This window comes from Cygnus atratus, chromosome 21 (assembly GCF_013377495.2).
Source record: "Cygnus atratus isolate AKBS03 ecotype Queensland, Australia chromosome 21, CAtr_DNAZoo_HiC_assembly, whole genome shotgun sequence".
NCBI lineage: Eukaryota > Metazoa > Chordata > Aves > Anseriformes > Anatidae > Cygnus > Cygnus atratus.
Window position 1 is genome coordinate 2,819,582 of NC_066382.1, and position 139,943 is coordinate 2,959,524.

Sequence of the window (139,943 nt, forward strand, 5' to 3'; positions counted from 1 at the left end):
TGGAAAATGCTTTTTCAGTGTAATTTCCTTTGAAATAAACGCAGCTCGTGCATTTAAGGCTGGTTCATAACACAAACCAACGAGTGCTAAGTGGGGGCACTCAGCAGATTTGTTCTAAACCATGTTTGTGATACAAAGTGCTGCTGCACATGAGCCCTTTGAGTTTATTTGGCTGATACAAATAGAGGAAGCTCCAGTGCAATTTTGTATTTCTGGTACTCGGTGAAGATAAAGAGCCTATGACTGAGAAGCAGGGGGGAGTAGAAGTGAGGAAACAGTCACAAAATGTGATACTGGTTTGCCAGAAGAGATACAGAAGGCCACTGGCATAAAGGGGTAGAAGTAGAGCCCCTTCCTTTCTGCTTTGTGTGCACAATGCTTCCCCTCAAGACTGAGAGGAAGACTCGGTCCATAGAATTTGTTTCATTCTTTATTGCCTCAGAATTAATTTCCATTATTACTGTTACTTAACTTCTGCCATTTATCATTGTTGTGTAACTCTCCTAACATTTAAGAAATAAAGGAGAATATAATAGAGTTTCAAGTTAAGGGTGATTTTATTTCTTTATGCTCTTTTGAGATGCTGTCTAAGCTATCACCAGCATTAGCTAATTCTTCCCAATAACATGTTTAATCTCAGAGCATCCTAGTGTTTGACAAAGTGCAGATCTGATACAGTAAGTTATTCCAGTGATTTCAGTATGGTTTCCACATGGGACATCATCTTTTGACTTGGTCATGGGGCCCACAGACAAATTCTAGCTCTGCAAAAGCGTATAATGAACAGTTCTGCGGCTGTACATGGAGTTTAAACCATTTATCACGGAGACGAAGGCTGGCAGCTCCCTCGTGGTACATAATTCTGCAGGACCAGAAGGGAAGATAACATATCCTGCTGGAATAGTTAACGGCACAGTTTTATGGTTCTCTCCCAGCCCAAATTCCTCTCCCTGCAGAAGTAACACCTTGCGAAGTTCCTGCTGTGCTTTCTGTTCTTGGAGGGCTGCCACCCGCTGAGTACAATCCCAGCTGGTGTGACAGAGTTCTTCCAGGGACACCGGTGGAAACAACTTGTATTGCTGCGTGGATGGACAGTGCAGGTGCAAGAATCTGAAGGATCAAAGCAGGATATGAAACTGAAAAGTGGCAAATGAAGATTATTGACTAGATTGGCTCTAGTAAAAGTATTATCTGCTCTCATACCTCGTTGGAATCATCCTACAGCCAGTCTCACGCCGTTTCATAGCATCTCTTCAGTAATGCTCTGTGATTAGGGTGAATCACGCTGCGATGGCTCCTTGTGCTTTCTCAGATAACTGGGGGGGAGAAAGAACAAAAAAAATAACAGACAGAACCCCTGAAAAAAAACAACAAACAGGTTAAAAGGGTTGAGAGCTGAAAGCAATGAGAAGGGGAGGGGAAGTAGTTCCTTCTGCTTGGGCTATTCATTTGCTGAGAATGAATGACAAGAATTCTTGAGCAGGTGGAGACAGGGGCCACATACAATAAAGGTCTCAAGGTCTCATCCAAACAACCCTTCCTGGGACTGTTGTGGGACTTCAGTGGTCATGATTATAACCTGTAAGTCAGATTCTTCACTGTGAGGGGAAGACAAGTGAGAGCTCCTGAAAAAAAGATACTTTGGGCAGAGTGAGATCATCCTGGAACTGGTGCCAGTCCCACTGGGAACATCTGACTCAACAGCATTTTTCTAAGATTTAAATTTACTTTTTTTTTTTTTCCTTAAACACCACCGTTGAAGTAGAGCACCATGCCACAAAAAAAAAAAATAAAATTATCTCATGAGTGCTGGGAGCTGGGGATGGCAGCATTCTGCTGGATTGAGGTGACACACGTTGGGTTGGATTTCTGTGTTTGTTCTTTGCTGGGGGAATAGGGAGCTTGAGTGGAGTTTTTTGAGGTCTTCAAGAATAGAGATTCGGCGTTTGCAGGCCTGTTTATTTGTGACTGACTCCATGCACATACCAATGCCTCGTTTCCTCCAGCATCTACACAGATCGGGGAGAAAAAGGCAAAAAAGGCAGCTGCAATTAGTTATTATGAAGAGTGGGGGCTTAGTGCACAGGCCTGGCTGCTCCTGGGTGTCACTAATGCTCAAAGCCCTGTTCCTTTCTGCTGGGATGCTGGGTCTCTGCTGGCTGGCTCCAGGCCAGCCACTGTTGGGCATTTTGTTGCTGGGGCATCTTTTTACTTTTCTCTCTCTGTAGGCAATGGGGCTGATTTTCCAGGAAAGCAGCTGGGAACAAGGAAAAGCTCATTTAGCGACCGCAGGGCCTGCTCTGCAGACCACTGAAATTAAATATTTTCATTGTCTTCAACTTGTCTGAAATGAAATCCAGATTGTCCCCATTTCCTTTCTGCCTCCCAGTCTGGGGAGAGCCATACCAGTGGAGAGGGACTTGCTAGGCATTAACAGAGCACATTTCTGAGGGGAAGGAGAAACACTGGGGACCTGAGAGAAGTAGGACAATGGTCTGAATAGCATTCCTAAGCAAAAATCTCCATTGTTCCTTAGAGGTCAAGTTTCTAAACACATGTTGCCCTCTGCACATCAGCTGCTCTGAAGACAAAGGTTGCAGGAAAAAATCCCTCTTTTTAATGAAATAATAATAATAAAAGGCACTGCAGCTGTTAAGAAGAGGTAGGAGAACCAGAAAATGGTCAAGGAAAGAAAACATTGAGTCATGATGAGCAGGATCTGGGGTGAACCCTTAAACACATCGATGAGATGTGCTCTGCATGAAAACATTTGGAAGTGCTTGGGGCTGACGAAAGGGTACGTGTGCAATAGCGACTGATTCTGCAGGATTGCAACTAGGAAGACTCCAGAGAAGGTGTGGGAGCACTGAGTTTTCTAACCCGTGGTGTTTTGTGTGTGTGGTTCAGCAACACCCTTGGGTCTCTCATGGAAGGCGTCACTTCTTCCCTTTGCAGTCACGGCTTTTTGTGCAGACACCAGAGGGTCTCATGAAAATTTCCCTTTGAAGCCCCAATCCACAGCAAATGTGATGGTGAAAGAGATGCTATCAAAAGCAGCTTGCTGTCATTCAGCGCTTTGATGTGCTCAATCTGTTGCCTTTTTCAATAACCTTTCACATCTTTGTAGCCTCATCTCCACTGTTGTGATTGTCGCTTTAAAGTTGTGTTCCAAGACAGAAGCACTAACATTTCTGCAGCAAGAGTAGGGAGAGAGTTGTAAGACAGGCTGATGCTGTTCTGTGTGAGCACCTGATTTTCACTTGAGTTTTTCCTGTTCCTGGGAGACCTCGAACAGACAGGAACATAATTTCATTTGGTCTGCTAATTCTTCCACCTCTATGGTCCACCCTAAAGGAACTGAGATGCATCAGACCTTCAGTAGCCGTAACTGAATAGCCATCAATAGAACCAAGTTGGATGAAAAAGAAAGACTGAAACTGGAGGAGATGCTCTTCATTCCTGTGAATCCCCAAAGTTATGTGCATCTGCTAACAATGTTGGTTTCCATTACAATCTTGTTTCTTTTTAGCCATCCTTGTAGAGCACCAACACGAATGTTGTCCTCTGTCCTTCCTCTCCCCTAAGTACACTGTCCCTCATTCCTACAGACCTGGAGGGCAACATCCCTCTGTAACACGCACGTTCCTTAGTAAAAGGAGTTCTTGGAAATGCTGTTGAAAATACTCACTGTCATTTCACTCCCTGATGTATTTGTATTTGAATCCAGTGACAAGGAAAGCCCCGGGGAGCTTTGCCCAGGAGGCTAGAGCAGATGCCATACTGCAAGTCTTTTGCCTCCCTCTAGCGGTTCGTGTCTTTATTCACTTGTAAATTGCATCAGGACCAAGCCCTGCGGTGACCTGACTGTGCCCGAGACCGGATCCCTGAGTAAACCGACTTGCATTGCGTCCTGCTGATGTATACCGGGTTGGGAGCCAGCCTACAGCATCTTAATTTTAAGTGCTTCGGACCTGTTTGGTTGCGGTTTTATCTTTCTGCTTCTTTTTCTCTTTGAGTAGCATTTCTGTTTAGTTCTGATTTTGCATCGATGCTAGTTTTGCCTGTGTGAGTGGGTATAGTGAGGTGGAATCCCTACCCCAAAAATGAAGAGTAGCTGTATAACTTGCCTTTTAAAATGTGCTGAAAGTCTTCATATAAGTGCTCAGTGTTTAAACAGGGAAATTTAGTATCTCTGAGAAGAAGGAATAGGTTGGTGAACAATTCCTGTCTGGTTCATTCAGACAGCAACACACCCCTTCAGTAAGTTCAAAATCCCTTTCCCCTTTTATTTTTAAACAGTGGTGACTTTGGAGAAATTACTGGGGGAATATAAGGATTAGTCCTACTGCTTAGTCCCACCACTTTGGCAACCTGTATTTTGTGTCTCCAGGTCACTACTGTGATGCCAGTCTGGAAGGAATCTTCCCTGGCTAATGGGTGTCATCGGTTTAGGTCTGGATAAATCCATTCTGCTGGCCTCCTTGCAGGTGCCACCAGTCCCACGGGGGTGTGGATAGCTGGCAGTAAATGACGGGAAGCGTGCAGTGGTGCTCAGCGCGCTGATCGTGCTGTATTGCTGCAACAAAACAGAAGCCTTCGTTTTCCAGGGCTGGCTATCCAAATCAACATGACATTACAAAGACTGTCTTCCAGGTGGTTAAAAAATACCCACGAAATCTCAGAGTGGCTCCAAGTCACAGCTTTGGCGAGTGTCGGAGTGCTCAGAGCTTTGCTTTTCTTTCTGTCCTATCTCTTTAAACAAACGCTTATTTGCCAAGCACCCAGAGTGTGATGAGTTTTTTGAATTCACTGAGACAAGCAACCACCATCGCTGTAATTCAAAGGACAGCTTTTTAAAGAGGCTTGGTTATTCTCTGTGTGGTAATGAAGTGCACTGCTATATAAATGAAGAAAAGGGCGAGCAGCTTTTATGCCTCAGGACACTATCTGCTCCCTGCAGGGGTCAGCAAGACTATTTGCTCTGTCACGGAGAGCACAGCAGTAATAGCAAGAGATTTTATGCCTTATATTTATTTTCCACTGAAGTGTTAAGCACTAAACTCTGCAAGAAGCAAGATATTAGCCCTGATGGGCCGGTGGTTTGCTAAGGTGGCGTATTCTGCATTCCTATGTACACTCTTTAATTGGATTAGCTTGTGGTTTGACTGTAACATGAAAGTGGGTTATCTCTTCTGTGCTTTATGGGGACCTGGAAAGCTTTTTGTGAGTCATAGATTCAGCCTCATCATGGCTGTTCCAAGGTAGTCATCTGACAATTATCCAACTCATTATATTTTCAGTTGTCAAAAGTGAAAGCAAAGCCAACAGAGCAAGAGGAGAGCTCTTTGCAGATTTAGTCTGTGTGTGGATACCACCTGGATCTCTGAGGAATTCAGGAGGTCATTAAGTATGAACTGAAAAGACCAAAGGGTTGGATGTTAATACTTTGCCTGGGTTTTGTACAGCAAAAACTACATAAAGCTCAGTATCTCAGAAAATATAGCTTGTACCAGAGCTGTCATCTAGTCCTGCCAAAGGGAGCCTTTCCCATTCTTGCTCAGAGACTCTCGTGTGTGGTAAAAGTTGTCCATTCCTGACTTGAGAGAGTACCTAATTACTAGTTACATGATGAAGATTAAGGCCATACCTTTACTTTGCTGTTTATCATACCTTGTTTGATGATCGTACAGGCATTTAAGTTCAGCAGGGATGAGCATGAATGTCAGCAAATAAACAAATCACTAGAGTAGAAGAAATCCAGTGACTGCAATTTTGTAATTGCTGTACCAGAAATGATGGCAGATAGTTGATGTTTTGTTTTCTAAGTATTATTAAATCTCATTGAGTTGTGGATTAGCCATGCCTTTGGTAGAGAGGCTCACAGGTCTGGTTCTGCATAGGAGGGTTCGGCTCTGGAGGCAATGTAGCAGTACTCCTGTGTTGGTGTGCCATATGGATGTCTTATTCCTGGTCAGTATTTCTTAAGGGATTTTTGCATTGACAGTCAACAGTGCCACCAACCTGTTTCGTTTTTTTTTCTTCCTTTATTATTCTCAATATGGATTCTTACAGCTTCCTTCATAAATGCTTTGTTAACTCTGTTTTTTGCTTTATCCAGATAATTCCACTATCCCCCATTACTGTAGGTAACAGAGTTGACAGTATACATTACAGCAATGCTGTGTTGATTATTTGAATCCAAACACCATGTTCATTTTTTTAATGTTCATAACACATGCGTTTCCACTTAAATAACTTTATAAACAGGAACACAGGAAATCAGGACGTTTCTTTGCTGATCTCCAAACCTTTAAGAGCATCACTTTGTTTTTGACAAGCATGGTCAGGAATAATTATACATCCAGAACAACAGGTGTAATGTGAGATACAGGGGAGAATTTGCAACAGTTTAAGGCAATGGGACACATCATTCTTGCTTGAAGTTGGTGAGAGCCAGGAACTGGTAGTGAATTAAGCATTCAGAAACTTGGAAATAATAGGCAGCAATAATGTTAACGGACCTTTTGGCACCTCTGATGCAATTGGCTCCTCTGTTTTGTGCTGGCAGAAAAACATTCCAGTGCCACCGGTAATTCAATCACTGAGCTGTGATTTACCCCTTCACAGAAAGCAGCTGGATATTCTGAGAAGTGGATGTCCTCTTTCTCTGAAAGGGAAAAAGAGGGAATGTAATTAGCTTGGGATTTTCCTGAAAAAGTATTCTGTGATGAGCAGATTTCTTGAAACCTGAGCCTACTGTTCTGAAATCTTCATTCCCTGGCTGTCATTTTTTGGGATTTTTAGAAAGAAAGGTGGACTTGTCCCAAACACATCAACTGCAAAACATGGCTCTCAAAAGATTTTTCTCTGGACCATGTGCTCCAAAGCACATATATTTCATATAGCAGCAGTGAACGGTGATTCTTCTGCTGTTCTGTGAAATTTAGGAGATGATAGGTCTAAAGCTTGCTCTGTGCCAAGCACCTCAATGGGCTCTGTGCCCAACAGGCTTCTGTTGAAGCAGCTATTGAAAGCAATTTTTTTCCAAGCCACGAATCTGTCTCTGCTTTCTTATTAGCATAAGCTCCAGAGACGCCAACTGCACTGGAAAATTTTGTGATCTGCAGAGAATCCATGAGCTCATCGCTTAAACGGAACCCAGCTCGGCTCTGACGAAATGCAAAGGGCTGCTGGGGGGAGGGAGCCCAGCTTTTGAGATACCTGAACCAGGGGAGTCTGCCTGCCGTTACACTGCTGCGAGTAGTGTCAGCTGCATAAATCTTGCCCATCTCTCATAAATGCAACGGAAAGAAGCCCATCACATCTTGTAAAGAGTGCTGAGTTAGAACATAAAGCTTTAGTACTGAATATGTGTGTGGTAACATATATATCTATGTGGTAACATACCTGACCTTTCGTGCTGCCATGTGGGTGATGGTACTGGCCACCTTGGCTAGGGGATGTACCTGGAAAGCATTTACTAACTCCTAGAGGCAAAAAATAAGGAAAGAGGTGTTTATATAGCCCTTGGGGGGCACTTAGAGGGACACTATGTGCTTTTATGAGGCCAAAGGCCTTACACAGGGGCTCTCATGTCTGTGTGTCATACTCCAACAAATCACCACCTGCATCAAAAGTCCCCAAACCGACACGCAGGCAGTTTGTATTCGGGAAAAAAAAAAATAAGGAGGGGAGAATAAAAAATATAAACAAAAAACCCCGCGACGGCTTTCGTGGCCGTTCCCCTGAGGAGGGCTGAGGGGGGCGGCGAGCTGCCGGGGGGCGGCGTGCGAGAGCCGGGCTGCCCGCGGGCAGGAGAAGGAGAAGAAGGAGAAGGAGGAGGAAGAAGAAGAGGAAGAAGAAGAGGAGGAGGAGGAGGAGAAGGAGGAAGGCGGCCTGCCCGCAGCCCCTCGCCCCCCGCCGCCCCCCGGCCCTCGCTTGCCCGGCGCGGCGAGCGGCGGCCGGCGGGGAGGATGCCGGCGGGGCGGGCGGCGGAGGGCTGCCGTTCCCGGCTCGGGCAGCTAGAGAGCAGTGCAGGGAGCCAAACCCCGGCCCCGGAGCTCGCAGCTCCCTTCCTGTCCGCGGGCTGCAGGCGCTGAGCGGAGCCGAGAGGCGGCGGGGCCCCCGGCCGGCTCCCCGCAGCCCTCCTCCTCCTCCTCCTCCTCCTCCTCCTCCTGCCGCCCTCTCCCCATGGCGGAGACTAAAATAATCTACCACATAGACGAAGAGGAAACCCCTTATCTGGTGAAGCTGCCCGTCCCTCCGGAAAAAGTCACTTTGGCCGATTTTAAAAATGTCCTCAGCAACCGGCCGGTGCACAGCTACAAATTCTTCTTCAAATCCATGGACCAGGATTTCGGGTGAGTGGACAGCGAGGATAAGGCCTGTGGGGTGTGTGTGCGTGTGTCGCGGTGCGTGTCGCGTGTCGCGACAGGCGATTTCTGCTCCGCCTTTCCTCCCTTTTCTCCCCTCGCTGCTGACAGCCGGGGCTTTAAACCTCCCTCTGCCCCCCGGGCTGGGGGAGAGGGAGCGAGCACCTGCTCGGGAGGGCGCCTCCTCTGCGGGGCTTCAGCTGGGGCCGGGGGGGGGATCCGAGCCCCGGCCGGGTTGGGTCTGGCCCGGCTCGGCCCGGCCCGGCCCGGCCGCCCCATGCCGCGCACTGCGGCGCCCGCTCGGCGCTAGGCCCCGGGGGGGGGGACGCGGCGGGTGCCGCCGCTAACATGGCGGCCCGGCCGGCCCGGCGCTGGGGTCGCCTCCTTCTCCTCTTCCTCCTCCTTCTCCTCCTCCTCGCCCTTCCTCAGCCCCACCGAGGCTCCGGCTTTTCCCCGCCCTGGCAGCCCGGCGCGGTGCCACCCAGCCGGGCCCGGCCCGCGGCCTCCCGGCGGGGCGAGGAGCTGAGGAGAGCCCGGCGGTGAGGGACGGAGCCCCCTGGAAGCGGCCCCGACCCCCCGAGACTGGCCTCGGGACTGGGGGCTCCTTCACATCACCGTGGTCCCCACACGAGCGTGGGTTTGCGTGCCACCAGGCTTATCTATGGTCGTAATAAAATAAACCAATAAAGAGCCGTTTGACAGCTTGCCAGACAGTAACTTCCAAAAATGTATTAATCCCTTTGTAGTAAATTGCTTCTCTTTGTACTCACATCTGTCACTGGCAAGACAATTTTTAGATATTTAAATGCCTTGCCAGTAGAAGAGAGCAGGTCCGTGGAATACTAATACGGACCTGACCCTAAAATAACGCTGCGATTGAGGTGCCAACGTAGCGTTTGGTCAAATACATCATCATCCTGAGCGTCCCCTTACACGCCATGTAGACTTCTTCTTATCCATGAGACCTGGAGCCTTTCTGTTGTGTTTTATCCACGATGGAATGTGGATATTGTTTGTTGACATGGATTTCTTATGTGGCAATTTGTTAGTATTGGCATGCTGCTGTAGTAATGTTCATGCGTTGACTTGTTGTTGTTCGGGATTGTGAAAACACAGTTTGGGAAACAACTATACAAACTGTTTGTTTTCAAAATAAGGTCTTTGAAAATGTCTATTCATAAATTTTTCTCCTTCACCCTCAAGTGACAGGGACACATACCCTACAGCAGGCTTAGAAATTCTAGCTCTATGTTTTTGTGGTGCAGCCTCAATAAAGGGTGATGGATTTGTTGAGACAGCGTATGTGCTCCTTCCCACTGCTACAGACACTTGGTACGAGGAAGAACGTACCTGTGCCGAGGCATGCTGAATGTTCTGGGGGCATCTCTAAGACATTTGGGCTGTTCTTGATCTTTGACCAGGTAGCAGAGTTTGTAATGTAAATCCTGTGATGGATTCTCTTGTTAGTCTCTAAACTGAAGGAAAAACGATTTGTTCTTGCCTTGTCATGGAAATGGAGATGGTGGAAGATAAAGCGCTGCAAATGGGTGATTAGGTTTAGGACATGTAAATTCTGCTTCTCTTATTTAAACGGCGGTCTCGAATATGACTCCACAAACAAGTTTCTGATTGTGAGGAGGGTGACTGTGGCCTGTGCGCAGTCCAGATCTGCAGTCGGATAACGTGGAACCGAATGTGGACTGATCGGGTAGCAAACAGAAATTTGTAACCATTAGACTGAAAAAGGGCAAGTTCTGGAGAAGACCTCGTAGGATGCTGGCAGGTGAACGAGTAACCATGGGGTAGGTGAAAGTGCGAGCTTGGTGGATGCTCTGTAAATTCATGTTGAGCTTGCCGGGTCATATAGATCTTACCTAATTTTTATGTCCCTCAAAAGCACTAATGGACAAGCTTTGGGCAAGGGTGCACGGGTAGCAGTAACTGCAGGATGGAAGAAATTGGTAACCCAAACCATTTTTTTTCGATAGCACTGGGGGCTGTTATGAAAGTTGTATTACTGCTGGCCTTAAAAAAGGGATCGCTGGAAGGGATACAGCAGCCTGTGATACATGGGAGGTCTCCCTTGTCATAAAAAGCTGTAAATAGGTATATCTGGTGAAATAAGAGCTAAAGGGAGTTATGGCTCTGCCTTACACTGAGTCCTACCTAATAGGAACGTAACTCTGGTGCTGTTTGCGTACCTCACCTGGCATGTTACCTGTTAAATGTCTACATACAAACATTTATAAATTCCATCTGCAAGATTTGTGCTGGGCTTCATGGCTCACCATAGGAGTACAAGCTTCAAAAGAAAATTAGCCTCAGTGTGTGACCTTATATCACTTTAAAATGTTCGCTAAGCTGTAAAAGTAAATAAAGCCCTGCTTTTTCTCCCCGAGCATTTATTCTGGCTGTCAGAGCTCCGCTATTTATTTGATTGTTTTCTCTAGCTTGAATCTTCTGATAGAGCCAAGACCTCCAACTGCTGATAATAGGTGGTCACCATCTGTTTTATTTTATTATTATTTGTATTTTTTATTAGAGCTATATTGCGTGAGCGGTACTTGCAGAGGTGAAAATTCCAAGCTTGCCTTTTAAACCCTTTGCTGAAAGCCTCCAAAAGTTCAGCACGAACTTTACCAGTGGCTCTTTGGCGGCAGAGGTCCAGATCTAGGCAGAGTGGGTTGTATACAGGGGCCTATGCGTAAACCTCACTGACATACAAGCTTCTCCGACTAGCTTTTGGCTTCCAATAAAACTTTTACAGCTGAGCTACGAGCCACAATAAAATCGGATTTATAATAAAAAAGCTGATGCACTATTTCACAGCGCTGACAACAGCACAACCACATCGCAGTTCGTTCTCCTTCCATGCCTGTTGGATGTATTCAGGGTGTTCCTGGCATCTTTTACCTTTCCAGCGTTATAAAGCATCACCTTGTGATAGGCTTGTCTCTAATTCCCGTGAAAAATAGCTTCTCTGTGCTCAGACTGAAGGTGCGATTGATAACCACGGCTCTTCTGAGTGCATCTTCACGAGTATTTCGATCAACTTTCAATTTATGCCACAATCCAGGTTAGAGAGAGCATGCCTGATTTTCCAAACAAATCACATGGACTTTAACACAACCCTGTCTTGAAGGTGTTTTTTTCTGAGCTGAATTCAGAGGTGCATGTGAATTTGCCTGGAAGTTTTCTGGGCAGGTACAGCGGCCACTGTACGCTGATGGCTTCACGAAGAGTCTGTGCGCTTGGTGGCACGTCGGAGAATGATTCCAGTAGCCAGAAGAGGTCTTCTTGGACTGAAGCTTTAGGTAGCAATTCTGGACATGGCATAACTTGAGGAAAAAATGTGATGATATGAATTGGAACAACCTCATTTCAGCTCTGTGCTTGGCCCTGCGTGCTCTCTGTTAGCAAGGACCATCTCCTTCTGGCCTCCTGTTAACTTGGGCAGCATCGGCGTGAGGACCTTCTCTGCATCTCCTCCGATGCGCGCAGCCTCTCTTGCTCCATCCTGTCCACAGGCTCATGTTCTTTAGCTCACATCTCGCCAACCTCGGTATTTTGTTTTTGTAGGAGTAGCTCCCTGGAGGGTGGCTCTTGCAAGCTGTCAGTCAGATTTCTGTTCCTGTCTCACTTGTCAAGCGAACTTTTGTTCCTCTGTGACAATTACTCCTGAAAATCAGGGAATTAGAAGAAATCTAATCTCAATCTTGGCTGTCTCCGCAAGCATTAATAGTAAATACGGGCTTTTTTTCGTAATCTTGTCTACAAACTGACTTCCTGATCGTTGCGAATAGGTAATTACAGCTGCAGTTGCCACTAACCATAAGAGAATTGTATATCTAATTTCTGCCTTATGTGCCTGCAAACGTCCTCCAAAGCAGCTTTTTTTTTTTTTTTTCAGTGTGTTCTGTAAATGGTGCTTAGACGTGGACTACGGTAACGTGTGGGGTTTAAATGCAGCGTTGTGCCCTTCCCTGGTTCCTCGCCTTGCTCGGTGGCTGTGCGCGGCGATAATCTGGCATGCTGGCTGCTGCTTGGCAGGGCGGCTCGCAGGGCCCAGTATGGAGTGAAAAGCACTTCTTGTGTTAGGAAAGCAAATGTTTTCCTGGAGAAGTGGAGCCTCCTTGAGAAGGCAGTGATCGGGAACCGACGCGGCAATGCTGCACATGTTGTTGTAATTAAGGCCCGGCCTTTCCTGGATCCTGAAATAATGCAATAAATAATGGTGTTCAGAAACAGTGGATGTGTTGAATTGTTTCCAGCCTTGAAAGACAGAGCTGCTTGCCGTCGGACGGAGCTGGAGGTGCACCCAGAGCCCTATCAAGCTGTGCCGTGAACGCGGAGCAGTTGTGTGCTCGTGTACCTGTGCTGGGTTACCAGCCTGCCTTCAGCTTTCCTTCTTGGAATGGGCCTGAGAAGAAAGCTGCAGGAGCGGTGAATTTCCTTCTGCCTTCGGTTACATTTTAATTTGCCGCTGTGCCTTGCAGCGTTAATATTTCACTATCAGCAAAGCCGTAGAAAGTAGCTCTAATGTGGAACTTTCACCTCGATTTTCCTGGCAGCGTCCCTTTGATAGCAAACCGTCTTTCCGTGCCATCTCATTCCCAGTGGTGATTTCTGCACTGACTCTTGCTGGGATGGACCTGTCCACGTTCTGCAAGCCCAGGCTTCCCCGTGGCCTCTGTTTTGTGTAGGAATGATGTCATCTGTAGGATGCAGCCTGGTTAACTGTGCTCCCACTTGGACTCGACCCATGGAAGTGCTTTGTAGCCCTGTTTTTATTCCCATCGCCGGGAAGTTAAGCTGGGACATTACAGGACCGGGCTTGCTAATGCGGTAGGATCTGCCAGCGCCGAAATTTAGAGAAGGGGCTGTTTGTGTTGCGTGGTTATGGACGGGGAGCTGTGTCATCAGCTGCCTTCGTTGCTTGCAGCGACTGATTCTTGCCTCTCCGGGGAGGAGAGCGGAGGTTACTTCCTACCGCTGCAACTGCTGGTTCTAAGGTTACAGCTGCGTGTCCTCGCGATGATGTATAATGCAATTTGGTTGATTCTTTGATGATTGAAAAATGACAGATAATGAATGCGGCTAAAAATAAGGCTATGGGTTGTGACGCCTGGGCTCTCATGACTGAAACTCTGACAGCTGCATAAACTGTGTGGGATCCAAATGATTCATAATTAATCCGTGTGACACATCCCATAACAGACGAGCCTATCTGTCTGCTCGTAAATATTTAGTATTTTCAGAGCTTTTCTTTATTGCACTGTAAGGCGCTATCATTAACTCAAGAAATACAGGATTCTAAATGCCTATTATCCAGGCATTCCCAGAAGTTTTAACTCAGTATTTTAGCTTTGAGATTTCATTCTGCGGTCGATGCAGGGTGCCACGACTCCAGCATGAGGCTCGAAGGAAGGACAGCTCTGTCTTAAAAGCGTGCTCCGTACCAAAGGAGGATGTCTGTTCTGCCATCCTCCTGGGTGAGGTTCAGGCCCTCATTCTTTCCATTGTGCGGACTGATATTCTGTTCGTGATACTTCTTCAGGGAGCACTTTGAGGAGTGGCTTTTTAGGCATTCCTTTGGTATCAGCAAAAGAACTTCCTTTTAAACTGTACTTTTAGGTGCAGCTGTTTCTTGCACAGGAATTACTTTTCTTGGGACTCAGTGCATTGGAAATTAGCAAGCGCTTGTGATTTAAAGCAGGAGGAATCCAGTTTGGGTTTGGAATTAAAATTTCTGTTTTTACCCTTACCCTTAAAAGAGTCCGAGCTGAGAAGCAGGAGTCCTGATCGAGCTATGTCTGGTTACGGAGATCCAGAGCAGCTTAATCATTGGGAAGGCTTTTAGAGACAAGGCATTAAAAAACCCACCCATCTCAGCATATTTTTCATGGGGAGAAGTGAGGTAAGAGTTGCCTATTTATAGATGAGGCTTAGAAGGCTGCTGCTTGAAGTGCTGTTTGGACATGGGATGTGCATCACCTAGAAAACAGAAAGTTGCCTGACGTGGCACATGCACAGAACTCTGCTCTCGTGGAATTTAACGGGGAAAGCAGCTGTAAAAATCCCCCAAGCAAAGGAACATTGGACAAAAACGTGGAAGCCTTATTGCTGCCTGCTCTCCATCCATCCGATGCTGCAGCAGTTCCAGGCTCCGCGCTAGCAAAGCCCAACCCTTGGGGCTGAGCTGTTTGCGTGCTCCTTCAGGGACAGGGCAGCACTCGGGGCAAAAGTGTCTTGCAGGTAGGATTCTGCCTTTTGGATGGACTCTGCCATGCTGTGTGATAGTCAGGGTTTGGAGTTTTTTTTTTTTGGTAGTTACTGCAGCAGAGAGTTTAATGAGGTGTTTTTGCTGGTGGTTTTTCCTCTCAAGACTAAAGAGCAGCACGAGCAGATGCCCGCCTCCATAGCAGGTGACAGGATGGTATCGTAGGTCGGTTACAGGGAGGAGATCGGCCGTCTTAAAACAGAATAAAACGAAGGCAAGTGGTTCACATTTCCATTAGTAAATACGGAGCCAGTGGCCTAACGTGCAGGGGGGGCATGCACTAAAAACAGCGGGTTAGGAGAATGATTTTGGCAGCTCTGTGGCAGAGGGATCGCTACCTCCAGAGCGGGTGTGTGGACAAGAACTGGACAAGGGATGTCGAGGCAAATGCGATGATCGAAGCTCTGGAAGAAGTTCCGTGAAGGGAGAACCAACAAAGCTGGGCTTCCTGAAGATTTGTCCTTCCAGCATTAACCCTCTCTGTCTCCCCCGTCCCTTATCTCATGGCTTTGTCAGTTCGTAGATGTTTGGAGGCATCTGAGGTACAGTTAGCCTGAAAAAAAGGCAGCAGTTTACTAGGACACGAGGTTAAAAAGGATCGGGGCTTCCACGGTAATGTACCATATACGGATTTGCAAATGCCTATGGCATATTTACTGAAAATATCTTTTGGATGGCGAGTGTGTTTGAACAGATGGAGCAACAAATGGGATCCTTTGAAAGAGTTTTTTTTTTTCCCTGTGCCCTTTTTGGCCACGTTTGCTGGTCTGTAGGCTAGGAGGGAAGGATTGCATAATAGTCAAAGTTGTCTTAAGGTCACGCTCGGGCAGCTGCTCCGTGTGAAGGAAAGAGGCACGGCTGACCGAGAAATGAACGCAAGGCACGTCACGGCCCGTGGCTCGGCTTTGTGACCCTCCTCTCCTGCTGCTGCCCGCTCTGCTTTCGTGCCGAGGCTGTGTGGCGAGGTCGGTGGCAGCTCTGCCTGGCACTGAGCCTGCTGAAGTCACCAAGTCTCAGCGTTTCGCTGGATTTTAGCCAGTTTCCACGTGAATTATTCTGTCCCGTGAGCAATGCTGGCGTGAATGTGAAGCTTGCGATGAGTGCAGTGGTAGGAGAATAAACCTTTTTGATAAAGGCTTTCCTAAAAAAAAAAAAAAGTGAAAAGCAGGTGAAGAGGTTTTGTTCAGAAGATGCTGGGATTTTTCTTAGTCCTTTGAGACAGCGAACAGAACCGAGAACGGTGACTCTGACTTTACCATGCTGTGATGGGTCGTGGTTCCTTCCAGCTTTCATGGCACTCGGCGTGGTCTCTTGGAGGTTTCGGTGCTGTAAGCATTGCAGAAGTCTTGGTCTGCTGTTCGTGGAGGAGCTCGGAAATAAAGGCCAAGTTTTAGCTTGATTCAACCAGCTAAATCTGTAACAACGTTCTGAAAATGGGGATTTCTAAGACCAGGGCCTAGGGCTGGGTATCTGCATCAACAGCAACCGCGCAGAGGCTGTCAGGAGGAAGGAGGGCGCCTGGGGCCGGTGGGGATGGTTCGTCAATACCTGCAGAAAGCCGCAGAGTACTGTTACTGGTGGAAGAAAATGGGTAGCACTGAACTGGAACCTGGGAAATAGAAAAAGAATGGCACCGAGCCACAGCTGTAGGCTTGGACCCGGCAGAGTGCTTGGGCTTGCTGAAGTGCAGCGCTGAACCGGGGCCGGTGTTAGCTGCTTGCCTAATGAGAATAGGCTTTATTCTCCGAGGTTCTTCCCTTTTTTCTCTGCTGAAATTTATAAAGCTTTTTGTTTATAAAGAGGCTGTGCTTCCTACTGCGTGTATTTATACAGCAGCCAGTGCTGTGGTGCTGTCCTGTTTGCTGACATCAGAAAGCACCATTGTAGTGCAAATAACAAAAATATGTACAGGAACACCAGGCTAACAGCCCCCAAAGCCCAGGCTTTGTAACCACACTAGGTTAGCTTACACATACTTTGCCAGGCTGATTCTGATAGCTGTCTACAGTACAAGTCGCTGCTTATTTTAAAGTCCCTACTGTAATGTAATTTAAATGCTTAAAACAACCACTTTTTCTGCTGGAACCTGAGGACTGCTCTGCTCCGAGGGTGGAGTACGTTATATTTATTAAAAGCTAATGCTATGAAAACATGCTAAAGGGATACATCAGGTTTGGTCTGCTTCCTGTGGCTAGTGATCTGCAGTGGGACAAGTTAGAAAAACAAGTTTACTACTGTTCGTTTAATGAAACCCTCCCCATACTGTGTGCACTTTTTTTTTTCCCTCTTTTTTTTTTCTTCCAGTGCTCAGGCTTCAGCATACACCCAGCCTGTACGGCTGCTGGGAGCATTAACCATCTCGATAGGATTCAAGTTCGGCAACTTATCTATGAACTTGCTAATGAAAATTGGCCTGCGAAGTGGCTTGAATTAAATGGGATTTATTAATAATGTTTTTTGAAAGATTATCACCGTTCTAGACTGGCACAGGAGAATGAGCAGGCAGCTAGGCACCAGGAGGAGATCCACGTTCAGCTCTTAGGAATCGACCATAAGTAGCAACGAAATAGATTACAATTTTGAATTCAGGAATTCGTTTACGTGCAGTATTAAAACCTGTAAAGATTTCCATTGTAGAGTTGAGCTGAGTCCAGCAGGCTCCTTCCCCTTGAATTCTGCTTGCCTTCAAGCGCATGTCTGGCATTTTGGAAAATAGCCTTGTGCGTGCTTGCATGTGAGATCGCACTTGAAGTGCAGTCTGAGAGGTGTTGCCGTGACTCTGTGCAACCTGGGCAATTATCCTTCTGATTAGTACCTCCAGAGGATCCGTCGGGAGCCCCAGCCATTTATTTCAACTCTTGTGCCACAGCGCTAGGTGGAACGGTTGTCCAGGGGGTGTTTATGAAACGCAGGTTGTGATTTTTCCATGTATGGCCTCACTGCTAGACTTCTCTTTCAGGAATCACAATGGCTGTTTCAATTTAAAGTCTTGATAATTAAAATTACTTCCTTTCTCTTTTTTTTTTTTTCCGCAGTGGTTGGGGTTCCAGTGTATTTGGCTCATTAGCTACGTTGTTGTTGTGCTTGATACGATCAACAGTAGATTTTCAGCCTTCATCTCTATGTGAAATTCTTCCAAACGATGATTTTTTCCCCCCTTAAGTTCTGGCTATTCTCACAGTCTCTCTGTTTTACTGTAATTCTTTCATTGCAAATAAATGTTGAGTAAGAGTATCCAGCAGTGCCTTTATGCAGCTGATGTTTGCCTTGAGAACGTGCTAGACCTCAGGTAACTCACAGTATTTTGTAGTCTCCCCATTGCACTGCCTTTAATGCTACTTGGTGCAATTTTAACATGTGTGGGACGATTATTTTCGATTTCAGCAACGAACTGTGTTCACAGCCTGGTCACCGGCCTTTGAAATGAGGAAGGCTGAAGCTTGTATTCCAAAGGAAGCATCTCCTTTTGTGGTGTATGACTTTTTCAGCTCGTGTTTGCAACATGGCAAGCTTTTCTGATTTAAATTTACTTAAAGCTTCTGCAGGTGGATGTTTTCTCTCTGTGTTTATGGTAAGCTGAAAAGGAGCAGCATTATCCTTGAGACTTTGAGCAGCATAAGAGGTGTTGGTGTCCAGTCCTATCCAAAGTCAATTAAGATCAAATATCTTAAAGCCATTAAGCCCTGATCCCCTTTCTTAGCAGGCTCCTACCTCTCTTAACGTGCCCTACGTTACTGGAAGAGAAGCCACTAGAATCAGCTGACGGATCCAAATGACGGTGCTGCCTCACCCGACGCAGCCCTTCACACAGGTTATTACGCAGAGATTTCCGGGGTCTATTTGGGAAGAAAGTCAGAGAGAGGAAGCTAAGTGGCAAGTACGAAACTTCCCGAGTAAAGTCAGGATCTAGAAGAGTTTCGTTCCTATTTTCTGTCTTAGTGGGAGAAGGAAGATGGCTCGATCGAGATTTGAGTGACTTGAGCACCTATTTTGCGCATACTGGAGGTAAAGCCAGCTTTGTTCTGTCTGCACCAGATGATCCTGAGGTCAGCAAGTAAGTTTGGAGGGTTCCTTTTGCTTTGACATCCGTACAAACCGGAGCAATGCTGAGCACCTCGTGCTGAAACGCCCGAGGAGAACCTGAGAAGGCACAAACAGCGATAGCATCCTTTCAGCAACTGATGGCTGCAGATAGACTTAATTTGTCCTTTGTTCCTTGAAATCTAGCTTTGCCCTGCTCCTGACAGGGCTCAGCCTGTTGTATACGGAGCATGTGGTGCTGTTTCCCATCCTTTGTTTGAATGTTTTCGGTGGCTTGGCTGTACTGAATAATGGAGATGAGGTGAATGGCCTCTGGTGAAACAGGACACGGCACGGAATTGAAACACATCAATATTACTTGGTCCTGTAGTATTATTTTTTAAGCTTTCTTATGCCTCGCAGTTTCTCCCAATTGGCTCTGTTGTTTGCATTCTTTTTGCTTTTTTTTTCCGTGTGGTTTACTAAAGCTGAAGTCTGTAAACTACTAGATTGTACTGAGCAGAAATCTTTCCTGGTGCAGTTTTTTGGACAGTTACTTACAATATCCAGGATCGTATCTTTTCTTTGGCTATGTTATTTATCAAGAAAACAGCCTCATCTTTTGCTAAACGCCTGCTTTATGTGCTCTAATTGTGATATTACAGGATACCATTGGGGTAAGTGATTAAGATACTCTTGCGAGAAGGGATTTGTCCGTAAGTGAATCCTCTGCTCTGGTAGTCTTGAGTAAATGTCAGAGTACCGCGGCCCTCGGTAGGCAGCATTTTGAAATCCCTCTCCATGTAGCTAATGAGAAAAACATATTTAGATTTGGTTTAAGCACAGCCATTTGTGAAGGATTTTGCAAGGTCGCAGTGTGTGTGACCCCGGTTCCAAAGAACTGTTTTCAGAGCAGATACACTGAGTAGGTGGATTAGGAAAATGAAAAGGGGGAGGAAAGTTTTCTTGACAATCTCTAATATCAGTTTTACTGTTTGTTTAATCTGTGTTTGCTTTTATTCACTTGGCTGGGGTGCTGAATCTGGGCAGATGATTCAACTTGTCTGTTTTTCCTGTCCCAGCAGAGTGTGTTGTTTTTTCATAATCATGCAGGGTAGGTCTGGCTGCTTCCCGGGAAGTCAGAGGAGAACCAGTCCCCAGCAGCTCACCATTAATGTTCAGAAATGCAGTCTCGCTTGCTTATTCGAGAGTTTCAAGACAGGTTGTATGCCTCGTTTTTCTTTTGTTCAAAGGTTTAGCAGTGAATGCAGGCAGTGGTGCTTTTAAACGTGTCTGCGTTGTTTGTTCAGCTCACAAAGCCATTATAGCAATTAGAAGCCGAATGTTAATTGAATCAAAATATCTGTTGAAGAGCTTGTTGCTGATAATAAATTATTTGGAGTTGTAAAAACGTCCCTTCCCTGCAGAACAACACTCAGTCTCATCTTCGCTTCTCAAACCATATCCGTACCTTTTTCACTGACCCCGTGAAAAAACAGAACTGAGAAAGCCTGCTTTTAAAGCATGCCGTGTCGGCGTGCGTGTAAGCCCAGGGCTTTACCTCTGCGTGCTACGCCACCACGATACGTAGACTTTACTTTAGGTTAGCTTCAGACATGCCCAGATCTTCTACGGGCCGCAGAACGGTGTTAGATGTAGTTCCTAACCAGCCTGTTGAAGTATTTCGGAAGATAATTTCTCATCATGAATCAACATTTCAACGTGTTAAAGACAAATTCCTAAGAGGGATTCTCAAGGAAGGAGCATCTGGTGATAGTAACATGTTTTTTTTTCCTCTGAGTTCATGGCAGCTCCCACTGTTTTCTGGCCCTCTTTTACTTTGAGAGTACACAAGCACAAAAATGCCTCTCCTTACACACCCTCCAAAAATTGGCAGGTGGATGAACCTCCTGGAGAAAAATATGAAGAGGCCGAGTCTGCTCTCCAGATAACTCGTGAATTCAACGGCTGCATCCAGGTAGCTCCTGAGAAGACCCTTTTAGATACTAATTTTTTCTTGTTCTATGATAATAACCTCAAGGTGGAAGTTACCCCTTGGGCTGAAACTTTCATCGGCTTGTGAACAGATAACTGGCTTTTCCAGTGGAAATACAGTGTCATGTAAAAATGCATAGCCCTTTTGTTAGTCATCCTTGCTTCTCCAGGGAGAAAGAGGTGCCTGTAACCATCTGTGTGTCTGCAGGATGTTCTGGTCCGATTCCTTTGTCCTCTACGTGCGTGTTTGTGTGAGCACATAATATAGTGAAAATACGCTCCCCTCTGAGCTGCAAAATGCTGAACGAGTCTCAGGAATATCATTGCTGAGGTGGAGGGCAGGGGGGTGTGGTGTGGGCACGCAGGTCTCTGGTCTTCCTCTGCCCTTCACCTCTGTTCAGTTTTTGAGCCAAGAGAAGATTTTAAGTGTGCATGCGATGTAAAAGCTTTTATATATTTATATATATATATATATATATATTTTTTAGGCTGTGCTTTTCCCATCCGGTTACTGCTCGCTTTTTTAGAGAAGGACGTTTGGCTTGGCCTGCCGCTAGAATGGCATTTTCTAGATCAATTAAGCACCAGCTCATGGTTTAATGAGCACGTTGGGAAAGGGGGAGGATGTGCCCGGTGATTTTGCTGATGCTGCTCTGGGGTCCCAGTTCTGAGCGCAGACTACTGGAGGCTTGTCCTCCAATTTCTGCCGGGGACTGTAATCAGTTGAGACAAGCTGCTGGGCAAATACAGAGGAATTTACAGCGTTTGAGGAAGGAATGACCTAAATATTTGCCCATGGTTGTGTTGTGGGTTATCTCCACGTTAAATGGAAGTCACTGAGATGGGGTTTGCTTGAGGGAATAATGATGGCTTTCGGTTGTTTCTGTGGCCTTGGTGAGATGAAGCATTGTGAAAATCTCTGGGGAGGAAATTCCACCAAGGTTACAATATGCCACTAAGGATGGGAAGAAATCCAGCATTTCAGCTGTTGCGGTGAAACACCTGAGGGAATAAGAGAACCCCTTCACCTTAACCCTTGCTACGTACCATTTGGGTATCAGATGTACTTTTGCCTCTTCCATCATTTGTGAAGGAGATGGCAACTCCTTCTTGCACAGCACTCTGGCTCTTTCTTACCGTGTGGGTGAAGCGAGGAGCGACATTCTTGGCTTTGACAGCAGTGCAACCGGTGAAGACCATGCCTAGGCATGGGGGGATTTCTGATTTGGGTGGGAGTGTGTCTCTGCTGCAGGCAGAGGCTGGCTGGTCAGCTGCTCACCTGAATGGGAACGTGGCTCTTAAGGGTTTTAAGGAACAAGTCTTTTAAGGATGGCGCTTTCACGGTGTTCGTGTGCAGTGGCTTTGCCTGTAAGATGGCCTTTTAACTCTGGGTTTGTGCCGTTCCATGTATTTACGCAGTGCACCTTGATTAAAGCTGTGTTTTTTTTCCTTTTTTTTTTCTGTCACAGCAACCTTGGCAGCCCAGGCAGCATCTTTGTACACGAGAATTAATTGACTGAGGTTCCTGCTGCTGTTAACATCGACGGCTTTGCACTTAGAGGCTTGGCATCGCGAGACCTCACTCTGCCGTCGGTGCAGACTTGGCTTTCGTTTGAAAGCTGGGTTTTGGTGCAGTTTTTGCATGCGAAAAGAAGCTTCACGGAGGTTGAGCGTATATTCCTCTTAAAAACCTCTTTCCTCCTCAGTTGAGAAGTCAGTTTTAATTCATCTCTGTCTGTACTGGTGCATCCACAACGATTCTGTCTGGTATGAGTTGTGTGCATGCATCTTTCTGTGAAGGCTTGGAGAGCTCGAAATGTTGTCTCCCTTTATGCCTGTCTCGCTGTGTCTCCTGGGATATGTCATGTAATCTCTCTGTCCTACAGTATATGTTTATTTGATGAGGTTAATGTATTTTGGCACCAATTTAGAGATGGAAAATTTTACTTGAGAGGTGAGAAGAGTACAGCTGTCACCTCTTCTTGTTGTCTATTGCAAAAATTTGCTCTGTCTCCTCTGTCCTGAGGGCAAGCTGGCTGATCTGCGGCAGACATTGAGTGCTTCAGCTGGTCTCCAGTAGGAGGTAATGTTGGGAACGTTACTGAACTTCTTCATGTTTAACCAAAGAATTGAGGTTAGAATTGGGGTAAATGCTTTCTGGTTGGGAACTATTAATATCTTTGCATCCAAAACGAGGAAAAAAAAATGGATGCTGGAGTAGAGAAGTGTCACGGGCCTGGTTGGGGTAGACATAGACCTGGATCTGGCCGTGTCCCACTGCAGCAAATCAGTTCAGAGGGAAAGTTTTGAAGAGCTGCTCTGTGGCTGCCATTAAATCCACTTCCTCACTGACAGATGAAGAATATTATTAAGAAAATGCTCGAAGGCAAAGCTCTTTTCCCAAGCTGGTCTGGGGAATTAAGGGATAAGTATAAGTCTAGGATCCGTGAGATCTTCACTGCACGTGCACATGGACTCCTGAACTCTTGCCTTCTAGACCAGTGCCCGGTTCCTTAGGTTCTGGTAATCCCACTCCTTGGAAAAGAGCAAGAGAGAAGTCCTCAGAAGTGCAGGTAGTCAGCTCAGCATTTAAATGCTGGCTTTCATAGAATCATTAGGGTTGGAAAAGACCTCTGAGGTCATCTGGTCCAACCACCCCCTACCACCAGTGTCACCCACTAAACCATGTCCCTAAGCACCACATCTACCCCCAGGGATGGTGACTCCACCACCCCCTGGGCTACTGACCACTCCTGAGAAGAAATGTCTCCTAATTTCCAACCTGAACCTCCCTTGGTACAACTCGAGGCCATTCCCTCTTGTCCAAATTGTCTTGCTGCTATGATTCCGTGATCCCAAAGAGTGCAATTTGGGGTGTGTCTGCAGAAGTCCGTACCTTGGCTTGCTGTAAGGGGGATTTTCTGAGGACACTGGGTGTTCGTGTTTGCTGTTTGGTGTGAACTGCCTACGAAGACTCGCTGTTCGGGGTAATTCGTCATTGTGCGCATCTCGTCGTGATTACCTAGGATAACAAAATTTGGCTACAGCTAATCTTACACTGAGAGGCAATTAGCAAATGCACAGTGTAGCTAATCTAATCAAACCTCTTTCATGTGCGCACGGGGGGGAGAAGTGACATTTCTTTCCCCTTCCTCTCCCACTTTGCTTTTTCTCTTCCTGATTACCGGTTCTGGCATCCTAGCTACGTCTGCTTTGTTGCTGATTATGTATTGTTTGAACTCGAGGGAATGTTATTCCTAACGAAGGCAGAGGTTGCTATTAGATACCTTACTGAAATGACAGCGTTCCCCCACGACAGCAAAATAAAGTCATCATCCATCCTAACAGGTGTCCGAGGGCAGTCCTCACCCACAAAATTATGAACTAGCACGGTGCGACCAGAGCTAGGTGCTGGAGATACGACATCAGTTATTGGGATGCCTGCAGAGGAGCACTAATGGTCACTGATTTTGTAGAGCCACGTTGCCATGTGGCTCTACAGAAAATGGGAGTGGTGGCTTTGGTTTGCTTTTCAGGTACAAAAGGCCCCTTCAGTGCTGGTAACCCCTCTGCCGTTGGCAGGAGGGGATCAGAAAGGGACGGCGCTGTTATTTCTTTTTTACAATGAAACCTTACAGCTGTAGGGAAAGCTATGTGGCACAAAGAAAAATAGTTTGATTCCACGCGTCCCTTGAATATTTCCTGTTAATTTCAATAGTAATTATCCAGATGATTAGGAAAGGAGGAGACAAAGAAGACATGCTGTTCCTGCACAGAGCAGGCAGCGTTGGAACAAACGGCGTGTGAATCTCCGGGTGTCAATCAGGGGCTCGAGCTTTTCCTAGCAGAAAGCCCCGACTTCTCCGCCTGCTGAGGACTTAGAAGCTGTGCAGCCCTGTAACTATATATTATATTTCCATAAATCCGTGTGCTGAGGGGTTCCATCCACTGTCCTGGAGAGCTGCTAGGTTTGCATAACGCCATTTTTTTAGGACATCTCAGGTTTTCGAAGAAGCGTCCTATAGAAGTTGTTCAGCAATATATATACGTATATTTTTAGCCTGCCTCTGCATTTCTGAGTTCTGAGGTGCAGAAGTAGATCCATTTGGGAAATCCTCAGTGAGCGACTGCACAAATACTGTTGTTAGCTGCTGTCTACTGTGGGGAACTGAGACAACAGCTTTCATCAGCTTTTAAAACCAAACATTCATTGCATAAAGTTGGAAAGGAACAGATAGATTTGAAAATTGTCTCGAAATAAGAGTTTTGTTATTTAAATCCCACTTGAAACCCGTGGTCTTTGAATGACTTCTCCTTCCCTCTGCAGTGTGAGGAAAAGAACAGCCGCATGGTTAAGGCATTGGTTTGGGATTTGAGGTCCCATTTCCATTTTTATCTCTTCCAGCTACTCTGAATGTGACCTTGAGTAAGTGATCTAGCCCCTGATATTACAACCAGTTAAACTTGTGCCTGACTTAATTTATGTACATGAGTTGTGCCTTTGGAGGAGACTGTAAACATAGTGAAATTACATGCCTAGGAATCTCGTAAACACCAGGTTTTATCCTTTGGGTTTCAGTTCCCATTTGTGAGAGCTTCTAAATCGCAGTAAGCTCCGGCTTGCTGCGAACTAACAAACCCCAGGAGTGTGCACTTAGGGAAGCGCAGCAGGGCAAACCCCAGTACCTGGTCCGATGTCTTCCCTTCTGTTCTGCTGAGAGGCAGAGGCTCTTTCTCCCATCCCCGCCCATTGCTTTCTGGCAGTCGTTGCAACAGGAGCTCTGCGCAAGGATCGGCTTCAGGGATCGGTCCCCTTGTACCTGGGCAGTAATCCCGCTGAAATTACTATTGCGATGCAATTCTTAAAATTATATAAATAAAAATAATTTGCCAATGCAGAAAGAATGGAGCTACTGAAGGAATGGGTTTGCAAGGCTTTTGGGGGCTGCTCTTTAAATGTTTATTTCTACTTGTAGTTCAAGACCTGTTTCAGCTCTAGACCCAAACTGAAGATCTTGAAGGTCTTCCCAACCTTATTGGTTCTATGAAAAACCTGAAGAAAGGAACAGTAAGTGGAACAAAACGAAACGAGCACCGGGATGGGGAGGCAGTAAGGATGCCTGACATTTTTCCTTATTAGGCAAGAATTTGCACAGAAGTGTCTGGCACTAATTACATCTCGCTCTTTCCGAGGAAGGAAGCTGCTCAGCGGTAGCAGGTGATGGCAGGACCCGGGTGTCGCAGAGAACGCCAGTCCTCGGGAGCCTCTGGACCAGCCGCCTTGTTTCTAACCAGAGGTGCAAAGCTGCTGAATTCGAGGGAGAGGCTGGATTTCTGATGTCATGGGGACGTGTTGTCATTGCAGATTGTTGAGCAAGTGCAATGTTCGCAGACGTGCTCGACGAGTTCCTTATTTCAGCCTATGCAAAAATCCTCGCTGGCTTTAGTGGGACTAGAAACTAATCCCGGAATGGGACAGAACGTGCCTTCCACAGAGCTTTGAGTATTTGGAATAAAGGTAAACCAAATAATGGCCTGAAAGCTTGTGTAAATGCGTAGCTGGAGCATTGTTAAGGGCTCTTGGGTATATTATTTGTTTCCCAGTGTCTCTTGTGCGGTGTGTCTTGATCAACTGTGAGGCAGCAGAGTAGTTTCCAGAGCGGAGTGAGTTTATTTGTTGTCCTCAGTGCTAGTTCAAGTCTGGAGCTTGTGAGAATGATCTGCAGGGTAAATGGAAGTCCTGTTCCTCATGTGATACCAGATAGATGCATCTGAAGCAGAGCAATCAAACAGTTAATGCTAAAAAGCCTGCCTCTTCTGTCTTTCAAATTGTCCCAGCAGGGGTTACATTTCATGGTTGACATTAGCCATGCTGTTCCAGCGCCTGCTTCTTTCACATCCCGCTTTTCATCCCCCCTCCCTCCTTACGTTTTTTTTTTTTTTTAAATACATCTCTTGTTCAATGTGGTTAATAAGCAAATCTGCTTATTTTTGTCTTTGCTAATGCTCCCCCCCCCCACCGTTCAGCCCAAATTAACAGTAAGCCAGTGAATTGAAGATAATGCTACTGTGAATTATCCTTTGCTGCAGGGCAGCTTTGCATTTTTAGTGCCAAGCTGACTTCGGTTTGTGCGACTCAAAGCAGGCAGTGCAGGAGGAACTGGGATTTTCCTCGAGGCAGGAGGGGCTCCTGGGTGCTGTGGGGTAGGGACTGGGATTTAGGAGGCATCTCCTTGATGGGAACAGCTTTTCTGGGAACACCTTTGGCTGGTCTGGCTTCTCCTCGTCCGTCGAGTTGCCGGATGAATTGCACTTGCTCTTTATGCTTGAAAAAAGGCAGCAAGATCTGGTCCAGGTGGGCAACACGATTCGTGGGGCACGATGTCAGCTCCTAGCAAGAAGGTGGTCGTTGCTCTGGAGAGCTTCCACTGCAGCTGAGCAAAAGGAAAGGAGCAAGGACAGGAATCACTGGAGGTTGGCACATGGAAGGGATTTTGTCATGTTCACCAGGAGCTTGTTGGCAGGACTGCGAACGGACATCTCATCTCCTGGTTTCTAGGCTTAAATTTTATCTGCTGGAGAGCTTTCCCAGGTCAGTTTTTTTTTTTTGATATCCCACTGTACAATGCCACCTTTCCTTCGAAGAACCACTTGGTTGCAGGTTCTGCAGCTCGTGCTTTGTGCAGAGGCCTCAGCAGCATGCGTCTTGCAGCAGGGTTGGTCCATCTCTGCTTTCAGCTCTGCATCGGCCGCTCTCAGCGCTACCGGGTGGTGACAGCAGGATCGGCCCCTCTGCTGGCAGCCCCGGAGAAAGGGAGGTGTAAGGGAGAGCCTGTTCCCTCCGCCTGGTGGCTAATTGGCTCCTGTTTACTGAGAGCTTTCTCAGGCTGCTGTAATTCCCGTGGTGACACTGGTGTGATAGGTGTGAGCACGTAATGAAGCGGTCGGAGGGAGTAAACACTGCAGGTTTTTCACCCAGCGGGTAAAGAAGTTCCATTGTGCTGTTGTTTCTGTCGATAACTGTTGAGTTAGTTAGGAAGCCTTCCAGCTGGGTGAGGGCAGCCTAGAGAAGCAAGACCGGAGTGCAGCCCAACGTGTTTGGGAGCACGGGTAGGGTTAGTGCATCGTACTTGTCCTGGGTAACATCCCAGTGATCTCTCTGGAGTAGTAAGGTTCTTGTAATTAGCAGAATCTTGATGCACCAAACAGGAGTATATCCTCCCCTCCCACACACAAGATGTCAGATTGTCAGAAAGGGGAAAAATCCGTTAAGGTGGAACATCTCAGCTTATAAAGCCAAACTCCTGCTTTTTGTCTTTAACTAAAATAAAAGGAAAACTAATAGGAAATTACAGGGACAGTGCCCAGGTCTGGTACCATGGCCTGGAATAGACTGGCTCCTAGAACAAGTTCGTGATGTAATTACCTAGCCCAGCCTGGCAAACTAATTAAAGGTTGCTTCCAGTGATTGCTTCTGGACGCAATTGTTTGTGACCACCCTGGGTCTATCACTCCCGTTCCAGTAAAAGGTGTTGCCTCAAATTAAGCAAAATGAGATCTTTCTTCCTTCTTAAAGTTATCAGAAGCTCGTGGCTCTCATTGCTCCTTTCTCCTTTTCCCCCGGTGGCTTTTTGGAGCGATGGCAGCCGTGCTTTGTCTGGATTCCAAGCTCCACAGTACATCAGTTCGGAATTGGGGCTCCGTGAGCTCTCAGCAGCAGACGGAGTGTCACAATCAGAAGCTCTGTATGTTCCATTTCTTTGGAGTAATGTCATAGAAATCAGGACGTGGCTTTGTAACCGTACACAGATGGGACGAACACTTGTGAACTTGCGGGGCCTTCCATGAACGTAGTTTATGATGGGTTTCCCATGGTGGGTTTTCCTTTTCCCTCTGAGTGTTGCCGAAAGAAACCCTCGTCAAACATCTGCACTTTGAGGCTTGCTTTGCACGGTCCACTCTGCTGAGTTTCCAGACGGATGTTTAATAACTCCACAGAGAGCTAACGCCGAGTGTAAGTAGTTAGAAAAACCTGTAAAAACGCCATTAATAGGTGTTCCTTGACCCTAGGGAAGGTGCTGCGATTGTGAGCCACGGCTTTGATACTTACTGATAGCAAAAGGAGCACGCTATGCAGAGAGGAAGGATATTAAGACGTTTCAGCTATATTGGCTTATGTAAAGCTCTGCACAATTAATTGAATTTTATTGTATTTATACAGAATTGCCAGCCTGAAGATATTTATAGGCACAATGATGAGTTTTGACAAATTATGTGAATGACTCTATGCTGGCTGGCTCCTAGAACTAATTAAATCTGCGTGCAAAATAAAGCAGAGGGTTTCAGTGGCGTGCTGTTCGAGGACACCAGCTGAGCAGTGGCTGCAGCAACTGGAGCTGGCCTGGAGCTGGAGCAGAAAACTGCGGTGTCCCGAGCATCTGAAAGTCCGGGGGGCTGCCAGTTAGTGCAGGCAGCTCTGGCAAAGCCACTGGCTCGAGTGTTGTTGTACAATGGTGGGTGATAACGCAGCACAAGTTTTGGGTCTGAAAATGACAAATCCTTTGTTGAACTGCAGGTAAACTTAAGGTTAGCAATGAACAGAATTTGCATTTGGTGACGAGACAAGGTTTGATTCATTTGTTCTTGTGGCAATGTCCCGCAGCTTTCTAGTGACCCTACCTGAATTTTGCTTGCTTATGCTTCTTCCAAAAGATGTGTACAGCCCCCACGAGTGCCAGGACATGTGGGAACATCATCAGAGGTGCCACGGGCGGGCTGTAGTTCCTTCCTGGCCATACAGGGATTCGGGGAGAAAGGCTTTGGGGAAATCTGGCCTGCTGCACCCTGCCTGGCGTTCAGGGGTGCTCGAGTGGGCTCGCTGCGAGCTTTTGGGCTCTTTTGGGCAGTGTTTGTGCAAGGTGGCTCTGCCGCTTTGCCCTGCTGGGCTCCTAGCAAACCAGGCTCACTTTAGGAGAAACAGTTCTGCTGCAAGTTCAATCTGTTTCTCATCCATGCCGTCTCCTTTTAATAGCTCCTTTCTTTCTCTGTAGACTCCAGGGATCGCTAAGTAGGAAATCGGCCTCTGGTTGGTGGCGAACCATTGGCAACCGCGCCAGTTCGAGGGCTGCTGCTCTGCCCGAGCCTGGCAGAAAGGGAGCAGAGACAGGACCCAGCTGGACGAGAATGGGCAGATTACAAAACCGCCGGGATCAGGTCTCTCCTTATCTGGCCCTGCCAAGCAGCAGGATATGTGTCTCAATGAAACCCGAGCGAGGAAGTGGCCAAGTGGAGCTTTACTCTTGAGAGATGCTGTCTGTATCCCTCGGCAGCAAGAGGGTTGGGGAAGCTCAAGAAGCTTTTCAAGTTTCATGGTGTGGGTTGGCCGAGTCGGAGCTGTTCAGCGGCTCTTTGCTCAGTGTAACAAAAGCAGCAATAAAATCAAGCTTCCCAGCTTACCTGTCCCAGGGTTATCGTGTTGGTTGGCGTTGAGTCAATCACGAGTCTGACCTGTGGAAGACTGCTTCGACTTACGGATCGTGCTCAGCTGCTGTGTGTGATTTCCGTGCTTGCGAGTGTTGTGTGAATTTGGGCTCCTCTCCTTGGTTTGAACTCACTATGGCAGGCAGCCTGTGCTTCTCTAATAGGATTTGGAAGAAGTCTTGTGGTCGTGCTTTGCGTCCAGCGCTGGGTGTTAGGCTGTGTGGGTGCCTGTCCTCCAGGCTGGACAAATGAACCATTGAATCCAGAAGAGGCCGTGTGCACTTCCCCAGCAGGCTTCTTGGTGAAGCTTTTAAAATTAAGACCATAAAGGCAAGAGGGCCTTCTTGTTACGAACTGCAAAGGTGAATTTCCTGTGGGTGGGTATTCCGTGCGTTTTTATTTATTCTTTTTGTTCAGTACCTGGTGAAATTCCGTGTTCATAGACTCGTCAGAGAGCTGCTCGTGGCTGCGGTGATTACCTGGCCCTGCGAAGCCCCCGTGTTCGTTGTCAGCCCTGCTCTGCCTCGTCCTACCTCCTGCTGGAAGAGGTGCAGTGAGCCTTTCATCTTGCGGTTCAGATGATAGTTTTCTCTGCAGAAGACTTATCTCATCCTGTATGGTGCCAGGCTAATGAGAGTCTCCTTTCCATTTCAGAGGGCTTTAAGTGCTGCTTAAATAAATAAATAACAATAAAAAAGGTAATTGGGCCCTGTGTTTCCCCCCTTTCTTCCACGCTAATTCTCCGAGCTTTATTTACTGGTGAATTAAGACAGAGGTTCTGGTGGATTCTGTGTTCAAACCTCCAAGGGCTCCTTTAGAAGTCAAAAGTACTTGGGCAGGCTCAGAGGGAAAGCCTTGCAGTTTGCTCGCTCTCCCTTCTGCATGTGGAGGAGGCTCAGTTCTCTCCCCACGATGCACAAAATCCGAGCACCTTCTATCTGCGCTGTTTTTCTGAACGTCTGAGGACGCTGAAACGACTCCTGAAGGTGGCCGGGGGGAAGGTTTTGGCTCATCCTGGTGAAAATCTTTGAGGAGCCATCACCACCCCGTGAGGGCACGCACTGGATTTTGTGACAAGCTGCGGGTCTCTTTTCAGCGCCTAACCAGACCTGTAGGCCCAGCTCCGCTTTGAAGTTGGGCTGTGGGTGGAATTCGGAGCGGCAGAGCTCGGCCCCAGCCATCCAGTAGGGCAGGAGCCTGGCTCGCAGCGCTGCCGGCCCCGCAGGAGGCTGTATTTGTGCTTTCCCCACACCACCACCACCCTGTTCCTAAGGGGAGATGGGCCTTTGAGGGGGTGAGGACACGGACGGCTTGGTCTGGTGATGTGGCTTCCAAAATGCTTTCTCCACAGAGACCATGCAGGCCCGGCGCTGAGTGGCCGAAATGGCTGAAGTGGCTGAAAGGGCCACCAAGTGGATTTTTGTGGATATCCCGTTCCTGAGTGTGCTGGAGGTGCTGGGACCCGCGCTGAGTTGATCCCGTGGTAGGCACACGGGTCGTGGGCTCCACCTTCCTGCCCGGGACCTGCCTAAAGCCTGCCTCTGACCTGTCAGGGCCGTGACGTACAGCTCGGGAAGCTGCAGCAGTGCAGACCAAGAGACCTGATTAAAATAAACTAAATGATTTTCACCACATCAGTGACCAGAATTATGCCATTTAATTAAAATATGTCTAGACAAATAACCCAGGGGGAGAGAGATGCTATCTGCACGAAGTGTTTGAGGTTTCTGCAGAGGGACCGTACCCAACAAACCCATGACTAGCTGCTCTTCTCTCCCGAGTATCTGGAGCCTGGGAGTGCTGGAGCCTCGTGTGGATACCGTGGTTGTTCCTCGTGTAACCAGCTTGGCATTCGTTTCCTTGGGAGCAATTATTGTAAGCTGCCTGTAAGTAATATTTCTGTGCGGTATTGATGAGCACTTGTGGATATTTTTTTAACCCGGCTTTATTATTATAATGAGCTGCTTCCACGAGAGCACAAAAGGAGCATGTCACAGCTGAATAAGGATTGATTCTTATCTCGGCTGCTCTCGTGGATGTTTTGGGTTTCCTGCATTGTGCCGTGTGACAGCTGACACCTCTCTGTCACCGCTGTGTGGCACCTTGAGTGAGAATGAATTGAAGAGCTGTAATAAGAGCTCTGGAGTTGCTAGCACATCCCGTGGTTACTCCGAACGGTAGGCATCGACTCTCTTTATTTGTCGCTGATCAGGAAGAAAGCTTTACTTTCTAAGGCTGTGTTTAACATGTTTTTTTCTTGTTCTGAAGGGCTGGAAGTTGTTCTGACTCGAAAGGCAGGAGGACATGTTGCCAAGCTGCCGATTCCCCTGCTATCTTACTTTCAGAGGGTGATGTTTCTCCATGTAGTCAGTGGCCCCCTCTGAAACGATAACAACCGGTGTCACCTTTTTAAGGGCAAGCATTGTGCTTGGTTTTTACCATGTGCTGGTGCCACTGGTGCCAGGGTGATTACAGAGGAAGGCACGTGAAAGGGAGCGCCGGGCTTGGTGTGTGCTGACGGCAGCGTTATCAGCGACAGCAACAGGATGGTGCTGAGACAGAAGTAACGTGTTTCTGTACATGTATGTATATATTTTTTCTCTTTAGGGCAGGCAATAGATTCGTAAGGTTACAAATATACCGTGGTGGTAAGGCCTTTGAACATGGACTGCTCGTGATAGTGCTGGGGTTGTCCCGTCTGCGTCTTTCAGCTGCAGAGGAGCAGTGGCTGTGCTGCTGGTCCCTCCTCTCCGTGGCTGCAACGTGACGTATGTAAATGTCAGCCTTTCTCCTGGAAATGCCCAGTCCCTGCAGAGTGTACAGGTTGCAGATTTGTTGTTAATCTTGCTGTGAAACAAGCTCTTAACTCGGGGCAGAAATAACTGCGGGGGCGCCTGGCCATTGTGGAGTGCATGCAGCCACGCACGGATAAGAGACAGCTGCTGTCGGGGGGCTCGGGTTTTGCTGGTGATCAATATTTTGAATAACAATAACAGGCTGTTGCTTGGAAGTCTTCTGGGATCCTGGGGAAGGGCTTTCACCACCACGGGCTGGTTACCGCCCTTTGGCAGGCAATAGGTGGGACCAGCCCTGCGCTGGAGCTGGTGCGTGCTGTGAGGTTCTGCACTTCTGGCCTGAGGTCCGAGAGTAGTGGCTGCACAGTGATGCTTCCTGCATGCTGATGAATAAAAGTTACGCTATCCCCAAACACTCTAGGGATGTTGTGAAGTCTGGGATATTCCTGGGGCTCCTTAATGATTCCCAAGGTGCTTTGAAATGGATGGAAGCAAAGCTAGGAGGGGCAGTTTGCGCTGAGAGGAGCCAGATTACCAAAATCTGTTTCCTTTGCGCAATAGTAAAGATTGTATTGGTAGTACAAGGCAGGTGGAGCGGCTGACAACCTTACACGCTGTACAGCCTCTTGCCGCTCATCAGCGGGGCTAAGAGCTGCTGATGAGCTGAAGGCATCACGAGCTGTGCCTTCCCCTCTCAGCTTCAGAGCCGGCTGGGAGAAGGACACTCGGGGCGCGTCTGAGAACCGCAGCATCTCGGCGGATTTGGATGCAGCTCCCGGCGTGCAAGGTCGCGACCTGCCTTCAGCCTGCAGAGGCTCAGATTTTCAACAGGCTGCATCCCCGCCTTGGCGTGGCGCGAGCGTCGGCTGTAAGCGCTATTTTGAGAGTCCTCTGCTCTGCAGTTTTGAAGATAATTGTACCCTGGGGAAAGCAAAATCCAAGCCAGCTGTTTCGGATGGGCACTCCACAACCAGCTCGCTGCTGGCGGTGGGCTGTCTTTAACAGTGTTTTTCCTAGGTTGTTTTCAAGAACTATTTCATTTTATAGGGGATTTTTAATAGTCTTTTATTGGTAACTGAGGCATTGGACTGGCACTTGGAAGTCTGGGGTCAGTACATAATTCTGCTGACCTGTCCCTTTGTATCGTGACTTTCTTGTCTTTATGGCAGAGCTGATGATGTGTGTCTGTCATTTGGGACGGTTGCAAGAAGAGGTTCATTAACGCCAGTGAGGTGGTAATGTAGTCACAAAAATAATTGATTAAATAATGGGAAGGGCGAGAAGGAAAAGGGAAATCGTAGAGAGGGCTGAAGGCTGTCAGGGTGGCTAAGCTGCTTTGCTTGTCGTGCACAGTTTGGTCAGTTCTCCCTCTGCAAAGGGTTTGGACCAGACGGTACTGCTGAGTGCAGGGCTGATCCGGCTGCTTGAGAAGAAGAATCGGTTCCCCAGCCTCAGGGCTTGTGTGCTGCAGGGAAGGTGGGAGATGAAGGGCAGCAACTGCTGATGGGGAGCGCTGCCTCGTTGCAGCACTGCTGCTTACAGCTCTTGGAAGTGTTTCCTTGTGACACAAGGAATAAATTGAAAACTCTGCCCCCAAAACACAATTTGAGGGCTGGACCGGCTTTATGTGTGCACGTATGTACAGTGTGGCTGCTTGGATGGCATCTGTCTCTTCCTGCAGGCCGTGATTCGCTTGTTGCCTGTTCTTGCAGCCACTGCTACAGCCTGGGGATGCAGGAGAACCTCGGTCTCGTGAAGGTGGCGACTGGCGTGTTTTGTACTGCTTCTCGTTACGTTGTGTGCCTTCAGATCAGCCCTTCCGGTATGGAATGAGGAGTGAAAGGCAGATTATGGAGTCACGTTTGATGAGGCTTAAAAGATGTTGCACTACATCACCTTCTGTTTGCGATCTGCCAAAACAGTTGGCTTAAGGACTCTGAGGTTGTTTTCTCCTTTTATTTATAAGCTTTTTGTGAAAACTGACTTACAATCCCCTCTGTTCAGTTTAAGGTTGTCACTGAGGTTTTGTGTTTTTTAAATAGGTGTCAACATTTTTCTTTATTATCTTCAAATATATCCATATATAGTTAATGTACTTGAAGGCTAACAGACGTGTTATTTTTTTTGCCATATATAAAGTGATGTTTTACAATGTGTAAGGGTGCTCAAAAACTAGTATGCCCCAACAGATTCCCAGCCCCAGATGTAACACAGCCCTGTGCAGCATCGTGTAGTGCTGAGGCAAAGCAGAGGGAGGTGGCACGTCCTTGTTGCATCCCTGTACGCTGGTTGGAAAGAGCGGCAGAGGGGACCGTGGATGGCCAGGTATTTTGAGACACAAAAGAGGCTGCTAAGCTAAAATTGGGAGAAAGAGATGGAAGCAGTTGGTGGGGAGTAGAGGGAGCAGTGCAAATAACGTGTGTTATTTCTGCCAGGTGACCTCGGGGGCATTTCTGGCTCAGGAAAATAAGCCGTGTTCCATCTAAGCCAGGCCTTTACAATGGGCTGTCGTCTTCGCGGCCCCAAACGGAACCCGTGCAACGTGCCATCGTCCCTCCCGTGGCTCTCTCCCGGTCTGGCACGGCCCGCAGAACGCAGGGAAGGGCTGAGCCGGAGTAACAGTGCCATCTCTTTTGTTCGGGGCGCTGCCACTCGCGCTCGCGCATCCTTAACGCCGCCCGCTCCCTCGCCTTGCTGCTTTGTACCTAAGCAGTGGGAGCACCACCTCCGCTGGCTGCTGTGTGATGTTGTTTTCCGTTTCAAGCGGTGCTGTCAAAATCCCCATCTCGCCGAGCACCTTTTATTATTCACACCGCAAGAAGTTTTTGAAACAGGACGCGTGTTCCTCGATTCGTGATGCCCATTTAATCTATTTTTTTTTTTGCCTTTGCACGGTGAAATTAAAGCGGCTGGCCTCGTTCTTCTGCCTTGTGAGAGGTGCGCTGTGATTTGCACGTGTTTGCAGCATGTTGCTCGCTGTTCCTGCAGTGCTGTGGGGGATTATTTAAAAAAGAAGAGGTTTTTTTAAGGCTGAAGACAATGTAACATTTATGTGGAAGGCTGTACGAAAAACTTCTTGAAATGTGGATTAACTACGGCCCAGAACTTTGATGAAAAATACTCTGAAGAATGACCCGGTCCTGTGGGGAGATGTGGGAGCTGTAAGCAGCTTAGAGGAATTTTTTCCAAGCTGTGCTGATGGTTCGTGGCATGTTTTTGTGCGAGTGGCTTTCTGTGCCTCTGGATTTTTGTTTTCTTTTCTGTTGCGAGATCTGTAGGTGCAAGTCCCTCCGTGTTCAGGGGTAACTTGTGTCTGCTGGCTTAGCTAGTGATGGGGCGGAGGATGGCACCGTGCAATCAGGTGCTGAAATCAAAATGGATTCGTTTCTGTAGGTATCAGCCTCTAATGGCAGAAGCGCTTGCGTTTTAGTGGGACTTGAACACCCTGAACACCTTCACCATGTGCTGCAGCACGACTTCTGTCCGCGTCCCTCCCTCCCTCTCAATCTCCGGCTGCTTTTTTCTGGGTGATGCGCAGGGACCTGGCTTTGGGCAGGACTCTGGATTTCTCTAACCAGCCCGTGAGGCTTCCCACCACTCGATGATTTGTCTTAAATAGTCATCAAGGAACTTCTAAACGTGAAGGACCTTAATTTGGTTGTGGTAGGGGGGAACGCAGGAGGCCAAGTGGCCTCCTCGGGGTCCCACTGTGGGTCGGTGCCGGAGTGGAGCCTGCACAAATCTTTCTGCCCTTCAGGCCCAAAGCACCGCGATAAAGAGGGCAGCTTTGTGCTTGAAATGTGTCGGGTGAAGGGCAGATTCAGGCCGACTCCTAGATCATCCAGTAGTCCTTACTTCATTCAGTGGAGACTTTCCAAAGCATCTGTGTGAGGATGCAAGCTGATGAATAAATGATGCTTTGGAAGCTGCAGTTCTAGGCCCTGTTCCCTGACCTTGATTTCAATTCTGGTGCTAAGCTGTAAAAATCGGAAACCGAGCAGTTTCCCCGAGCTGGAAGTAAAGCCTTGCCATCTTCCTGGGCGTTCGGTACTTTCACAGCTGGCCTGCCCTGCTGGGAAGGGGGCTGCTCAGCCCGGGGAGTCACGCATCCCTGGATTTTGGGGGATGCTCATCAGAGAATGCTCTCCTGCGCACTGCTGCTGGCCTGGCCTTGGTACGTTTCCTTACCCGTTATATGGTAGCATCCTCTCCCAGTCATGCTCTTTGCTGACGGCTGAATGCAGAGTCATGAGAGACTCGTTTTTAATTTTGCCCCTGTTTTTGTAGCCCTGTTTCTGAGCTGGAGCAGTGCCCCAGAGGTACAGACATCCTTTGCAAAAAGACAAGTTTCTTTCTACAGCCACTGAATTTCGCCCTGCTGCGTGTGCAGTGAGTACATCTGCACCACGTATGTGTGACCCAGACCCTTGCAAGGGTTTGAAGCCTTAACCCTCATCCTCTTCCGACATGGAGACACCTTGAGCTGACAAGTCAGCATTTGGTACAGGACCTAAGCGCCAAAGGGTCGCCAGAATCCTGCAGCTCTCCCGAGATATGATGGATCATCCCTCCAGTTTCCCTGGAACTGATAAGAAGGAGCTTCGTGCATGGCAGAAGGACAGAAGGTTGGCCTCGAGCTGGGCAGGCAGCCACAGGACCACGAGAGCTGACTTAACCCTGGCTTCGTGCAGGAGGGACGGCGAGTGTTGTAGTGTTTGGAAGAGGGTTTTGTTCCACGGCTGGGTGTGTCGGTCGTGCTATAATTGTGAGTAGCGTGTTCATCTTCATTTTTGACAGGTTTTGTGGGAGCTGGCATACAGAAGTGCACATGCAGGAGGCAAAGAGCTCTCAGTGCTGTTTGTGAGTAGCAACCCAAAAAGGAGAGTGCTGATCCCGCGCTGTGGTGTTGCCAGTGGCCTCAGCTGAAGTTTTAATTCTGCATTAAGGGTTCAAACTGAAATGTTAATCAGCTTGAGCGAGCCTCTATTTTTAGAGCTGCAGCCTTGGATTCCAGTTGAGTGGTTGCAGTTTCATGTGATCAGAAGGGTGAGAGGGGTTTTTTGGGCTTTTTTTCAGCACCAGACAAAGTGTGCACGTCAGCTGTCTGCTGCTGGGCTTGCTGTGTGCGTTCTGCACTTTGCACAGTCCTTAAAGGAACTGCAGACCTTTATTTATTTTCCTTAAGTTTTCTTAACAATCAAACCACGGTAGAAGCTGGGAGCTTCCAAAGGAAGAGTTGCTCTTGAGTGAGCTTAGGATCCAGGTGTGCCAAAGCAGTTAGCAGAATCCTACAAGTAGCTTCCCTTAGTACTGGAGCTTCCCTTAGTATTAACTGGTTGCAGATGTGGGCTTCTGATTACTTACAGTTTTACTAACTTGAACAGCTCCTTTGGAAAAATGCCATTTCATACGTGGGATCAAGTTGCTTGGAGATACTCAGAAATGGAGTAGACATGGCCCTGGGCAACTGGACCTGCTTTGGGCAGGAGGTGGGACTAGCTGACCTCTGAATTTCTATTCCAGCCTACATGATTCTGTGATGCTATGAATCAAAACTAATGTCTGAATCATCTCTTAACTCTCCTTTGCGGTGGCTGGAGTCATCGAGCGTACATACGGAACAAATGGCTTAATTACTTCACCTGCTCTCCAAGGATCTCCCAGCGAGTCACGAAAAGAAGTGAACGAAGCTGCTCTCTTCCAGTCCTCATTTGGAGAAAAAGCAGGGAGCAAAAGTCACCCAGCCAATTCTGGAGCTTGTCTCCTGTCGGCGTGCATGATGCAAGCAAAACGCAAGTGGGCGCAACACTGTCAGCCCCAGTGTTTAATACCCCGTTGTCTGAATGCTTGGGAAGCAGAGGATCATTGGAGGTTTGTGGGGTTTGGTTAGTGTGCTTACGGTGGAGTCAGCATTTGTTGTGAGCCAGCAAAGAGCTGGGCGGGGGGATGAGAGCAAGGTTAAGCCTGAGCAACCTTTGGTCCTAGGGCTAAAATCCTCTGACAAGGAAAAGGCAAGGGCAGGATCCTGGGAGGGTGACAGGGGTGTTAACGTGTCCCAGGGACAGGTGGGGGATCAGCAGGGGATTGAAAGTGGGTCTGGTAAAGGCACAGGCACCTATTTGTGCAGGGGAGGGTGGGAGCAGCCTCGGAGGATCCAGACACAATTCCAGGAAGCGAGAGGAAGGAGGGGCTGCTACCAGCCGTGATTGTTTCATTTAGTAATTAGTGCTTAAATCTCCTCTAAGGCAAATAAAGCAGAGGATGTGAGCTGCTGAGAACTGCTCCCTCCTCCCCTTCCCCGCACATCCCCACCCTTTTTGTGCATTCCCTTTCTCGAGTACAGGCTGTGTCCGTGTGGGATTTGACAGCGGGGAGCTCTCTGGTGGTGCAGAGCAGGTGCTCAGGGGCTCGGGAATCACAGAAGTGTAGGGGTTGGAAGGGACCTCCAGAGACCATCGGGTCCAAGCCCCCCCACAAGCAGTTCCCTAGAGCAGGCTGCCCAGGGAGGCGTCCAGACGGGCCTTGGATATCTCCAGAGAAGGAGACTCCGCAACCTCCCTGGGCAGCCTGTCCCAGGGCTCCGTCACCCTCACCGGGAAGAGGTTCTTTCGCATGTTGGTGCGGAACTTCTGGGCTCCATTTTGTGGCCATTGCCCCTTGTCCTGGCCCCACAGACCGCTGAAAAGAGGTTGGCCAAATCCTTCTGTCTCCCACACTTCAGGAATCGAGATATTGATAAGCGAAAGGGGCTGCCCCTTTAGGATCAATAATAATTTATGAAACAGTGCTATTTGAAATGCGTGGCTGCTGCCACATTTGACGTTCTTGGCACTGCCCGTTGCTCCCCAGAGCAAGCTGGGAATTACAGCCTGTCATTCTCTTGCCTCATAGCCCGGGGCTATATTTAGGAATTCAAGTTGCAACAGATCTGAAGTTGTTCCCCTCCGCTGCAGCAGAAGGCTTTGCCGGGGCAGAGTGCGTCCTGCTGGAAGTGGGGGCTGCTGTTCCTTCAGGAGCCGCTCCGTGCAATCTTGTAGGGATATCCTGACTGCCACTGGATGGGTCAGACTTAAAAAGCCCCCCAGGCCTTTCCCCTGGAGAGAACCCCACAACCACTGTGTTCTCGGTCCGTGACTTTTGCTGTTTCTTGAGCTTGATGGCAAAACTTCTGCATGAGGTTCCTGGGATGCAGTAAGTGGCATCTCCTGATTGCTTTAAAAAAAGGAGATGCTGTCATTCAAAACACGTGGCTATCAAGATAAAATCATTGCAGCATCTTCATTCTCTGATCCCGGTGTTGGATCTTTGCTGGGTGCTCTCCCCAGGACTCTGAAACACAGAAGGGAACGTCTGAGCTCAAGGCAGGGCGTTGGGGCTGGAGATCTGTGCAGTGGTGGAGTCCTCTGTCTGCATGCGGAGCTTGCAGCTCCAGAATTACAGGTCTGAGAGCTTCGGTGCATTCCCAGAGGTTTTTAAAGCCCTGGATATCTGCTGGTTTCAGTGAAGTTACTCTTAATTGCCTCTTTAGAGTCTAGGTATAAATGAGTAAAAAATAACACTGACATTTGTGATCTGTTCCCTGTTGCCAAAAGGTGAAGGCAGGGCAGATGCGGGGGTTAAATGGTTTTTTCCCAGTAATAGGACCAGGGTGAAGCCTGATACTGACCTGCGAGCCATGAACACTGCAAATACACGTGGAGAGAGACGAGAACGTTCTTTCCTACTTAAAAAGAAAAAAAAAAAAAGGTGAAAATACACGGATTGCGGTGGTGTTGTTTATCCCTAATTTTCCAGAAGTAAGCTGAAAAGAAGCCGTCCGTTTGCTCTCCTCTCTCCTCCCTCCTATTTGTTTTTTTTTTTTTCCTTTCTGCTAACACGACACCGTTCCATGCGCAGTCGGTTGCTTTGTGGCTGTTGCGGTTTTCTTACACAGCAACAAGAAAGACAAAAACATAAATAAAGGAAAATGTGGTTACGGAACCACAGCTTTTTACTGAGCTTGCCTAGGCTTCAGGTTGGCTTTTCTCAAGCGGAGAGATGTCAAAACCAAGATGTCCCTGCGCCCCTGGGCAGGGACTCAAGGGCAGAGGTCTGTTTCTGCTACCAGTCTGCTGTCCGGCTCCATGTGAGCTCATCTCCTCGGCTTTTCTGCTCCGAAAACTTGTCCAAAAGCTCCCCTGGTAGCTGGAGCCCGCAGGTAAATGGGAGGTTTGGGGTGTTCCAGGCAGCAGGACAGCCTCACACCTGGAGCACGCCTGCTCTTTTTAGGTGAGTGACTTTCCGAGCCACTTCTCCCCAGCATGGGGATTCATAAATCTCCTGGGTTTCAGCCCTCCTTGGGCCCTTGCTTGCAGGACGAGAAGAATCCCCACGTGTCCTGCTCGAAGGCAGGCAGCAGCAGCGGCGTCTGAGATGTTCGCTCAGGGCTTCAGGCTTCGGTACTTGCTGCGGGGGGCGTGCGGAGTCCTGGGGGGGGGTCCTGGGGCTGGGCTTAGAGCTTGCTCCGATTTGAGAAAATTGAGAAGATTGAGAAAAAGGCTTTAGAAAAGGCTTGTCCTTCAGGGCTGCTTTCGAGGCAGAAGTGATATTGGACTGGATGGGAGGAGGGATGGGAACGGAGCCCTGTGTGACGGTGACTGTGCCGATATTACGAAGGGTGATGTCTGTGCCCTGGGGAAGCCAAACGGGGAGCTGACAGCCCCGCGACTCATCTCTTTCTCCTTGCCAGCTACCAAAGTGTTGTAACCAGCACCGTGGACCATTCCTGGCCTGCCTCGTGGGCCGGCATCGACACAAGGGAGTGAAGCGGCCGTGGCACCAACCCGGAGCTGAGTCACCCTGCGCAGCTGGCCCCGAGCTCCCGTCTTGGTTTCTCAGCTGTGAGGCAAACGTGAAACGAAACGGCTGGGCTGTGACAATGAAGCAGCCCAGCTGTTTTACCGAGTCCCGGTGTCGGAACTTCCGACTTAGCTGCGTTCAGGAGTTCGGATTTGAAATGCAATAATAAAACACGCGTCGAAAGCAGCAGGCTGGTTCCTGAAAGGGTGACGCTCTTAAAATCTCCCCTTCTCGTGGTCTCTGCAGAAGCCTCCAGCAGTGTCTGCTTTTTCTCTAAACACAAAAACCACTTTCTGAGGACTCCTGGCCTTGTATAATTGAGGGAAGTTTGTTAAGGAAGCTGATGCAAACGCAGGGTTTTCTTAATCTTAATCTCTGCAGCTTGAAGTGGGACCTCTCCAGCCTGAAGCAGCAGTCGGAAAAACCACGGCTTGAGGAGCCCTGCTGAGAGCTGACGTTTGTGATTGTTTCAGAGGCAGAAGCTGGCTCTGGGGGGCTTGCTGCGAAGGCAGCAGCTAAACACTGCCTGTAGCACCGAGGGTTTGAACCTGCTCTTTTCATCTGGCTGCTTCCAAAGGGTCTCCGTGCCCTGGACGGGATTTGGAGCCTGTGTAGCCTCGTGCAGGAGAGCTGTGGGCTCCCTTGGCCTCCAGCAAGATAGAGATCTTGCAGGCTGGAAACCTGATTGCTTCCTGAGAGGATGAGCGAGCAGTGAATTGCTGGAAGAATTCAGAATATCTCGGTGTGGCTGTAAATAGACCGTGTGGTTCTGCCTGGCTGAGGGACTGGAGGCGAGGTTGTTAAACGTGGGCCGTGCTGGTGACGGCGCTGGTTTGGAGAACAGGAGCATCTGACGTAGCTTCAGCTGCTGAAGTGGAAGCTCGGAATTAAGTGGAATAAGATGGGAACGTCCCTGTTCCCTTGGTAGTTGGGTCATCTGTACCTGGTGGGTCAGCCCCGGCTGTGACCAACCTCAGACTGTGGAACAAACGCCAGTCCTGAGACAGTGACCACAGCAAGCGTCTTCAGAGGTGAAACCTTTACGAAAAACCCGGTGCTAGCAAGACAAATCGCTGATTTTATTGCCCTTAATTATAGGGGGTTGAGTTCTGGATTTAGGTTTCATAAGGACTAATCTGGGCTTGACCCAGTTTGGCTGATAGGACTTTTTTTTGGTATTCTTATGACTTTGTATTCTTACGGCTCACGCAGCTGCTTCTCTGTGCCCCACATTTTTGGGTGGGCTGGAGAGGGGATGTCGGCAGCTACTGAGCTCATCACATAACCCTTTTGGCTGGCATTTGTCAAACGTTTGCTTCTGTTTCTGTGAAGTTTTGTTGTTCCGCTTGAGGGAAGCCTTCGGCAGAAGACAGTTGAATGCTGTGACTGAGGCCGCTCTAAGGAGCCAACCTGGAACCTACCCCGTAGCAGCTGAATTAACGCTCCTAGTGCCTCGTTAGTGACTGTGGGCACCTTCTGTGGTGCACAGAGATACTGGCATCACGTCTGTTTGAAGAGGAGTGGGTAGCAGAGGGAGCTCAGTGTTCGACTGTGCCCATGGCAGGAGCCAGCTCAACATTTGGGACCGTTTGGGAGCAGGAGCAGGAGCAAGCACAAGGGTGGGAAGAGAGCTCGAGTTAACAAAGGTGCCTGAGACATTTGTGGCCGAGATGCTGCTCTGCTGGCCAGGAGATGAGGCTTCAGCTTGACCACAACGCCTTCAGTTCCTCAGGGCTGCGGTTTGGCTCCGGAGCCGCTCGGGGCTGGAGGCTGTTCTTGCCAGCAGAGGGGCCTTAAAGCGTGGGCTCTCAGCTCCGACACAGGGCCCGCTTAGCACAGTGCCGTTTTAATCACCATCAGAGCTTAAAAAGGTAGAGAAAATGATTGAAGTTACTATTGTGCCTTCCGATTTGGGATGGTTATTTGGAAAGCTACCCTTCCACCCTTTATTTTTGCTTGCTTCCTTTGCTCTAATAATGCCTTACCTGTTAAATACAGAAGACATGCTGACACCAATGTTTAATAAAAATTTGTATTTTTCCTGGACCATCTAAGAAACCCTTCGGATCTGATATCATGTCAAACTCTTGACTTTCTTTCTATCTTTTTTTCAGGGTGGTGAAGGAGGAGATCTCAGACGACAATGCAAGGCTGCCGTGCTTCAACGGAAGAGTGGTGTCCTGGGTACGTTGCTTCGTGTCTCTGTGTATGTATATGTTGTCTGACACAGCGGCAGGGTAGCTGGTACATGGATCCTGATGGTCAGAAGTCTTGCTTTCTAATGCATGAGCTTAACTTGAGCCCTCCTGCGTACCCCCAATGTGTACCGAGTGTTAAGCACTTAGATTTTGTATTCAGTTGAGGTCCTAAAAACCAGGAGACTGTTCTCCCTTCAGCCTGTACTCTCTTAAAAGGCAGTTGTCGCTGAGAAATGCATTCAGAGGAACAGCTACTGTTTTTTTTTGTAGGACCTGCGTACCTTGTTTTTTTGCTTCTGTGCTCCAGCGATTTGACTCAGCAGCAACAACTGACTAATAACCAGTGTGCTCGTAGATCTGACCACGTATTGCCACCCAGCTAAGTGCCTCGGTTGGAAAACCAATGAGTGTTTCAAACCGATTGTCATGCTGGTGTAAATGAACACAGGGGATCTGTCTGCCCGCCCTCACAAGGGAGGGGAGATTCCCCACGTGCCGTGCCCCACGGAGGAGCAAATCAGTTGTCGGAAGGAATCCTCGTTCTCTGGAATAAAATAATTGGTATTAGGGAATAAAAGTAGTGTTTAATCAAATAAAAAACCAGGTCTTGTCTTGAGACCTGATGGTGCTGGTGGAGTCCCGTGGGAGGCAGTGCAAGGTTTGTTCTCCGTGAGGTTCTTGGCTGGTGGCCGCTGTCCTGTGGCAGCAGAGCATCCCGTGGTGCTGGCTTCTTCAAGTCGTTGCTGAGCAGGCGTGCTCGTGGTACCAGGCCCTTTTTTCTTTAACCGAGGGGCTGGTGAAGGTTTGAGGAGCCCAGTGCTGCAGAACATGCTGCTTCCAGGACGTGTGTGAGCTACAAACGCTGGTGGTGCTGGTTTTGTCTTTGGTCCGAGGGCTGCTGGGTGCTGTAGCGAGGTGTTCGGACTGTGTGGGAATGGGCTTCGTGTGTAATTAACAAGCTGAAGGGAGCATCCCGAAAGCTCCAGATGGAAAAAGGCCATGAAGATATCATTTATGTCGCCGTAGTGTGAGAGCAGCATCTGGTTTAAAAGCAAAAGGATCGAAATGAAGCAGTGGCTCTTATCGGGGAGCAAATTGATCCTGAGAAGCCCTCTCCTCCTTCTCAGCATGCAACACTTGGGCTGTATTTACCCCTCAGTGTCGTTCACCTCCTGTTTCTTCCCCTTTCTCCCACACTCTGTCCTGAGAAGTACCAATACAAACGTCAGGCTGGTGCTCAGATCGCCTTCTGCACGCCCGAGCCGGGTCTCTCTTCCCCCCAGCACACTCAGAGGCACGGCTCTGTTTGTTTTCGTCGGTGCGGGCTGGTTAAAGACCGGGTCTTTTGCACTGGTGATTCAGCACCCTGATGATTCAGCCTGAGCTCCTCTACCCAATTGTGGTGGCTCTTCTGTGCAGCAAAACAGGCCTCAGGTTGTTCCAACAAGGGACAGCGCTTCTGGAGTTTGAGGAAAAACAAACCCTAACCCCAAACTATTCCACATGAATAAGGATGTGGATTATTTCATTCTGTTTTACATCCCAATTGTTTAACTTCTTCCTCCTTCCTCCTCCCCTTCCAACCAAAAACCCGATGTGAGCCACAGCCCGAGGGCATTTGATCTCAAGTTGAGAGATGAATTCTTTTCCCAGATTCTTAAATAACACGAAATATGAAAATATATGCCTTTTTCTCCGTTTTCCGCCTGAAAAACAGGAGAGAATAAAGAACAGTAAAATCAGAACGAGGGGAAAATGTATGCAAGCACCAAATGTTATGTTTCAATTCTGCGGTTGTTACTGTCTTAGGTTCAGAGAAACATTACAATTTCTGAAACGCGTTTAAGGGTGAATTCAATTTTCTGATTGTGATTCCCGTTCCAGGATAGGTTACTGGCTGCTTGCCAAATGCAGAAAAATGTATAATCCTTGCTCCTAGGACTCGCACCTTGTTTCATATCTTTCCCCCCATTCTTGGGTGAAATTCGGTCTGCTGCTATCTGGTTTTTATGTTGCAGGTTTGCTTGGAGGCTGCATCCAGGATTGATGTGTGTGTTTCTTTCTCCTTGTGCCATGTGCATGTGCGTGGTGGGAGACGCAGCTGCTGCTCCAAAGACCTCAGCCTTCCATTTTCCTTGTATTTCTTGACTGTTTGCTATTTCCACCTTATAGGTAGGAACTGAGACACACAAGTTTTCTGTGGTTTTTCTTTCTTTCCCTGCAAGGTCATGTAGGAAGTCTTCTGCAGCTGACAGCAGCTCTCTCAGAGTCTGATAACTTAATCTTAAAATCCTCCTCCTTGTGCGCAGGTAGTATGGATGGATAAACTGCTTCAAAAGACTTCTCTTCCCTCCTTTTCCATCCATCAGCTTGTTTCTAAATTTAAATGCGCACCCCAGTAGCAGGGATTCAGGTTGCAGCTCCCTTCTCAGAGCTCATTTGGAGCACCTTTTGCAGATGATGTTGACAAGAGCTTCTGTTCCCTCTGCTCAACAATCAGCTGAAACATCTGTGTCTGACCTGCATTACCAATCGCAAATTACTTTTTCCACGCTAAAACCCATAAAATCGTGGCGCTTATTTGCCTCTATGTGCTGCTAATTATTGGGGGAATTTTATGTAAATCTTGCTGTAAGTTAATTGTTCGCAGTTTGGATCCCTTTCATATCCTATGCAGTGGAACTTAACAGTTAATTGCGTCTGTATATTTCAGGGCAAGCAAAGTTGGTTTTTACCTCTTGGAAAAAAACCATATTTTGGGCAGGGCTGCTTCCTTGTTCGGTTTCCAGCCCGAGGGACCTGAGCTTTCCTTGTCTTCCTTGCTAGAAAATGTGGAGCCATCGTGAAAGGATCCAAGCTGGTAGCAGAGAGCTTGGATTCTTTCTCAAAGCCATCTGTGATAATTGTCATCCTCGCTGCAAATTGCTGCGATGTGTGTATGTATTTCACTTCCAGACAACATATTTAAAATTGGAACATGAGGCGCAGCCGCTGCAGCTCAGCTCTCTCCTCCCCCTGGCTCCTCTCTGCACTGATGCAGCGACTGCTTTGAAGTTTACAAGATGACTGACGTTTGGAAATCTGAGTTTCATCTTTTTTAATAACATTTGAATCCTTCTATTTGTCATAGCTCGCAACTTTGATCTTGGTGTCATAGGCAGGACTGATTTTCATAGGGGAAAATGTTCAAGGGAGGATCTGCAAGTCTTCAGCTGCTGCTGACTTTTGCTGCCCTGGGAACTCAACGCACACTTAGATTAGCACTGGGTTGGAGTCGCTGCTCCCAGGGAGACATCTGGACCTCCTCCCCAGTCCCCCTGTGTCCTGCTTGTTTTTCTTACACGTTGTCCTTTTGATTTTGGGGTGGTTTTTTTTGAATCACTGATTTGGGGTGGAGGGCTATTGCTTACTAGGTTTATAGTTTGCATTTTTGGTGGTGGACCATTAAGATTCTCCAAAATATAGAGACTGTCATTAGTTCTATGTCCTAGTCCTTCATCCAGTAGTTATTAGTTACAGCCTTCGCTGCTTCCTGGGCAAGATTTAGCAGCCAGTGTGACGGTGGGGCCTCGGCTGGAAAAGCAGCCAGCACTCAGGACGATGGAATGAACTGAATCGACCGTCGCAATGAGTTCCACACTTCCTTATTAACTGCCTCCATGTGAGCCACACAGAAGACGTCCACATTTCCCTCTGAAGCGCAGTCCTTTGGGGTGCAGCTGGTGCACAGCCCGCAGGCGTGCTCCTGAGCAGCACGGCATAGGCAAAGGAGTGCAATAAAATGCTACGGCCGGTCAGGGCTGCAGGGGAAGCTCGGTGGGGGAAATACAGTTACCAGGGCTGGCTTCTGCCCAGGGAGCTGGGGATAACGCCGCTTTTCTTGGGGAAACGCGGTGAGAAGCCTGGATGTGGCAGTCCCGTAGTGCGTTATCTTCTCCGTTCAAAGCGGTGTAACCTTGGAGCTTTTTATTCCTACCATAGCTCTCCAAAGGAAAGGACACAGCTTGTCCTAAAGCTGGTAGGATGCTTAATGCTCTACGGAGCATTTAATTTGTTGTAGGAAGAGTCGAGCACATACCTAACGCCGCGAAGCAGGGACACGCGTGCAGCCGGGGCCGTTGCAGCGAGGTGAGTTCAGGGAAGGAGGCTGCACCCCCCAAATCCCTCCCCTTCTGCAGGCACCATCAGACTCTCATCAAATCCAAGGCATTTCTCAGCGTGGCTGGAAAGGGGCAGGGCTGCTACTTCGCTACGGAGGCTCCAGCTGAGTCCAGTTTCTGCTGGGTTTGGTGCTACGCTGCCTTTCTGATGGCTGGGGTGTTCGGGGAAAATCAGCTACATAGTGCAATCTTAATAATTGGGCTGCACGTCCTGTCTTCTACTGCATGTTTACTTTTCTGGCACAACAAAAGCGTTCTTAATGCTCGTCGCAGTGTTTTTGTTAATGTGGTCTGCAGCCATCCAGATGTGCATTTTTAGCCCAGTGCTGTTGAGCACAGCTCGGTGAGTCAGGAACGAGAGCTCTGATGAAGGGTGAGTGCTCCGGTTGTCACCTGCCATAAATCTGGACAGCCTTTGTTTGTTTTTAACAACTTAATTGCTTCCAGATCTCTCGCTTAAGTCTCTGAAGTCAGGTCCTCCTGCAGGACCTCCCAGATCCCGTTATCACGAGCAGGATCGCGTTAGGCAACCCATCTAACCCTTACGCTCCTGTTTGTTTTGGGTTTTCTTTGTTTGTTTGCTTTCATTCCTCGGGGGCAAATTTTCACCCCAAAGGATGCGTCTAAATCGCAGTCAGCGGATTCAGGTCTGAGGTGGGGTGTTTCCAGAGTGCAGCCAAAAGATGGGTTCCCTCTTCCCTTTGTGCTGGTGCTGGCACAGGGTGAGGCTGGCTGCCCGCTAATCCCACTGCCGGTCGGTGAGGAGGGGGCACCCAGGGCCTTGTCCCTGGGGAATCGCAGCCCAGCCCGGTTTGCAGGGATGGATGCAGTTTAGATTATGTGTAGATCTTTCCTACGCTCCGTTTCTTCACTTCTTTTTATCCCCTGGTTTGATTTTGTTGCTGAAAGCACTTGCCCAGAGATTCCACGTTTATGGCATGTGCTCGTAGGAATAACGCACCAGTCCCCTCCTGTACCCTCCCCTCTCCTCCTCCATCCCCTTCTTTAACAGCTAGCGTCTGTCTGATGATCATGCTACAATCAGTCTTTGATAAATTAACCGATCGCAACCGGAGTCCCTTGCACAGGGCTAGCTCTTCGCGGCTAAAAAGGGAGGGAAGCCGAGCCCTCGCTGCCTCTTAGTCAAAGGTAATGATCTACATCGGTCCTTGAGCGTTTACTTAATTAAAGGCCTTATAATCGTATTGTTTAGAGCGACTCGGCAAAGGGATTAGGTGGCTCAGGGGACGGTAATTGGATATCAACCTTTTCACCTCCAGGCCACGAGTTCAGGGCTGACTTCTGGTGGCAGTGGACAGCGAGGGGAGCGTGTGGCCAGCGGGCTGTGAGTGAATGAAGGGATCGCTTTTAGCCTCCTTTCTGCTTTGCAGGGCTTGTTCCCCCATTCTTACCAAAACATTCAACATATAGTGAGGGAAGGAACTAGATGAGGATGTGCAAAGTCTGCATTTGCTTTCAGGACTCCTCCTGTGCGAGGCGAGCAAGTTGCTTCCTTCAGCCTCGATCTGTCCCCAGCGCAGCGGTGCCAGCGGCGCTGCTTCCCCGTCCTCGCTGCCTCCTTGCCCTCCTGTTTGAAGCCTGGGCAGCCCTCGGTGGCCTTTCCTGCACAGGAACACTGATTTTTAAACACTGATATTTTAAACGTTTTTAAACACTGATATTTAAAATCTAGTTTTCAGGTGGTGGAGTTCTGTTTTCACTTCAGGCCGAACCCTCGTGTTGGTCATCTGCCTTCACAATTTGGGTAGGAGAGGACAGCTTTGTTAGGCTCTCTAATAACAACAAGCAAGCAACATTTCTAGGAGGTGAAGCTGAATTAGAAGTGGAACAGAATTACCACATTTTGTTTGCAGAGAGAAGTTAAAAGGAATCTAGGAGCCGTGCGCCTTGGTTGGTTTTCTGTGTTGATGCTTTATGCAGTGTGGTATGCTTTATGCCCCAGGATTCCTGTTTCATTTATGCATGTTAATTCTTCTGATCTACATTCCGCAAAATCGATAGTGTTCTGCCTTTCTACGTTAGGAAACCGAGGCACAGATGCTGATTTTCGTATCAGAAATTTACTGAATTATTGGCAGCAAAAGTGTACATTCAGCCAGGAATTTTTTCCAGCATTAGTAGGGTTTTGAGAAAATTGATGCAGAAAGCCACTTTCACCCAGGTGTGTAAAAGGATCTTTCAACACAAAGCATCTCTAGCCTTTTTTTGGGAAAAAAATTACAGAAAAGTAATAAATTAAGTGGATGGAGTCAGGTCTTACTAAAATGTAAGAGCCACTGTCAATCAGGTTATTATTATGAGCTCCAAATGAGGAGGATGGGGATAGGGAGACAGACTTGTTCGTCTTTCTCTCGTCTATTTATCTGCTAATTAGAGATGTCACAACAGGCATGGAGATGGCCTTGCTGTCCTGCATTTATTGGAAACGAGACTGAGTATAGAAAGCCTCTCGTGTGCCATGTCCGTACCTCGGACCCATCACCCAGCAGCCTCCCTCGTAGTAACTGAGGATGTTTTCAGGTCGTTGTGAATTACTGAAGGGTGCACGCTGCACAGCCTGGTGTTCGTGGTATGGCTGGAAAATGAATTTCCTCTCCTGCAGCTCGGCCTTAAGGGAATGCTAAGGGACAAAACGGGCCCAGGACGCACGAGTATGATGAACGTCAGGCGTCTGTTCCTCCAGATGTTTATGGCTCTTGAGACTGGTGGATTTTGTTTTTAGTGCAGACTCCTAATAGGGATGGGGGCAGCTCTGAGATACGGTGCTTGGTCCAGACCAAATTTTGAATTTTCCTACATTTGAGGGTCCTTGTCTAAGAAGTTGTAGTACTGGGGCATCGTGCTGTCAAGTTTCAGGTTTGGGTTTTTATTTTTGTCAGGACAAAACCAGGCTGAAAGCGCAGCATTGCAACGTGCGTGCATTTTGCAAGGAATGCTGACGATTTGCATGCTTAGGAAACTCCGAGGGTGCTGTAATGACAAGTGACGCGCGCACGTGCACTCCCTGCCCCGAGTGCTCGCTTGTTCCGAGAGGAGGAAAACCTCTGTGGTGTTCCCTGCGTATCCTGGCTGGTGGAGTTCTTGTGCTGAGGCTGAATGTAACCTGATTTTGTGGAAGATTGGCAGGAATCCGTCCAAGTAGGCACTAAGCACTTCCTTTCCTCTCTTAGATAATCACAGAGTGCACAGCAAAGCAGTGGCTGACCACCTGTCGGAACGGAGAAACTCGTACAAATGTGTGTAATTCTCTTTTTTTCTCTTGACAGCTGGTCCTGGCTGAAAGCTCCCACTCCGACACAGGCTCGCAGTGCACCGAGAGCCACGCAGACCTTCCGCCTCCCATCGAGAGAACAGGTGGCATCGGAGACTCCCGGCCTCCGTCCTTCCAGTAAGAGCAAGTTGTCTTTTTTTCCTTTTTTAAACCAAAAAAACACAGTTCCTATCTGTTTCTTGCCCACATTCCTCCTTGCTTCTGCAAGCTGACCATTTATTGGTACTGGTAGAAAAATAGTGTACTTGGTAGAACTGAGGAGTTAAAAGGGAGGTGGGAAGAAAAGGAATCTGTCACTGTTGGAATGAAATATATATCCTACGTGTCTTCTGTGTTCTTAAACCTTACACACACCAAGCCTATACACTGCTAAACTTCAAGCAGTTCAAGTTCTGAATTTCACCACTTACCGTTATTTTAAAATGTGGTGAATGCAAAGAGAGACTTTGAACTGTGGATCAAGAAGCAGAAAATAATGTGAGCTGATGCACAGCGAGTAAAAGTGATGGATATTCAAGCTTCTGCAAGGGCTGGTACAGCGCTGGAGCGCCCACATCAGAGCAGAAACCAACGTTCCTGTCTCCTGTGCTAGCTGCCAGAAAGCTCTGCTTATTTTTTTCTCCACGGATAACCAGATGGTGGTATTCTCCGAGGTTTTCGTGCATCTGTTGTAAATTTGGCGTTAATGTCCAGAAGCCCTCTTTCTCTATGTATAGTAAATAAATCTGCCCCATCTTTCCTACGGCATAAAAAGTGGCATTTGCTTAGCTAAACTGAGCTTTTGGGGCCTCTCAGGTCTTCGACTTGGCAGAGTTTCTCGTGCTCGTCACATCTGTGAGCGCTGACGCTCTCAGTTGAGCCCTTTTTGCTGCAGGGATCAGAGTGTCAGGCAGCCCTAGGATGTAGGGATTAACATCTGCTGCATTTTCCAATCTTGGCTGGCACCTTGCGTTTTGCTCTGAATCGCTGACATGAACAAATAGCCAGAAGGATGGGCTGATGCAGGGAGCACAGCCCCGGTGCTAGCGCGGCAGTGGTTTGCATGTTTTGAGAAGGAAACCCAGCCTTGATGTGCCCGTTGTGACGTGTTTCCACTGCTTTCTGAGATATCTCGTGCCTGGAAGAGCCCTGAGTGTTCTCTGCGAGTCTTTTACAGATAAATGGTTTCTATGGGGGACAAGAAATCTTGACAAGAGAAAAATACAAACCCTGCCTGACACTGGGCTTTTAGCAAGGGTTTTACTGCCCTCGTGCGTCCAGGAATTGCTTTGTGTTGGCTAGGGAAGGCTTCAGGGAGCGTAGTCACATGGCTTGCAAGCATAAGTAGTTCTTTGTCTTCCTGACCTGTACCTAAAGGTAATAACTGCGAGATCTTTTTAAAAAACTAGTTATATTGTAAGTCAGGCACAAGAGTGTGCTTGCGGAACCACACTGCTAATAATCGTGTGTTTCAGACCGGAGAAGTTTAAGCTGTGATGTGGTGCACCTGCTGCACTCCAGCATCCTACAGCTCCCGTCGGTGTCGTCGTGCCGTCAGTAAGCACGCAGGGCTGCAGGTGATGGTGTCTGCACGTTGCGAAGCAAACGTGGGAGGCCTCAGAGAGGTGAAGTAACTTACACAGGTCATGCTGAGTCAGGAGTAGCAGCACAGGAGGTCGTGTTTCCTGGCTTGTGTTCTTGTTCCCAGATGAACTGCCTTCCTTCTTTCTCTCTCCTCCACCCCTCCGTCTCTTCTTGTTTCAAAATGCAGTACAGAATCTGGCTTGTGGGTCGGCCTTCTGGTCGGAAACTTGTTCTCCCTTAATGCTCTTTTTGATTCTTCTCTTCACACTTGAATCTCTTAACATTTTGTAGTGTTTTCTGTTCTTGGGATTTGTCTTTCAGTCCAGAAGTGAGTCTAATGATGCCCTAACCTTATTTTCGTAGCACACGGCAGAGTATTTCACTCGGTTATTTGGCACGAAGCCACTTCATTCTGTTTAGCTATTAGCATTTCATCTAAAATGACATCTATTCTAGATGTAAAGATTCCAAGGGATAATGAATTCCCTGGATTTTGAAATGGTTTGTTTCTCTTGGATAAACTAAGTAGAGCTGCTCACATTTTTCATTATAAAGCGTGGTTTCCAGAGCTTGCATCATGACTGTAGTTCACTCCTTACTCACTTACAATTCTTTGGCATTCTTCTAAATGCTGTATCTTGGGATTTTGGTGTGGTGATTCTGCAATAGTGTGTTTAGAGCCATTTCTGCACTCTGTGTGCTTGGAAAGTGTTTCCTGGTAAGAGATGAGTAGTGCAACCCTGTAACCTGCACAGCCCAAACCTGAGTATTGCTGTTTGTTCACCTATCACGTTCCTTTCTGAGAGAGACTTACCTTCCTGGCTCCTAAATCCCTGAGGGGTTTTTTAAACGCAATTAAACCTAACAGATCTGTCATCTCCTGTCTTCCTTCTTCACTGATGATTGGGGCCTTATTTATATAAGAAGCCCCAACCAAGCTAGGCGTTGTGTAACTGTACAAACAAAAATGTTCCTGGTCTACAAAGCCTACAAGAAATGGATGGAGCAGGCAGGCAGGCAGGCCATACCATCCCAGGGAATGAGATAATTACCAGATGCGAGGAGGTAATCTCAACTAAGCTGTCTGACAGCACTGATACTTCGCTTCAGCATTGATTCAATGCAAAGAAAATTTACTTTTTCCCTCCCTGGTGAGGGTTCTGAAGCTCAGCCTGTATTTCGTGCTCCGCCACTTCTGCTCAGTGGTTGCCAAATCTGCGTTGGTCTGAATGGGTGAGGCTGCTCCTGGGTTAGTGGTGGAGGTGCAGGAGTGAGCTGAGCAGAGTGACCTCAGAGCTGCCTTACTGCCACTGGCACACAGCACTTGGGCTTGTGCACTGGAAATTGAATTGAACTGAGTTCACTCAGCAATGAGAGAGAAACAAGCCAGCTGCAAGGTTCTTTCTGGGCCCTTCGTTAGGCTGTACACCACCTTCTGTAAGCTGCTTTAGCCGGGGGAATGGTTTAGGGCTGGATAGTAACAGCAGTAGTCACGAGATGGTGCTGCTGAGATGGCCGGGAGCCTCGCAGGCTGGCTAGCACAGCTCCCAGCTCCCTTCTTTGTGTGTGGTGCTGCCTTAGGAAATGGTCAGCCCCTTTCCCTTTCAGTTTTGCTGGCAGGAGAAATGCAAAGGTACCTGTGACCACACTGAAATACCTGCTCACATGTCGGTAGCCTCACCAGGGCTTAAAGCGTGCATTCAAATGTTTTCTTGACTAACAGCCTCTATTTCCTAACTGCTGTGGTGGGCATGTCAGTACATCTCATTCATACAAGGAAAGCGTGTGGGTGTGCAGTTGCAGAAGGCTTTTCAACAATCCTCTTCAATGCAATGCTGTGCACGTGTGCTCGCTCTGTTCCAGCTGATGTTCACTGCTTGGGACGGTCCCTCAGTGCGTGCCCAGCCGTCAGGGTGTGCAGTAAGGAAATGTCCAAGACTAGCCTTAGAGAAAAGACTCTTGGTGAGCACAGTGGTGTTCTGGTGGAGTGGCAAGGAAAGAGGGCAGGAACAGCAGCAGAAATATGTGCTAGCAGCAAACTTCTGGACTGAGGTTCTTGGTGAGAACATCCTTGTACGAGGTCTCAGAGGTACTGTGCTCTGCTTTCATCAGTGAAGAAAGCCGCCAAGATTCATGTGAGTTCCCCGCGTGCTTTACACCGTTCCTGTGCCTGAGTAAAGAGGGTGCAAGTTGTAGATACAAGCAAATAATTTGGGGGAAAGAAAAGTCTCTTGCCTAACCTCTTCTGGTTTCATGCTTAAGAGCAAAAATGAAGTACAGAAGCTCTTAATGAATTAATGTGCTGCCCAAATCCCTTAATCTTTCATCTCGACTGTCACTCGGTTGACACATCGCAGCAGGCCAGAACCTGAACCAGGAACCTCTGTCTGGTGCCACTGTCAGGCCCCGGAGACTCACCATATCCACTTGGCTTGGGCTCACGCGCTCCAGGAGTCACTTCTCGGTTTGGTGCCAATGTTCCTGCTTTCTTAGTTTCTAGAAACTGAGTTCAGAAGGGCTGGGTTCTCACTCCACCTGATGGGGGGAAAAGAAGCTGCAAGTCCTTGGGGTGTATGGTAGGAAGGCTCTTTTTTTAGCTCTTCCACGAAAAACCATGGGGCCAGTTGGTTAGATCCTGGGCATCTGCATTAAATATGTGTGGCAGGGCATGCCTGGAGTTGTAGGAGCAATGTGTCGATGACTGGTGCTTTGGTGGAAGTGTGCTGGTGGCCAGTGGGTGTGCACAAGGAGGACCTGTCGGGCGTGAATAACAGATGCGAGGGGCAGATGTGGTCGGGGACTGCTTTTCGGTGGGTGCTGCTTGCGGGAGAGCGAGGAGGAGCATCAACAGCAACTTTTTAAGAGAAAACTTCCACAGCAGGGCATTAGCCTATGTCAGATCCCAATGGCCCTTCACAGGGACTTAGTAGGGTAAGCATTCTGCGGCACTGGCAGAGCTGTGGAGCTTTCAGACGGCTGAGAACATGAGGAAAGGGCCAGGGTCTCTCTGAGTGTTTCACAGACACGCACTTAATTATTTCGAGCTTTGCCATGACTTGCAAGACTTGAGCCTTCAAGGTCAGCGTTCTATATTAAACGTGGCTGCAGTAAGGTATGGCTTCTGCCCTTTGGCTGACAGCAAGCCGCAGGGGTAGCTCAGGTTATGGTCAGGGAAACAAGCCTTGGTGAGGTGAACAAGCACTTCAGGAAGTGTGCTGAAACACAGGGTTTGGTTTTAAAATATATATATGGATGTTGCAGAAAAGGTGACAGTTCACGGTCCCAGTACTTCCTTGAGAATAAGCCCCTGGTAGAGCATGTCCTCTGCTGGAGGAGTTCATGCGTATTTCCATGTGTTTCTTGGATTGTGATCTTTGGAATGCCCATGGAAGGATTTGAGAGATGCATAGGAACTTGGCGGGGGTTGGAGGCTGAGATGAGTTTTAGGGTTGGCAAGTTTTCTTCTTCCAAAAAACAGCATTGTGAGTTTGTTCTTGTGTTAGGCAGGTATGCTGCAGGTTTGTGATATTAGAGCTGTCATTGTGGGACTGTGCTGAAATCCCATGTCCTGTGAGAGTATCAGCAGCTAAAGCTGTTTTGTTGTTGTCGTCTCAGCGCCTGCTAAAATCATCCCTTTTCTTAGCCCACCAGCAGGCTTTTTTCATATAGAAATTCCATGCAACAGTCCTGTGGCAGCTTTTTCAATGTTACGATGATGCTTCCTGTGCAAATAGCACTGTGTCTCAGGGCATGGATATTGAACTGTCTTTTGAACTGTCTTGGGGGTGAACAGAGCAGTTTGGGGACCTTGTGCTGCAGCTGCCAAGGCTGCAGCTAATCCTCATAACAATTTTCTGGCTTCTAAGCCAATATGCTCACAAATGCAACTGTTTTTATCAAAAAGAAATGAGGAAAAAAAAAAAGAAAAAAAGATGACTCCACTGTTTCTTCCTATGTGTTTTCTAACAGCCCAAATGCTGCCAGCAGCCGGGATGGACTGGACAATGAAACAGGAACAGAGTCGGTTATTAGCCACCGGCGAGACAGACATCGACGGAGGAATAGAGAAGGGCATGAGGATGGTGAGTCCTATGTCATTTTTCCCCTTTTTCTTTATTTTTTGTATGTTAAGCTTTCAGAGCAGCAACTACTTCTGCATGGGTACTGCAGAAGAGAAGTGTGTATACATTTCTGCATACTTTCAGGGACCATTATTATGATTTTAATGGAAGAATTTGATAATTGCTTTGAGACACTTTGAAGTTCAGCATTTGCTAAGAGGTCTGGATAACCTGCAGTCAAGTGGCAGGGAGATTCTTTTTGACAATATACAGAACTTCCTGTAGTATTAGAAGACAATTAGCCTGGAGATGAATAACAACTTAGCCAGTGTGAGCTCTGTACCATCATGGCTAGACAGCCTTATTCAAGTTTGCTCACTTAAAGGAAGAACATAGCACCTGTACGATGTGTTGGGAGTTGGAGGGGCTTAGTCTTAGTATTTTAGCATTGCAAGGTCTGAGCCCAAATCCTCTGAAATAATTTCTGTCGACTTCTCTAGGCTTGGATCAGCAGTAGTGTTTTTTGCTGGTATAACTACAGCACGTTGGCTGAAGATCCTTTTTTTAAACATATGTGCAGCCAAAGCACACACATAAACTACAGAACTTCATCTCTTGCCTCTAGTCTGTACATCAAAGTAAGCTTGTTTGTTCATTTGTTGCCAGACAAGAATTTCCAGGCTTAATTAAGAATTAATAGATGCCACCCATTGAGTCTAAAACGGTCCAGAATATGGAATACTTGGGCCCAAGAGATGCCATCACAGCCTTTATTCACAGCTCCACCCACTGAAGTAATTGCCTCCAGTTGGAAAAGCAGAAGTCGCCTATATGCTGTGTGCTAGAAGCAGGTGTCTTTCTGCTCCTTTAACCCTTCCAGCCTGTAAGTGACTCAGGGTGAATGAAAATTACTCAAATAGTGGGTGGAGCAGAGAGCTGTCGGCATGGTATTGACTGCAGATTCCTGTGGGAATCACAAAAAGAGGGAGAATCTTTTAATAGTGTTGTGGCAAAAGCTTGTTACTGGAAGAATGTTAAAAGGTGATTTTTTTTTTTAACATTGGTTTGTTGCCTGCCTCCTTTCTCGCTTCCTCCCACTCTTCTTAGAAGTGCCTTTGTGAGCCTGATAAAAGGGAAGCGTAGCCAGACAGACTTCTTGGTCTCGTTTTTTCTTCCCTCTACCCCTGGTTGTTCTCCCTCATTCTGCATTCCAGAAGAAGAGAAGGAAAGTGCTGGGATCCTCCCTAGGTTGTCTGCCTCCTTTTCTTTTCTTTTTTTTTTTTCATCTGTCTGTCTAAAAGGCAGGATTTCTGGATATATTCCTGTATGCTTTGATCTCTTAGGTTCTGTAGCTCATTGCGCTGAAAAGAAAGCGACTCAGCCAAATGTCCCTGTGAAAGGATGCTCTTGTCTTGACCTCCTGTGCATTATGATTCCTGCGTGTTACACTCAGGTCAGGCCTGGAATCTTACAGGAAAAATATGTCGAAGTTTCTACAGAACGTGATTCCATTGTAGAACCAGGTTATGTCAATTTACCTCAAGAACATTGGCCATGTTTGCTATAGGCTGTCTTAGAAGTTGTTACGGTTAATTTCTAGCTCTCTGTGCAGGGTTTCTTTTTGTTAGAGGCTTAATCCTTTAAGGTGCTGAGTTACACTTGACATTGCTGATTGCCCTTCATTCCTGCTCCGGCTCTTCTGTGCTCATTCAGTGTATGGCAGCGCGAAGCCCCGAGGGCTGCTCACCAAAGAGCTAAAAATACCCTCGTCTTCACATCTGCCTACCTGTCTGAAGTGCATTATCCTTTGCATTCGTGTGTGTCCCTCCCTCCCTTGCTAGCTTGATGTGGCCAGAGCACGTGTTGAAGGCTGCCTGTGGCTTCGGTGAGTGGCTCTGTGTTATTACAGCTGAAACCGGCTTCAGCTTCGGGAGAGGCAGCTGAGGGATCGTGCACCTCTCTGCTCGGTTTTGGAAGATGCTTCTGCTTTCTTCTGCTCTAGGGAACATCCCCTGGGCTTATCAATGTCTCTTTTGACTGTGTGGGTCTCTGAGTGGAGAGGAGCTGCAAGGAACCCAGCTGTCTGGGTTTGTGAGGCTCTGGGCAAACAGTTCCTGTTCTACCTCAGTCCACGTGTGTGCTTTTTGGTCTCAGTGAGGCCTGCACACTGGGACTTCAACCTGTGCTCTTATTTACCAAAACTCATATTTCACACTAACTTACTGTGTGATAATTCTTGGTGCTGAAATAGGGGCCTGCATCTTCAGAGGGTTTGGGAAACCTTAACTGGTTACTAAATGGTCGTTGCCAACCCCTTAGGAGACGGATGGATTGGAAAATTTGCCAGATTTACTGATGGTATGGAGTTTATGTTACGTTTTTATCCCGCTCAAGCTAATGTATGTTCTGCCATGGACATTTATGGCAGCAGAGCTGGTTGTTGGATGACTGGGCTAGGGCCATAATGTTGATTGCTTTCATGGCATTGCTGTGGCACAGGAGTTCGTGGCTTCCAGCAGCCTGAAACTAGTGCATGCTTTTCCCTTTAGCTACAAATGGGATAAAATTTCCTCCTTTTCCTGTCAGTCTAAGCTGTGCTCAGGCAAGAACATGTCACTCAGTTATGCAAACATTACCTGTTCTCAGAACAATTTAAGCCTCTCATCTGAAGCAAGCTATCCATATGAGCTGAGTTTTGTTAGCATGCATAAAGCAAGGACAACTGCTGTATCATTTTGGTCCCATGAAATGTATTTTTTAATGTCCATAATATTTCTGTGGTTGTAATAAGATTTTATTTAAAAACCAAAGCCAACCAGTGTGTTATTTTCAGTTGAAAGCACGTCTCCAGAATGCATAGTTCAGCACTTGTATCCTGACTGCCACTTAAATAAAATTAGAAGTGGGATACCCTTATCATGGAGAAGGAGTTTAAGGCCTCATTATAACAAAGGTCATATATAAGCAGAGTTTTTCTTTTTGTGAGTCTTCATGTCTTCTTTGCATGGAGCACAGTCGGATGTAAAATGGGGAAACAGCGATAGGAAAAGGGGGACAAAGGTGGGGGGGGCAGCGAGGTTGTGACACCTGGTTCACAGCCAGTTTCAGGGGCAGGAGCTGCGTGCATCGCTTGTCGTTATGCAATAGCGTAAATCCTCCTTTCCCTGCAGAAAGAAGGAAATGCAGTTTGTCTGTTTGATCTCGTCCTGTAGAGGCTTGCTGAAGTAACACCAAAATTACAGCTCTAATAATTCATAGAGAGGTAGGATGAGTGATCTTCATTGGGGCACTGCATTACTCACGGGTTTGTTCCAGGGCTATTAATTATGCAGAGTAGCCAAGACGTATGTACAGTGCTGTCAGCTACAGCACCATGTCGTGTTCCTAACTGAGCTCGTTATTGGTGTAAGGGGAATGACAAACAATTCCCCATCCACTGCACAGCTCCGTCAGGAGTAGATAGCGTTTCTTCAGTGTGTTACTGGTAGCAAACCCACTTGTTCATCCCTTTTCTGTAAATTTTAGGAAATCGTTCTCTGCTAATGGGAACACAAACGGTTAATGAGGTCATATATGCAGAGCACACTTACTCTTGTACGCGGGTATTCAGTAAGGCTGGGGAAACAGTGAAGGATCAGCAAGCAGAGGTGTAATTTTTTTTCCAGTGAATTGCCTACATTTTAATTTGCTGTATTATTCTCATTTTTCAAGCATGAGGTTTCTCCCCAAGAGTGCAAGAGGAAAGGGTTTTAGCTCTGATCCTACTGTTCTATTCTTAACGAGGTTAATAATGCAAACTAGCTGAGAAGGATGAGCTCTGTCAGGTGAGCATGGACAAAGTTACCCTGTGTGTGTGTGTATATATATATATATATATATGTATGTATATATATTTTAAAGCATAATGGTGATTAAGCTGTGGAGGCTACATGTGCAGAGAAGTGATTTTTTTTTTTTTTTGGAGAGACTTTGTATCCAAAGGGGCTTTTGTCCAAGCTGGGAATATGTCTTTTCCTGATCACCTTTCACATTAATTAGTAGCAAAACAATCCTTGGCATTAGCTTCAAATAAAATTAGGCTGAAAGGGCTGAGCTGTCAATATGTCAGGGCTCCACTTTCTCTCTTAAAACAACAAGAGTCCGTGTTGCTTTGGAAAGTTGACAACGTCCTATTAAGTGAAAGGAGAGTGAGGATCTTAATTAGGAACGTGGGAGGTCTGCCTGGCACATGTTCTGGGGACCCCTCACTGACTGGAACAAAGCTTCCCCTGACCATTTCCTGAGGAGGAGTGGGAAAAGGGACCGTGGAAGTTCTAATTAGGGAGGTAATTAAGGGACAAGTTTTCTTTGGCATTGGAGAATGTTTTACAGCTACTGCTTGTTTTTTTTTTTAACAAGTCTGCAGATGTCAAGTGTCGACACTGGTGTTTCAACACTGAGTTTGCTGTGTGGTGAACTGAACTACTGTGCAGCCAGCTGAAAGACGCTGGGCAGGGACATGTGCTTTGGGAAGCTCCTGATGTGCGGATCCCCAAACATTTGGGAGGAGGAGCGGTTCCTGCTACAGTATGTATGTACCATACCGTGGTAAAGGACTGCACCTACCAAACAGTTGCAATGGGAACTTGAACAGTGCTAGCTCAACATAAGGATTTCTCAGCAGTTGTTTCTCCGTAAAGACTCTGCACAGATCAGGTTGCAAGTCTTCGTTAACAAAGTGGTAACACGTTTCACGTTAATAATTGGTAAAGACTCTCTGTATTGGTGAGGATCGGAAGCTCTGTTGTTTTTTGTCTTAACTGTGAGCTTGGCTATGACTTCCTCCTGAAACACTCTCACCTTTGTTCTTTGCAGGGTTATGGAGCCCTCTTTACAGCTTCCTTGAGCAGATGCTGCTCCACTGTTTCCCGCTTTCAAAGCTTGTTTGATTTTGTACTTTGATGTGCTTTTGTCCCTCAGGCAGGACCAACTTTGCTGTTGATAAAAGTCAAGGAGGGCATACTTTAACCTCCTAGGCTATGCTTTGTTCTAATCTCTGTGACACACTGAAAGGCTTTTGTCAGACAGTCTCAATGGACTCTGTCATCCCCTAATGAAGAAACAGGAGCAGGAGGTCAACAGGGCAGAAAGTCCCTGGTTATTAGTGGGACAGGCATTGAACCAGAGCAGAGAGTGAGTCTTGTTTAGACTAAGGACGTGGATACCTGGGAGTACTTTGTGAGTAAAACACACAATCATGGTTCATGAAAGTAGTTATTGAAGTATAATAACTGACCCCCACACCCCGAACAGCGTTGGCTAAATTAGAAAAAAACTTAGAAAAGGGATTTTTTATTGGCTAGACAGATTTCAGAAACTTTATGGATTTAAATATGTACCTGAGTTACGCAGGAAAACTTTTCCTGTGAATTCAAAACTATCTGGTGCTGTTTGGGAGGTGTAAAACATTGAAACTGAAGTGTTTGCATACTGGTAAAGCCACTTTCATCTATTGGAGCTGTGTATAGGAGCTTTTCTATGCAAGAAATTCTAGGTCAAACAGGAAATAGGTGAAGAGGAAGCCTTCTGTTTTGTTTTGTTGAACATTTAACAGAGAAGATACAGCTGGAAAAAGGAAATGGAAAAATGTAAACAGTGCAGTGAAATCGTCTGATATAATGTATAAGCCAGGGGTGTTTTAGTTTGAATATCTAGAAGTATGGATGTTGTTCTCAACTATCAGTGCCCCTTCAGATGCACAGAATGAGACTAAAAGCCCTTCTTTTTACATCGCAGCTGTTCGCCCCTTCCAGCTCCAGCTGCATCCAGCTGTGCACTGGCTTTTAGGGAGGCAAGGGAGTGAACCTTTTAGGGTGCTCAGAGAACAATTCCCTTCTATTTTTGGTTTATAGCAGATGATAACGAGACGAGTCATAAACTGAAGTTTTAATTTACCCAGGCAGGCCAACACATTGCTAATCAGAAGCTTTTAAAGGTGTATGTTTATATTATGAATATATTTAATAATTATAATAACATACGACTAATATAGTAAATTTATATTTGATAAAAGAAATCACTACAGGAAGTTTAAGTGTTAAAGAGGGAAAAGGGAGGGAAGCTGTGTTTAGTTACAGGCCTTTTCTTTGAATCTCTGTAGTGGGACGAGGTTTGGCTGCCTGGATGTGGCATCCAGGAAAGAATTCGCACATCCAGATACTTGGGAACTGGCACCTTGCTTCCTTTAGCCAAAAATTAGGGATTGAAGGTCCTTCAACATCTCATTCTGTTAGCAGTGTTTTGGCTGTTGCTTTTGCTGTTTGGAAAGGACTTAAAGGTACCAACAAGCTTCTGCTGATGCAGTGTTCGGGTCTGACTTCAGCACTTCAGGTGCAGCCCTGCTGCCAGCAGCAAAATCACATTTCGGATCCAGTCATGGCAGGCAGACAAAATGCTTATGTTACTGCCATCATCCATCCAGCTCAGCCTGTCTGTGCCTTTCACTGTCTTTGTACCAGTGCTTATGAGGACTGTGTAAAATGGTCTCATGGCGGCCTGCAGCTCCCTCACGAGGGGAGCGGAGGGGCAGGCACTGAGCTCTGCTCTCTGGGGACAGTGACAGGACCCGAGGGAATGGCATGGAGCTGGGACAGGGGAGGGTCAGGCTGGGTGTTAGGAAAAGGTTCTGCACCCAGAGAGTGGTTGGGCACTTCAACAGGCTCCCCGGGGACATGGTCTCGGCCCTGAGTGTGCCAGAGTTCAAAAAGTGTTTGGACAGCGCTCTCAGACACATGGTTAGATTTTTGCGGGGTCCTGCGTGGAGCCAGGAGTTGGACTCGATGCTCCTTGTGGCTCCCTTCCAGCTGGGGATGTTCTGTCATTCCACAATTGCTTCTGCTAGATGCAATTTGTCGCAAGCTACTCCAGGAGCAGCTGCAGCCTGCCCAGGCCCCAGAGGAATTCATCCCCCGCAGGAGCACTTTGTCTCCGCAGGTGGTTTTCCAGCAGACCTCTGAACCGGCCGCCACTTGATAAGCGCCTGCGTGGCGCTGAGGTGACCCCAGGCACCACCACAGCAGCACCCCCACGGCCTGCTCTGCCGCCAGCGGCCGCCCTGAGGGAGATCGCCCACAGGGAGGGCAAGAGGTGGCTGCCATCAGGGGCCGTGAGGGCTGAGTGAGGAGCTGCAGGGCAGAAACGGGGCTGCTACTGCCTGAAAGCCTGAGGAAATGCTCTGACGGTGAGGGGAGGATGAGAGCGTTGCTGTGCAGCTCTGTAGACGGGTCACGGTCTGAGGGAAAAACAGGGGAAAGAAGATTGCTTCGACGTTAGATGGGGATTTTCCTCAGGAGGAGAAGGTATGCTTTCAACTTGCTTTTCCATATGAGGCATTTAAACTTCATGGAGTCCTGTTAAAAAGCACTGCTTCATTCTTGCCTGAGCGAGAAAGCGATCTGTGACCCTAGGAGAGTCTGATCGTGTGGCAAAAACATCCCGGGTGAAGTTAGAGGGTTCTTAATCTCTGAAGAGCTTGGATCAAAACCTTGGAATAGTTTGGTAAATGTTTTAAATTTAGCATCTGAGGTGCTGTGTAGTAATACCACACAGGAATGTTGAGACCGTTGTAGTATTAAACCTCACTGCCATTAATGAAGCTGAAAGCAAGCACTAATACCATCACCATACATTTGTCTGAGTTCCCTGGGCTTGTGAGGAGCACCCGGTGAGACGGGCTGGCAGAAAGAGCCCAGGGAGAGGGCAGTGAAAAAGGTGTGTGACAAAATCGCAATATCCCTTGCAAGGACCATCCTTTTAAGTGTCCTGTCTTAATGAATTCATGACGTACTGCGTTTTATCTGTGTTTGTTCTGAAAACCCAGTCAAAGAATGTGAATGTCACAAGTGGTGTCACCAGCTGATGAGGCCACTGGAACGAGTCAGATGCTATCCAAAAGCACAGCCCTGCGTGTCTTGCTGTGGGTATTCACATTCAGCTCAAGTGGAGTTCCTAAGCAGTCAGTGCCCTTATTTTGTGTGGTGAAACTGAGGTACTCAGTATAAAAATGACCTAATGCACACTGGATCTAAACAAAATCTGAAAGTTTGGGTGATTATTACTACATTTAGGGAGTTTATGTCCATGTTAATGTATTGCAGCATTGGTAAGATCCCCAGATGGATGCTTCCCAGTCTCTTGAATTTGGATCCTGCCATATGGAACCCACTGCGGTGGAGCCTTCCCTGGGATTCATAGGCTGCAGCACTGCCTCCATCCTTGACCTTTTGGGCACAACCTTTGCACAGAAATCTTTGCACAGAAATGGGACCTTGCATCTCTGTTGCCTGAGGCTCTCAGGACTGGTGCTGGCATTCACTGCTGAGTGAATTTTGAGGCACACTTTGCAGCATTCCAGCCATGTGAGTCCTCAGAGTTAATAGTGCATCCCTTGGGGACAGCCAGGCATTCAGACCTACCCGATATACAGGCCATGGCATTGTTTCAGACTGCAATTCTGGCGTTCTTTGCCTGACACAGGAAATGTGCAGGCTGAGGGGAACATAGCCATGGATGCCATTTCCACGCCCTGGCTCTCTTGGTATTCACGATTATTCTTTTGATGCTGGAAAATCCTCATTAAGCACTAAGCATCACTTGCCTTAAATTTTTTCTGTTGCTTTAGTTGAGAAGCAAAAGAATGAAAGTTCAGCGTTTTCACTGCCAGATGTAGATTATCTAGCAGAGCAACACTGTCCTACAGAGGTACTGCTATTTCACTGGAAGGTGATGTACTAAAGAAAACACTTTGGGTGTTTGCACAGCCTGTTTGAGGTAGCATTCAGCTGGTTAAAAATTCTGTCTGGTCTTAAAATTGTCCTCTGCGTGAAAATTTGCCCTTGAGAACTAACAAGTGTGGAACGTCAATGTGGACCATTAATTCTTCATAGTGGTGTGAACAGATCACGCTTATGTCTGGGATAAATTATTTGCCTGATAGTGAATCAGGAAGGTGTTGGAGACTCCATATGAGACATCAGCAGTCCCAGTCCGACTGATAGGAACACAAGTCAGAGCTCCAAGAGCTCTATTCCAGCTCTTATTTCTTATAAGAAATGCTGATTAAAACAATACTATGGAGTCAGAAAGCTTATATGTGAGCCTGATGCTAGGCAGTCAGAGCTGGGTGACAGCTGAATTACTTTATTCCTCAGTGGCATAAATATAAATTTTGAATAAAGTTTGCTTAGAGGCAGCATGAGAATAGTCTTTTTAGGGTGCTAGCAGGAAATAAATTCAGATTTGGAGTTTGGAAGCTTCTTACTCATAGTGAAACACCAGACAGCAGGTGTCCAGTGGTTTGGAACATGGAAAACAAATCTCCTGTGCAAATCATCTGACTTACAGACAGAATTTCATCTACTGGATGTATTTGGCAATGGACTCTGAATTGCAAATTCAATAAAGCAGCAATCTGCTCACGGACAGTTAAGGACAAAAAATTTCCTGATAAGGTGACCCACGAGGGGTGAGATGTGACACATTGAGGATGTCCTAGTTTGGACATCTGTGATGGGGGAGACAGCACTGGCCATTTCCAGTGGGCCCTTGAGACAACCGCCTGCTGATGAGCAGAGGTGCCCCCCCATGCCAGGCTGCTGCATAAATAGAGAATAGTTTTGTGGAAAAAAATTACAAACATGCTGGCAACTTTCTTTCTGGGTTGCATGCCTGATAATGATCAAAGCCAAATATAAATAATCTGTGATAATAGAAGCATGCTGCCTAAGAAGTTGTTCTGAAGTACCTTATGCACGTGGAATGGTTTCTGTGCTGCTTGGCATACTCATACCAAGCTCAAATTGTGTTGTCTGCTGCTTTTCCAGGATCTTTGTGTGTACCTTTCTTTTGACATCAAGTGCTCAAGGCCAATCTAATTCATTTTCTAGCACTGTTAGTGTACTCGTTCGTGCCTGTTACTTCTGCCTTTATCTGTTTATGGCATGCCCACAAACTGAGCCATAGGCAAAGGAAAAAGTTAGGAAAAAGGAAGGTAGGCAGGCAGGCCAGGGTGCTGGATCCAGCAGTTGAATGAAATCAGGTGCTGCAAAGAGCTTGGTTTCTGCATCAGGATCCTCCTGCAGAGTTGGCTGCAACTCACAGTATGACTTCAGTGCTACTCGCAGTGCTGTTCCATTTCTTCCTTGCTCTTCCTCTTTGCCTGGTAATACTCCATTTATTTCCTTTTCACAGTCCCTCGGATCAATGGCCATCCCAAACTGGACAGACATCGCGAGCACCCTCCTGGTTATGACAGCTCTTCTACCATGATGAGTAGTGAGCTGGAATCCAGCAGCTTCATTGACTCCGATGATGATGACAACACAAGCAGGTAGGGCATTGCCATAGTGACTGAGCTCTTAAATACTGTTTGTGTCTGTTTCCCAGCCACTAGACCGTGTATCTGGGCCTTTCTGAACATGCTAACTGGCAAGATGAAAAGAATTACGTATTTTTTTCCATTTTTTTAAATTTTATTTTCCTGCTAGGTATGATTTGAGGACTGCTAATTCGTCAGTAACATGTTGAATATAATCACTGCTCCAAGAAAAAATGCTAACTTACTGGGATCCCTATCCAAGCTGCCAACAGGCGCAGTTCCAATTAAGAGAAAAGTTCTGTTCCTGTTACTTTTCTTTCCTTTTAATAGCAAGAACGATTACATTTTAAAATCAAAGCACTATGCAACTGTCTACCTATTTGTGAAGTAATGATGTGAGTATTGTAACAAAATACCTTCATCGTGGATTCCGAATAAGTATGTACTTAACTAAAGCAGAATTGTAAAGGAATTCCTATATAATTGGATAGTCTGAGATCTGTGAGCTGTAGAGGAATTCATCAAAGCTAATGCTATTGCAAAGGCAGGCTGTGATGCCACATATTTACTTCTTAATTATTTTTTTCTTTTCATGCAGACAAATAGTGTGGTGAATTATTCCTTGTTTTTTTTTTTTTTTAAATCCTCTACATTTCAAGACATCCTTGTTAATTTTTAAAGAATACTTTTGTTCTTTAAAATGTTTATGGGCTGATAAATTTCTCAGAGTCAAACTATAAATTTTTAAAAATGCAAAATCAATCAAAACTAAGGTTGTTCATTTGGCCTCAGTGACAGCATTCTCTCAACACTCCCCTTAGAGTTATTAAAGAATCCCATACAGCCAGATGGGCTATGAAAACCCCTTACAGACCTCTATGAACTGTCAAACGTTACAGATCTGGTGGTTTTTAACTACAGATGTCTATGAACAAAAAAGGTGCAACACAATATTCTTAAATTTTAGGTAGAAGGGAAATAAATAGCAAAGAGCAACTAGTCCTGGAGATATTTAAACATTTGCCTTGTTTACAAACAGCTGAGTGGCTTACTGAACTCAGTGGATCTACTTGGTCTTGCAGTTAGTCATGGCTTAAATGCCTGTTGAGGAACAGCAGTTCCTTCAACCTCTGCTCCAAGGCTGGGCGTTCCAAAGGGTTGAAAAGGTAACTAAATGAATGTTTAAGATTTGGTTCAGAATTAGGTTTCAGAACTTATTTTGTAGTTACGGTGAAGTTGCCAACACTTGAAGACACAGAAAGTCAGTTGTCTGGGTGCTTTGTAGTTCACGTGGATATTTATATGCATAAAGGGTTGGCAAGATCAGTAATTAATGGGAATGCACTCCGAGCCTTCCCAAAGCCTTTAGGGCTTTTAACTCCCCCTATTTTGAAAAAAACAAACAAACAAAAAAAAGCAAAACACAAAACAGCACAAACCCAACAACAACCCTGCAGGTGATTTTGCTTTTTTATCAATAAATGAATCATTTCCGTGGCAGCAAGATATGCAGTGGGGCAGGGTTAGCACAGTCAGGGTGGCCACTGAAGTGTATCGTCCTGGACCCAGCTAAATCTTTCTGTCTGTATGAATAACGAAAAGCTTCCTGCGTCTGACCTGTGAAGAAAGAGACTCTTCGAAGCTGCTGCGGAGGCCTTTTCCTTTCTAGGCTAGGGCAGAAGCTCTTGGCACCCAGAATAGCTGCCAGGCCAGCTAGTCAGGAAGAGCAGCTAAATGGAATGCTCCGAGGTATGCTGTTGTGTTACACCGATGATGTTCCCGAGCAGATGAGAGATTGTGCTGGCAGGGAGAAGTTTTCTTTAGAGGCAAATCCAGCCAAATAGAAAATCGAGCATGCTCCAGATCTGCTGGAGACACGGAGGCCTGGGGAAAACAAGGTTGAAGGGGGTAAGTTTGTTTACTAACAGCCGATGAACTTTAGGGTCAGGACCTGCATTGTAAAGAAGGCTGTACACAGGGGAGGTCACTGAGAGAAATCAGCTGTGAAGGATGTTACTGCCTTAGAAGCAACGAGCTTGAGGATGCTTTTCTAATAGTGTATGTTTGTCATTGTTGTGTTTTATTTTTATCTTGGAGCAGTGCAGCAGAGTGGGTTAAATTCTTGTCCAAGAAGCCCTGTGTGCACTAAGGGACATGTTTTGGTGATGGGACTCAGGGCGATGGTTGGACTTCATGATCCTGAAGGTGCTCTCCAACCTAAACAGTTCTCTCATTCATTTTCTTAGAGAGAAAGAACAATTTTTTGTTTCATTGACTCAATTTATTCTCAGATATTACAGGACAATACAGCTCTTCACATTCCTTTTGCTTCTCTGTGTTAAATTTCTACTTTTAAGCTGAGTTGTTTTTAACAAGATTTGTTTGACACATTTTACCTGTATGGCATGAGACATCCTACTTATAATACAGGCAAATCTCTTGTCAGAAATCCTCTAAGTATAGTGGCAGTTTAATTGTCTTCTCTAATTGTGGGAACAGAAACTGGGTGTTTTGATTAATCTTTTCTTTTGGGATGTAGGAAAAGAAACAAAATGTTTCTTCTTGAAAGGAATCATCCAAGGAACATGATTGCAATAATTTTATTTCCTTTGTCGTCAGAATATGCAATAATTGAATGTTAGTCTTATTTGCAGGCACTAGGTGGTATTTTGAATACAGATTGATGTACGGAGCTTAAACTTTTCAGTCTCATTTCTGTCTTCTGTTAAGCAAATAAATGTCTAGCAAATGTGAAGTGTGAGGCAGGAGGATTATTGTCAGCAACTTGCAATTAGTGTTCTCAGTTCAATGTAACTAATGGAATTAACTGTGAAAAAAATTGATTGCGTTTATTTCTCATTTAAGAGATTAAAGTTAGTTCTTTTAAAGCTGTATGGATAAACTTTTTAACAAGTTTTTTTTTTTTTACATTTTTTCCTTCCTTTGGAATTGTTTTCAATAATCATAAGCAATAATCATTATTTCTGTTTTAAATCTTTCCTGTGGGACTTATTAGCCTTTGTGTTAGAAGTGTAGTTGGGGTTTTGGCCAGCTAGAGCAGGAAATTGGTGGTTATGATTCCAGATTTTTTGCATCCTTTTTTTTCCCAAAAGCTCAAATATACCTCCTTCTTCACTCTTCAGTTTGTAGAAATCATTCAGCGAACCATTTGCTGAAACTCTTCTGTTCCTGTCCCTTCCTATCCCTCATTTCCACAACGTGCTATCCAGATAAAACTCATTGTCTGGAAAGCAGAGGGAGAATTTTGCCACTGGGTGAATTTCGTGATCTCCTGCTGCGGGCAGGTGTGACTTTCAGTATAGGTTTTCTCTCCATTTTCCTTCTCTACTCTGTGGAAATTGCAAACTTAGAATTGCTTTTTACAATAGGCAGTGTTAGCCAGAGGCATTACCCCTTTCAGGGACACAGTAATGAGAAACTGAATAAATGAAAAGATGTGTATGAATTTTAATGAATCCTCTTTATCCACAGTAACCAGGAGAGGATTCCATTTTGAAAAAGTTGGGGACAGGCAGTGCTGCACACTCCTTAGGTGACACCACTGGGATAAACCCCATAAAATATGATACAGCAGTAGGCAAAATACGTGTGTAAGCAACAAAAACCAACTGCCTGGCTGCTGTGAGTGACTCTGAAGTGTGATTATAGTAGCCAGAAGGGCAGATAAAATTTTATGGTTTTGTCCTTTCTGTTACGAGCTAGCCCAGCTGTTTCTGAAACGAGTGACAAGTCTTGCTGTGTTAGGGGAAAGCGCAGGGCTTTCACACTCCTGTCTGCAGAGGGAACAGAGTCTGCGAGCAGAGGGTTTGTTTGCAGGTGGGAGCGCTGAATTCATGCTCGAATCGGTGGAGGGCTGGCACTCCCATCTCTCGTACAGCCTTTGAAGACATCTTGGTGCCTGGCTTGTGTTCAGGCAGGAAAGCTCCCCCAGTCTTGTGACTTTGTTTTTTGCTGCCCTTCTCAAAGAGCAAGCAGGTTCACTGGGATGAGGGCAGCACGCGTTGCCTTTCTTTAGATTCTCCATAATTGTTGTGTGCTGGAAAATTGTAGCTTAATCCTACCGGTACTGAGATGATCTGGGAGAGAAGAGGAGGATAATGAAATCAGAGAGGAGATAGGAAGAGGGAGAATATTGGTAGTAAAATATAAGGGGGTTTTATGTCAGTCTTTGCCAGTACTTTCAAAAACAGTGGTGAATATTGAACAAGTCCGATTTTGGGAGCCCAGCACCTGAGAGACCTCTTTATTTTCCTTGTCAAAAAGGCTAGGTCTTAGAAACCAGGTGCTGTGAGCCGTTTCCATGGATGGAGAATTATCAAATCTTTGATCTCTTTTGAAAATCCCACCTCTTGGCTCCTTACATTATTTTGCCTTGCTGGGAGGGGAAAAAGGAGTGTGAGGTTAGCATGCCTGAAATACTTTTGTGAACTCAGAGAGAACGTCAAGATATTCATGCCCTCCAAGCAGTCTGTAATACGCAGCTGAGCATGTTTGACTAAAACATACATACTTCATGCAAGCTGGGTTTCCCAGTGTGCTGGGGTTGTCATCTCAAGACAGCAAGCTCCTTTGTGAGGTTGCTGGTATCGGGTTTTGCTTGGGGTATTGTAGCATTCCTGCATGCAGCTAGGACTTTGAAGACAGGGACGTGGCAAGTGGGAAGAAGACTGGCACTGTTTTCTTTGTGCCAGTGCCAGTTCAATTACTTACCTTGTATAGGGTTGGATTTTTTAAATCTTGGTTCATGGTGGAGCGTTACTTTGTCTCTTCTGCCATTCTTAACATAATAAACAGAGGAGAGAGGGATCTGTGGTGTTGCACCTCTGAAAGCTAGGCTTTGTTCCAGGCTTCTGAAATTAATTTGGGCAAATCCATTTATCTCATTCTGTGTCTTGGTCCACTACCTGTAAAATGAGAATAATTAACTTTCCTAACTCACAGGGAGAGAGAGCTTAAGGATATATGTGTAGGATGTGATACATTTGGGTTCTACACATCTGGAAAACCTTGGGGGGGAAAAAAGAAGAGGACCTGCAAAGTGAAGCATTCCCTATTCCTCTGTCACTAGTTGGAAGTAGCTGTTATCAAGTGCTACTTATTTCACCAAATTCAAGCCCCGGTGCCGTGTCCCTGTTAACAGGGTAGTCAGCAGCAGAAGAAAAGAGCACCGTGACAAGGCCCACATGAAACAGCATTAAGAGATTCTCCAGGTTGTCTGTTGAAATTAAAATCATTATTTAATGTGCACCTATTCTTACGGTGCGCATTTTTCTTTGGGCATGAGGTCAGGACCACCACTGAAGTAGCAGAAGATGGCCACCTCTGTCCTTTGGCTGGTCAAATCAGGGCGATAGATGCCTGTTGCAATGCAGGTTGTATTCAGTCTTGCTGCCAGAAGGAAGAAAGCTGGGAAATTACACTCTCTAATCCTTGTGTAGTTTAGCTGGTAACTTCTCTGTGCTCCTAGGAAGAGGCTAAGATACAGCACGTGCTGGGATTGAGCAGCAGTTGAGCAGCAAGCAGAGCAATGCATCGTAAGCTAGCTGTTGGTGTCTGAATTATTTCTCTCTTCTGTGTTTGTGGGAATCTGCCTGTTTTTGGCAGGGGGCAGCAAATCGCAAATGGCTCAGCTTTACAGAGTTGACATTTGCTCTGAATTTCCCTCAGGTTGAGTAGCTCCACTGAGCAAAGCACTTCGTCGCGGCTCATACGGAAGCATAAACGCAGGAGGAGGAAACAAAGGATGCGGCAGATTGACAGGGTAAGGCTGGCATCATCATTTTCCAAGAAGGTGAACCATGATTTTGAGTGTAGCGTGTGAATTAGGAAGGGATTCAGAACAGATCTGTGCCCAATTGAAGTCATTGGAAAGAATCGCTTTGGCTCCAGTCTACCCTGGACTAAATCTCTAAGGTTTGAAGTTCTGCAGCACTAGGTTCAAATTCTTTTTCTCCTCCCCCTTCCTCCTTTTACTGTGGTGTGGTCACGTTGCTTGTTGTCTCTTTCGAGCCCATTCTCTGCAGGACAACTTCCTTATGCTTCTGGCTGGTGTGGGCGAGGGGTTAATGCGAAGGTGTCTGCGGTCCTGTCCTAGACATCTGATGCACAAAGTGCTGAGACTGGCACCCTGCTGAAAGGAGAAACCCAAGTTTATAGGAAATTTCAAATCTTTTCTTGTCCTTTCCTGTGCTAGTCCCATGATAACAGGACAAGGGTGATTTAAATGACAGTTCGTAAAGTAGTTGCTTCATTCTCCTATAAATATCAGTCTTTACAGATTAGAGAATGAGTATGTATGTATTTTATCACTAGAACTGGAGTAGTAGTGAGGAAAAAGTATTGTAGAAGACAAGATAAACACATTTTTATTTTCTTGGGGGGAGGAGGTATTTGCTCACTTTCTGAAGGATCATGTGTTGCTCACTCGTTAGGGAGGAGCCTGTGGACATAATAATTCACACTTCACTGGGCACTTAATGTTTGAATGTCTGCCTGTCAGTCATGTAGTCGGGATGCAGAAATGATTCAGTGTGAATTTCAGCTGAGAAACCTCAGTATAGGAACTTGCTTCGTGTGTTTTGTAAAGAACCCTTTGCAGAAAGTGTGGATTGTGTTCAGATTTTTTTTCCTTACAGATTCTAAATGAAGAATAATTTTGAGGAGTCCATAGAGGTTTCTGGATGCTTTCCAGATGGAAACCTATTAATCAGTTCCCGATGAATTAGTCCTCAGTAGTTATTTTTTTTGCCTTATTTTGAGCTATTTAAAACCTTGAGAATTTTCTGTTATATTTTGCAGTCATCCTCGTTCAGCAGCATCACTGATTCTACCATGTCCCTAAATATCATCACTGTCACACTCAACATGGGTAAGAGGATGAGCAATGTTTTTTTATGATGAATTTCAAGTGATACAGATATATTTTGTCATGGTGTAGTAGCCTTTGGAGCACATAGAAAGTTCCTTGATTTGAAAGAACTCCAGTCAAACTAAAGGGAATGGCAGCTGAAAGTTGCTAACTCTGTTGGGTGTGCCTGGGTTCCCAGTCCAGTACTGGATAATTGGGAGCTATTTGTACAGGCAGATCAGTTTTCTTCCCAAGAAGCCCAGGGAAGGAGCTGGAAATGTAGACCCAGGATATGGAGTTCTGCTTTTATTTCTAGGAACGGTAAGGGGTCAGATATTGCCCTTCTGTTCTTGCTCCTAACACGGAAGGTTTGCATTTCTGCAGCTCACAGGTTTCGTTGTTTAACCAGTTAGAAAAGTGCAGGACTGTCAGTTCAGCACCTTTCAGTAGCACCAAATTTTTCCTTCCTCTTCTGAGGTGTGGAAAAACATTGCCTGATGCTGATCAGCTGCCTAATTTCTAAGTGTAGACACGTCTTTTCAATGTCGCTTCTCTTGCTAATTTTTTGAATGTGACTTTTCATTTTTTGTCTTGTAAGAAAAAATGATGGGTTTAGCAACTTTTCCCTGAATGTGCAAGAAAAAATGATGGGTTTAGCAACCTTTCCCTGACCATGCCAGGCAGACTTATCCCAGTAGGGCAAACTGAGGTATTGTAAATCAAACGCAGCCCAGCTGATGTGTTGAGAGAAAGCAATGAACTGATTTTTCAGGACTGAAGTAACCTGGTGTTAGCTCTTCACTATCATTTCAGTCACCTTGTTTGCTTTTCTTCCCCCCCCATCCTCCCCTTTTTGCCTGTATAGAAAAGTATAACTTCCTGGGAATCAGCATTGTAGGACAAAGCAATGACCGGGGTGATGGTGGCATATACATTGGCTCTATTATGAAAGGAGGGGCTGTGGCAGCCGACGGCCGAATTGAACCAGGAGACATGCTTCTGCAGGTTGGTCTGTGTCCAGAAATACGTGCTGCTCTCTTGTACGTTGGTGGCTTCAGCTCTGTCATCCCACCAGATCCATGGATTTAGTTAACCAGAATTCACCCATGCTCAGAGAAATGTGTCACAAAGACTGTTCTCACTTAAATGCATAAATCCTAGCGAACTCTGTTGGATAGTTGATGTTCTCTGAGAAGCAACATTTCTGCACCTGCTCAGGGGAATGGAAACAGTTAGAAGGCAAATAAGTTTGGAAACAAATAACTAGAATGTCTTTCGGGTTCCTGTTGCTAAGCCTGACCTCTGCTTTTTGCAACATTTCAGGTGAATGATGTCAATTTTGAGAACATGAGCAATGACGATGCAGTACGGGTTTTACGGGAAATAGTCTCCAAGCCAGGGTGAGCATATCACAAAATCTCTCGCTACCTATACCCCGTATACAGTTATTGGTGTTGGGCAAACCTCACAAATCAACATTTTGATCTGAATAAGCAGCCAATGTGATTGCTGATTTCAACTCTGAGCTTCTTAGTGTAAGTGATGGGTAGGTGAGACTGGTTTCAATGTACCAGCCAAAACCAACACAAACTGGGAGTTGTCTGGTTTCAGTAGCACCATTTATTCGTATGATGAGAGTTTTAATATCTCAGGAGCTGATCATTTAACAGATTTCACCAGTAGTGCTCATGATATATGGAAAAACAGAAACTGGTCTGATACTAGTCTGTGCTGAAAATACTTTGACAAGCATCTCAAAAGCCTTCTCAGAATGTACCTGACAACTGTTTGATAGGACTAAGTTGGTTTGAGAGAATTCACTGTGGTAGTCACAACTTCTTTGGGAAAGTTGAGAGTCACCCTTACCTGTTTTCTTTATTCCTAGACCTATCAGCCTAACGGTAGCCAAATGTTGGGACCCTACTCCCAGGAGTTATTTCACCATCCCCAGGGGTGAGTACATATTTATGCTCCTTGCTGAGTTCCTGTGGAGCCAGCAAGGTCTAGAACATTTTTCAGCAGTTTTGGCATCTGATTTCCTTTCCCTACAAGTTCCATGCTTCTAATTTGAAGTTTGAATGTGTTGTTTGGTTGCTTTTTGTGTTAGGAGGCAGGGACTTAAGATAGTCTTTCTGAGGCTGCAGTGCCTGTATCCTTCTCAACTTAACCTTTTTATTGATAGAAGTTTGGGAGGAAAACTATACTTAGGTGTTAAAAAGCCTCATTTTGTCATGTATGCACTTGTAAGAAAGAATTTAAACGGAGTATTTTTAAAATCTGAGGCAAACAACGTTGTCTAATATGCATAAACACTCTTGAAAATTATCTAATTTGAAAATTCTGATTTAATAAATAGTTCAGTAGCTATAAAAGGTCTGTGCTCATGTGACAAACACAGCTGCCTCCTGCTGGTGAGTGTTGTGCTCAGGATACTGAAGCCAGCTTGTTACCAGTCCTAAGATGCTGTGGGTAGCATCATCTATTGAAAGAATACAATAGACTCCTGCAGACTTACAGGAACTCACTTGATGAAGTCTTCAGGAAAACCAGCATCAACAAAAGAAAAACCCACAAATCACATATTTCAGATTTGCTACAGGGAGAGCTTGTGTATCAGTTTGCCCTTTGTTTATTGAAGATATGCCCATTGTGACCCAAGGCAAATAGCTGTCATAGGGTAAATTGGTTGCATTAACGTGTGGGATATATTGAAGAAGCACCCGCCATAAGCAGAGCTCTTGTTTATCATTTCTGGTTTTAAGAATTATCTTACAAGGCAATGGAACAACAGCTACTGTAATTCAGAAGAAAAGTAGTCCAGGATAAGGGGCAAATTCAGTTTTGTTTCCAGCTTTAAAAATGTCTTGCTTTGTGGATGTTCTTAAGGTCTGGGTGTAATTTTCATTCCTCACTGATTCCAGTCTCTTCGAATGCTCTTTTCTATTTATTTTGCAAGATTATTCCAGTCCTGGAAAATTTCGTTATGGCTTCTGAAAACACTGAGAGGGGAATTCCATGATGCCTTATTTCTGCACGTACAGAGCTCTATAGTTACCATTCTATTTCACCTACAGTAGAAGATTCACCCTTTGAGTGGTTGTTTTGGGTCCAAAGCTCTTAGAAGTAGGCAGAGACCTTCCTGTCTGCTGGGGCAGAACACTTGGTAGTACTTCACATCATAGCAAAATGAGAATCTCTCACTGTGCAGAATAACAGTGAAATATTATGACTGGACTGATAGCTTCTTTCCTACAAGTAAAAATATTTCCTGCATGGAAAAATACGACAGTTGCAGGAGCATGGCATGGTTACGTCCTGTGAGGCTGGTGCAGCAATTCCTAGATTAAACTTATTCTGCTGTCAAGGTGTTTTCTGTTCCCTTCAGCTGGGGCTGTCTCTGTTGTGAGAACAGAATGGCAAGGTCTTGGGCTCTCAAAAAACATTTGCTCTTACTAGGATTGTACTGTTTAATGCAAATCTGATTCCATTTGCCTTTTTCTCCCTGTTTTGCAGCTGAACCAGTGAGGCCAATTGACCCTGCAGCGTGGATCTCTCATACCACAGCCATGACGGGAGCGTACCCCCGTTACGGTATGAGCCCCTCCATGAGCATCACCACATCTACCAGCTCCTCACTAACAAGCTCAATTCCCGATTCGGAAAGTAAGTCACACTGCGGCCAGCACAGGGCAGGCGTCTTCTGCTCGGGGCCAGCAGTGCAGAGCTGTGTGCAAAAACGACCCCAGCCACGAGCACGATGAAAACGACAGCCGTCACAGAACTCTTGAATGCTTTTTTTTTACATTTGTAATTCTTAAGGGGAGCATAAAGCCTTTTTTGAAAGGTCAGAAGTTAATGCAGTGGTGTTTTGCCAGGGTTTACGTGCAGGGAGAGGTGGCTTTTAAAGTTACAAGTCAGGCCTCCAACTTTTCCCCCTCAGATGAATGTGAGGGCTTCCTCCTTGCATTTGGCTGCTTTTTTAGAAATTTAAAGATTTTGCTTCAGATGAATGTCACTGGATAACAATGTTAGTGTATCGTTTAGGAAATCTTCACCGATATTTGCATAGCCTTCTTTTATACTTTTTTTATACTTTTAGGATTTATTGAACTGAGAAAAAACAAATGTCCCATGTGAAATTAAGGTTAGAGTTCAGCCTTCTCTCCTGGTTTGTCTATCTGTGACAGTCTCCAAAATAGTCATATCCATGTAACCAACAAGTTGTCATGATTCCTATCTTGGAAACTTTTGTTTAAAGAATATAAACTCTTCCTTTCTTTTACTTTTCCTTTGCTTTCTGATATGAATGTGGGATAAAAGGTAGCATTTGGTTTGAAATGCGTGGCACTAAGGCAAGGCAAATAGATGAGGATCACACATCCCTAAGAAAACTGTCCACTGAAATCCTAGTTCATATTTAAGTGTATGTGTTAAGTGTTCATACTTAAAACAGCTCTTAATCTTTGTTACTTGACAGGAAAGCACTGAGGCACTTTATACCTCAATAATATGTGTTTGTTTCCTGTAATATTAATATGGAAGAGTTTATCTAGAGATGCAGCCTTTCTATCAGATTTTTCATCTCTAGCAAGGAAATTTGTTGTATTTGTTTATATATACGTGCAAATCTTGAAGTGGCTTTAAACTTCTGAGGAGATTATCTCGTTTGTGGAACAAAGCTCATTCAGTATGCATTCACTGAAAACCATCTGAATACTTGTATGTTTATCAAGAAAGGGATACTTAAGTGTTTGCCAGATCTGGAGTCTAAACTAGAAGGACTGAGTATTATTTTACATTTGGTAAGATTTTTTCCAGTGAGAAAGGGAGGGTATCATTAAAAAGAACAAAAACCAAACCAAACCAAACAAAAAACCAACAACCCTTCAAATACTTTAAAGACCAGTGTGCTGTTGATGATTAGGGACAGAATCTTTCCTGGACAGAGGCATGGCTGCAGCATGAAAGTTGCATTTGCAGGGCCCATTTAAGTCCTATCAGAGTACATAGGTGTCTGCCTCTTTTTCTCTTACTCTCTCTGTTATTTTACAAGTGGATTGTTCCTGGGATTATGCCTCACCGTGGATTGAAAAGGGGGTTATCCTTTCTGTAGGTGTAGTAGTAGGCAGCACCACTGGAGGGAAAATACATCTGCAGTAGAAAGCAAGCGAACCACTTAGATGATGACTGCTTTATCTTGAGATGTGTTTTCAGCCTTACAGGTACTAAAGATTTCTGGAATCAAATGTATCTACTGACCGCTGTCAAACAAGAGTCTGTTACTCTATTTACATTCCTCTTGAAATATTCCTGTACTGTGTGCCTTGGTATATAGTAATGTGATTGGGAAGTGTGGAATGTAGACACCCTCTCAATCATACTTTTAAAATAAAGGTTATTTGGGAGCAGAACCATGTTTCTGGAGACAGCTTCTCATTTCTATGTCAGTGACTTTCCCGAATGCAAGAAACTGGGGAGTACCCCTGAGCTTTATTGTGACCTGTTTAACACTGCTTGCCTCGGTTCAGTCCTGTGAACCCTGCAGAGCATGGCAGGCAACACCTCAGGGCCCTAAGTACAGGGAGCACCTATCCCCTGAACCTTCTTGCCAGGAAAAACAAAGCTGGGGAAGAAGGGAGGAAGAGAGAAAGAGGGGCAGAGGGAGAGAGAGAAAAAGGCTGTGCATTATCTCGGAGAGCCTTGTGCACGATGGGGCCTTCTCACTTTTCAAGTTCCAGTTGAAAATTCTCTATTTCAGTTCCTCTGAGGGTAGAGTCACTGGTATTTGAAGCGAATCTAGTGTCTGTTCTACAGAATCTGGCTGTAGAAGTGGAAGCAGTGAATTAATGGAATCACCTTAGGCAAAGCTGTTTCATGGTTCCTTGTTTTAAGTACTGTGAATGCCTGCTGCTTTACTCTGTTTATATAGCAAGGCCAGGATTGAATAATTCTAAATGGATGGAATAACTCCGCTTTTCTTCTGATTAGAATTCCTTTGTTCTCTGGCCTCTGGATCAAAAGTGAAATTCCGATATCTGAAGCATTTGCACAGCCACCATCAATCACATCAGTGCTAGTCATTAAAGTATCTAAGATTTTGTGCCGTACAAATCACCACCACACAGTAGGAATTGCTCTGTTAACTCTTTTCTCGGGCATGTTCCTTCAAAAACAGGGATATCCGAGCCAAGGCAGACTGGGTTTTTTCACAGTAGTTATTGCTTTAAGAAGCATCTTGTTCTCCAGCAGTGTTCTGGCTGATGCAGGAGAATGTTGTCTCACAGTGGTTTGTGAGTGTTGGACTCGGTACGTCAGTCAAGGCAAACCCTGGTCCTTGTTTGCTCTGCTAAAGATAGAACTTTCCAGCCCCAGTTGTGCTACTGCAGGATCCCTTCCTGCAAAGAAGTGCTGTTCCTTTCCAGGAGATTAACTTCAAGTGTTGCAGGGTTCCTTGAAAGTCCTGCTGTTTTGAATGAAGCCCACTGACATTGTTGGAAAGTGCTCTGTTTCTCTTGCATGGACTTTGAACTCTCAGTCCAAAATCCTTTAAACTATTTCTGCTTAATAGCGTTCAGCCTGAGGTACGGTGAATTTCCTGGGGCCTTTTGGTTTGGGCAGTTGTGTACTTCCTCACTTGAATAAGGATACAAACCAGGGGTGGTGTTACACGTGGTAGGACTTCATTTTCCTGGAGCATACACCTCTTTTCTTAACAGGATCTGCCAATGGGAAAAGACGCCACTTAAAATCAATAACCAAAGCCCTGAGAGAGAGTTTTGTCGTAGATCTGGTCCCCCTGGAAAGGAGTCTGTGCTGTTCCTCAGATTTTCACATACCCGTGCAGGCGGTCAGGTAGCCAGGCCCACAGTTGACTGACAAAGTTCAGACCAAAGTGGATGCATTTTTAGATGCATCCAAGAAATTTTCACGTTTGGACAGCAGCTAGCAGGCTAGAAAATACTGATGATTATTTGGCTAGTGTTGTTTGTTTGCAGATCGCAGGTCTCCAAGAAAAAAAACGATTTATTGCTCCCCACATACTTGAATATTGATTGAATATTGATTTTTTTTTCCAAATGAACATGTTGCTTTTTGCCACTAACCAAACTAACTTAAAGCAAAAGCAAAATGTTAGTGTTTGTTCACTTGATAAGTATTGAAACTGCATGCATGGATGGCATGGGGTATTTTCATGCATATTAGCAGTGCATGTACTGAAGGAAGCATTTTCAGTTTTCATTGTTTCATGCTTGTACCTGTTATCAATATTTTGACTTGCTGGAAAAGAGCAAACTTGGTTCCCTTGTGCTTTTGAAAGGTGGGTGATACGGGGAGCTGGGAGAAGGGAGGGAAGAAGGGTTCTGGATTCCTGTTGGAGAGTTTGAACTGCAAACACAGAGCACAAATGAATTTGCTAGGACTGAGAAGATGGGAGCAGGAAGGAGGGCTGAGAGCTGTATCCAGTGATAATAGGATATCTTACTACGTATAGAAAGGGTGATTGAAGTTGCAAAGCCTCTGGTAAGTCAGCTCTGCCTGTAAGAATGTGTGAAATACGAATGGAGCTGTGACAGCTGCTGAGGCAATGGGGAGCAGCATTTTGTTTATTTATTTTTAAGTGTTGTGCCAAAAAAAATGCGGGGCAAAGTAATGCTTCTGCTGGGTTAAGTGACTTAGTAGATCACAAGGCTGCCATCATCAGAATCCTGGGAAGTTTTATTTATTTATTTATTTATTTATTTATTTATTAAGGAAACCTCTAGCCTTATCTTGATGATGGAAGCTTTCTTTTCTAATGTCAGTTCTCCCCAATTGTGCTGATGTCCAAACCTTAAAAAGACAAGTGGAAGCTGATATCCATGCTGAAGGCATGGTCATCATCTTTCTCCATGCAGAAGGGTATCATTCCTGACAACTCAGTCTCTAAAGCATTGGTAAAAGCTGTAATTTATGCCACTGACAGGGGTGCATTTGGGAACCTTTGTGTTTTTGCATCTGTTGGTCAACCTGTATCTTGAAATGTTTCATCCAGATTGGGAGCTGAGAAGTTCTTTTCAAGCGGTTCATTTCAAAGAAGCATGTAACCTTTTTGCTTTTAGAATTAGAAGAATCTCCCTTAACTGTGAAGAGTGACATGGCTACTATTGTCAAGGTTATGCAGCTACCAGACTCAGGCCTTGAAATCCGGGACAGGATGTGGTTAAAAATTACCATCTCCAATGCAGTGATAGGTAAGCAGGTCAAGGGAATTCTGGGGATAAAAAAAATGGCTTTTTAGAAGTCAGCTGCAGAAACTATGCAACCTTTTTTTTTTTAATCCTGTTATGACCTGTTTTTTAATCCTGTTTGAGTGAATTAGATAATGTGAAGATTAAAATTCAATAAAGATTAATTTGGTTTTGGATGTTCCTGGGTCTCCTCTTCCTTTTTCTCGTTTTAGGAGCAGATGTGGTTGACTGGCTTTACACACATGTGGAAGGCTTCAAAGACCGACGGGAGGCTAGAAAATACGCCAGCAGCATGTTAAAACACGGCTACCTCAGGCACACTGTGAACAAAATCACCTTCTCGGAGCAGTGCTATTACGTCTTTGGAGACCTCTGTGGCAGTAAGTTCACCGTCTGTGAAGGGCAGAGCTGCATGTGTGTTGTCTCTTCTGTGCTCTCAGGATGCACAGAGGAGTCCTACAGGATTTCACAAGTGAACATTTCAGAACAAGCCATTGTTCTGAGGCTGCATGACAAGTGGTTGACATTTCTTGCTAGGCCAGCAATGAGACCATTTGAAAAAAGATGGGCTCATTGAATAGTGTGTTGCACTGGGGCTCGGAAGCTGGATTTATTTCTGGTGATGCCAGACTCCTGCTTGTCAGTCACGCTCAGTTTCCGGTCCATAAAATGGGGATTATTCCTCCCTGACTTACAGAAATTCTTGGTGCTCAGTGGTAAATATTAATGTCTGCTCTACCACGTGTGATATTGTGAGTGAACTCTGGAGACTGAGTCCCTCGTAGGCACCCTAAGTGCTGTGCAAGCCATTAGTAATATTCAGGAATCAGCTGCTAGGGAGGAGCACAGTTTTCACCTTTTGCTTCTTTTCCAGATATGGCTGCACTGAACCTCAACAATGGTTCCAGCGGAGCCTCGGATCAAGATACCCTTGCTCCACTTCCACATCCTGCTGCTCCCTGGCCGTTAGGCCAAGGATACCCATATCAGTATCCTCTACCCCCTCCGTGTTTCCCACCAGCATACCAAGACCCAGGCTTTAGCTATGGTAGTGGCAGTGCAGGGAGCCAGCAAAGTGAAGGTAAGCTGGTTAATCTGGTGTATATTTCTGCAGCTGCCATTATCCCTGACCATTTGCTTGACTTCCTTAGTATCGTTTGTGTTCCGGTCTTGTGGTTCTGTACGCTACTTGCATGGATTTGGTGTGACTGCAATTTTAATCAAAAGCGTTTGTGTATGTGGTGGGGTGGGTTAGCCTTTCAGCTCTGTATTCAAACTGCCAGCCATGTTTTAAGTGAGTCAGTGCTGCATCCTGTTTGTAGTTGTGCTGTAGTTCTGGACCCCAGGCAAAGTGCCAACGGGGAACAACCAACATTAATGACTCAATTGTCCACCCTGTTAAAACAAATTAAAAATAAAAGTTTTGACCCTATTTAGAGGTCAGAGACATTACCAGCAGTGGGGGCTGCACTTGCTTGATATGCCTAGAAATTAGGCCACTGGATTGCTGATGGAACAGGGATTAGAACCGTGGTGCTTTTGGCTTTTTGTTAAAATTCAGTATAATCATTCTTTTTGCTTGTGTGAGACAAGGGTGAGGTGGCCAGCCAGCAGGTTTACAGGGCTGAAACACTGCTCACAGGGAGGAGAGTCTATTTTAGAATACATGATAGGGGAAAAAAGATAGTACTGCATGGATTAAAAACCTGACCTCCTCCTTTCCTGCTGTAGGATCATTTTGTTATTCATTTTTAAAACTTAGTAAGTAAAAATTATGTATTTTGTGGCTGTACAGACAAGGCCCTACTGCTTTCTGCTTTTATGGTTTTTTAATCGCTTCCAAAGTGAATTTTGCTTTTGGAAATGCTGCCAGTAAAGAAAAGGTGAGGATTCCCTGTGTTTTTATGATAAACATCCAGTAAACTTGGATGCAGCTTCTTCCTGATAGATTTTGCAAAATTGTACAGAAGGATTTCAGAACAGGAACTTGCTCACCAGATTTTAGCACTACTGCTTCTCACTTTATCTCAAAATAAGTGTCTGTGAGGACACTCGCAGTGGTATCCAGAGATTTTAGAACTGCAAGCTGATTGTGCTGAAAAGAATGTGGGCATTTGTTTTATTTTGGCAGCTGGTTCTGTGGGTAGCAGGCCATTAGATCTCTGCCGCTGGAATAGGAAAGGTATGGTATTTTATCCATGCGGCACGTGTTACTGGCAGAGACCTTACAAAAGGCACCAAGAGTGTTTCATTTTGAAGAGTTTCAACTCCTTCCTTGTTCTTCATTTGGAAACTACACTGCTGTGTTGTTTCTTGTTTTGTAACTGTTATTCCCTTGTTTTGTTCTGAGCAAGCATTAGACTGAAGGATTCATAGAGGAATGGCTGACTCTAGGGGATTGGTAAGCTTCAAACGCCTCCATGATAATAATGACTTCACAGCATGATCATTTAGACTCTTGTGACCCAAATGTTTAGCTGTATTTTTTTCTTTTCTTTTCTTTTGAATTGTCTTGGACGCTCAGCCTGTCTCAATGCACAGTAGTCCAGTAGCGTGACGTTAGCATATCAAGCTGTCTGCCCCCTGTGTGACTGTGCTGCAGCAGCCACAGAGAGAATGGCATCAGATAGCTTGCTGTCAGCTGAAATGAGAAAATCCCATCACCGGTCTCTTCACTGCCCTTCATTAAAATAAATAAATAAATCCTAGCTCCTAATTTATTAGTCTGATGTAATCCATCTGGATTGGACATATCTGCCAGTGTCCTTCCAGTGCTGGTTTACTCAGACATTTGAGTACTGTCCAGATGTTTCAGGCAGGTACAAAGAGCTTTGGGACACAAGATTGCACTGGTCACTCTCAATATAGAGTTAGAATTGGGTTTCATGTGTTCTTTCTTTTATGTGCAGTGTTACTTCATAGCTGAATTCACCTGTTGAATGAGGGTGCTGCTCCAGAGCCCCCAAAATGCCACGTTTCTGATATGAATGCAATGCATTTGCTGATACTTACAGACAAAAGACAAAGATTTGAGTCGAGGGATAGAACGAGATGTGTTCTGGGAAGCAGCAGGTGAGGAGGAAGATCTAGCAAAGTTTTCTGTGAAGCTGCAGTTCTGTTCAAGGTTCTGTTCTAATTTAGGTTGCTGCTTATTTCGTCTGGGCCATACCATCTGACTCTGCTCATGGTACCCAGGGCTTAGGGTATTTCGAAAGTCACGAGCAGGCTTGCTGTTGGAAAAGCACGCATGTGAGGACCGGCTCCTCTGCAAAAGGTCATTGCTGTCACCACAGTGTTTAGGACAAGGTCACGTCCCTGTTCAGGTAGGCGCTCACTGTATGAAAGGACAGCGAGAGATCATCCAGCGATGGCTGGAGTTTGTATCTGGCAGTAACAGAGGGAGGGCTGATGGCAGTGTATCGTGGCAGTGCTGAGCACAACTTTTCTCAGCACCTCAAATGCAGATTTTAAAAATTCATTTTAAAGTTCGCCCTCTAAGACAGGCCAGTCCCTGGCTGCCAAGAAGGTGACGTTGTTGTTAGATTGACTTTAGAATCAAGGACTAGAAGGACTTTTTGATTGTTCTGTGACAGGCTTTAAAGGCATGTCAGGGAGAGAGTGAGCCTTAGCATGACCAGATGATAACAGCTATGCTGCTGATTCTCAGGCTGTTGTATTGTAGATGGTTTCTCTCTTCTTTCCGTTTGCCTGCTCTAAGCATCAGCTGTGGCAGACAGAAGGTCATGAACATCTGTAGTTCAAGATTGGAGCAGCTCTGAATCATTCTGGTTTTCCTATTTCAGTGGCCCTAGAGACTCGGTGGCTCATCCAGAGTCAAAAGCTGGTCCCATATTCCACTGGCTGGGGATCCTTGCTGGCAAGAAGACAACCTTGCACTAGGGGCTTTGGCTTAAGTCATTACTCAGTTCCAAAGGGCAGAAACTTAATGAGATATCATGTAGGGTTCTTTGTTCTGTTTTTAAAAGAATAATTAACTTGGGAACATCTCCTGACGTCTATCCTATCTCTGATGGTAACAGAGCATGACCTTCAACTTTCATGTAAAATCAGTTCCACAGTTTAGTGAAACTTGTTTGTGGCAACAACTCAGCGTACGTGCCAGCAGCAGTCCTCTGGTTTTCTGAGTCGGTTTAGTGGCCTCTGCTGGGAATATCCTGCACGGTACTGATTCGTCGTAGAGCAGTTCAATAAATAACTGGTTTTCAGGAGCTCTCCAACAACAAAACACTGTAGTGATGAATTTTAGAAGGATCTATCTACTGAGACCGACAAAAGGACATCTGTTAGCCTCAGGTGATTTAGCCTTGAGTGAACGTCTGCCCAGTGTGACCAACGGTGATACAGGAGAAGTCAAAAGGAGTTTCCTTTAGAAAAATGTCTGCCAACAGAAGGTAGCAAAGGCGCAGACAGTTCTAATTAGCTTAAACCTCGTTTGCTTGCGAGTCAGAACCTGAATGCCTGCTCCTTCCTTCCATTTTTGCTGCTGCCCTCTCTGCAGGCAGCGAGGCGGCGGCGGAGCAGGTGCCTTCAGCCCCTAGTTGTAAGGTAGCTGCTGCTTTCACTGTGCGAGCTCTGAAGGTGTCTACGTGTACCTGTGCATGGCACAGCCTCGTCAGCTTCATTCTACCATTTATCACCGCTAAATGCCATAAGCCACCGACAGCACGTTCAGGCCTGGTTTTGTTAGCATTGTCGCCATTCCAGCGGTCGTACCTGGTAGGAGCTGATGCTGGAGGGGGCAGTTGGAACTGAGCTAACTCTGCTTTTCTGTGTGTCCTTTCCCCTCCCCCCCCCTCCTCACGGGCTTTAGGAAGCAAAAGCAGCGGCTCGAACCGAAGCAACAGCGAGAACAGCAGGAGAGCTCTTGGCAGAGAGAAGGACCGCAAGTCGGCGGGCAGCGGCAGCGAGTCTGACCACACTGCCCGCAGCGGGGGTGGCGCCAGCGTCGTGCGTCGCGAGAGGCCCGTCAGCCAGCTCAGCCACCGGAGTCACGTCTCTGCCACCCACAGCGAGAGAAGCCACCACAGCCATCATTCTTACGGGCCTCCGGGAGTGCCACCCCTCTACAACCTCCCCAAGCTGGGCTCCAAAGTCTACGGGACGAGCGGCCCCCCCGGAGGGCCCCCTGTGAGAGAACTGAGCTCCGTGCCTCCGGAGCTGACGGGGAGCCGGCAGTCCTTCCAGAAGGCTATGGGCAACCCTTGTGAATTCTTTGTCGACATCATGTGAGAGAGGAAGTGCCTTCAGACTCTGCTCGGGGGAGGGCTGGGGTGGGTTGTTTTGGGGGCGGGTGGGAAATCTGGTCATTGTCGAACACTCACCAGAAGAAACTTGGCTGTCTTGCATGTCACGCCTTCCTGGTTTGCAATTGTGTGTTGCAGAAAAACCAACAAAACGAAAAAACAACAAAAAAAAGAGACAAATGATGAACAAAAAAAGCCTCCTGGGATTGTTAAATATCAGCAAACTGATGGCATCTTTTTTTTTTTTTATCCTTTTATTTTGCTTTCTTCCCCTCTTGTTTTTGATTGTGGTTGGCTGGTGTATATTCACATCCTAATGAGCTTTGGTAACTGTGGCACCTACTTTCAGTGCAATTAGTGTATCTTTTTGGCTGATTCAAGGACTATTATTTCACATAACTCCTGGATTTCCAGTAATGCATAGTAGCACTTTTATTTTCCTCTGCTTTTTGCCCTACAAGGAAAAAAAAAAAAGAGATTGTTGGCTGGTATCTGTGATACTGCCTCGTAACGCTGTTTCTTGGATGCATCAGTCAGCGAGCTAAGCAGCTGTGGCACCTGCGAGCGTACAGACAACCCGTGCTTGGAAAGGAGCAGGCTCAAACCAGTTCCCAGCAGAAAGCAAAGTTGTGACTACCTTCTTCTACTGACTAGGGAGTATAAATCGATCTTCGTTTTTTCTTTAGATATTATCCTGTCCAGGAAGTGGTGGAGTCTTGCTGCTGTATGTGTTCCTCGTGCAAAACGTGTAATGTTATTTCATTTAGTATCACGGTAGTGACTTTGTAGCTGCAGTCTGTTCCTGGGCATTTCCGTCACATCCCTGCTGACAGATATGTCTGTTTTTTCTGGTTATAATGCACACTTGCTTACTGGTTTTACAAGTTGTTTCCACAGAAATAGGATGATTGCTGCTATGCAATTGTTAGTGTGGCTGCAGCTTTCCCCTGCTGAAAGGGATATTTCTATCAGAGACATAGGTAAATCCTGGCTCCCACTGGGACGTGGCTATTCATCTCGATCACCTCTTTTTCCATTCCTCATTTCTGAGCAGTGTCTTCCTCTTTTTTCCCCAGCTTAATCTCTGCTTTGAAATAGAAACCCAAATATACCTAATCCCAATTGCAGTGTGGCACAAAGGAAAACGTTCTAAACAAAGCTGGGGGCTAGTTGTCAGCAGAGAGGCCAGAGGGTGTTTGGAGAGCAGCTCATAAATGGTACAATGAGTGCATCATATACCTGACACGGAGTGGGACCTGAGCTAAAACTCCTGCTGGGGAGCTTTGACTTAACTGCTGTTGTCTATCCCCAGGATTTCATGACCGTGTATTCTTCGCTCTTAGGCTGTGGACACTTCATAAGTGTGTCCAGGAACCTTCTCTGTTGTTTAAGAAGCTTTTTTAAAAGTATCTGAACAAGATGGTAAGAGCACACCCACACTCACTTTTAGGGGCTCATGTAATGGGAAATGGGTGTTAATCTGCAGTCACTCAGTGGCATTTGACCATGGGGCCATGCCTCAGTTAAATCCTTTGTTAGCTACCTGTTTCTGGCAGGCTTTAGGACAGGTGCTTTAAAATCAGTCTTTACTGTATATAAGCATTTTCTTCACTGATAAGAAGCTTCTTTGTTACGTTCCATGCTATATGGGGAGTGTGACTACCCAATATGAATGTTAAAAAGAGAACGTGGCTTTCTCACTAAATACATGTAGTTCATGTTCTTTTGTCACCTTGAAAAATTACTCTTCAAATGCCATTTTTTATATTGTTCATTCTGATAGGTTTTTTGTCACTACTTCTTTTCTTATGACAGATCTGTGTGTAAACACATCCCTTATACAGAAGTCAAGTAACATTTACAAATGTCTGTGTTAATCAGAGACTTAAGTCTCACTTTCAAAAGGGAGCTAGGCATTTAGGAAACTGTCACTCAGACTAGGTACCCGAATTACTGGGCTTCCGAACTACCTGAGTGCTTTTGGACTGCTTTCTTTCCAAAAATCTCCCCAAAACCTGTATAACGTTTCTGACAGTGGTGCTTTCTTCATAATCTATCTGATGGGCTAGTGTAGATTGCAGACCTGGTGATGACTTGTTCAAAAGAATGGCACTACCTGAAACTTGACTGTGCAAGAGAATCCTTTCCTTTCCTTTCCTCCTCCCAGCAACACAGCAAAGACACTAACTAAACGGAGTAAACCATTTTGAAAGATCGACATTGAAAGCAATGAAATAAATCAGGGTAAAAAAAAATCTTTATTTCTGCTATGTCTGCAGGAGACACTGTGAAGGAGTCTGTGACTTTCCTGACAATCACTAGTGGTTCTACTTTTAAATCAATTTTAACTTTTCTGGTCTCTTATATATCATGATTTTTCTGGCCTGCTTTGTCTTAAGGCAGAACTTGCAGGACCAGAGGAAAAGACTGTCATTTTAATAAAATACTTCCAAAAGGGATAAAAACTGGGGGCTGAGCTTTTGCCCATGGAAGAAACGTGTTTAATTTCCTCATGTTTTTTCAAGAGTTGCAGTTTACACACTTGCTGGTTTTTTTTTGTCTTGTTGTCGTGCTGTTGGCAGAAACTGTTCTGTGTCTTGCTGGTCTTCGCTGCGATGTTGAACTGACGGTGTTATATACTTCTGTGTTTGTGGGTAACTCTGGAACGAGGCTGACAGTCTGGAACATGGGTGTGGGAAAGCATTCATCTGCTGAGGAAATGAGGCTGCTAAATCCGCCTGAGTTAGCTTCACCCAAGACCAGGCATCCATTTCAGGCAAATAGGAATTGCTCTGAGTGTACGGCCAGGTTTGCGAGTTGGTTAGCGCTGTAGAGCACGTAGAGCCTGCTATTGACAGAGCAGTAGGAGAATGTAAATGACCATGTTGTGAACAGTGCAATACATAGTGGCCACTGCGTGGAAGAAACAAAAAACTTAAGTGTTTCCCCCCCGTAGCATACAGTGGAGGGGCTGGCTTGACTTACTGGAAAGTTGGGCCTGAACCATTGCTAGCACTTAATTTTCACAAGTGAATGAAGACAAGATTTCCTGAATCCCACCCTTGGCTTTCGGTGCATGTGCATTTATCTTTGCAATAGCAGGGGGCTGGGGCCGAACTGTGCAAGTTTCTCTTACTGGGTACAGTACAACGTGCAGAAAGAAGTGCCGCTGGTGCCAACGAAGCTACTTGCAGTAGGAAGTACTGTGCCAGGTGGAGGAAATTGTGAAGGCTGCAGTCCCGTGGAACTGTCTTTTTCTTTTATCAGGGCCTGAAATTTCTCTCTGATTTTAATTGTCAAGTAACTGGCACTGACTGGGCTCTAGAATGTATGGCCTACCCTTCCGCCTACACTGAGAAGCGGTGGGTTTGTTATACGCGGCACTGAAACAACCTCACAACAGGAGCCTTAAATAGCTGACATTTTTCTAATTCTGGAAATGAGACCTTCAGCATCTGCCCGTGCCCTGCAGCTGGGCTTAATGTTCACGCATACCTGCCAACGGCTTTTAGCAAGGACTAACAGGTATGTTTGGAAGATCGTAGAAAACTTTGAGAAAATAGTTTGGGATGACGTCTCCTGTCCAAAGGAGGTAGTATCTGTGGGGGTAATGTACCCACCCGATATATTAACTCTGAGGAGTAAGGGTTTTTTGGCAAATAGTCTTAAAAGCACTGCTATTGTCTTTTACCTCCCGTTAATAAATTTCCTTTTCAAAGGTAACGGTCCCCTTGACACTTTATCCAAAGGTATATTGGATGGCAAGCAATGATGCACAGACATTGACTTTTGATATTATTTTTGTTCTGTTCAAATGGGCAGTCCCATCTTGAGACTTGACAGCTCATGAGTTGATGTAATTGTTTTTGTTTTGCATTTAACTGGATTGTAATAAGATTGACTTAAAATTATTAATTCTAATCAGTGATTAGAAATACATGTAAAGAATTTTATGTACAGTAGAGGAACAAAGTTACATGATTTTAAATAATGAAAACCCAGACTATCACCTATTCTAGAATTGGTTCTACTCAAAGAGTGACCTCTTACTAGCATGGACTGCACTGTTCCTGTTAAATGTCTATTGCATAATTGAATTCTTTTTTGTAGATATTGTATTAAAACCCAAGTGTCTGTATAGTTAATATATAGCTGCTTATGTGTAAATGCTATTTTAAACACTAAAAAGCTTTTAATTTTATGTGATAACTGCAGTGTATGTCTTCAGTTCTTTGCACTACTGCACTATCTTTAATTCAAGAATGAATTACTGGTTCAATCTTACTCTTTTGTTTTTTTTTTTCCACTGCCCTCACTGAAGTTTCGTCCTCTCTGCAGAAGAAGGTTGCTCAGGAGCTAATGATAGGGAGCAGGATTCTGTGTTTTGATGGTGCTTCAGAAGTGCTGACAGTTCAGAGTATGACAGGAGCCCTGTAAACGTTCACAGCTAAACTGGGTCACAGACAATTGAAATGCAGAGGTCTTACTTTTAATGACATCTGACTGGAAATACAAGACCCTGCCATTCATCAGAGGTGCTGTAGCTTTGAGGTAATGACTAATACATTGGTGCAAAAATAATGCTCTCCTCATTAATTCCCCTTCCTCTTAATTACCGGGCTTTTCCCTCTCTCAGTTTGGCAGGAGTAGGTATACAGGAAAGGCTGCAGAAAGTTTGTGGAAGTAAAAGCGTCCTGTTACAAAGAGGTGAGCTGGAACAAGTTTTTCTGCCTGCAAACCCAGGAGATGAATCTGCTGGTAGAACCCATCAGTGTATTCAGCTGGTTCATGTGAATATTCCCTTTCTTCTGGACTCTGCACGCAAACTGCAGCAGAGACAAGCTAGGATCGTTAGGACACCTCTTGCAGACTAACTGGTAAAGCTGAAACCATGGTGTATTTACAGCATAAGGACACTCAGCCTCCCTGTAAGGTCAGAGTGACTCACGTACAAAGAGCCACCACAGCTTGATGTGAGGCAGATTCCCTCTTTTTAGCTGGTAGAGACCCTGCTGATGGAGAAAAGACAAAGTAGGAGACACCTATTACAAATGACACAATTCTGCACCAGAGGTATATAAGAGCCTATGAGATGACCTTGCAGAATTTCCCATATTCTCCTTTCCAAGCCATGTTTGTTTGCATAGGACATAAAATGATCATTTTTCCAGTCAGGTGAATATTAAACAATCAGAATTTGCACATGCGCTTGCAGCCTGTTACTGCAGGGGCCTGATGGACTCCAGCTGACCTAGTCTGAATTGTCTGCAGGTGACTGGCACTGGCTGAACACTTTAATCAGGTACTTTTCCCTCTTTCTCCCACTCCCCCCAAAAAAGGAAAAGAAAAATCTGGCTATTGCGGCTCTAGCTCTGCTGCCAGAAAGAGAAGCAGTAAAGGTAAATTTGGTTTTTTCTTCTTTATCTCTGGAATGATGATCAAAAGTTACTGCTGCTCTGCTACGAAATCGCAGCACTGAATTGAGGAATACTGCTGCGATCCTCAGGTGCTACAAGATGCTTATGAAGACTTGCTGTGGTCTCCAAACACAAGGACTTCCAGTCTCCAGGTCAGATTTTTACTGTCTTTAATAATGCTGAGGAATGGTTTTGTGCAATGTTTCACGTTTTTCAGGTACACCAGGAAAATTTTATGTGCAGGTGGCCACAGAAATGCAGGACAGCTGGATTTGCAATGCACCGATTTATTTTTTTTAAAAGACTGAAAATATTCACTGGTTTAGATTCATTTGCAAATACTTTAATTGAGCTGAATTGATGAGTTAAGTTCTAATAACGCTTAATGGATAGCTGGAAAAGCTTTATGTCTAAAATGGGGAATAAAAGAGCAGTGTAGTTGCTTGTCAAAGTGGATGGGGAAAAAATCTTAGAGAAATTTTACTCTACTGTTTGGTAATAATGTCGATTAATGATAAATTTGTTCCATTTTCACTTTTCGTGGTTCATCACCTCTACACTGATGCAATTTATTGCAAAAGGAGTGTAGAATAAAGATTGTTTAAAGGATACAAAAACCCACCATGTACAGCCTTTACTAAAATACTGGGTTTTACTTTGAGAAAGCACTTGTTCTCGACTAGTTGCTTAACTTCAGTAACGTGAAATCAGTTTTTTAACAATTGCATTAGAGACCAATTGCACTTTTGCCAGGTTTATGAACAGGTAAGTATGGTAGCATTGGTTAAAGATGTTAGATTGAGTTGTATCCTTTGCTTTTGAACTGAAGTAGAGATGCTATCATCATTCCTCCTTGATATGGCACAATAGAATATAAATGTCTCTACTACTTTGCATTGAAACTTTAGGGAAAATAGCAGTAGACTGATAGCTGCCACTTTTCTTGACTTTTCGGGGAAAGAGACTGAGTGGGTAATATTTAATAATTATTGGCTGACAGTTGATAGTGCAGTATACATAACTAGACACCTCACATTACACCAGTGCACACGGTAACCTTCATGATACATGGACAGTGAGACACTGTTGGTTATTGCTGTGACCCTGTGTAATCCAAGATACTGTCTGCCTTCTCTTGCTTAGTCTGTGCCATAGGAGCCTGCAGTGGGCTGGCTGGTTTCTCAACAGCCTCTTGGAAGTGTGGAGGTGGAGTCACATTTATTACAAAGAGCGTAATGTGGAACACAGAATAAGGACTGAAAGTGCCAGACGTGCTCATCAGCTCTGAAAACATTTAAGAGTAATCGTACTGTTGTGATTCTGTTAGGCAGGGTTAACGATCCAGCAGTTCTGAACACCAGCAGAGCAGACCCAGTTCATCAGATTGTGTCACCTGTGCATGCAGCTGCATCAAGTTACCTCTAGTATGTCCATAGCAATTACTTCGGAAAGACCTGGAAAGTCCAGCCTTTGGTAAAGCAAAGCAACAGCAAGAATTCTCCCACTGGTAGCAGCAGCAACATAGCCTCTTCTGTCCTGGGTTTTAGTCCTTTTGATGATGTGGTCCCAGGAGTCTCAAACAACAACAGGAGAGGTAAAATACAGCAGGCACGCCGAGGAGAGAGCAGGCCTTCCCCTCAGCTGGGTCAGGGTCTGCAGTTCTAAGCTGCTTGTTTGGAGACTTCAAGATTTGTGGTGATCCCTGAAGCTGCCGAGTCAGCTCTGTCACGCTGTAGGTGTTGCAGTGTTGATTTTGCAATGCCTTGGAGCTGGCAGGCTGGACCTGTAGGCCAGGGGAGTTTGCACACCTACAAGAACAGACAGGAATAACACCTGTATGTGAACCAGTCCTACTGGCCTATAAAAGGTTTCAGTACAAACGTACTCTCCTAGCAGGAGGAAGGTGAGGCTTTATGCAATTTCCCTGTATTATAAAGTTCTTTATACCCTGTGCATGGGGCAGGAGGTCTAAAAAGCTCCAGATTATGTGATACTGGCAGATCCTTCATCTATTTCTTGTCTTGTGCTCAGGCACTTATGTTGTCTGTAGCTTTGGCTCTCGTGTATTTCTGAGGAGCAAGAGAAGTGATGGGCGAGTCCTGCTGTCTCAAGCCTCTGCTCTCACAGGTTTCATTTTCTGGCACACACACGCTTCTGCAACACCTGTCATGCCCTGCTTCTGCATTATCTGCACTCTTACAGCAGCTTGCTTCATCAGATCTGGAAACTTGGTCCCATGCTAGGACCAGCACAGAGCAGTTTTTCCTTTATGAGTATTTCTTGTCATGCCTTCTGAAACTATCACTATTGCCTGTTCTTGTAAATTTGATACTGAATGGGGCAAGCTGCTTACCTTTCTGGATATGAGAATTCTCCTGCTGTGTAGGGAACTGGGGGCGTGCTTCGTATGAGATATTTCTTATTACTCAGTGTTTGACTTATTTTGTCCCCTTTGCAGACGTCCCCCTGGGTAAGAAATGTTTCTCCCTGGTGATGTATGGCAGGAACTTTTTGCTATGATTTTGGATACTGTGATTTGCACTTCAGTGTGTCTTGTTCTGATTTCCATGTTCTTTGCAAATACACTAATGACATTCAAATGAGTGAATTGGTATTTGAATAGGTAATATACTTTCCATATCACACGTACAGCTGCTCTTACATCTCAGAATGGTTTCTACAGATTTTGTGACAAAGTCAAGAAAATTCCAAAAGATTTTTTTTCCATAGTAAACATTACTTAACAGAAATTTAAACATGGATTTTGGAAGGTTTAGCTTTTTGTTTCACAATGACATTATGATGACTTACAATATGAAATTTAAACAGAACCATCTTGTTAAAGTATAGACAGCTCCTGTTGAGGCTACAGTGGGTCTAGTTTATTGTCTTTTCATTGAGAATCTCCCTCTGGCTCCTCTTTGATGGAATTCTGGAAATAATTCACTGTGTTCAAGTCAGGCTTGAGCAAGATGATGTAGCACTTAGGGATGTAGTAGGTCCCCAGGATACCCAGGCTGATCATCAGAATGGTGCCGATCTGAGTAACAGACCTGAGAACTGTCTTCAGGGTGGCAAAAATAGCGACGAAGAAGATCCAGATGATGAAGTAGATTAGGAAGGCAAACGTGATCCCCCTGGCGACATTGTACTTCTTGCCAGGAGTCTCCACCATGAAGGTGCACAGGAAGCAGATGATGGCCAAGCAGCCGTTGTAGCCGTGCATCAAGGCAAAGGCAAGCCAGGACCTGGTGTCGCACACCAGCAGAACCTCAGTGCGCAGCGACTTGTAGTCGGACACCAGGTGGTCAGGGCCCAGCTGGAGGTAGCAGAAACAGAGCAAGCACTCGGTGAGGAGGCACAAGGCAACGATGAGCCAGGCCCTCCTCTGCGTCACCCAGGGCAAGAAGGTGGGGGCCCAGCGAGGGAACTCGGTCAGAAGGGAGATCTCGAGGGACTTGGTGAAGAAGGTGGAGAAGCAGGCATTGAGGCACAGGGCGTAGACAATCTGCTGTGTCGTACAGAGGCTGTTACTGGGCTTCCCGATATAGAGGCAGGAGCTGAGACACAGCAGCACGAGCGCGAACAAGGCGAGGAGGTTCCGATCGCCTCCAGAAGCCTGCACGACGGGCGTCTCAAGGTTCTTAAAAAACAGCACCGCTGTCAGAGACGTCAGGCATAGGGTGATGGACATCAGCGTCAGCACGGCAACGGTGAGTGGCTCGTTCCAGAAGAGGTACCTCTCGCTGCGGTCGTAACATCGCGTGCTCCGCACGGGGGACCACTGATGCTGTAGGCAGGGGGTGCAGGTGGAGCTGTCTGCAAAGTGGCAGTGAGAAGGTGATGGTTGTGTTGGAGTGCTGCTGCAGGCAGTCTGGGAGGAAGGCTCAGCTTTGCAGCTGTGTTGAGTGCTGCTTTGCCTACTTCCCCCCCTTCCCAAGTGGATTGGATCTCCAAAGCTTGTGGTTTTTCGATCTCCTTTTCCCTCTACTTCTCCACCCACCCCACAAAAGGATCCACATATTTTTTGTCTTTGTTTCCTTTCCCCAAGAAGGATCACTAGCTTCCAAAAGACCCCAGAATTTCATCATGTACTTTTCTACTAGCTAAGACCCCAGAATTCATCATACCCCTCTCTCCTATACCTCTGAGATAAAACATACACGTCCTTACGTTTTCTCTTTGGGATCAACAGAGGAAGATCCCACACAGAAGACCTGTAGAGCAAGAGCAGGCAATGCACAGCAGAACAGAAGGGAGACAAATTCTGCCCTGGCAGTGTTTCCTGGAGGAGGAACCCACAACCGGCCCTGTTCAGCCCTGTGAACCTGTGTGACCTCAAGTGGTAGAAAGACATAATACAGGTAAAGTCAGTGCCATTCACAGACCTCACCTTTAGAGCTGCAGAAGGTGTTTTCTGGACAGTCTCTACAGTCGTAGCAGCAGAGGTGGAACCCTTTTATTTCTCTGATTTGTCCTGGTTTACACTCTCTAAAGCATTCCGATGTAGGCTCCTAGACAAAAGGGTAAATAAGCGTCAGCCAGGCACCTTCAGAAGTACCATATCACCAAACAAATTAAAAGACTTTGGCTCTGCTTTGCTGGTGTCACATCTGTGTTTGAGTCCTAACCGGTGCTGGGAATACCTTTTCTACTTTGGCATAATGGAGATGGATTACACGTTTGCAGGGGAGCAAGAGTAGCATGCAGGATAGGAGCTCCTAGTTAACAGTTCTGATGAAGTGGCAAAAAAGTTTATTTCCTCTTGTTATTGATTGTGCTTTTGCCCACCCTCTTTACCTTTTGATCTGCAGTGTGAAAATGAATCTGGGACTTGTTGACGTACAAGGACTCTTCATAGTCTCCCACAGGCAGATGTATAAGGGTGCCATTTTTCCAGTCCCATATTATAAGCTTGTAGCCAGGGTTTGTGCCATGGGATTCATCAAAGCTGAAACTCTGGCCATTCACCGTGAATGTGAAGGCATTCATGAAGTGCAGCAGCTGAGGAGAAAATGAAAATTGACAGTAGATATCAGTACAGCTGATATTTTTGCTTGGAGTATGATAATGCAGGAACCTAATTGCTGGCTGATATCATTGTCCCTTACAGGGGCTGGGATTGCAGCTATCAGCCTTCTGGCAAATGTTTTCCCCCCTTATCTGGCTGCGTGCAGGTTTGATGCATAAATTGGATGAAAAATTGCTCCTTGTCCCCCTGACCTTCACTCACCTGCCAAGATCTGATGGCTGCTTTGGGACATCCTTGGTGGGTGCAACCCAGCGCTCTGTGCAGCGCGTGAGCCACGCTGTGCACTGCAACGTGCACTGGTTGGATTTGGGAGCGGCTTAGTATGGGCAAGATGTCGTGCAGAGAGATGTGGTCGCACTGTTTGCAGTACGTGCCCAGCATGCCAGAGGCCATGCGGTGGTAGAAATCTCTGGACTCCTGGCAAAATGCATCCTGCTGGACTGAGGTAAAGAGGTCAGCGACGTATTCCTGGAAGCCAGGGACTGTGCTTGCTTTCATAATAAAGCCTAAAACTGTTCCGATGCTCTGGATGTTTGAGGTGGAGGAAGGTATGTCAGACAACAACCAGGCTTCCGTGCCAATCCAGACTTTTTTGCTTAGTCCCATCCTGATGCTCTGTTCCAGCAGGGCCCGTGCTGGCTGTGTGAAGGCAAAAAGGACAATGATGTTGACTTTGGTCTTGTTGATGAGCTCAATTGTCTCTTTCAGTTGGATTTTAGCCTTGGGGTCTGCAAGGTCTGTAGGAATTAGCCCCTCGTAAGCAACGCAGATGCTGTGATTTCCAACTATGCGCAAGAAGTGCTCCTGGGCTCCTCGGCCATATTCATCATCGCTTCCAATGGTGGCAATCCAGTTCCATCCAAACTTGTTGAGCAGCAGGACCACAGCTTCCACCAACTTCTTGTCACTGGGAACAGTTCGGTAAAATGATGGGTACAGCTCCTTGTTGCTGAGCTGCTCGCTGCTGGCGCCGTAGCTGACCTGCAGGTTGGAGGATCAGACAGAAAGCAAAGCAAAGAGTAAAGCTCAGGAAAGCGTTCACAGTCCAGATCACTCTCCACCTTGCTCATTCAGTCTCAGTACACTAGATTTTCAAAAAAGGTGGGTCAGGACTATGGGAAGGAAGAATTCACCTAAAGGGATGGGTCCGTGATGGCTGCATTTACCAAAAGAACTCTAATCTGGCCCTGTCACCTGCCTCTGGTAGTGCTGTCATGCCTGGCTGTCCCCTTCCACTGCCCTTTGTGTCCATCATCACAGCACTAGTCCTTGTCTTTACTGATAACGGTAATTAGCTACTTCCAACGAAGAGTGACCCCCCCAGGATTCAGTCATAGCTTAGCTCAGGGCTAATTTTACCTGACTGTTACGGCTCTCTTTGTTGTGGTAGCTGAGTGCTTACAGTCACAGATGTATTTTCTGGAGATCCTCCCAATTTACACTGGGAGCTCTGCTAATTATCATTTTGCATGGATCACAGAGCAGTGAGTTACCCCTCTCTTCTCTGCAAAGTGAGACACTGAAGTGTGTTCCAGGAGGGGAGTTGATTGACCTACCGAAGATGACACAGGAAATCTATGGCAAAGGCTTGAATCTGCACTTCTAATGGCCCAGGTTCAAAGACAGACGTTGTTGTTGGATTAGATGATTTTTGAAGGTATCTTCTGACTGAACTATTGTATTCTATTCAATCCCTTCCCCACCAAAAAGAATTCTTGTTTTTCCAGAGAGTCTCTTTACCTGTGGGATCAAGAAAAAGCCGAATAGTTTGGCTGTCACCAGGCAGAGATCTGACTTATGTGGTCCAATGACAGCAGTCACGCGAGGCTGGTAGTTGGTGTAGTTGCATACTACTCCGATGCCTGTTGTGCCGTTTCGGGTCAGAAATAGCAAGCTGGGCTGTAAAGCTGCCAAGGGCTCAAAGCAGGTGTCATAAATGTCATAGCCCAGCTTTACTCCCGGCAGAAGTGATGTGGAGTTGTTGATCTGATCAATAGCAAACTTCATCCCAAGGGCCCATATTAGCCCATCTACAAATAACCTGCAAGAAGAGGAGACAGGGAATTTACACCATCCACCACTGCTGTTGTCGTGGTGGTCAGCTTATTCCACATTCTCTGACATCTTAGCATCCTGTCTGTAGTGTTGGCTCCATCTGAAGTTTGGCTGCATCAAGAAAACATACGAACATTTTCCATTTCAGAATCATAAATTGTCACGGTAATAGCACAGCACACCTTAGAGCTAATCTTTGTTTCCATCTCGCCTCTGACATTAGCCCGTGAGACCATCGAGTGCTATCCAAAGGACTACCTTTCTCTCCCCAGCCCAAGTGACCAAATTTAACACGTACTAACGAAGCTAACGTTCCTCTTACCTTTCACACACAACTAAAGTGGGCTCTGATCGTGCCGTCAGGTTTATGGTGTCCATTCCAAAAGGGAACAACCCTCCTATGATATAATCGCCAGGCCTTCTAAACTGAGTTGAGAGGCATGTGGGTTTGAGAGCTACTGCGTAACCAAAGCTCAATCCCAGGAGCAGGTAAGGGACCATTATTTGTCTATTTCAGAGAAAACATTTCATGGAAGTGATAAAATGTGGGAGAGGGAATAGGGGCAGGGAATCTAGTCTCAGTAGGTCCTGGGAAATCATTTTAAATAGAACCCTGAGAGATGAAAATCACATGGAGAAATTTGTTTAGCAAACTGCGTTAGATGTGTAAGTCTATGCTCAGTGGGCAATAGTCAAATAGGCAGCAGTACCCAATGCGTGTCCTTGGTTGCAAACCGCTGGCCTAATCCTGCTTTCCTTTACTCATTGAGGGTCCTGTGTGATGCTAGAAAAACATGAGATATTTTCCCTTCCTCCCTCTCATGTCATTTGTGTTAGAAGACTGATCCCTACAGTGAGAACACTTACTTAAAATACAGGCTATCTACATACACTATTGTGCATTCTCCCATCCACCTCGTCCCTTTTGACAGTATGGGTCGCCTTGGAGATCAGTAGAAGTGAAATAGCAGCAGCAGAACTTAAAACAATTATTGCTAGAAAGACAAGGAAGACATTAAATGCTGCTATTAAATACAGCTGCTTCTCCAGGGATCTACCAGGTGCTTCTTTCCAGTTACAAATGCTCTTTCCTGTTCTGGACTGTTCATTCTCGCTAGGACCTGCTGTCCCTGTACAATGCTTCAAGTTCCTGCTGTGGTACAAAATTTATTCTCTGGTTTCCTAATTCTTATTTGAGCCTTTTAATCCATTAGTTCCCCCCAGCAAGTGACACATGCTTTAACTCTCAATGGTTTTCAACTCAGTGAGAAAGCAAGCTCTTTTTTACTGAGGCTCTTTTCCCAACTTTGAAGTGACCTGCACTGAAAGAATGTCACACAGTTTATTTTTAAATTAACTTCAGAATGATAGGTTGAGTCGCCTGAACTGTAGGGTAGTGGTAACTGTCTTACACAACAGTAATTTATATATATATATTTTTAAATTCAAGGTCACCTCATCATGGAAATTCCCAAATCTTCCTCAGGACACCACAAGAACTTAACAGGTGTGAACCATTCCTTGGCTGCCACTTTGGTGAGCTATTACTCATAGCTATCCCGCTATTTTCAGAACATATTTTCAGAAAATAGCAGGATATATATAGCAAAATGTTTTTGGCCAATCTAATTTTTTCTCACACTGAGCTGTGATGTTAACTTCAGTTTGCTGATGTAGGTACCAGTTCCCTAGCATAGTAATTTAAGTTGGTTCATTGTTTGCATTTTTTCTGTCAAGTCTGAATTTTAGAAAGCAGGATACTTCTGAATTGAAAAGTTCAACTGAATTGAAAGTTCAGTTCATTGCATTTTGATAACTTACATTTGTACTGTATCACAGAAGCTGCTTGTACCACAAGTGGTACTACTTTTGCTGCAAAGCTAAGATTTTTTCATGTATCTTAGAGAAGCAGGCACATTATCAAAAGCTAAGTGTATGTATGCATGTTTTGAGCAAATGACAGTTGTAGATATCTGTGTCTATGCTATATAGTTATGTTTGTATCAACGTTTTTTTTAAGGATACCCTGCAGGTTTCCCTAACTTCTTAATGGAGTATTTGGGTGTTAGCTTTAATTATAGAACTTCATTTAAAAAGTTTCAAATAGAAATTCAACTGCATAGAGTGAAAAAAAACAAGCTGCTTGAAGAGTGTAAGTGTTGCATATAAGCAGTTATTTACTCCCCCACATATTTTCAGGTGAAATCAACTATGCTTACTGTGGGATAGGAGATTATGACAGACTATGGATTCAAGCTCCCTCTAGTGAATCTGCATGTTGTTGCAGTTTTCAAATACAGCAGTTAATGTAAGTGAAGGAAGTGAAGGTGTGGTGTTGTTTTTTTACTTCTGGATGTGGCTGCATTAACGAAAACAGACAGACTCTGAACTTGTGCAAAGTGCAGGACCTATTTTACTGAGTGTTGACTACCTGAGGCTGTTTAAAGGCCTCCTGCCATTTAGAGATGGGAATTTCCTAGAGACACTGGGAAAATAAAAGTTTCATTAGGCAACACCTTGTTTAAATGTGAGCATGCAGACTGATAAAATCTGTATTTTACTTGAAGCACACTTAGCACAAAATGATTGGCAATAAATATACAACAGCTTTGCCCTGCTAAGAAAGTTTGATTCTTTAATTTCAAGTACAGCTCATTTTCAATGTTAACTTTTATCTCACAGGAGGAATAGTTGAGAATGAAAGTGACAGGGAAGAAAATGTAATTTTTCCGCATGGTCATACTACCATTTCTGCATTAAACCCACAAGAGAACAAACTTTTTTTTTTCATTTGACACATAACATTATTTGACATAATTTAAGGCATTTAATACATTACACAGATGAAAAACCAGCTCCATCTTTAACAGAAAGCAAGGAAAGCCCAGCAAGAGGTATTTTGTAGTTTACAACATGGATCTGCTTCACTTTAATACATGGATTTGTCCTATGTAAACATGTAATCATTTTAAGGTGGTTTTAGCAGAAGGGGAATTTTCACAGCATAGCAACTAAACCTCCATTTAGGATGTGAGGTCACATGTAGTGTGAATGTGTTTGGATATTCCATAAGGAAGTTACACCAATAACTGTGAGAGCACCAAAGGCTGTAACTGCTCAGAGGCTGTTGGTTTAGCTTAAAAATAAATCAAAGCCCTGCGTTCCAGCGTAGCTGGAGCTGAAGGTGAATCCAGGGAGAAAAGGTAACTCTCTCAAGCATGTGCATAGACCTTTTTTCCCCCTCCCTATAGAGCTGAGGCAATGGTATATATACTTATGTATGTACTTCTTAGTGTATTTTTGTCTTGTTTTAACATGAGGCATCCTGAATAGCTTTGTCAGCTCCCTGTGGGAAGAGGAAAGGGAGAGTGACCGAGGGGCAGAGATTCTGATGCTTCTGTGCACAGGAAAACGCAGTTTTTATGTGGTTCATCTGTTGGGATGTGGCATTGCTGCTTAACCTCCTCCTGTCAAGGGAGATTGAGCAGCTTGTGCTGTGCATAGAGCTCCTCGGTGATCCCGTAGACACTGGAGATGTGGGGCAAGGCATCGCCCAGCATCACGACGGCTTCCTCGGGGGTGCCCACGTTCATGATCTCGAGGAAAGCGTTCCGCGAGGGCAGCGCGCAGAAGGCCACCGTGGCGGCCTTGCGAACGACCCAGGGGTGGTAGGTGGCCAGGGAGGCGTTGTAGGAGTCCGTGCAGATGGTGGACGTCTTGGAGTCCTCCTGGGCAGTCCTCAGCCCCTCCAGAAACAGCTGCAGCCACCGCAGGGCCCTGTGCAGGCGCAGCACGGTGCGGCAGCCCGAGTCGGGATGCTCCGACCGCCTTTGGAGGTCCACCAGCCCGCTGGCCAGCTCGTAGGCCACCATGGACTGCAGCGTGCGGTACTCCTCCTGCCTCTCTCCGCCGCAGTAACTCTCCATGATCTGTATTTTAGCCACGGCGTCCTTGGAGATGAAGGAGAAGATGGCGCCCAGGCTGTTGAGGAACCTGCCGGCGGAGAAAAAGAAACACAGGGGCATCAGCGAGCGGCTCCCCCCGGCCCTTCCCCGCGCCGCACTCACCGGACGAGTCCCCGCCAGCCGCGCAGGTAGGGGCCGAGCAGCACCTCCCGGCGCTCCGTCACGGCCGCCTGGAAGGCGCTCAGCACCTCCCTCAGGCTGAAGGCGCCCGCAGCCGCCGCCATTTTCTCGGCCGGGCGCTGCCGGCATGGGCTGGGCTCCGCCGGGCGTGCGCGGAGCCGCTGAGGCGCCGAGGCCCGGCCCTGTCCGGCCGCCCCCTGGTGAAGGAGCCGGGGGAGCTGCCCCGGTCGGGGCGGGACAAGGGTGGGTGATCCGCCTTCAATCCACTTGTGCTTTCCGACTCTTTTTCCCTGTAGGATGAAGCCCGGCCCCCGCTTCAGCCGCCTGTGTGAAACGCGGTTGAAATGGCGGCGGTGAGGCTCGCTGCGGCTTCTCCGGGCTGCGGGGATCCTGTCGGAGTGTCCGCAGAATAATTCGTGCGTAGTTTGGGATCTAGAGGTGGTTAAAATGCCTGAAATAAAGGTCACGCCCTTGGGTAAGTCCAAACAAAAATAGGCCTGAAGTAGAAAAACTGAGAAACGCTGGGTGCTGTGCTTTTCTTAAGGAGGGAATCGGGCAATAGCATTTATAATTAGAAGTAACACGCCCTAGGCCGCTAGAGACACGGCCCTTTCAGTGCCTCTCCTACGCTCAGGGCTAAGTCAGTTCCCATCTGCTTACCTGCTGACAGATCTGCTTGCTTGGAAGGAAGGTTGTAGTCCTTTTCCCACATCAGAAGCGGGCAAGGGCTCTTGAACAGTTTGTACAGACCTTTAAATGCTTGTCCTTTGAAGTGACTAAACATTCCCAGAGGTGTCTGATTTGTCTTTCTTTTGGTCCAGGGGCTGGCCAGGATGTGGGGCGCAGCTGCATCCTCGTGTCTATTGCGGGGAAGAATGTTATGCTTGACTGTGGGATGCACATGGGCTACAACGATGATGTGAGTATGATGGGGAAGCCTGAATATTGTACAGGGATACCTGCAGGGTGCCTGTCCTTGCCCAGCAGGTCTCCTGGTTTGTTGTCCTGCTCTATTCATTACTATTCGAACATGGCCTGACTCATCTTACGTGATATGTAGGTAGTGTTAGCAGGGTGTACGTTATTGGGCACATATATCAGCTGTGGCTGAGAATGAACAAGTGTCACCCCTTCAGAATCTTGCTTTCTTGTGCAAGAGGTACCTCACCTCGAGTATTCCTGGCATAGGAAGTTCCCCCATCCAGCCAACCCTTTTCTTTCCATGGGTTGTGGACTCTGAAGGAAAAAAAAAAAAAAAATTAAGCAAGCTGTGAATGTTCCATCCCTGGTACTTTTGGTCTTCCCTATGGGCAGGGTATCTAGCAGGTGCACTAGTGTAGTCTCCAACCTATTGCAGTTTTGCCTTGAGATGGATTATAGCATGTGTTCAGTATTGCAGATAGTTTATGCAATTGTTCTGGTGAATTAATAATTCAGTATTAACTGGCTTTGTTTAGTAGTGGATAACCTGCTTTTCATCTCTTTGCAGAGGCGTTTTCCTGACTTTTCTTACATCACTCAGAATGGAAGGCTGACTGACTTCCTAGACTGTGTGATCATCAGGTGAGAAAGCTTCCTTACCACAACTGAAATAGGAAACAGGAAAGTGTTTTTTTTTTTTTTTTTTTTTTTTTAAAGAGGGAAAAACCCCCAACATGTTGCAGTTCCATCATTCATATTCTGGTCAGTTCCTCTGTGTTGTGCAGTACTTTGAAATTCTGAAGCAAGATGTGAGAACCAGGCAAGCTAAATTCCTCTGTAACATTTCCTTTATCCTTTCTGTCTTTTTGCAGCCACTTCCATTTGGACCACTGTGGAGCTTTGCCGTATTTCAGTGAAATGGTCGGATACGATGGGCCCATTTATATGACACATCCCACTAAGGCCATCTGTCCTATTCTCCTGGAAGACTATAGGAAAATAACTGTAGATAAGAAGGGGGAAACTAACTTCTTCACTTCCCAAATGATTAAAGACTGTATGAAAAAAGTGGTTGCTGTGCATCTTCACCAGACAGTTCAGGTAAATGACCATTTCTGCATAGTCTTCGATCAGACCAACCAAATTGTTGTGGAAAGCAGAGTAATTTTATTTTTTAAAAAGTTTTTGTACTACTGCAGTGTTTGCTTGTTCATGCAGGTGGATGAGGAGTTGGAGATCAAGGCGTACTATGCAGGCCATGTGCTAGGAGCAGCCATGTTCCAGATTAAGGTTGGATGCGAGTCAGTTGTATACACTGTAAGTATGCACAACAGCATTTATGGACGCTCACATCTCCTTTTAACAGCCTGCCCTCTTAACTTGAGAATATAAATGGATTTCTCTTATTTCATTAGGGTGATTACAACATGACACCGGACAGACATTTAGGGTAAGTAGGAAGCTGGGTTTCTATGAATTGTATCTCTTTCAGACAGGACAGTTTAGCTTCTGTTAATACGTAGGGGCTTATCAGCATTGATTCTTCGTTCTTTGATGGCAGACTGGAACACTTAATGGTGTCTTTGCTGGAAAGATAAATGCAATTTTGAATTCTGAGAACGAACAGATTTAAATTGATTCCTCAGGATAGACCTTAATGTAATCTTCTTCTAGGTACTCATATGAATCCATTTTTAAGGCTGTGTAATAATTGGATTTAGGTGTTTGAAATGCTTCATTGCTGTGATATTCTCTAATGTGTTTACTGTTTAAGAAAGTGCCAGTCGCAAACTTTAACATTCATTTTATTTTTACTGGCAAGTATGAGAGCTTTTCATATTTGTGATACTTAGAATAATAATTTAATGCATTTAAAACAAATAATAGACTGGAAAATTGTTTTTCAAAATCTGGAGTTGGTGTCTATTCTGAGCTGTATTAATTTAAAGAAAGCATGGCCTGCAAAGAGAAGAGTCCTGGTGCTGCCATGGACCTCGGAGGTGACCTTGGGCAAGCCAATGCACATTGGTGTTCCTCTTTTCCTTTCTTCACATGCAGATAGTGACATTCTGCACCCATATTGGAGACCTCCAGATGAGAAATGAGATGCTATCCCTTAATTTGATTGGCTTTTTAAAAAATCCTTTTGTTTTAGTGCTGCCTGGATTGATAAGTGTCGCCCAGATTTATTAATAACTGAATCCACCTATGCCACAACTATCAGAGACTCCAAACGTTGCAGAGAAAGAGACTTCTTGAAGAAAGTTCACGAGACTGTAGAAAGAGGAGGAAAGGTACAGCATTTTGATATAAGTGATGTGTTTTTTCTCTGTGAAGCTTGTCATCTCTGTAGCGCTGCGTAACTGTTAACCAACTCAGGCTTCTGCGCATGACCACAGTGAAAAACTGAAGGAGTTTTTATATTTCTCCATCAGTAATTTAAAAGAGAGGGTATTAAACACTTAAACTGTGTCAAGAAGAAAACCAAACTGCGTGAATAAGGCAGTAAGGGAAATGCTCTGCTTACAGTTTCCAGATATGGAGGATGAAGGCAAAATTAACTTTATTTGCCTCTTGTATCTGAAGCATCCTCTTAGTCATATAAACTAAGTAATTGAGAATGACAGTTCAAATTACTGCTTTTAAGCTTAATCAAAACTGATTTCCCACGTAGTCAGTCAGGTCTGTCTGTTCAGTATTCTCCTTTGTGCTCTTCAGCATTACACTGCCTGTTACCATAAAAGTCCTCCAAGTGCAATTACCACAGAGTAAACGATGCTTCAGTGCCTTGCGTGTGGCTTTCAGTTGCCTGGCTGTTTTGTCTGGGTAAGCCTGTTCCAGCCTCGTGTGATTTGATGTGAACTTCAGCTAGTCACAAAGAACATGGAATGTATAATGAAAGCATTGCAGCATGGCTATGAGTTGTATTGGTCCCATTATTGTTTTAGAATTTCAGTCGGACTTTTCTGTTTCTCAGAGCTTAGCCCCCGTCTTTGCTAACATAAAGAAAATTTCTGGGATTCGCTTTTTCATTACCACCACATTTAGAGCATGCCTAGTAAAGGACGTTAAAAAAGTCATTTTAATCCCTCAGAAACTGCAAACAGGAATAGAAATTTGCAACACAGGAAAATTTTACTGATTTAAGCGTAGCTAATTCACTGGTTTCACAGACTAAATCATATCTCAATTGCAGGTTCTTATCCCAGTGTTTGCCCTTGGACGTGCCCAGGAGCTTTGCATTTTACTGGAAACTTTCTGGTGAGTGCAGTCTGTTCAGTGCACGTTCCCCTTTTGTGTCCTCATGTTGTGGTCCTGACAGGTTTCAATGATTCTTTCATGTCTGTTTGGTACAAATATTCTCTTTAGTTTTCCTCTTCATGTTGGTCCACGGTGGTGGTTGCAGAATTCTTACCATGTATCACATATTTCCCTGTGCTTCTGACTCTAAGCAATAAACTAAACTAGGATCATTCTCTACTCTGTCCCCAAACAGTCGTTACTAACTGTCCTTTAAATAATTTGATTGCATCTTTACCACATTGTAAAACTTTTTATGGGAGAGGGAGAAGGGATGAACAAGTAAAGTATTAAACTTTCTTATAAGCATTGTGTGGAAGTGTGCTAAAGGTGACTCCACGGTAAGTTAATGCACAACGATACAGCAATGTCATAATACTGACTTAGTTTGTTGGGAGGATGTTCTGTGCAGAAATCTTTGGAGGCTGTGTAGGTTTATTGACTTTAAGCATGAAGAGCCAGGATTCTAATTCGGTTCTCATGTATCTGGATCTCTTCTTTCTACAGGGAAAGAATGAATTTGAAGGCTCCAATTTATTTTTCCACGGGACTGACAGAGAAGGCTAACCATTATTACAAGCTCTTCATCACGTGGACTAATCAGAAAATTCGGAAGACATTTGTGCAGAGAAACATGTTCGAGTTCAAGCACATCAAAGCGTTTGATCGGGCCTTTGCAGATAACCCAGGACCTATGGTAGGTGGGCATTAACCAGGTGGTAGAGCAGATCTGTGGTGTCAGGGAGCTTTTTTTATACTGCTCTGTTCCTGGTGTAGGCAAACCAATCTACAAAAGCTAAGCATCTTCTGCCTCATTAATACAATAAAATAGCAAAAAGCTCTGTTGGAGCCTTGTTGTAGTAAGTGTGCTGTAGTGGGTATTAGTGAGTTCTCTCTGCAGTTCTAGGATATTTATATAAATAATGGTATTTTTTTTTTATTTTTATTTTTTAAAAAAGGGCAACTTTTCTGTGGTGATTCTTGACACATCTTTGAATTCCAGGTTGTGTTTGCAACTCCTGGTATGCTTCATGCAGGACAATCCCTTCAGATCTTCAGGAAATGGGCAGGGAACGAAAAGAATATGGTAAGAAATTCAGTTTAACGCGTGACGTTTTGCATTAATGTCATATGTAAGATGGTAAGAACAGAAACTTATATCAGCGTTATGTTTTTCTGGTTTCCTTCTCAGGTCATCATGCCGGGCTACTGTGTGCAGGGAACTGTGGGCCATAAGATTCTGAGTGGGCAGCGCAAGCTGGAAATGGAGGGCAGACAAATAGTAAGTTCTGTTTTCAAAGAGGAGGATCACTGGGGGAAGCTTTTAGGAACTTTAGGTGGTAGTTAGACACCAGATAACTTGTAATGGGAACATGCCGCGTGCAACACTGGAAATACCTGAGTAACATTTTGATCAGAGTGGAGCTAGGCTTTCTTCTCTTTGTTCCTCCTACCATTCTATTGCTTCAGAATTCATTGGCCTCAAAACTTTGTCAGGGGAGTATTTATAGCATTGCTTAATAAGTAGGCTTGGTTAGTCAGATAGATGGCAACGATACATTTTCATGCAGAAGGGGATTTTGAAACTGATCCCAAGTGTGCTTAAGTATGTATTGATTTCTTTTGGCAAATGTGCAACAAGTGTTGTGCTTTAAAACTCTGCAGTTTGGCTTTGTAATTTATTGAGAACTTTTCTGTACGGTATTCAGGCTGCTGATAAGCAGGTTTCTCTCCAACGTCATTTCCCAGTGCAGGTGATCTGCTTCCTTCTTTAAAATACATGTGGAGAGGTCTGGGTCTGTTCGTGTGTGGTATACAAGCTGTAACAAGCCAAAGTGGTTGCCGATTGACAAAGCCTGCGCTTTCCACCTCCTTCTCTTGCAGCTGGAGGTAAAGATGCAGGTGGAGTACATGTCCTTCAGTGCCCATGCGGATGCCAAGGGAATAATGCAGCTGATTCGCCAGGCTGAGCCACGGAATGTTCTGCTGGTCCATGGCGAAGCAAAGAAAATGGAGTTTCTGAAGCAGAAAATAGAACAGGAATTTCGTACGTACAGCGTTGGTACTGAAAAGAGTAGAAAAAAGAATAATGAAAGCTTTAAATTCACATGATTAACTCAGTGGACCTCAGCATAGTTAGGAATAGTGCCATGTACAGGACAGTCTGGGATGGGAAGTGCTGCTGCAGCAGCCCTTCTGACATTGTTTGTTTATATTGCAGATGTCAGCTGTTACATGCCTGCAAATGGAGAGACCACGACAATCTTCACCAATCCAAGCATTCCAGTAGACATATCCCTGGGGCTCCTGAAGAGAGAAACAGCGATAGGTAATGCATTGTCAACCAACAATTCCAGCTTTTGTGCCCTGCCACTGCATTGCAGTTTATTTGTTCAGTACCTGTGTTAGGTAGAACTGGTGTTGCAGGGCCATTTGGAGCAGTGGTGATTAACAGCAGCACTTCTTGTATAAAGAGCATTTTACCAGTGCTTGGTGGTTGAGAAGGGCTTTCGGGGAAATGAGGTGGCTGCTATGCTGTGCATGTATGTAAAAACGCCAACAAAAACACCCCAAAAAACCAGCACAAAACTAATGCAACTGCCTTGTTTGCTATTCGTTGTCTGTTTGCTATGAAAATGAAGTCCAGGTATGCTTTTACTAGCTAGGTCTGTGAAAACTGGAATTACTTTCATAAATCCAGTGTAAGAAAATTCTTAAAAACTCTCCTATCAGGAAGTGATATGTGAAGAGAGAAGCAGCTGATCCGTGTTACTGGATGTTGTTTCTTACCTATCTGGAGCACTGACAGTGATTTAAGCACCGTGTGCTTTGTTGTAAGGGACAGGAGAATGAAGATGTGAAATCTTAGTCTGTGAATCTCAGCAGGGACTTGGAGATCTGATCCATTAAGTCCTATAGCAGTCATCTTAAATGTGTGAGAAGTAAGCACAAATGATTAACCCTGCTGTCTTTCTCTTCCATTGGCCTTGGTTTAGGGCTCTTACCAGATGTCAAGAAGCCAAAGCTAATGCATGGCACATTAATTATGAAGGATAACGTAAGTAACATGAACCACAGAAGAAAAATAAAAGCACAGCATGCACAGAGAGGTATCTTACAGTGGATTTGTGCTCTTCCTCTGCAGAGCTTCCGTCTGGTTTCTCCCGAGCAGGCTCTGAAGGAGCTGGGCCTTGCAGAACATCAGCTGCGTTTCACCTGCCGCGTTCACATTCAGGATCCACGGAAAGAACATGAGACGGTGCTTCGTGTATATAACCATCTCAAAGGGTAAGGCCCTTCTTCGCTGTGCTTGGCTTTTTTTCCCCTAGGGATGAATTATTTTATCATCCTTAATACAGGCAGAATGAGCGTGTCCTCATTTCTGCCATTCCAGCTCAGCCATATAGAGTTAGGAGAAAGTATTTTGTAGCGCAGAAGACTTAACTGCTGTAGATCTCAGTCTGTTTAACAAATAGAACCAGAATAGAGGTTACCAGTCAGTAGCAGAGGCTGGTAATCAGCATATGCATTCATGGTCTTTGCCAATCCAGTGCAGTGCCCTGGAAATGTTTGTTCCTGTTGATTTGCTGCTGTCACTGCTGCTTGTCTAGCTGAACTAAGCACTGTTGTTCGGAATGAGACCATCAAGCACAGGATCAAGACACCTCTTGAAGATATTCAAAACCTAGTACCAGATGAACCTTGTAAGCAGGTGTTTTGTTTTGCTTTGCTTTTCCTGCAGGCAGCTGGTCAGTTCTTTGAATATTCCTTTGCTCAGATGAACAGGGTCTTAGACTGGAGTTCTGTGTATGATGGAAGCCAGAAGTAAATTCTGTAGGAAATGCCTGACCTCCTAATGATTAACATAAGCACCAAAATAAGCAAGCTATGAATTAGCCCCTTCTGTCTTGTTTGGGCAGGGGGTGCTGCTCAGAAACACAGCCAAAAGCAGTAACAACTTGCTGGTTTGGGGGATTCAAGACACGGGGTGACCCATCCTTCAGCTTGTGTGCACGTCCCCTCCAAAATAAATTGTATCCCTTCTGTCTTACCAGGGTCCTGAAGGATTACTCAGTGCAGCATCTCCCTGACGGTTCGATAACAGTCGAGTCCATTCTTATCCAAGCTACTGCACACTCTGAGGATCAAGGAACCAAAGTTCTGCTCGTATCGTGGACGTACCAGGTAGGAATACCCACGAACACACTTTTAAAGCAACTCTGATTATTCCTAATGCCTTGCAGTCCAAAACTGGCCTACAGGGTAGGTTGCTACTGTAAAGGTAGTGCCATGCAGTGTGTGGGTGTGTGTTATAATGCAGGTATAAAACCTCAAACAACAGGCAGAAGGCTAGCTAGCACAAATTTGTGGTAAGATTAGACACAGTAGTGTTTTCTTCAAAAGTGTAATTTCTATGTCTGAATTTTAAGTGTGTTCAGTGGTTCTTTATTCTTTACTTTCAAGGAAAATTTATTCTGAAAAGAGATCTCAAAGAGGTTCTTTTTGACAAGCGGAGGTTTTACGCTGTTTGAAAGAACACCCAGAAATGCATTTCCATTTTCAAACACTGATTTTGCTGGGTCCAAGAGTTATTTTAGTCTATTTCTAGGCAGCAGAGTCTAATTGATTTGCCCAAATAGCAAAGAGTCAAATGGAAGACTTCTTTCATCCTGTTTTTTTTTTTTCTCTTTAGGATGAAGAATTAGGCAGCTATCTCACATCCCTTCTCAAAAAGGGACTGCCACAGAGTACATCTTGAGCAACAGAGCAGCAGGCACGGTGGTGCTTCAGAGAGATCTAGATTTTATTTTGTTTACATTGTCAAATGTTTTTCTGGTTTTGTTTTAATAAAAGAATTACAGTGTTTGTCCATTAGCTGCAGTGAGTGTGTACAGTGTTCAGCAGTGCTGCGGTCCTCCCCACTGGAAACCTGTCCTGGACATCGCTGCAGCCTCTTTCTGAGTCCTGAGGAACAAGCTTCGTGCTGCTTACACAGTAAGGTAGGAGATACTCAGCATTCTTTACTCCCACAGCTCATTTTGTTTAAAACCTCAGCAATGCTGCTCCCAGTTTGACCACACAAATAAGTGGAAACAACAGCCATGCACTGACCCCGCTCCTGCACTCAACTAAATCCTGGACCGTGTACATAGGACAAAACAGCTCCCTTGTCTCAGGTTTGTGGCCAGGTTATTATCAGAGACAGCCCTACACCTTGCTGATAAGGGAATAATGCAAACTCAGAACCTGAGTAGGCCTGAGAGGTCAACAAATGGAGCTTTCAGAGCTTCACAACTAAAATGCAAAGCATAAGTTTAATGTAGACAAGAGTACGAAGCCTTAAATGTGCTTTTTTACGCATCAGCTTAACTTTCATTGAGGGAAGTATGAATAATAACGGCTGACAGGCCTTAAAGAAAGCTGCACCTCCTAGATGTAGTCTCTAATAAAGTCTCTTCCTCTACCAATACCATGAAATTTGTGCTTAGAGAACTTCCCTCAGTGCTGGGAAGTTCTTCCATAGCCTATAAATGGGACAAAAATAGTAGTCTCACAAGAAAGATAGAAGATAATTTGTCGTAATGCTCCCTTCAGAGGAGAGCCTCATCTTCATTTTACAAGTGCAAGGATTTACTGGCAGTCTTACCAAGGCCTTGCCAAGCAGATGAATACAAAAATCATTATGGGCAATAGTTTAAAAGTTTGAGCAGGTTTTCTTGCTATTTTAAAAAGTTCTCCGAGACAAGAGCAAAATCCAGCGAGGCGGAGGACTTGCTCTAATTCAGTTGTTGCATTTAGCACATGCTGGGCAGTGGCTGACCCGTCAGTAACGGGGGTCCGTGCGACCCAGGACTCAAACTGCACGCAGCAATAAGCACAGCAAGCCAGCCTTAGCGTAAAAGGTAATACTGCACACACACAAGCCATCTATGACAAGGCTCTAACCCTATTATAACATTATGCCATCAGAGACCACTACCCTTGATGCCATTCTGCCACACTAACCCTACTCCCTACCTCCTTCGAGGTCCGTGCCATTTCCTGTTTCGCATCCAGCAGCACAGCATAAGTTGGGCGCCCCAACCCGTGCAGTGGGCCAGGCCCCCGTGCGACTTTTCGGCTGCGTTTCGCACAGCTGAAGTGAAATACCGCTGTGGCATTGCTGAGGTTAAGCCCACAGGTGGCTGTTAAACAAGGCCCAGAACCATTTCCATTCCACTCGTATCTGCTCAGCAGTCTTGTGTGCCTGTAGGCCAGTAATGTATACGTACTATATTAACGTCTGGGCATAGCAAGAGAAGGAACAGAACGGTGAGTCTATCTGTTACCAAAATCACATCCTTTCAAGTAAACCATTGGCCGTTGAGCACGTTGGGCCAGGCCTGTGGCTTTCTGGTGACTCTGATAACCCCCAGATGATGAACTCTTTCCAGTTATGATAAAGTCTCATGCTTCACAGGGTGGAAAAGTTGCTGTTCTCTGAAGTTGTGTGATTCTGTTAATAAACAAGAAAGGGAGAAAAAATGAGAGATGTATCATTTAATGATACAACACAATAACTTAAGAAAAAAGGGGGAAAAAAAAAGCTTTGACCTTTGACCAGAATTGCACAGCATAAGGAGTTTGGCCAGCTCCTGTGTTAAGTTTCCTCATGGAGTTTGGGGAGAGAGGAGCCTGCTTACCAGTGGTCCTGCACAGGCTTAACTGCTAAATACTTGTCTAGTATCTTCTAAAATTGTGTGAAGAGAGGTCGTGCCTGACTCAACAGGCACATGATGCTAGAAACCCTGTCCTCAAACACTCAGGAAGCCAATCAACTTATTCACAAGAAGGGAAGAAGAAGCCCTTATTTGGCTGTGGAATGTAGGCATTTGTGAACACAGCTGACTGCAGCGTACAGCCAGGGAGAAATCACAGGATCCCTCCAAAAAAGGGAAAAGCCAAGGAGGACTGCGGGGACCCGCTCAGCTTTCAGGGTTAGCACCAAGCAGGAGGCTGGTTTCTTTTAAGTAACCCTTTCCCTGTGTTCTACCACCCCCAAAGTTAAACAAAAGGAGGCCCCCAACTCCAATGTACATGAACACGGTATGGCTTACCGCATGCAATCTAGGGCTACAGGCAAATACAGCTCCGCTGAGTACTGTCCTAGCTGGCTAATAAAAACACATAGCTGCTGGGCACTTCCCTCCAGTGCTGCCTTGACAGAATGGCAGGTTTCACAGACTTCAAAACAACTGGAAAGACAAGTGCTGTACTTACTTTGAGTAGGTCAGTTGACTGCATTTCTGGAGTTTTTATTTCCCTGTGTCTGGTGCAGTTTATAAACGTAGGAGTACTCCCCGAGTTTCTGGTCGTAGATGGTGTACACCATTTTAGACCTGAATCTGAGCTTGAAGTTGAAGCACCAGCGCTTGCTAGAAGAGGTGAAGTAGTACAGGAACGGGTTGAGGCAGCAGTTGAAACTCACCAGGGCTAAGGTGACCCTCCGCATTTTGTAGATCAGGCTGGTGAGTGCCTCGTTCTGGATGACCTGGATTCTCATCAAGAAGTGGAGCAAATGGGTGAGGTGATACGGGAGGAAGCACAAAGTACAAATGAACAAGATGATGTAGATCGTCCTCAGCGCCTTCCTCTTGCGAATGCTGTGCTTGATCCGGGAGATCCTCCTCGCGATGAGGGGGTAGCAGATCAGAATGATGGAAAACGGGATCACAAACCCAAAAACTAAGGCCAGGATGTTGTAAGGCACCATGCGGTGAGTCCAGCTGCTCATCGCAAAGTTCTCAAAGCACGCGGTCACGTTCCCCACACCCCTGTTGTGCAGGGGCCCGCCAAGGACGAGAGGCACCATGATACTCACAGCCACCAGCCAGAGGACTGTGACCACCACCACGTAGTGGGTGGCTTTGATCTGGATGTACGTGAAGGGGTGCAGCACCGCAACGTACCGATCAATGCAAATGCAGGTGAAAAAGGCGATGCTTAGGCAGATGTTGATGTAATACAACGTCCCCGTTACCCTACAAGCCACATCACCAAAGATCCAATTGTTCCGATGCAGGTGGTAATTAATTTTAAAAGGCAGCACACAAACAAACAAGGTGTCTACCAGAGCTAGGTTAATCATGTATATGTAGGAAGGAGAAGTATGCTTTACTTTGCAAGAGAGGAGGTACAGAGCTAAGATGTTTTCTATCAGTCCCAGCACGAACACAATGCTGTAGATGACAACAAACAAGGGATACTGGAAGTCTGCTTCCAAACTGAATTCAGAACTGCTGTTGTCAGCTGTCTCATTGGAGATTCTTTCACTCCAGGAAATATCCGCCATGATTTCTGTTGGAGAAGGGATGTAAGAATATCCAATACCACATAGAAGTCTTAAGCCATCCCTTACCTCATGAGGTTCTTGAGTTTGAGGCTTTATTTCATCTCACGTGGTTAAGAAATAACACTAATCAAAGCAGAGCTGTTAAGTCTGGGGAAATCTTGGTTTTAAGCATCTGTGCTTGGTGAAGTCAGATGGAAAGCGGTGTTGCTGAAAGAAAGAATATTTTTAAAAAAACATTAGCATTTGAAGTTTACAAAGCAGCCCAATTATTTACTGACATCTAAAAACAAAAGAAGATGGCAATACTGAATTAACAGAAGGGAGCCCCTAACAGACTAGTGTGTGTGTTGCCAATATGATGCCTCTCATCCAGGTCACTCACGTTGCAAACCTGTGACCTCTACTCCAGCAGTACAGCTTTTTTCTGTCATATATTTAAAATAATCCGAGCAACTAATCAAGAGATAGACACCTTAATAGAAGCCCTTAAAGGGAGTGGAAAAAATTAATCCCAGCTACGATACACAAGAAATGTCTAAGGGTGAGCCACTGAAGACAGAAATACAAAGATCGTTAGGTACTTTCCAAAGGAAATGCTGAAATCGCACTTCCTCCCAATACTTGTTTATGTAGTGCAGTCGAAAGCACCTGACATTATAACTGGAAGGTTAGAAAGGCAAAAAACAGTTTCACTTCAGGTAAGCAAACCTATATATCTTCTTACATGGTCTTTCACTGAACAGAAAGGGACTTGCATACAAAGGAAAATTAATATAAAGCCAGGCATCTGCTAAGCCACCACATTAGGCACAGAACTTGAGCTTTTTTCTCAGTTTTGCCAGAGCAAAAGCCCCCGAACATCTACCTTTTATAGGTTCAAAGTAAAGTGTTGCAACTGGGGAAAGATAAGGCAGAGGCCTGTAAAATCGTTAAAGGGGCAGGATGGGCAGAGGGGACTGACTGACTGCTTCTCACAAGACAAGGACAGCCCTAGGCATTATCAGCCAACAACTCCAGAACAAACGGGACTTTTTTTCCAACTAGCACATGCTTGCATTGTGGAGATACGTCCCAAGATTCTCTAGAAGCCAGGCAAACGAGTTTTTGTATGCTTCATACTGACCAAGTGCTGGAGGAGGGCAAGATCAGACTGCTAAAGGACCGCCGAAACCCAAAGCCACTCGCATCCCCTGCAGCGTGGTTACACGGCCTTACGAAGAACTTGTTTGCACCATGATATGACACTAATACTGTTTCCTTCAGCACCTGTACTCTCACTGAATCCCCTAAATAGGATCCTGCCTTATGTCTTATGTGCTAGTCGGCAACTCTGATACCTCAGCTGCAGGGAAGTAACAGGGAAGCTTGTATAAAAACGCCTGTACCCACCAGTACCAACCCTACCTAGATGCAGCCCATCACATAACAAGAACCCATTTGAGCTTAACTACACCAGAAGTCAGGAAAAGGGAAAGAAAGGGGGGGGAGAAAAAAAAAAAAAAAAAATCACAAAATATTTCACAAGTTGGTCTTCTACCCATTGCTAAACAAGTAGGCACTGCATGACACCCTCCTGCACATCCGTCTGGTTGAAAATATTTTCAATGAGAGACTGCGTCACTTCTGTTAACCTCTAAGAGTACACATGCATTTTGCAGGCCTAGAGCCAATTTAATCTCTTACAGTAACGTACCACTTCCTTACCTACAATTTAAAAAGCAAGGAGTCTGACCAAATTCCAATGCCAACTTTGCTTCACCTGAGATAATTTATTTTTTTTCCTGTTTTACTTCTGGTATTTCTTCTAGACAACCAAAAAGCACCTCTGCTCCCGTACAAAGTTATTTGATTTACAGAAATACAGAAAAGCATACATGAAAGTTTACACTGGATTTTGAGTGCATTGCCTTCACTATTATTCTTATGAAAACAAAGCTCTTCTTCCCTTTGAACTCTGAGTCAAGTACAGTTTTTCTGATTTTGGCTTTAAAGTGTCACTGCCAAACAAACAGAAAGACAGAACTACCCCTGTATTGTGAGGCCAAACCCAATCAACTGAAAACAATTTGTAATACAACAACAAAAGGAAAAGAATACAAAACACCCCTGATCATAACACTCAAGTATCAGTGATGGACACTAAAGAACTGATTCAGCATTCGAGTTTGTACAGACGTTATCTACTGACTGTGCATTTTATGATGCTAAATTCAATTAAATGTCTTCTGGATTGTTTTTAACAGTTGCTCTGGGATTTTGGGGAAAAAAGAAACAAAAAACCACCGCCGTTCTTTGTGCTAACTGCAGAGCCAGCCAGTGACCACCACCTCCAGACTGCTGTCTGGATAGCTGAGCCTGGGCTGCTCGGTTAACTGGCTTTGATAAATAAGCCCATAAGCACAACAGGTTTTTATCGTAACCAAAAGATGGGAAACATTTGCAGGAAACTCAACAGCAGGTACTTTTGTTCTGCAGCTTAACAAAATGCCGTGATACCTGAGCCTGCAGTAGGAGGTAGCTCGCCTAACACCTGAACCGGCAGCGGGTGCTGTCTGCTTCAGTCTTCTGCCCTGTAAAGTCTCACAATAAATTTAATTGGAAAGGCAACTTACCAGAGCTCAGCTCAGGCCATCGTCTGTCGTGCAAAAGCTGCAGACGAGTGAAGTAGCTTCTCCAGAGTTGCAGCTACAAGGTCACCGCGCAGCTCGTTGGTGTAATTTTAACACCGGAGCAAACTGCCCTGCAAGGCGCACGGCAGAGCTCTCCCGCATCGCTCTACAGAGAAGCCACAGGAAGTGCAGATGAAAAGCCGTCACCGACATCCCAGGCAGACTTGTCCCTCTAGCAAGCGTTCCCTCACAGAGCTGAGCCGAGGGCACAGCACGGAGCCAGCACTAGTGCGTGCTGTGGTTCTTTCTCTCCACGTATCTGCTGTAGGGGGACTGAGGGCCCAAAGCTGCCACCCAAAGCTACCCCTGGTCACCTCCTGCCCCCCTGCAGCCTCCCCTGGAGCAGGTACCAGTGCTGCAGTCCAAGTGAGGCCCTGACACAGGCCTGTGGCTGCGCTCTCACTTCCCCTCGCAAGGAAGAAGAAGAGTTAGTTGCCATTCCCTTTCAGGCAAATCGGGTTCTGAAAACGTGGGCACACGTCAGGGTTTGGAGCAGCTGGGCAAGCTCCACTGCTTGTGGTGAAAAGCCCTGCGGCACGTTACACCACCCCGACCCCTCGGTGCTTATCTGGCAAGACCTTACCGGAACGGGGACACCAGCAGCACGGTGGCCTCAGCTCTCCTCCACGGCAGAGACCCAGGATTTCCCAAAGATGCCAGAACTTTGGAGGATCAGTCCCTGAGCAAATAAATCAGCGAAGAGTCAGCACGCTCCACCGGAAGGGAGAGAGTGACCAAAGTCTCCTGCCTTTCCTTTCCACGCTGTCAGAGGTAGGCCTGGTGAACCTGGTAGCAGAAAGAGCAGGGAGGAAACGTGTCACTTCTCATCCGTGACACCTCGAAACGGCCCGTCCTCCCGTTCTGCAGCAGGACCAAGCACTGACCTGATCCCCACCACCACAAGAGAGGTCAGAAGGACCGCTGCCTCCCGGCCTGCCCCACCTTGTGCTCTTCGCCATGCCACTGCTGCATGGAAGCTCCACGATCTTTTGGGAGGTTATCAGCATTGCTCCTTTATTTACCCAAGTGCAGAAGCCTGCATCACTTTGAATTGCCACAAAGAAATGTCCTCTTACCAGTAACAGGGCTGTCCGCTCTGACAAACTGCTCGGCTTTCTCTAGTTCTCCTCCTCCTCCTCTCATGGATGAAGCACAGACTAATTGTGGTGGTGCCAGGCATCCGAGCTGCGCATTGCTTCCACCGCAGGACTGTGTTTAAATCAGGTATCGTTTCTTCTGGAAACTTCACAAGTCAAGACTTTCATCCTCTTTCCTGTAACCCACCACTCTGAGTCATTTTATAACCAAAACAGACAGAGATTCTGGTGTCATTCGTGATTTAAAAAAAACCAACACATTACCCAATGCATATTTTGTTGCTTGGGCACAAAATAAAACCAAACACAACAAAACCAAAGAACAAACAGACAGAAAAAGACACAGCCCACTCACAAACCTGCTCCCTCTGCCCCTGCCCTGCACTAGGCTCCACACCCCCTCAGGGCACTGCAGCACGCTCTGCACCAGCTGGGGAAGACCCGAATGTGGCAACCAGCAAACGGAGCCCAGCGGCGCTCCGGCAGCCACCTTCTGGCTACGGGGCCTCTGCTGCCGCGTGCTTCGTTCCACGATGGGGCCGACTCGCTCCTACAGCTGCTCCTGGCCTTCCAGCCCCGGCTGTGACTATTGCCCTTGGTTAGACAGCTCCGTTCCTGCTAAAGACAAAATAGGTTTTAGGTGACGTCTGAAGCCCGTCACATCCGAACCGCACAGACATGACTGTGACTGTACCAGGGCACTGTAAAAGCCGCTGTGGTTCAAGGAAAGAGTGACAGCTGAGGGGAGGAAATGGCTCGTACTTTCAGAGGCAGTTTCTGTAAGTCACTGCATGAAGTAGCAGCGCTTGTCCCTTCCACTGTGCCGCTCAGAGGCAGGGTTACAGAGGTGAGGGGCAGAAAGGAAACGCTACGTCCGCCTCCATTCTAAGCCTGTATCCTTCCCACACACACACCACAGAAGAAAACAAACAACAGAAACGAGCCCTGCTCCTTTTTCCACATGTTTGAGAGCTGGGCCTGCACCAGAATTACAGGGGGGGGGGGGGGGAAAAAGACAAAAAAGCAGTTATCTGAAAGCAGAACCGAGTTGTCCTTCCTTTCCCCTTGGCAGTCTCAGAGAGCGAGAACAAACGATGGCAGATGCCTGCGGTCACAGTCAGTGATGTTTATTGAGACAAGACCATGCGCTGTGTGCCCTGCAGACCCCAGTGCCACATCCACACCAACAGTCCTCCAGACACTTGTATCCGACAGAGCTCCTACTCTCCTGGGGCCCTTGTTGTGTGCAAATCTGAGAGGGAAAAAATAAACAAAACCCATTGATTTAGGGAAAAAGATGGCACAGAAAGCACTTTAAATCTGTGGTCTTTTCCTGCCTGGGCTCCCTCCCCACTGGCACAGGCAGCTCCACCACCCGCACTGGTAGGAAGAGCACCGCGGGGGAGACGTTTGTGGGGATGTGCAGGGAGATGGGGGACTGCAGGAAGGATCACTGCTACGACAAAGCAAGCAGCAGAGAAATGTGATGTCAGCCCCAGGGGGACGGGGACATTTCTGCTCCCTTTGGTGTTAGGCCTGACTCCCAAAAAGCCTCTGCCTGCCGTCACCCACCTGCTTCGTCATATTCCACGGATTTTAGGAAGAGTCCAGACGGCGGAGCCATGGCGTGCGGCGGAAAAGCCCGCGCATCTTTTACCTCCAGTAACTCCTTTATATGGTGAGGCGTTAGCTTTCCCCGGCCAACTGCAACTAGAGCCCCAACCATTCTTCGGACCTGGAAAGACAGAGAACGTGGCTGAGAAGGTTCCTCTGCTGGGGTTCCTCTGCTTTCCCCCCCCATCAGCAGCTGTTCCCAGTGCCACTACTTTGCTCCTGCTCCAGATGGATGTTAAGGACACACGAAGGATGCTTTGGGCCTTATTTTAGATGCCACTGATGGATCCCAATCACGGCACAGGCTCGCCCATCAGGGTTCAGCCAGTCCAGGCTGCCGTTGTACATGCTTGGCATCCCGTACCCCCAGGGAACACCTGCAGTGCGTATTTCTTCAGAAGCACCACGCTCCCTAGTCCCTGAGCACGCCCCAGCAGCTGCGGTCACCCCACGGGGGCTGATTTCTTTCCACTCTGAGCAGGGATCGCACAGGCAGCTTGGGTCCTGCGCCGACGGGAGCGACAGGACGCACGGCTGCTAAGCCTGCCTGCAGCGGGCACTGCCACAGCATCTTCTGGAGGCCAAAGCTGGTGGCAGAAAAGGGAAACAACGGGCAAAATTACTCTGCTTGTTGTAATTCTTCCCTCCCTACAGCTGTGGGCATTATGAAGAATGGGATGAGGACCTGGAACACAACCTCCAGCTCCACTGCTCTGCCCGGGAGGGAGGCTCGCTCTCATCGCACGTGGGAAGAGAGCTGAGCAGGGGCCGGCTGGTTTCAGAGCCAGCAGCAGCACCCACACACCCGGCTGAGGCAGGAAGCTCACACATGCCTGCCGGGTTCACAGCGGGGTTCACAGCTTCTTAACACACACGTAACTCTTTCCAGGTGGGGGGACTACGGAGGGGCCTGTTTCTCTCTCAGAAAGCCAAAAATGTAAAAGGAAAAAAAACCGCGCCGAGTGAGACAGCCCACCGGACGCCCCCCAAGTCATCGAGGTGGGGTTCTGAACACCTCTGCATGTCCCAGCTTCCCTTCCCTCCCTCCACACTCAGCAGTTCCAAGCCTTGGGTTAGCACAAACTTCACACCCAGCGCTCACCTGCTGCCTGCACGCCCCTCTCATTTCAGCATGCTCTTGGCTAAAAACCACCCCTCGAAGAGTTTCTGTGCCGGGACTCATGCCTGCCAATGCCACCTGCGCACCAGATGCTCACTGCCTGTGACTGGCTCTGTCACAGCCCCGTGTGCTGTTCACCCCTTTCGTGAACCAAAGGGATCTCTCCGAGGGCAGAGTCCTGACCGCTGCTCACCTCCTCGTGCAGAACACGTCCCCACTTGTGCAGGCACGATCAGTCGTTTGGCCTGAGTAAACATTCACTCTACTTACGGCCTTTGAAGGAGGAAAGAGAAAGCACACGACCTTCTCCAAAGGCTTAAGCGCAGTGCTGTGATGAAGCACCAGCCCAAGTGTCCTACCCATCAGCACTTACAAAAGGATGAACCAAGGTCCACTAAGCAACCTGATCAGGCTCATCCCTAGTAAAAAGAAAGGTCCAAATAGCAAAGATGCCTTACCCAAAGGCAGGCACAGTCTCTCCCTACCTGCTCCAGTCTTAAACTGCACGATGTTGTGCCAAGAGCCCACCTTTGGGCCATTCTGGCGGCACAGAGAAGCAGCAGAGATCCCTGACGTGTGTTATTTTACCTACCCCTCACTAGAGGTCATTGCATGCCGTGCCTTTAGCTTTGATGTCTCACAGTTAGCTGGTGTAAACGCAGACTAATGGCAGGCAGCTGCAATGACCACGGGCTTGGCGTATCCCTGCGTGCAGGGAAAAGCAACACGTTCAGCTTCTGAGGCTCTTTAACCCTTTTCTTTTACAAAAGCATCCGGATGGCACTACTTAAGGCAGCAGCTATACACCCAGCCTCGTACCCCCTCTGTGATGGAGTGCAGAAGCAGATGCTCAGGTGCAAGAGGGCGAGTTCACCAAGCACAGCCTGTTCCTGCTCCCCCGACAGGCTGCCAGCTGGCACCAAGGCTGCTGCTGTGCTCGCAGAGGGCATCAGGCTCCGTGTTACTGTAGCTGTTTCCTTCTGCACAACATCACCAAGCAGCATTTCCAGTCTCATGCACTGAACGGGTTACCAGCATTTTCTCCTTGTCACAAGAGCATCTGATGAAGCAAATCCCTGCAGTACACCAAGCCTTCTCAAGCATGTTCTCGTCCTTCCCCTGCTCAGATCCAGACACCCACTGTCAGAGAGCCCACAGAGCATTGCTTGGCACAGGATAAAAACAAATTGGGTTTGTCAAAACAGAATAAAAAATAGCTGCTCGCTGTTCCCACAAAACACCCCCTCTCTCCTCCAAAAACAAGTCCTCTCTTGCCTACTCTGTCTCCAGAGTGTGACCGTGGCCAGGCCAGGCAGGCAGAACAGCCAGCTCCCGATCCATGAGGCTGCGGGGAGAGCCATCTCCCCTGAGGACAGCAGCAAAAACCCCACTGGAGTTATTTCAAAGGAAACCCAGCGGAGGCTAGTCAGCCTGACAGAGGGAAAGATCCTGCAGCCGTGCCTGCGTAGCTGCTGCAGGTCTTCCCAGCTCTCCTTTGTGCAACGCCGAGAATTACTTCATGCTCCGAAGCCAGAAAGTAAAATTCCAGGCGGTCTTCGCTGGGCCCGGTGCCACGCGGCAGAGCAGGAACATATGGCTCTTGGTTTTACCACTCAGCCTGCAAGGACGGAGGTTGTGGAAAACAAAACTTTCCATCCTCCCACATGGTTCTGTGACTTTGGTCGTTTCAGACAGAGGCCTGAGATGTTCTGGTTTTGCTGGGTCAAACAGCGAATGTAGAGCCTCGCCCCTCTGAGGCCAGGTCCCTGTATGGCATGAAGCCCTGCGATGACACCAAACAGGGATGCGACATTAAAATCTGACCAAGGTACAGCGAGAGTGATCCTGTGGATCTTGGAGGCAAAGCATGTGCCAAACACAGAGCTGAACAGTACCTGCCGGTAAAGAAACGATTTGCTCCTGAACTTCAACTCCCAAAACTCCAGTCCCCTAAAGGAAGAAACAGAAACAAGTGTTTAAAATCACATCTCAAACGTGAGACCTTCTCACAAGAAAAGTACAAACCGCAGCTGAATGCAAGCGAGCAGAATGAGTAAGAAGCTGAGATCTTCCAGGCCTGCTTCAAAGATCACTCAGGAACCTGCGAAACCAAGTGCGGGCAGCTTCCTTTGCAGAAGTCAACAGCAGAACCAAGCTGAAATTGCAAACAGCCAGCAACTCGGTGCACAACTCTTCCAACCCAAATGCTGCTGGGCATCTTTGCTGGGGACGACTACATAGGTCAGTCACGGCTGAAAGGGAAAAAAAATAATCATTGTTCTATAAGGGAGAAGTAACAATAACGAGAAACAACGAGAAGGAACAATGCAAGCGGATGAGAAAAGCAGACTTGCTGTCCCAAGAGTGAAGAGGGCCACGTGAAGCAGGCGCTGCACGGCACCAGAGGCAGTCATTCATTTCCTCAGGCTCTCTCCTGCCCTGCTGGGACCGCCAGGAGTCAGCTGCTGTAGGCAAAGCTGCCCACCAGGGACAGGCTGCCGCATACCCCAAGGCAGGCAGGATGACCCCAAGGCCCTACCACCCCAAAACTTCAACTCCCAACAACCCTGCACGTGGCAGAGGCCCATCTTTGCTCAACGCTGCTCTGCGTGGGAAGAGAAGCTTTGACAGAAGCACGGCAACACATTCAGGCCCCCGGCTGCTTTGCCACTCGCTCTGGGCACAAATAACGTTTCCTTCACCCGAATTTCGAGCATCTAAAAGGGGAGTTTAACAGCAGCAAGTGATGGCTTAGTGCCACCACTAAGCTGCACCGAAGCTCCCCGCGATAAAAAATAATCAGTTTAAACTAACAGGATTTGGAACAAAAGACAGTTATCAATAAGAACACCTCCAGGATGGAAAAGGAGATTAAGGAGCAACAATTCAGCTACAAATCCAAAGCCTTCAGATGGAGGAGAAACTGGTAAGCATGACTTCTGTTCCAGCATTTGAAGGCCCAGCCTGCCAGACGGGCCCTCGGGCTGCTGCAAAACACCTCCCTGCGAGGACTCTCGAGGCCAACTAGTCCAACGCCTCGCTGATGTTTGCATCCCCTGCCAAATCTTCACGAGTTGCTTTCTAAAAACGTTGTGGTTTTGCTGATGTCCCAGCACCAGCCCTAAAACTAAACCCAGCGCAACCCCATTCTCAAGAGCAGTCCTGCAGGGAAGAAGCTGTGTGCACATCTCCTTCCTTCAGATGAAAAAAACTGATACAGGCATTAGGCAGCCATGTGGGAACATCCCCACACGTCAGATGTACCAACAGAGCCCCAAAACAAGCAGGTTTGCATTTCAGAACCTGCACTCCCAGACTGCCACGCTAGCAGGCAATACCAGAAGTCACCTGGATCAAAGTACAATAAAACAACAACAAAAGCTAAATTAGCTAACAGTTTTTAAGCACTCCTTATATCCCACAGCATTCCTAAAACAAAAAGAGACAAGTTTACCTTGTGCAACATAGAACAGCAGCCACCTACACACAAGATCTCGCCTCTCCTCCTCGCAGCGAGCCCAGTACCTGCACCACGGGGCTACAAAGATTGGCAACAGCTGGGGGAAGAGCACAGCCACAAGGTATTTGCCTGGGGGGTTCACAAGGACAGGCTGGGCTTACTAGGGACACCTGGGCACCACGGAAGGGGCTGCCCATGGCCTGGGAGGGGAGAGAGCTCTGTGAAGGACAGGAGGAAGATGAAGTGGGGACAACGAGATTCACAGGCATCAGAGCAGGGCTGGCAGGAAGAGAAACTGTGAAATTGTCACTGTAGGGAGCGGCCACAAGCCGTCTTCTCAGGATTCACAGATAAATCGCTGCTTTTCGCCCTCCCTGCTGTGTGTGTTGGCAAATGCAAAGGCAGCTTCTGCCCCCGGATCCCTCTTCATGTCGGGAAATGACAATGCTCTGTCACCTACATGCAGTTTGCTCTCCCTCCAGCACGATGTATGTGGCACACGGACACGTGCGGCGCGAGGCACGTGCACAGAGACCCAGCGCATGGAGGTCACGGTGCTGCTCGGCTCTAGCAAGGCACAAGAGGCAGCTTTTTCAAAGAGGGGCAAAGCCCCCCCTCCAAACTGCATGCACGGCCTCTAGCCAGGATTCTCCTCGCTTGGTGGCCTTGACAGGACACGCCAAGCTGTGAAAGACAGCTCGAGGTACTCAGGAAAAACGCCATGTAGGCTTTGAAAGAGAACAAGGGATTTTTCTTTAAGAGGGAAACTTTCTTTTCCTTGTCAATCTCGCCGATAATTTTGCTTACCAGCCAAACTTCTGGCTGCCTTTTCCACTTGGCAGCAGAAGGCAGCACCTTGCGATGAATAATACATGCTCAGCTCGAAAACAGGTGACAGCAGTCGCTGCCCAGGAACGGGGCTAAGTCTCCGAACACATCCTTAGCATTCAAAGGCATTCTGTAGGGCAGGAACACCGACTCCACTTCCACTGTTGCTGAGCAACTGCGTTTGACGGAAGGAATCATTTTAACAGTTAGCCTTTTACGCGGACAAGCGGTCAATTCAGAAGATTGGTTTAAGTTCAGAAAGGAAGGGAAGAATGGGAATGAAAAGCTGCATTATTTCGCTACGAGACCGTGCTTTATCATTCTGCGGATTCTTCCCTCCGAAGCAGAAAATAAAGCGCCGCAGATTAGACTTTGAAAAAAATCTATTTATAAGCTTTTAATGCTATCAGAGCCTTTCACTGCGGGGACGGTTCATTCTGCTCCTGCAGGGAGAAATACACGTGCACCTCGAGCATATTTGCTGTCTTACTTGCAGAGTGGGCAGAGCCAAACTCCAAGCTCCACAGCTGCACCCGTCCCCACAGGGAGTGTTTTACAGATCAGAAGGAACTAGGACGCCGTAAAAAACCCAAAGCCAACCAAGCAAAACCACCCACCCAGCCTGCCGCAAACCCACTAACCCCGGATCACTTTTCTCTAGGTCAGAAAGTTGTTTTATATTATTTAACAACTCCTTTATAACGCTTTGTTAATTAAGTGCTATTTAAACACATTGAAACGAGGCTACTCGAAGCCACCCCCGTCAGCCTAAACATTCACTAAATCAATGGATATCGACGCTTTTATAAAAACGGCTTGTTACAAAACACAAGCGTGGCTGCGTGTGTCACCAAGCAAAAATATCCTATCAGCAACAGCTTTGCTGCTTTTCATCCAATTTTTAGGGTTGCTTTCTCTCTCGTGAGTTGTTTTTGGCCTTGTGTGGGATGGATTTATGCAGCAAGTTATGCAAGGAGTGGCAAATTCCCTTTTTTTACATTAAAATCGAAGACATAAAAAAGCCGATCTGTGCCAAATCTCATCGATTGGACTGACAACAGCAGGTCTGGACTGGGGAGGTAACCTGGCCCTTAGGCACTCAGAGGTGGCCTTGATGAGACTTAACGACTTGTTTTACTTAATACTTACCTTGTTTTCATGTTAGCTCAGGTCTCTGCCACTCACACTGCTTCTCATCACAAGGGACAGGATGAGCCTGGGGGTGACGCCCTTGGCTGTTACTCGTGTCCCTAGGTATGACCACCCCGGAGGGAGGGAGGCCACGTTCCCCATCCGACAGTGGCAACCCGATAACGAGCAGCAGGAGTGCAGCCAGGTGACAGCCCCCGTTTCCCCCCCCCCTTTTCTCGGGGGGGGACAGTGCTGCAAGGAGGCAGGAAGGAAGCGCTGCAGCTGGTGCTGGCTGCCCGTGTCCGTGTGCCTGTGCAGCAGGGAGCACCAGCGGGGAGCTGCACCCAACTGGGTGCCTCTTCATAACGCGGCTGTGTATTGAGAGGCACCAACAGCGAGCAGGGAAAGCAGCGATCGGACAAAATGCCTTTTTCTTCCTGACCCTGAATAGGGAGACTGGGAGGAACTGAAAGACTCAGAGCATACAGATCTCTCTGTTTTTGCAGCTCCCTTTTGGGTTTTGTCCCACACTACTGCTGGCAAAACACGCCACTGGAAGACAAGAGCGGGCTATTTGCAAACTGCAGCGAGGCCCAGCTGAAGCTTGAAGCGTGGCACTCACTGCTGCAGGCGGCTCAGGAGGTATTCAAATTTAACGGAGGGAAAACTATGAAGAAGAGGGTTTTCTACTCAGAAACAAGGCAAACGTGGTTTGGAGACAAACAATAGCAGCTTTTGCTCTCAAGCTGAAGCACGACAGCCACACTTCTCTGAAAGAAAGAGGCACGGAAGCAGGGGCCATGCTCGGATGCTAAGTACCCGTGATCTTCCTGGGAAAAAAACTTCAGTTTCTGCTAGAGGGAGAGAAGACATCCAGCCACTTCATTTCAATACTTGCAAGACCTGGTCCTGAAAGAACCTGACACGCAACAATCTGTTGTTTATGTATTGACTGAGGAATATCGGGTTTTCCTTCATCAACATCCCCTGGGAAGGAGGCAGGAGTTGCTGGTGTGAACTGAGTGGATCTGCAGAGCTAGAGCAGTGACCTAGGTGTTAGGTGGTGGTTTTTTGTCCTCCTATTTGCAGCCTGTAGGCAAAGCTAGGATAGAAGCAGGAAAAAAAAAATCCCGTCCCCTGGCAGGGCTGGCCTTTAGCAACCAAAACGAGTGTAAATGCTGGAAGCACCCCCTAGGATTGCTCTGTGCCAGGCTCCATACATCAGTTCACACCATCCTGCCTTACTGCACAAACAACTGGACCAGCTCCCCCACCCTCAGGCCTGTTCAGCTTTCTCCATGAGGACATTGGGCAGGAGAAGGAAAGAAATGTCCTTTCCATACCGTCATCAGGCAGAGCCCTGCTGACACCACCCAGGGCTGGGAAGGCGATGCAGGAGGAGGAGGAGGAGGAGGTCAGTTCTCAACGCAAAGCTGGAAAGCAGCTTTTCGGACCAAGCAAGCACTAGCTGATCAGAGCAGCTCCCCAGCTAGGCTCTCACCTGGGTTCGTAGTGGTGAGCCAGGAAACCAGAAGAGGGTTGGATTTCTGCCTGGACGATGGTTCTGATCGGAGACTGAAAGGGTGTTTCAGAGTTCAGCGAGCGAAAAGTGCTGAAGTCGTGGGTTCCCAGCAGGAACCGCGCCGCATCCTGCATGGCAGGCACGTCCAGGTAGCTGAAATTAAACATGCAGAGCAAAAAGAGAGGAGCGTTACGTGGGACCAAGTATGTTGTGTGCATCAAAGTCTAATTAATTGATGAGAGGCTTAACCCTAGCATGCAGATTTAACGTTGCAGAACTGGGGAAACGCATTTTGCAAGAGGAGTTTCTCCTGGAACGGCCCAAACCACAAAGCAAGATGCCAAATGACCGGAGGTCTGATGGTGTTCAAAACCCCAGGCTAGGTCAGGGGTCGGCAGGCACAGTCTTCTTCACAAACCTTTATCCTGCTGTGCTGCAGGATCTTAATTAAATTCGATAACAACTGAATTAAAAATAGCTCTGTCCAAACTGTTGGTTAGAGTAGAGGACAAGAGAACCAAAATCCTTTGCAGTATCTCATAAATTCAAAAAGATGTTGCCAGGTAAGAAAATGTCAAACACTGTGATGTTTTTCCAAACCTTTGAAAAGATGAAATTAGGAAATAATAGGAATGGAATGGGTGTGCAAACTGGACATGAATGAAACTAGAATGCTGTGAAAGCCTCCAGTATTCTTGAACGTGTATTTATCTCAGTACAACCTCATCTAAAAGACAATTACAAATTTTCTTCTGGGGTTTGTTTGTTACTTCCTTACCCGCTGTTTATCATGTCCTAAGTGTTTTTAAATGGCACTGAACTTGTTTTTCTTCCCTTCCACATACAAGCACTAATTTGTTATGACTCAGTGGCTACTCCACGAGCACAGATGAACGCTGAGCCAGACACGCCGGTTTGTTATCGTAGGGCTGCTCAGAGTCATGGGCTCTCACTTACTATTCAAACATACAAGCACCCAGATTGGGAAGGAGAAAGCTGGCTTACATGCAGCCATCACCAGAAACAGGCCAAAAATTAGAAAAAAACCAACAAGAATTCTGAGCTTTCATTGCTGCCTGCCTTCTGGGACTCGACCCCAGTCACCGAGCACTTCAGCAGTGCCAAGCACGGTAATGGCAGGCACAACGAAGAGCTGACAGCACAATCAAAAAGAGCTCTAAGTCCCAGGTCTCACCGCACGTAACTCAGTGCAGTTCCGCTGATTTCAACAGAGAATTCTTTCCAGTGTGAACTGGGGGTCTGGTCTTACACACGGACATCACCTCCTCCCCAAACGCTGAGGCAGCTGCCCGGGGAGGGTTTCTGGAGACACTTACCCCCCCAGAGGAGCCCAGCACAGGTCCCTTTCGAACACGGGTACTTCAGACCAGTGAGCGCAGCCCAACAGCAGCCGGTAAATGTAGGTTCTTGACAGCGCCGAGAAGCGTGCGTGGAAGTCACTGGTCACTCGATAGGCACTCAAAATGCTGGTAGAAAAGAAGAGAATGGGATAGACAGAAACGTCATGACAAAGACAGAAACGTCACGCACCGATGCGCACACTTTTGCTGGGCTCCACATGTATGGAATTAAGACATGCAATGGATGCTTTGAGAAACTGCACTTACAAGACACCAAATATCCTGCTCTCCCGCCAGTCAGTAGCTGACTGCTAACCAAGAAGTGCAAGCGTAGGCTGCCACAGGTGTCTGCCAACACTGTGCCCTTCTAACACACTTTAGCAGCTACTGAAATAAATGCTGGCATGCTGTGGTAGTCTTCTTTACAGGAGACACTGCTGCTGTTGTAAACCCACACGCTTCCTAGCGATCTCGCTGGTGCGACTCCGAGCATCCTGGCCCGAACTTCCAGCCAATAATCAAGTTCAGCTGCCAACAGCTTTCCCTCCCCTGAATGTCACGTTCGGGTTCCTGTTCTCGGGGATGGCACGGCGAAGCACCGCTGAGGGGGCTGCGTTATTCCCCCCCAGTTAGGTGCTGAAGGCACACGTGTGTGTGCACGCTCTTTGAAACGTTCATATGCATGCACAAATGTGAATCGCCTGGGGGAAAGCTCTCCAAAAACAAACAAGCAGGGCAATGCTTGAGGTTTCCCAAGATCCTCAGGATGAAATGTATCTCACATATGGAGAATATTATGCTGTGCTACACCACGACCACAGCAGGTCCTGAGCTTTGCAGTGGCTGTTCCAAATGTCAAGTGTGTATTTCACAAGAACCCCTACCAATTTTTTTGGTATCCCCACTATGCTAGAAGAACAAAGAAAATAGCAATTAATCCTCTTTGTACCAAAGCAGCTGTGGAAATAATTCCCTTTGGACTTTTCATCCACTACCTTCCCTACTAGGCCAACCAAAACAGAAGGAGAGTGGTCTCCTTAAAGCCCTGTAAGAAAACATCTCCGTGCCTGTGGCCCTCACCCAGATACGCTCACAGCCTAACATTTTTTCAAAGATTTGACTGCCTTAATGCACAGCCATAAAGGGAATTTCTACGCCGAATTTGACAGGCGAAGAAATGCTTACTCTGTCCCTGCTCCAGGCTGGCAAGCTAGAAACTAATTAATGCAGCATCATTCCCAAGCTGCTGAGCTCTTCCAGACCTATTCGCTTGGCTCAGAACTGCCCTAGTGCAGCTGTGAAGCACTGACTCAAAGGACAGGCAGTGTGTTTGTGCCTGCCTTCAAAAGACTACTTACCATAACAGTAATATTTCCAAAGCCCTCTGAGTCTAGCCCTCAAGTCTCCAGGACAGCATCAACTTAGCTGGAAGAGAAGCTTTGTAGATGGTAAAACCAGATGTCCCGGCCACAGCTACCACCAAGAAATGTCTCTTCCCTCTCCAAATTCACTTCCTTTCAGCTGTCTCCCTCTGACCTTCCTGCCTCTTTCTGCCCTGGCACACGTGGAGTTCCCAACAACCCTGTCCCACAGAAGAGGCATTTTAACACATACTCCCTTGGCATTTCAGCATTTGTTGATAGTCCTCTGGCTCACAGACCCTTATTCATTCAAGGAAAACTGGGGAGGGCTGAGATCACCTGAACTGCATTCCATCCAGATGCTTCAGCATCTTCCTGGGGGCAAAAAAGCAGCGCATACTTAGAGCACGTTTCAACCCCGGTTTTGCTAGAGAGATAGGCAGAAGGGAGTCAAATAGTTTTAAGCTTTTCTTTGTGACAAGGATGTTCATGCCCTGAGAGGTGACGGAAAACAGCCACCTTCCTGTTTTGCTTGTCAAAGCCATCACAAAAGCACACCAACGGACATCGGGCTGGAACCACTTCTGCTGGCAATTGATCCAGTCCTGTAAGATATGTGGGTAAGGGGAAATACGAAGTCAAGCAGCCTTAACAAGCCCATAAGGGAGAACTTACAGCCCGGGTACTCCTGTGTTTCTCACTCATGAATCCCTTTCTTGGTGCAAGTGACTGTCTGCAAACGCTAAAACACAATGGGACATCCTAGGCCTTCCCCTGCATTTCCCATTGGCCTTGCTGCACCCACGAGAAGGGCTGGCATCGCTCTCGGTGGTGCACAACACCTGGATTCACACGACTTGGAAAGCACTAAAACCCACAACACAGCCATCAGTGAGTTACCCCCTCACAAGGATACGCCCAAGCCTTTTGCAGAGCCGTGGCCCCACACACAAGCAGGAACTTCCCAGCACCAGATACCTGCACGCCCAAAGCAGCACTCCCTGTGCTCCCTCTTAAGGCAGCCTCACAGCTCACTGTAGCAGATGGAAATAGTTGAAACTAGGTCACTTCCCTCCTGCCTCCCCCCACAACCTCCAAGACAAACAGGCCTTTGCTGCAGCAGCGAAAAGAAAGGAGCATCCCACCACCACCGGGTCTGCAAAGAGCAGAATGCTGCAGGCAGGAGAGCTCCTGGGGACCCTCACACTTCACACGTGCAGAAGATGGCTTCGGGGAATGGTTCTGTCTGCTCGCCTTCCAGCGACTCTGGGCAGTTAATCCAAGGAGCCTGCAAGGCTGCTGGACTCCCCCTTACAAGCAACCGGGAGAAACTGCCTGGTTTCCCTAAGCCAACGCCACTATTAGCATCGAACAGGGACAGCTCGGTAGCCAGAAGGAGGGTACAAAGGTTGTCAGAGGGGAAAACACCCTTCTGTCTGGCAAGGGAGAAAGCAGAGCTTCCCTGCACCTCCCCCAGAGTGCTACAACTGATCTGAAGATGTCAGCAGCAGGTTTTGCTGGAGTTATTTTTCCCTTAGCCCAGCGTCGTGGCTCTCACCGTACTGCTGGGAGCATACGGCGAGGAGCCACCGTCTCAACGGGATGCTCTCTCTGCAGCTGCTGCTTTAGGGGACGCCACTCATGAGAAGGCAGCTGCTCTCCTGCCGCGTGCCCTCCTCGCTTTGGAGCTTGCTCTATGGAGAAGAAGGGATCCAAGGCAGACAAAAAAATTGACACCATTTGGGAGCAAGCAACAGACAAACCTATTTATTTACTTTCAAAAGGCTGGTGCTTCAGGGATTCCTGCCAGCCTAAGCGCCTCTGGCTCATACCCCTTGACTGCAGAGGCTCAGACCACAGAAGAAGAAATTAAAGCTGAGCTGCAGGCCTGCACAAAGATTTGCAATAACAAGTCCACTGCTATAAACTCCCAGAAGAAATGCAAACTACATCCTCCAGGCCTGTAATGGAGTTTGAACCTAGGACCTCCAGCCTCCTCTAAACACAGTAATATAATTAAGTATTCCATTTATTTTCCTCTGTCTACATGTCTCCACAAGCATTTCATCTCCCTTGAGCTTCTCGTGTTAACGCTTATGTGATTTTTATTAAATAAACGTCCTTTTATACCCTCTGATAGAGTGCTTCCTTCAGAAAAACCCATTTATGCTCACGATTCCTCACTGCAGGCATCCTTTCCTGACTCTCCTAGCAGATGCAGTTGCCACCATAGGCTCTTTCAAGCTGGGAGTGTTTTTCCAGTATTTATTCCACCCGTTCTTCAAACATACCACGCTTCAGGCCTTGTTAACATCCCAATTTTTGCAAGGCTGCTGGTAAATAAACACTCTTAGCATTCTTCAGCTTTTTGACAGAGCCTACATTTCAGAAGGGTCTGAAGGCAAAAAAAATAAACACAACCAAAGACATCTAAGGAGAAACACCAACGTGTTAAATACAGAGGTGTCCTCCAGCAGGACATCCTTCCCTCTCCTCTGACAACAGAAAGTGAGTGCCAATTTGCAGGAGGTGGGGGGAATCCCAGCTCTGTCTTGCTGCCACCCAGACAGCTTTTATGGTGTACTTACAAAACTGGAACCAGAACAGAAGGTGTGAATCTGCCGTACTGCTCTATCCTGCCTAGGTGATAGCAAAGTCCTCCTCAGGTCGCCCCACCTGCGGAATACGCTCTGATCTTTGTGGACAAGAGCCTTTCAAATATGCTACGCAGATCTAAAGGCAGATCAGCTGATAGAAGAGACCCGTCGTGCAGCGAAGCTACAAAGCAGGTCATTATTGCTGACGATACAGCCAGCCAGCTCGGAATCTGGTTTCCCTTCCAAGCTCTATCGACACTAATGAGTTCTCACAAAGATGTCTCCCTCCATCACCCCCTGCCTGCAACCACATAAAAGTGCTGAGCTTTCTACGCAGCGTTAGGAGAGAATTCTTCTTGGCAGAGTACTATTTACGGAGGGAGGGCTGGCTGCTGCATGCACTTAGACTCATGCCTGTCACCGAGCTCCTTAATGGAAAGCAGCTGAACCATTTTTAAGAGGTTCAGCCCAAGGGAGGAGGGAGAAGTTACTGCCGCCTGCACCCCGATAACCTCAGACTGCCTTCCTGGTAGGGACAGTCCTGGATTTATCAGAAGACACCACCTCCTGGCACGTACCTGCCAGGCGTTAGCTCTTCCCGTCTGTGAGATCCCACCGCTGCCTCCTTTTGAAGATGCTAGCTAAAAAATTCTCTTCAACAGCAACCCTGCACACGTGCCATGGTCTGGTAGGACGAGAAGGTTCGAGGACGTGACAAGCCACAAGCTACAAGCCTAAATTCAGGGGAGAGGGGCTGAGATTCTGCAGCTGGTGACACAGAACAGACTATGGCAATGGTACCCTCTGGCTGGAAAATCAGCCAGCTTTGACTCCCAAACAGCTGTTTGAGTGTTTTAAGGAAGGTAATCAAGACTGTGACCTACTTCAGGTTCCTTCTTATTGCTAGGGCATCCATAAAGTGTTCGACTCCCAGGGTGTGCAAATGCTGACCTAGTTTTCAGTCTGAGCAAAAATAATAACCAAAGCCTCACATAAGTCAAATTCTGCTTCGGAATATACTTTTTTTTAAATAGACGCCGCAGTCTGAAAAGAATTCATCTCCAGCTCTCCTACACAGCAGCTGCATTAAACTCTTTGTATATATGTCAAAGGTGAAAGCTGTCAAGGGATAGTACCTCCTAGGCACTACTTAAACAGGCAACTTGGCTAGCGTGTGAGAGAGAGACTTGCTTGGCCATTCTGGCCAGCGAGAGGCCAGAACACAAATCTGTTTGTCTGAATGGCTGGACAAACCATCAAAGTTGCAAAAAGGTGTTTACTCATCCCAACAAGTGTGACACCTCCAAATCGGCAGTGTAGTTCAAACACGGCCCTGTGTTTTCTTTTGTGCCAATTCTGTTCCTTTGTATTCTGTCAAAATTTTCCTTTGTTTTTCTTTGTCCTCACAAAGCAAGGGAATCTGGCTGCTACTTCAAGAGGCCAGTGAAGTAACTAGACTTGTAGGTGTAGGACTGTCAAGTGGTGAGGTCCTTCCGCTGCTCCCAAAACCCTTTCTGAAGGGGTTTAAGAGGAGCGGGAAGTATTTGGGGGAAACGTTCGGTTAAAGCAACAACAGCAAAGAAACACCCAGCCATCAACAGGAATTACGTGCCTCCCGTAACAAGGCCTTTACAGCGCCTTCCCCCCCTCCTTCCCGAGCTCAGATTCCAAGGATTTTACTTACAATTCCCCTTTACCCTCCGATGGCTCCCCTGGTGCTTGTTCAGGGGTGAAGGAACGCAGCTGGCTCCGAGACAGCTGCTGCAGCTTCTGCTCCTGCCACCCTGAGCTGAGAGCCCCCAGAGAAAAGGTCCCACTTTTAAATAAATGCAAAGCACCACCGCCATACACCTCCAGAAATCCTGCAGGAACGCGGTGCAAAGCTCAGTCCTCAGGCCATGAGAGCTGCAGGCACAAAGCACGGCTTTGGCACAGGCAAGCAGAGGGTACCAAGGTGGGATCTTGTAATAGGTCACCACCATCTCACGCCTTCGTGACCATCAGCATACGTTGGAGTTCGTTCCCTGGAGTTAAGGTGCCCTCTAGACATGGCACAGCAGAAGTCTGGAGGTGGGGGATAAGCACTGCTTAACACTGCTAATGCAGACGCAGCATTTCTGCAACCTAACTGGAGTCTGCCCAACGCGGCAGAGTCGTGGGTACCTCGGGGGATGCTGCAACGTCTCACTGCTGTCACATCCGTGGGCCAGCCGCCTACCTCTGGCAGGCAATCTGGTTCACTGCTTCCAAAAGTAGAGGCATACACCTTGCAGAGGTGCCTGAACACCCACCTGAGCAGTCAAGGTTAGAGAAGACTGCAACCTGGGATAGCTTTCCTCAGGCTCCTACCTTAGATGAAGGTTTGAATGCTTGCAATACGCTCTGAAAAAGTCAAAAGCTGGTTAAATTGGAGCTCAACACCTTCTGCAGAGCGCACACAGCTTCACCCAGCCAGACCATCTCACTCTTTACTTTACACAGAGTGGGGGACACACGTGAAGGACCTCCTGGGAGAAAAGAAACGTCATCATTCATCTCTCCTTCCCTCAGACCCCAAATTGTTTGAGTGCCTGCACACCTAGAGCTGGGTTCCCTGTTCCACGGGCCATGGAGAACTGGAATCCTCCCTTGCAAAACGAAGGACAGATGCAAGTATGATGTCAGCCCCCAAATCCCAGGCCTTGCTGCGTCAGCATTCGGGTCAGGCCCTGTTTCACAAAGAGGAGATTAGAAAATAAAGCAGGCTGGGTGAAGTGGGAAGGGGGAGGGTGCTTCGTAGTCATGCCGCTACTCTTACAACAATCCCATCACTGGGGTGGGGAGGGATTTGCTTTTTTGTCCTGGGTTCTTGTTCTGGCACGGGGAATTTGTCTCCATAATCTTCCCTTATGTTGATGGCACCAGAGTGCAGTAACATGAAACAGAGCAGCCAGGTCCTCTGAGTAATCACCACCTGGCGTCCTGCATCACGGTTCTGCTGCTCACCCAAATACTCCCTATAAAACACCCATTTTCTTGTACAACACACTGAAGTGCTTTGCCACACTCCTCATAAGGGACGGTCTGTGCCTTGAACAGTTTTCAGTTCATGCAGATAAGACAAAGTAGCACAAGAAAAAGCAGAGAGCTGCAAAGCAGCTGCTGGTAGATGGCATGCTGATTCCACAGCACCAGCCCAGATTTGGTTTTTAGCCTAAAAACCCCAATATTCCATTCGATTTACACTTTAACCATAAAAACGCACCCGTGCTTGGGGAAGAACACAGCAACTGTTTGGCAGCTGACAGAGAAACTGCACAACAGCTTGGAAAGGAAAGCAAAGCAAATTAAATTCAATCCACCTTTTGAAAAATTCACAAGGCACAGCGATTGCTTATCTAAAGGATGCAAGTTCCTGGCAAAAACTGCTGGTTTTTTGCCTTTGAGGGTGGGCACTTAGACCTGGGTCTCATGCAGAGTAAGTCCATTCTGAGATTTTGCAAGAAGTAATAACTCCAACAGAAAGAAAGAAGAAAAGGAAATAGGAGAAAGAAACGGCAGCTGTTCTGTTCTCTGCAAATTGTTGTACCAACCCCCTTACTAAATGCACACGCAGCTCTCCCTAGTCATTTACAGCTGGGTACAGGATAAGGACTGTTTATCTATCCCATTGAGCAAAACCAATCCAATTTTGTTACAAAAATATTAAACTGGAGCTTGTCATGCAACTTCTTTAAATCATGTCATGTGGTAGCTGTGGTCTAGCTGGGAAGAAAAGAAGTTGATGTCGATGGAGGAGCAGGCTGCTAACACTAAAAGCAATTTTGTCCGTTTTTCATCTTTTTGCACAGATACGAGTCAGATGCGATACTGCAGCCGAGCTTTTGTTAGGTGCTGGTTCAATAAGCAAAGAAAATGGGGGAGTTTGGGGAATAAAGCATCACTGAAAGTTAACGTATCCGGCTCACGGAAAATGAGAGTCATCCCCGTGGGTTCACTACTCACATGGTGACCCCCGTCTCTCACAGGATTTTTCGTTTTAGTGGTGCCAGCACAGATGATCTCCTAAGAGCAACAGTATAACAGCACTCGTCTTGAATGTACAAGGGGTCTGGTAGTAGCAGAGAGACGTGCACGGGAGTGATTTGCCAACACACAAAACAGGAAAAAATGTATCTTGTGAGTGAAGATGGGAGATGACTCCTGCATCTCCCCTCTTCTCCAGCAAGGGTGAAATAAAAGATTTTGACTTGCCACCAACTCACCGGATTGGTTCGGGCTTCAGGTAGTGATT

At 46.4% G+C, this 139,943-nt stretch overlaps 6 protein-coding genes across 18 annotated transcripts in view; 2 read left to right on the forward strand and 4 right to left on the reverse strand.

Moving 5' to 3' along the window:
• Window positions 1-8,057: 8,057 nt before the first annotated feature.
• Window positions 8,058-92,002, forward strand: DVL1 (dishevelled segment polarity protein 1). Of its 2 annotated transcripts, none has more exons than XM_035557635.2 (15): window positions 8,058-8,360; window positions 43,895-43,964; window positions 51,426-51,547; window positions 56,963-57,075; window positions 67,282-67,420; window positions 73,097-73,190; window positions 74,228-74,297; window positions 75,142-75,281; window positions 75,600-75,676; window positions 76,162-76,229; window positions 77,790-77,939; window positions 82,376-82,507; window positions 82,717-82,884; window positions 83,379-83,585; window positions 87,336-92,002. In XM_035557635.2, the coding sequence occupies exons 1-15, from the start codon at window positions 8,191-8,193 to the stop codon at window positions 87,752-87,754; spliced, it is 2,139 nt and encodes a 712-aa protein (XP_035413528.1). In that variant the 5' UTR covers window positions 8,058-8,190; the 3' UTR covers window positions 87,755-92,002. The 2 variants fall into 2 exon arrangements, with proteins under 2 accessions (XP_035413528.1, XP_035413529.1); XM_035557636.2 differs by having other exon boundaries at window positions 8,088-8,360; window positions 77,790-77,867.
• A 4,076-nt stretch (window positions 92,003-96,078) lies between these two features.
• Window positions 96,079-100,773, reverse strand: TAS1R3 (taste 1 receptor member 3). The gene is made up of 6 exons (XM_035557692.1): window positions 100,595-100,773; window positions 99,958-100,258; window positions 98,419-99,198; window positions 97,986-98,189; window positions 97,579-97,699; window positions 96,079-97,004 (listed from the first exon to the last, which is right to left on the reverse strand). Exons 1-6 carry the CDS (start codon window positions 100,771-100,773, stop codon window positions 96,079-96,081), a joined length of 2,511 nt encoding a protein of 836 aa, XP_035413585.1.
• Window positions 100,774-102,669: 1,896 nt separating this feature from the next.
• CPTP (ceramide-1-phosphate transfer protein) lies at window positions 102,670-104,570 on the reverse strand. The gene is made up of 2 exons (XM_035557717.2): window positions 104,340-104,570; window positions 102,670-104,265 (listed from the first exon to the last, which is right to left on the reverse strand). The coding sequence occupies exons 1-2, from the start codon at window positions 104,459-104,461 to the stop codon at window positions 103,743-103,745; spliced, it is 645 nt and encodes a 214-aa protein (XP_035413610.1). The 5' UTR covers window positions 104,462-104,570; the 3' UTR covers window positions 102,670-103,742.
• Window positions 104,571-104,682: 112 nt separating this feature from the next.
• Window positions 104,683-113,453, forward strand: INTS11 (integrator complex subunit 11). Its single transcript, XM_035557703.2, has 17 exons — window positions 104,683-104,832; window positions 105,179-105,276; window positions 105,847-105,920; window positions 106,151-106,379; window positions 106,497-106,595; window positions 106,694-106,728; window positions 107,434-107,572; window positions 108,475-108,539; window positions 109,086-109,275; window positions 109,582-109,665; window positions 109,771-109,860; window positions 110,463-110,625; window positions 110,800-110,907; window positions 111,575-111,636; window positions 111,724-111,866; window positions 112,634-112,763; window positions 113,272-113,453. The coding sequence occupies exons 1-17, from the start codon at window positions 104,805-104,807 to the stop codon at window positions 113,335-113,337; spliced, it is 1,803 nt and encodes a 600-aa protein (XP_035413596.1). The 5' UTR covers window positions 104,683-104,804; the 3' UTR covers window positions 113,338-113,453.
• On the reverse strand, window positions 111,771-121,669 carry LOC118253401 (lysophosphatidic acid receptor 6-like). Of its 12 annotated transcripts, XM_050714929.1 has the most exons (8): window positions 121,439-121,669; window positions 121,036-121,291; window positions 120,656-120,867; window positions 120,163-120,365; window positions 119,523-119,685; window positions 116,977-117,117; window positions 115,839-116,797; window positions 113,359-115,074 (listed from the first exon to the last, which is right to left on the reverse strand). In XM_050714929.1, the coding sequence occupies exons 6-7, from the start codon at window positions 116,979-116,981 to the stop codon at window positions 115,849-115,851; spliced, it is 954 nt and encodes a 317-aa protein (XP_050570886.1). In that variant the 5' UTR covers window positions 116,982-117,117; window positions 119,523-119,685; window positions 120,163-120,365; window positions 120,656-120,867; window positions 121,036-121,291; window positions 121,439-121,669; the 3' UTR covers window positions 113,359-115,074; window positions 115,839-115,848. The 12 variants fall into 12 exon arrangements, 10 of the variants coding, with proteins under 10 accessions (XP_050570886.1, XP_050570887.1, XP_050570885.1 ...); XR_007709080.1 differs by adding an exon at window positions 111,771-111,903 and having other exon boundaries at window positions 114,597-115,074; window positions 115,839-117,117; window positions 121,036-121,669; XR_004780396.2 differs by having other exon boundaries at window positions 113,359-113,562; window positions 114,597-115,074; window positions 115,839-117,117; window positions 121,036-121,669.
• A 118-nt stretch (window positions 121,670-121,787) lies between these two features.
• The window catches only part of PUSL1 (pseudouridine synthase like 1), a 25,020-nt gene continuing 6,864 nt past the window's right edge, over window positions 121,788-139,943 (reverse strand). Inside the window, exons 3-8 of the mRNA XM_035557704.2 lie at window positions 139,915-139,943; window positions 131,689-131,838; window positions 130,331-130,504; window positions 125,306-125,360; window positions 122,249-122,411; window positions 121,788-121,928 (exon numbers count right to left, since the gene is read on the reverse strand). The exon at window positions 139,915-139,943 is cut by the window's right edge and continues 159 nt beyond it. Coding sequence (XP_035413597.1) covers window positions 121,897-121,928; window positions 122,249-122,411; window positions 125,306-125,360; window positions 130,331-130,504; window positions 131,689-131,838; window positions 139,915-139,943 — 603 coding nt within the window. The 3' untranslated portion in view covers window positions 121,788-121,896. The remainder of the gene's footprint in view (window positions 121,929-122,248; window positions 122,412-125,305; window positions 125,361-130,330; window positions 130,505-131,688; window positions 131,839-139,914) is intronic.

Bases quoted from the DNA above. Each gene is read 5' to 3' on its own strand.
- INTS11 (XM_035557703.2), top strand. From the start codon at position 104,805: ATGCCTGAAATAAAGGTCACGCCCTTGG. The intron at 104,833-105,178 runs GTAAGTCCAAAC...CTTTTGGTCCAG, and splicing joins AATAAAGGTCACGCCCTTGG to GGGCTGGCCAGGATGTGGGG. The intron at 107,573-108,474 runs GTACAGCATTTT...TCTCAATTGCAG, and splicing joins CTGTAGAAAGAGGAGGAAAG to GTTCTTATCCCAGTGTTTGC.
- DVL1 (XM_035557635.2), top strand. From the start codon at position 8,191: ATGGCGGAGACTAAAATAATCTACCACATAGACGAAGAGGAAACCCCT. The intron at 51,548-56,962 runs GTAAGAGCAAGT...GTTTTCTAACAG, and splicing joins TCCCGGCCTCCGTCCTTCCA to CCCAAATGCTGCCAGCAGCC. The intron at 74,298-75,141 runs GTAAGAGGATGA...TTGCCTGTATAG, and splicing joins CACTGTCACACTCAACATGG to AAAAGTATAACTTCCTGGGA.
- CPTP (XM_035557717.2), bottom strand. From the start codon at position 104,461: ATGGCGGCGGCTGCGGGCGCCTTCAGCCTGAGGGAGGTGCTGAGCGCC. The intron at 104,266-104,339 runs GTGAGTGCGGCG...CTCCGCCGGCAG, and splicing joins GGCTGGCGGGGACTCGTCCG to GTTCCTCAACAGCCTGGGCG.
- LOC118253401 (XM_035557712.2), bottom strand. From the start codon at position 116,910: ATGGCGGATATTTCCTGGAGTGAAAGAATCTCCAATGAGACAGCTGAC.
- TAS1R3 (XM_035557692.1), bottom strand. From the start codon at position 100,773: ATGGTCCCTTACCTGCTCCTGGGATTGAGCTTTGGTTACGCAGTAGCT. The intron at 99,199-99,957 runs GTAAAGAGACTC...TCCAACCTGCAG, and splicing joins GCTTTTTCTTGATCCCACAG to GTCAGCTACGGCGCCAGCAG. The intron at 98,190-98,418 runs GTGAGTGAAGGT...TTTTCTCCTCAG, and splicing joins CAGCCATCAGATCTTGGCAG to CTGCTGCACTTCATGAATGC.